The 132,903-nt window shown below is 44.7% G+C and overlaps 2 protein-coding genes across 5 annotated transcripts; both read right to left on the bottom strand.

The window, feature by feature from the left end:
- Positions 1-18,537: 18,537 nt before the first annotated feature.
- On the bottom strand, positions 18,538-26,776 carry MFSD6L (major facilitator superfamily domain containing 6 like). 2 transcript variants are annotated; one of them, XM_066586666.1, is made up of 2 exons: positions 26,455-26,776; positions 18,538-20,532 (listed from the first exon to the last, which is right to left on the bottom strand). In XM_066586666.1, the coding sequence occupies exon 2, from the start codon at positions 20,497-20,499 to the stop codon at positions 18,652-18,654; it is 1,848 nt and encodes a 615-aa protein (XP_066442763.1). In that variant the 5' UTR covers positions 20,500-20,532; positions 26,455-26,776; the 3' UTR covers positions 18,538-18,651. The 2 variants fall into 2 exon arrangements, with proteins under 2 accessions (XP_066442763.1, XP_066442764.1); XM_066586667.1 differs by lacking the exon at positions 26,455-26,776 and adding an exon at positions 22,122-22,211.
- A 10,016-nt stretch (positions 26,777-36,792) lies between these two features.
- On the bottom strand, positions 36,793-119,370 carry PIK3R6 (phosphoinositide-3-kinase regulatory subunit 6). Of its 3 annotated transcripts, none has more exons than XM_066587975.1 (20): positions 119,266-119,370; positions 75,325-75,443; positions 68,320-68,406; positions 66,862-66,953; positions 65,480-65,548; positions 64,428-64,560; positions 62,442-62,511; positions 58,969-59,152; positions 58,346-58,490; positions 56,436-56,519; positions 54,615-55,026; positions 52,275-52,374; positions 48,865-48,981; positions 47,987-48,097; positions 46,820-46,910; positions 44,115-44,185; positions 43,934-44,024; positions 43,784-43,851; positions 43,588-43,700; positions 36,793-38,334 (listed from the first exon to the last, which is right to left on the bottom strand). In XM_066587975.1, the coding sequence occupies exons 2-20, from the start codon at positions 75,335-75,337 to the stop codon at positions 38,178-38,180; spliced, it is 2,208 nt and encodes a 735-aa protein (XP_066444072.1). In that variant the 5' UTR covers positions 75,338-75,443; positions 119,266-119,370; the 3' UTR covers positions 36,793-38,177. The 3 variants fall into 3 exon arrangements, with proteins under 3 accessions (XP_066444072.1, XP_066444073.1, XP_066444071.1); XM_066587976.1 differs by lacking the exon at positions 119,266-119,370 and adding an exon at positions 102,275-102,432 and having other exon boundaries at positions 43,940-44,024; XM_066587974.1 differs by lacking the exon at positions 119,266-119,370 and adding an exon at positions 102,275-102,432.
- Between the last annotated feature and the right edge of the window lie 13,533 nt (positions 119,371-132,903).

Consider the following 132,903-nt stretch of genomic DNA (forward strand, 5'->3'; position numbering starts at 1 on the left):
CTGCTGCCAAGGCAAATAGGATCATGGGGGCATCAGAAGAGGTCTAAGGGGCACATGACGAGAACATTGTTCTTCCTCTTTACAAGTCACTGGTCAGATCATACATGGAATATTGTGGACAGTTTTGGGCAGCAGTACTCAAGAAGGACGTATCAGAGCTTGAGCGGGTACAAAGGTAGGAAAAAAGGCGGCTGAGGAGCGACCTAATATCTATGCATAGGTATATCAGGGGACAATACAGAGATCTCTCCCATCATCTATTTATACCCAGGACTGTAACAAGGGGGCGCTCTAATAACTATGTATAGATATATCAGGGGACAATACAGAGATCTCTCCCATCATCTATTATACCCAGGACTGTAACAAGGGGGTGCTCTAATAACTATATATAGATATATCAGGGGACAATACAGAGATCTCTCCCATCATCTATTATACCCAGAACTTTAAGAAGGGGGCGCTCTAATAACTATGTATAGGTATATCAGGGGACAATACAGAGATCTCTTCCATCATCTATTTATACCCAGCACTGTAACAAGGGGGCGCTCTAATAACTATGTATAGATATATAAGGGGACAATACAGAGATCTCTCCCATCATCTATTTATACCCAGGACTATAACAAGGGGGCGCTCTAATAACTATTTATAATATATCAGGGGTCAGTACAGAGATCTCTCCAATCATCTATTATACCCAGGACTATAACAAGGGGGCGCTCTAATAACTATGTATAAATATATCAGGGGACAATACAGAGATCTCTTCCATCATCTATTTATACCCAGGACTGTAACAAGGGGGCGCTCTAATAACTATGTATGGATATATCAGAGGACAATACAGAGATCTTTCCAATCGTCTATTTTTTTTTTAACCTAGGACTGTAACAAGGGGGCGCTCTAATAACTATGTATAGATATATCAGGAGACAATACAGAGATCTCTCCCATCATCTATTTATACCCAGGACTGTAACAAGGGGGCGCTCTAATAACTATGTATAGATATATCAGGAGACAATGCAGAGATCCCTCCCATCATCTATTTATACCCAGGACTGTAACAAGGGGGCGCTCTAATAACTATGTATAAATATATCAGGGCACAATACAGAGATCTGTAAAGGCTGCAAAATATGTTGCCGCTATACAAATTAAGATTATTATTATCTCTCCCATCATCTGTTTATACCCAGGACTGTAACAAGGGGGCGCCCTCTACGTCTAGAGGAAAGAAGGTTTCTATATGACATAGATGGGGGTTCTTTACTGTAAGAGCAGTGAGACTGTGGAACTCTCTGCCTGAGAGCTTATTGAGACGACCGTATATCGGCCAGGTTTCACACCCAGCCGATATCCCTCTCTGCAGGGGGAGAAGGGGGGACAGGCTGGGAGCAGTGCACTGAGCTCCCACACCCTCTCCGTCCCTTGACACTATTTACAATGGGAGAGGTGGGATGGGGGCCAGCAAGTTATGGCTCTGGAAATGTGATGATGAAAATTGTTGGTCCTTAAAGCAAAAATTTGGCTTTCCACTAAGGAGGTAATAATGCTTAAACGAGGTTGTCAGTGACTATACAAACATGGCTGCTCTTCTAGAAACAGCAGCACACGTGCCCATGGGCTGTGTCTGGTATTGCAGCCTATCTCTACTGAATTGAATGGAGCAGAGCTGTAATACCACACAAACTATAAACAGGAGGAGACCGCCGTGTTTTCCTAATTCAGTACAGCCCCTTTAATCACTGCAGACTGAAACATTTTGCAATTTTTTTTATATATCTTGTTTTAATTCTGCACTATTTTCAAAATCTCTGCTTGCTTTCAGTGCATGGAAACAGACTTCTTTACAGCTAGAGGCTGAAAAGCCAGGGGTGCTCACATAGGGTCCGGGTGAACAAATAAGGGCATGCCTTAAGCTTCTAAGTGTTACATTGTGGCCTTGTGCAGATAAAAGAAAATGTAAGGTTTTCCCCCAACACTCTGCGCTCAGGACCCTATAATGACAAAGTGACAACAGAATGTTAGAAATCTTTATGCATTTTTTTTGAAAATGGAAAAACTAATATTTTGCATTGACGTAAGTGTTCACACCCGTTGGAATGACACTTGACATTCACCTCTGGGGGCTTCCCATTTTTCTTGATCATCTTTCAGATGTTGCTGCACCTTGATTGGAGTCACCTGCGGTAATTTCAGTGGTTGGGACATCATTTTAAAAGACTTCCCCCTCACTGTCTATACAAGGACTTACAGCTCACAATGCATATCAGAGCCAAAACCAAATCATAAGGAGGAAAGAACTGCCTGTAGAGCTCCGATCTGGAGAAGCTACAAAAATTTCTGCTGCACTGAAAGTTCCCAAGAGCACATCGGCCTCCAGAATTCCTAAATGGAAGATGTTTGGAACAACCAGGGCTCTTCCTAGAGCCGCCGACCCAGCAAACTAAGTAATTGGGGAAGAGGGGTCTTGGTAAGACAGGTGACCAAAAACCCAATAATCACTCTGGCTGAGCCCCAAAGATCCTGTGTGCAGATGGGAGAAACTTGCAGAAGGTCAACTATCACTGCAGCCTCCACCAATCTGGGCTTTGTGGCGGAGGGGCGAGAATGAAGCCTCCTCAGTAAGACACATGGAAGCCCTCCTGAAGCTTACCAGAAAGCACCTAGAGGATTCTCAGACGAAATTCACATGGGCGAGTGCGATATCGGGCGGTGAAACTTGGCCCGATATCACCTTTGCCAACTCACGATTTCACTGGAGATGCGATGCTTTGAAGATCTAAAGACGCTCCGCACGCATTGTACTTGACTCGTGATCTCCCATTAGATCCTACAGTCAGTGTAGAGGAGCGAAGCTAATATAGTGCCTAGACAAATCCTGTGCACCGGCCCTATTAGTTACACCAGGATCCATCCATTGTTTTATGTCATGGAAACAAAAGCTTAGTTAGAAGATGCTGCAGCGTCCGGCATACACTGCAGCAGATGCGAGCTGCATCCTGGAGGCTGAAGGGGTTAATGTTCTTCACCTGCTGCATTGTTTTCCTGGTTAGGCAGGTAATTAGCGAGGCGGCGGGAGCCGCTGGGCTAGAATATTGCTTTATCTAACAATGCTTTACAAGACGGCTGCACCAACAGGATCCCCAGTGTCCTACATTCCTCGATCATGTGTAATTGCTTCCGTTTTCCTAGGTCCCTTTAGGGACTTTCGCAGGGGGCGGAATTATTCCACGACACGCAGGAGAATTTGTCACTATGGAAATGCAGCAAAATCTGCAGGTCTGAATGCAGCTGTGGATGCTGAATTGGGGGCAAAATTAAGGCATTTGAGTTCTGCATCAAACTCCACGTTAGACGTGCAGATTATGGTTGGAATTTGCAGCACGGTGGCAAATTATCTTGTAGAACAACTGCATCCGTGTGAAAGGTCTCTGAACCCTTTCCAATCCACTGTCTGACGTCTAAAGACATTTTGATTAAAGCCTGTACACCTCTGATGTCGGAAGACATCCGGCAGGGTATTCTTACTGTATATTACTGGTCACTCTATGATCGGGGGCCTCTCCGGCATGTCACATACTGCAGTACTGGCTCTAGCCAGCAGATGGCGGCATTGTAAAATGGCAGAAAGAGAAAGCCCCCTAGGAAACCCTGAATCCAAAATTGGATTGCAAAGGGTTAAGCTGCCGTCCAGATGTCTCTGATGCCATGGCTTTACTTTCTCGGGATGGCAGGACATGTAGTACCGCAATCATATAACCCGAACATTAAAGGGGTCTTCTGGCCCCAAACTACCGATGACCTATCTCAGTATGGCTCATCAATAGTTAATTGCCAGGGCTCGGCTACTCGGGATCCCCAGCGATGTGCTGATCGCCCAGATTGCTGTCAGTGCAGCAGAGCTGGACGCCACTATAGGGGGCAGCAACCAGTGCCGTAGCTGACTTCACCACCATTGAATCATTGGGAGATAAAGCAGCTATTACTCCACTTCAGTCACTTCTGTCTCTGACATGGGTTGTACACGGAAGTGTAATAGCTGGTTCAGCCCCCATTGACTTCAGTAAGAGTGATGCCAGCTAGGGCACTTGGGCTGCCATCTTCCATGACGGCGTCAGGCTGCACTGACAGCGGGCCAGGTGTACAACGGGCTGCGCTTTCCATAGTTATCTTATGGAAAGTCTTCATTGCGTTACCGACGTGCAGATTATCGCCGTGGATAAGGGCTAATACCCACGGACGGATTTCCGCGGCGTTATGCCGCAGCTGTCAGGTTCTATTGAGCCTAATAGCTCAATGTTCACGCTGCGGAATTCTGCAGCATGAAAGAAACCACGGCATGTTCTAATTCCCGCTGAAAAACGCGCGGCCGGCTTCCATTGTAGTCAATGGAAGCCATCCGTCACGCGATACTTTCACTGTGAGCACAATGGAAGTATCACGTTATTACGCATCACCGCCGGCCGCGTCATCCCCCACTGCAGGCGCGCCATAAGCTGTACTGCTGGTGACATCTGTCACGGCTGTGGGCATGAGGGCTAACGCAACGCAAAATCGCCCGTGGGCAGGAGGCCTTACTAGCATAAGTGACAAAGTTAGCTCAAGAGTTCAGTAAACAAAAAAAAAGCAAATAAGTAAAAAAAAATACAAAAACATGAAGAAAGCAGGGGTAACATGTGTTAGTAGTTGTGGAGGTGGTAGTGCAAAAATGTCATAGGCCCAATGTCCACGGGCAGATGTGATTTGCGGAACCCGCATGGGGGAGATCCGCAAATCAAATCGCCCACAGGAGACTTGGGCGCCCGCACAGCAGCTAAAAGCATGCGGATGTGATTTTTTTTTTCCTGGCATGCGGATCGCACATACGGAAGAAATCGCGGCATGCTCCATCTTCTTGCGGATCCCGAAGAAACGGCTTCCATTGAGGTCAATGGAATCCGTCCCACCCATGGGACACCCACAGCTGTCACTGCGGACGTGCCACGGATCCGTGGGAAAGCAGGAGATTTTAAAAAAAGGCACTGTGCATGTGCTGGGCGCATCGACCAGCGTGCCCGGACACATCCGCCATGCTGAAGAAAGAAGATCCGGACGGCATAGAAGAGACCAGCGCTGGATCCGGAAAAGTAAGAAACTGTCTTTTCCTCTCCATGTCTGCGGGCACGGGTGGATTCAGCAGTGGATCTGTACATGCAAGTGGACACAGAGTGGATGATACAGCAAGCCTCAACTACCACCACCTCCTCTTCCTCCCAGTCGCAGTACACCGCAGTCAGTCTGCACCACTTGGCCATGAGCATGTGCATCCACTTCACCCCTTGCCACTTCCTGATCACACTCTGAAGCAGTCCACAAGGATCAGTCTAAGGGCTCTTTCACATGGCCGTATGCGTTTTTGCATTTTCTCTCCGATGCCGTAAAATAGCCTGTATCTGGCATCCTGTTGCCATTGCGACTCGTCAGGCCTCAGCGATTTTTCTCCTGCGGGTCAGATGACCTCACGGAGGGAGCGCACTCCCTCTGTGAAACCCTTTTTACATGCTGCGATCTACATAGATTGCAGCATGTAAGGGGTTAACAACTGGGGTCACTGCTCCAAGGCACCCCCAAGGTGATGCAGCACGAGGCCGTCTATCACTGACAGCCAGCTCTCCCGCCGCTGCCGAAGCTCGTCAATGTCGGAGCTGATGGCAAAGCAGGTTGCCTGTATCTGGCATCTCGTTTCCATGACAACCCGTTGGGCCTCCGCATTTTTTATTTTTTTTATTGCGGGGTCCAATGACAAAAAACAGAGGGAGCTCCCTCCCTCTGTGAAATACCATTTACACACCGCAATCAACATAGTGCACCTAGCTCTCGGCAGTTCGGTCAAGCTGGGCACACCGCAGCCAGTTGGGAGCTGGGGGGCGTGACCTGGGTGTAACGTGCAGCTCAGCCTGGGTATGCCCACACTTCCAGTGTCGACATATTACACTAATACCAAAGTCTATAGGAGACGCTGCCGTATATCTGCCAAAATATAGTTCCAGAACTATATTTTTGGCCACCGTATATATGCGTTGGCCCGTATTTCCGGCCCGTATGTTTTATTTTTCAAGGTGCAACATTTTTTCGAGCCGTATATTCGCTCGTGTGAACAGATGCATTAGAAACCAATGCCTGAGAAGGTCGTGTATATATGGTTGGGTGTAAAAACGTGCCGTATATGCATGCGCTCGCGTGAATGAAGGCTACACAGATGACCATTTTTTTTCTTTTCAGTGCCCATGGTCTGCCCTTCACAGGTAATGTGTACTTAGAGGATTGTGGACACGGAGGTGCCAGCTTCTATGTCACTGTGACATAGACTCCACTCAGGAGGAGAATAGTGAAGAAGAAGAAGAGGAGGAGATGGAAGATGATGAGGCACTTAAAGGGGTTGTCTCGCGGCAGCAAGTGGGGTTATACACTTCTGTATGGCCATATTAATGCACTTTGTAATGTACATCGTGCATTAAATATGAGCCATACAGAAGTTATACACTTACCTGCTCTGGTGCTGGCGTCCCCGTCTCCATGGCGCCGACTGAAGCCTTCTTCTCCTTCCATTAGACGCGCTTGCGCTGTGCGGTCTTCTGCTCTGTTGAATGGGGCCGCTCCGGCGTGCTCGCGCCGGAGAGCTGGTCTGTGCATGCGCAGAAGACCTCGGCGGCGCGAGCACACTGGAGCGGCTCCATTGAACAAAGCAGAAGACCGCACAGCCCAAGCGCGTCTAAAGGAAGGAGAAGACCGCGTTAGTCGGCGCCATGGCGACGAGGACGCCAGCACCGGAGCAGGTAAGTGTATAACTTCTGTATGGCTCATATTTAATGCACGATGTATATTACAAAGTGCATTAATATGCCCATACAGAAGTGTATAACCCCACTTGCTGCCGCGAGACAACCCCTTTAATCTAACATGGAGAGGTAGGGAGAGTCATCATAGCTCACGTGGGGGAGGGGTTGTCAAGAGCCAATGGCACAAAGGCCAGAAAACTGTGCTTGCACGTTTGGTGTTCATCTGGCTACCACCCAACCGCCTCATCTGTGATGTATCTACATGGTGAAATTCCACATTGCATATGTTGCAGAAGCTAATCTAGCAGAAGAAGGCGATCACAAAGAGAGGGTGGGAAGGGAGGAACAGAGCTCAACTGAAAGAACTAGACAGAAAGTAGTTGATGAAGGTGCTTGTACAGGACAGAGGTTGAAGCAGGAGTCTCACCTGGTGTATTTAATCATACAATAAATGTAATATAATATATTGCTGGTCCCGGTCTCTCATTAAGAACCATTTATATAGACAAACTCTTTTTGACAGACTAAGGGTGCGTTCACACGAGCGCATAAACGGCGCGTTTTTGCGCCCAATCGTATAAACGCGACCATCTGAGGCGTTAGTTTCCAATGTATTCGTTCGCACGGGCGATTTTACGGCGCGTAAAAACGGCAACCCGAAAAAAAGACGGAACATACGCGACCGAAATACACGCCAACGCATATTCGATGGCCGAAAAGATAGTTTGCAAAGTAGGAACAAACGATAATACGCTTTCTAGCTCTGGTCATGATTGCCGAAAAACGTTCTTTCCGGCGATTAAACGCTGCACACGTGCGAACGTAAATACGCCTACGCTCGTGTGACCGCGCCCTTAGGGTGAAGTCACACGAACGTATATCGGCTCGGTTTTCACGCCGAGCCGATATACGTTGTCCTCGTGTGCAGGGGGGGGGGGGGGGGGGGGGGAGGATGGAAGAGCCAAGTGCAGGAACTGAGCTCCCGCCCCCCTCTCTGCCTCCTCTCCGCCCCTCTGCACTATTTGCAATGAGGAGAGGTGGGACTGGGGCGGGGCTAATTCTCGGAACTTAGCCCCGCCCCCGCCCCACCTCTTCCCATTACAAATAGTGCGGAGGGGCGGAGAGGGGGTCGGGAGCTCAGTTCCTGCTCCTGGCTCTTCCATCCCCCCCCCCCTGCACATGAGGACAACGTATATCGGCTCGGCGTAAAAACTGAGCCGATATACGTTCGTGTGACTTCACCCTTAGATACCCCGGATTACACGTTACCATTTTCCTGTTTTACAGTTAATAAAGCTTTGCTTGTTCAGCAATGTCGATTCCTGTGCCCAATATCTATCAAGCTGGAAAGCTAGGAAAGCCCTGAACCCGCTGCCTGCAGATTCTTACAGATGCACCAAACAGTCAAACAGCACCTTATGCTATTTGCTTAGCCGTTGACAGATGACGACTGCCTGGGTACACAAATAACACAGGCTGTGGTAACTACCGTGTTTCCCCAAAAATAGGTCTTGCCCCGATAGTAAGACCTATCGGGTTTTCAGGGGAGGCTTGAAATATAAGGCCTCTCCCGAAAATAGGACCTAGCTCAGGTGCCCCACACAAAAAAAATTAAAATACTCACCTGGTCCGCAGCGTCCCAATGGTCTCCGTCGGCGCTGCAGCGTCCTACTCGTCTCACAGCTGATCTTCTACTGGAGACGGGGCTTTAAATACCCCGCCTCCAGCAAAGCGAGCACTGTGATTGGCTCATTGAGCGCTGGCAACCAATCACAGCGCTCGATGAGCCAATAAGACACTGTGCCCTTTTTGAGACAAAAAATAATATAAGACAGTGTCTTATTTTCGGGGAAACACGGTATGTAGTACACTGCAAAGTTGCAACTTTCCGCTCGCAGAGGGAAAAAAAAGAAATAGCAATATACTCTATATTTAGTTGTATTTTGTGCCGACGGGTCCGACCTGCAGCCTTTCCATAATCATCATTGCAGAAAGCGAGCGGGATCCGCATCAGTGCCTAGCGATGTCACGGTCATATCTGTACTGCGCTAGCCGGCACATCTGCAGTACAGAAGAAAAAGCATCTGGACAGGTACGCAGGGCTCACCGGCCACATGAGGAATCCAAACCGCTCGTGCACTGCCGGCCTAAATCATATAATAAAAAGCTCCAGCGACTTTGTAACCCAACTGTCCTTCCCGTAAAGCCCTGCCCAGTCTACCCCACACAGTCCCTGCCATCTTGTGGGCTCCTCTCTTAACTACACACAGATGCCATGCCAACTTGGGTGTGACACCTAACCTTCCTCCTGATAATGGAGAGTCCGGGGCCTAAACACGAGCTGTATGGTGGCCTTGTGTGTAGCTACCTACTCTTGTGTGACTTCAATGGGACAAGCCTGCAGTCCTCAGATTAACAGCTATGATAGGTACTGTTCAGAGTACTAGTAGGATCATCCTCAAATGTAAAGTCTGAAGCAGCGACCACTGCGACCCCTTGAATCAGTTGATCAGTGGGGTCCACAGATGACAGACCCCCAACTAACCAAACATTGATGGCCTATCTTGAGGCTAGGCCATCAGTTTTAACAACCTGGATAACCCGTTATAGTAAGGTGACCAGATGTCCTAATTTAGGCAGGACAGTCCCGCTTTTGGGACCCTGTGTCTCGCTTTTCCCAGTGTCCTGAGCGGGACAGCCATTTGCCTTGCTTTTGGGACGCGGGGTCAGCATAAGGGTGATTACCAGCCGGGGTACCGCAGGTCTCCAGCTGGTAATCACTCACTGCTGCGGGATGCACACACTGACTGCAGTATGTGCATCCAGGATCATCCTCCCCTGACCTCACCTTGTTGGTTCTGCAGGAGAAGAGAAGGGAGGAGGCACTGCTGTGGGCGCACACACTTCCGCCCGCAGAAGCGCAAAGAGGAGGAACAGCAGTGCTCTGAAGGAGGAGGTAAGTTTGTAGGTTTCAGGAGTGGCGCTATACTACTGGGGCTACTGTGGGGGTCACTGTTACTACTGGGGCCACTATGGGGGATGCTATTAGTAATATCAGCCCTAGTAGTAATAGTGTTACTACTGTGGGGGGTCACTATTACTGCTGGGGCTAACATAGGGGTCACTGTTACTACTAGGGCCAATATAAGGAACACTTACTACTGGGGCTAATATATCGGTCACAAATACTACTGAGGCCACTGTTGGGTTACTATTACTACTGGGGCTGATATAAGGGACACTAATAGCACTGAGGCCACTCTGCACGTGGCAGCATTCCTCAAGCTGACTTAGGGAATGTCCACAGCGAAAATTTCCACGGCAAATAACGCAGCATTTCCACATCCAATAAACAGTTAAATGGTACAGATTTTGACTGTTTTTTGGACGCAAAAATGCTGCAGATTTTGCTCCCTATCTTTTTTGAAACAACCATATGTCTTTTTTCTAACAATGGAGGTAAAATCCTACATTGTGATAAGCCCCGCCCCATAACACACCCATTTGTCCTGGAAAAATCTGGTCACCTTACCTTAAAGGGAACCTGTCAGGCAGTTTATGCTGTGCTCACAGAGGGCAGCACATTATAGTGACAGACATCCAGATTCCAGCAGGGTCTCTTATAGGGTAATGTCCAGGGTTTTGGGCAACGTATAGTCTGTTTCCATATGTTTCTGCAATGCTCAGCTAGAGTTGAGTCCAGCTTATTTATGAGGAGCTAGATTTTTTTCAGCGTTGCATACCAAGAGCCATAATGTTTTTATTATTCAGGCGACAGCCATACGAGGGCTTGTATTTGCGGGGCAGGATGTATTTTTTAATGGCATCATTTTGGGGTGCATATAATGTATTGTTTACTTTTATTTTTTTTTTTTTAAAGGGGATTTGGAAAAAAATGAGATTTAATTTTTATGGTGTTTGGCATGCAGAATAAAATATGTGGTAACATTATTTTCTGGATCAGTACGATTCTGGTGACACTAAATTTATGGAGATTTTTAGGTTTCTCTATTTTTTGTGCATCCAGGGCGGTTTCACACAGACATGTTTGCGCAGGTAGTACGCAGAGAATAGAACCCGTTGATTTCAATGTGTTCCTTCTCACTTTTAGTTTTTGTGAAAACATGCTTTATTTTAGTGCACATTTGCTCACCAAAGGCACCGTAGGTGTCTATGGAGGAGCGCAAATGTTAACCCAGTACCCGCGTAATTGCGCATTAAGGGCCCCTGCACACTAGCGGTTTTCACGCTATATTGCTGCGTTTTTTTAACACGAGTGTCAATAGGACTTTCTAATGTCAAAAACGCATCTCACAAATATCACAAACTTGCAATTTTTGTGCGATGCGTTTTTAATATTAGAAAGTTAAAAAAAACGCAGCAAAATCACGTGAAAAACACTTTTTACAATTTTACTTTTTTTACTCCCCACACGGGACACGAACTGGCGATGGTTTTATTAAAGCACGATCTGACGGGCAATCTATTAAGCCACAGGCATGACTTAATAGGCAATCTGCAATGGCAGACCTGGGGACCTTTTGAAGTGTGGATTACGCACGGACAGCTTCCATTGAAGTCAATAGAAACCGTCCGACCCATAGCCCATCCGCAATTGATGCTGCGGATAGGTTGTGGGTATCCGCGTCATTGCCTAGCAGCGGCGCAGAAAAAACAGATTGAAAATACAAAATCTGTACTGCGCATGTCAGACGGAGGCTCGACGCAGCCATCCGCAGTACAGATATTAAAGGTACAGTTACCGGCCGGGGACAGGGCAGGATTCAGCTGCGGGCTCCCGCATTTGGAATCCGACCAGTTCGTGTGAGACCGGCCTTACGGTGCAATCACAGAGGCGATGGCGAATTGCACTCAACAATTTGTGCATCTTAGAACGCACAAGACTCGCACGATTCTTTTACCTGTGTGAATGCTCCCTTAGGCCGCTTTCACATAGGTGGAGAAAAATCACGCGAGATTTGAGCACTGCAAGACACACAGATCTTGCACAAATATGAACGCCATTCTTTTGAAAAAAGTCACAGCATATCCCATCTTTGGGCGATCTTTTGGAACGCTAGCCCATTATTTTCAATGGGGCCGGAAAACACATTGTATGGCGTGCGAGGAACACGCGAGCGTGATGCAAGGTTTCTTCTGAGGATGGCTGCTTTCTTCAAGTGACATTGCACATTGGTGAGCGCGATATTGGGCCGAGCTTCACAGACTGATATCACGCACCCATGTGAAATTAGCCCCACTGTGAGCTACACTTTTGTCACACCCCCATACCTCAAAACAGGCACAGGGATAGAGAGGAATATTGGTTTCCTCTCAACAGGGGTGAAATCTGCTGCAAATCTCCACCAAAATTTGTGACATGCAAGGGTCACACATGCTCCTTAACCCCTTCCCTCCATATGACGTAAGGGTAGGCCATGGCAGCGGGGTACTTCCTGCAACTGGACGTACCCTTATATCATGTGGATAGCGTGAGATCATAAGCTGTCACTGATAGCTGCCCCCCCCCCCCCCTCGCTGCAACAGCGTGAGTGCATCGGAGATGCGCCCCCGTTGTTATCCCTTCCCTGCCGTGATCTATGTAGGCTCCCTCTGTGAGGTTATCGGGCTCTCACAATATAATTGCAGGCAGCCAGGCTGGTTGCTATGGCAATAGGGCACCAGATAGTGGCGTCCTGTATTACCATTGCCTATGATCGCTGTAATAAGCGATAAGGCATTGCAGGAGAGCGGTCCTGCAACGCCTTTTCATAGCGATCAGAGCTGGTATGGTGCAAGTCCCTCAGAGGGACACAAATAGTGTAAAAAAAACGATTAAAAAAAATGTACAAAAAATAAAAATGTAAAAAAAAACAAACACCTTTCTGGGGGCTTTTTCTCATTCTAGGATAAAAAAATTATAACAAGAAAAAAATCCCACATATTTGGTATCGTCGTGTCCGTAACGACACGTACAGTAAGTTAAACACGCTTTTTATCATGCAGGGCAAATAGCGTAAGAGAAAACGCTAAAAAACTGAGGCAAAATGCTAATTTTTAGGATTTTGCCTCCCAAAGAAAGCAGTAAAAGTGATCAAAAAAGCTTGTCTCGCAAAAAATAAGCCCTCACAGAGCTCCGCCCATGGAAAAATAAAAAAGTTACAGGACTTTGAATGCAGCGATTTGGAAAAAAAATTCCAAAAAAAGGGTTTTTATTGCAGAAAAGTGGAAAAACCTAAAAATATATGAGAATTTTGGTATCGTTGTAATCGCACCGGCCCGCAGAAAAAAATAGAATGTGTCATTTATGCTGCATGATTAACGCCTTTAAAAAAACTACCAAAAATCTATGGCATGCGTTTTCTCTCCCTGCGATCATAAAAAAAATAAAAAAGTTTTACAATATAGTCTATGTACCCAAAAATGGCACTCATAAAAACTACCACGCAAAAAACAAGTCCTTAAAAATAAAAAAGTTATGGCTTTTGAAAAAAATGACGTAAGGACATGGCCTATTTTGGGTTTAAGGACGCAACGATTTGGGGCGGATTTTAATTCTCCGGCCGTAGCCCGGCCAGAAAGATACCTCCAGGACTATCTTTCCTGCCTGGTGTAAAAACGCCCGGCCACTTTTATGCCGTGGAAATACGCCTGTGTGATCTGATGTATTGGAATTCAATGCATCAGATGGTAGCATATATAGGCCAGCCATGAAAACGCCGGTCAATATACGCTCGTGTGAATAAGCCCTAAGGCTGAGATCTCCAGACTATTAGGCACTGTCCAAGGGAAATTTGTTGTTAAAGATTCTGGGACGCATGAAGGTCCTAGTTCGATATGAATTATATTTTCAGAATTGGGCGGCCCAGTTAAACAATTGCATCTACATGTGTTGAGGTCCAAGTCTCATAACACACAGAACCGCACATCTGGGCAAATATGGATTTGAACTCAGCCGCATGTGGACTCTATGCATAGCTAAAATCATCACTAAAACTATGCCAGGCCTATATTTCCGATCAGATAACCTCGTGCGGAGATATGACTGAAACTAGGGAAATATGGAGTTCCTACAAATCCAACCCTCCCTTCCCTGTATGACCTCAGAGGGGGCGGGGAGGTGGTGTGTACTCAGGGACCCTTTTTAATGTGGGTCTGCTTGTTGTGTATACCTGTTTTTCCCAATTCTCAACCTTTTTTGTATACCTCTGTACATATCATATATATGTTGCACTCTTAGACCTTTTCTAGAATAAACCTACAATTTATCAGTTCAAGCCTTGTCCGTTTTAGAAACTAACCATAAACTCTGAAGATTGAGTTCATAATTCATAAATCAGGTTCCAGTTTACCGATAGCAAAACTGCTGGTGGCAGCGTGTAATTGTATGAGTATTGTAGAGCTCTAGAGTGCGTTACGAGAATGGAGCAGGTGGATGATTTGAGCTTTCGCTTTGCATGCGTGCAGAAGCCCAGGAAAGCTGAGTACAAGTCAGCCTGTATTCTAATGACTTCAAGCTTGCATTCTGCCTAGAATGATCGATCGAGGCGCTGCCGTGACGGTTGGTAGCGGCAAGTGCGCTCGGAATAGTCGAACAGCAACTAAGGAGACAGAGGCGAGATCGATAGGTGTCGTCCCCCCTCTCTCTCCTCGCCTGTATGTGACACACTCTTTTAAATGTTTGGCCACTTTGGACCGCCCTGTTTATGTGGCAACCAGTTTGGAGTACAGCTGATCCTGCCAGAGTCCTGGTACTGCTATTACTAGTAATCACTCATAAAATATTGGGTTCCTCCTCAGTGAGAATAGGTGCACTTGGTAGTAAAGGTGCTTGCATGGTAGTATCCCATATCATTTTCCTGTTTTTACCTTTTTTTTTCTTTATTATGAAAAATGATTTTTAAAAAGCCCAACGAATTCCAAATAATTTGGGTTGCTGTATAGAATGTAAATAAATGATAAGAAAAAAAAAAAAGAATGCAATGAGTTGGAAATCTCATCTAACCACACTTTATTCACAATGGAACATAGAACACATATCAGAAAGTGAAAGTGAGACATTTTTAAATTTCATTAAAAAAAAAAAAGTGTCATTTAGAAATTGATGGCAGCAGCACATCTCACAAAATCTCTACTAAGCAACTTGACTGTATAAAAAGAGCCAGAGTCTCTCAGAAGCAAAGATGGTCAAACAAGGAAAGGATCCAGCATCCATAAAATCAGAGCTTTATTGAGACATATTAACCCCTTAATGACACGGCCTATTTTGGGCTTAAGGACGCAACAATTTTTGGCGGATTTTCTTCTTCGTTTATCAAGTCATAACTTTTTTATTTTTCCGTCGACGCGGCCGTATAAGGGCTTGTTTTTTGTGTGGCGAACTGTAGTTTTTATTGGTGCCACTTTTGGGTACATAGACTATATTGTAAAACTTTTTTTATTTTTTTTATGATAGCAGGGAGAGAAAACGCATCAATTCTGCCATAGATTTTTTTATTTTTTTTTTACAGCGTTAATCATGCAGCATAAATGAGACATTCCATTTTTTCTGCGGACCGGTACGGTTACAACGATACCAAAATTCTTACATTTTTTTTAGGTTTTCCCACTTTTCTGCAATAAAACCCCTTTTTTTTGGAAATCTTTTTTCTATTCTAAATTGCTGCATTCGAAGTCCTGTAACTTTTTTATTTTTTGATGTACGGAGCTCTATGAGGGCTTATTTTTTGCGAGACGAGCTGTAGTTTTTACTGGTACCATTTTGGGGTACATATGGCTTTTTTGATCACTTTTATTGCGTTTTTAGTGAGGCAAAATGCTAAAAACTAGGATTTTGCCTCAGTTTTTTATGCGTTTTTTTCCGTGCACAGTCAAAAGCATGTGCAACTTATTGTACGCGTCGTTACGGACGCGACAATACCAAATATGTGGGGTTTTATTTTTTTTTACCTTTTTTTATGCTAATCTGAGAAAAAGCATAAAAAATGGTTATTTTACTCTTTTTTTACATTTTTTTAAATTTTTTTTTAATCTTTGTTTTTTTTACAGTTTGTGTCCCTCTGGGGGACTCTGACCACTGCCCTGATGATCGCTGTCATAAGGCATGGCAGAGCTACTTATACAGCGATCACAGGCATAGGCAATACAGGACGCCGGTGTCTGGCGTCCTGTTGCCATGGTGACAGGCCGGGCTCTCGCGATGACCTCGCGAGTTCCGGCCGGAGACACAGAGGGAGCGCGATCCCTCTGTGAACTCTTTCCCTGCCACGATCTACTTAGATCGCGGCAGGGAAGGGGTTAACAGCGGGGGGGGGGGCATCTCCGATGCCCCCCCCCGCTGTTGCAGCGGGACGCCGACTGTGACTGACAGCCGCCTCCCGCTGCGGGACAGCGCGCGATCATATGTGACCCCGCGCTATCTCCAGGACGTAAGTTTACGTCCTGTTGCGAGAAGTACCAGGCTGCCAGGACGTAAACTTACGCCCTGCAGCGGGAAGGGGTTAAAATCCCAAGAGGAAGGACATACAATGGTGCAACACTGACACGTTTCAAGCTGTCATGGCAGCTCTTAGTCATAGCATAAGAACATGGCGCACCTGCTCAGTTTAAAAAGAATCATACAACCAATTGTTAGACGTCGCTCTGCTCTCCATGTATAACATGGCTTTTTCCTTCAGCAATGTGGGAGTCAATCCTTCCCAGTGCCTCCAGCCCAGCTGCAAACTAATGAGTGGTTACACTTATATTTAACTGGGCCAGAGACACTCCTCCTTGCCTGAGCTTTGGTGGTGTTTGTTTCCTGTTCCTAGATACCTATTCTGATCTTGATCTACCATGTACTGACCCTTGGACCGGTTTACTGGACTTGCCTGAACTCTGCCTGCCTCGACTCTCGGACTTGTAACCTGGATTTCATTTTTATACCGCCTGCTCCGACATAAGGTCCGTATCCAGACTTTACACTTCGGCCTGTCTCTTTGTGCATTGCACCAGTGTCGACAACCTCCGTGAGTCAGCCGCCAACTACATTGGAACTATCCCTGGAGGAAGCGGCCTGTTTGCTCCCCACAACGGAGGCCAGATCCATGTACAGTGGTTAAAGGGTGAACAACAGTGAACCATCAGAAAAACGCCCAACGTCAAACCGGTTAGTTGGCACAGTGGGTCCACAATCGCTGGTCATAGCAAACAGTTAAAAAAAAACAAAAAACAAACGATGGTCAGAGGTTCAGCAATCTGTGAAAAACTGCACCTAAAAATTGTGTATCAATTTCAGCTAAATGTTCCTTAACATAAAATTACGTAGGCTTTGAATATCCCACCAGCTGCAGTACATAATATCATTAAGAGATTTAGAGAATCTGGAGAAATTCATGTGCACAAGTGACAAGGCCGATGGTCAATATCGGATACTTGAGATCTACATCTCCTCAGGCGTCACTGCATTAAAAACAGGCATGATTCTGTAATACAAATCCCTGCTTGGGAACAAGAATACTTTCGGAAATCATTGTCTGTAAACATAGTTCACTGTGCAATACACAAATGCAAGCTAAAGCTGCATCATGCAAAGAAGAAGCCATATATCAACACAGTCCAGAACCGCCGGCATCTTCTTTGGGCCAAAGCTCATTTAAAATGGACTGAGGCAAAATGGAAAAATGTTCTGTGGTTGGATGAATCAAAACTTGAAATTTTTTTTGAAAACCAAGGACGCCGTGTCCTGCTGACGCAAGAGGAGAGGGACCATCCAGCTTATCAGTGCACAGTTCTGCATCTCTGATGGTAGGGGGTTGGATTAGTGCCTATGGCATGGGCAGCTTACACATCCTGAAAGGCACTATCAATGCTGAGCAGTATATAGAGGTTTTAGAACAAGATATACTCCCCATCCAGACAACGTCTCTTTCAGGGAAGGCCTTGCATATTTCAGCAAGACAATGATAAAGCACATAGTGCACCCATCACAACAGCATGGCTTCACAGAAGAAGAGTCCGGGTGCTGAACCGGCCGCCTGCAGTCCAGACCTTTCACCAATAGAAAACATTTGGCGCATTATGAAACGAAAAATCCGGCAAAGACGACCGAGGACTGTTGAGCAGCTAGAATCCTACATCAGACAAGAATGGGACAACATTCTTCTCCCAAAACTCCACTAATTATCCCTCACTCCCCAGATGTTTAGAATGGATGCTACATAATGGTAGCCCCAACTTTGGTGAGATGTGTTGCTGCCAGAATCTTCAAAATTAGTAAAAAAGTTTAATGAAATGGAAAAATGTCTCTTTTCCACTTTCTGATATGTTCAATTATAGATACATACGGTTCTATGAGATTTCCAAATCATTGCATTGTTTTTTCTTAACATGTACATTTACATTTAACACAGTCTCAACTTTTTTTTGGAATTGAGGTTTTACATTTTATAGAGTGCTCACATACCAGCTTTTATTTGGACAGCACCCCCACCCCCGTCTTTGCAATGCATTATGGCATAGCTCTTAGCTGCAATGAAGATAGCCAGAAATGGTGCTGTAGAACCGGTTGCATCTAAGGGCTAAGACATAATTCGGTACAAAAAGGAGCTGCTGCCCACATTAAAAAAAATAACAGCCTAATTTGCTGCAGATTTCACTCCTACAATTAGTGTCTTTAGCATGTTACACGATCTTTAACAATGGTTTAAATGAATCAAATAAAAATAAATAAAATCAAACTGTAATAAAATATATATTATCATCCATTTTCATACAGAGACATAATACATTAGAGGCTGTTCTGAAGGTCCACAATTGCTTTAGTCATGCAACTTCTAGCATGCTACCATTTTTTGCCATCATCTTTCATGGCTTTAACAAGCCAGTCTTTCTCCTGGTCGTCGTCAGAGTCGCTCATGTCACTGTTGTCTGCAGCCAGGAGACGTGAATAGTTAATCTTCTTTATGTGGGGAAGCCTGGGGTGGACCAACAAGAAGATGGCGATCCAGATCAGTAGAGTTACGCTGCATGCTTGGAACAGTATAGGAAGACTGAAGCTGCTGCTGATGAAACCGCTTGCAAAGCTGCCGAGGCTGGCACCACAGTCATGCGACAAGCAATGCAGAACCAACTGCAGAGACCTCTCTGTCCCTGGTGTGGCCACGTCACTGGTTTGGGCATTCACAGCCCATATAAGAGCTCCATTGCTAAAGGCACTCAAAACCTGAATGGGTAAAACAGCCACCGGGGTCCATAAGAAGGAGTAATAAGTCATCTGTATGGCCAGACAACCTAGGCCAATGACTACCGTCCATTTGACAGAAAATACTCTTAACAGTTTTTCCCTGAAGAAGTGGAGTATGACTTCGGAGAAAAGGGCAAGGGCAACGGAGATTCCCATAAAAAGCTCCGTGCTGCCCACGTCCTGCATCTGCCAAAATAAAAAATTGTGAGCTGTGGACCAAATGGCTCCAGTCAAAAAGACAGTGATGGACATCAGGATGATTCGGCCATCACTGCCGATGAGACCCAGGGCTTTGATGGTTTTGTTGGCATGTTCTGTTTTTTTGGAAACATGTATAGGGTAGACAGTGCTGAGAAACACAGTGATGATCATAAATGTTGAGTAGCCATAGAAATGAAGGTAGATTTTGGGTATATTTGTGGTCAGGAAGCAATTGACATTCTCTATCAACACCACAATGGCACAAGAGCCAATGCAAGCTCCCACATGGCTCCAAATCCAAACTTTACCATGCCGGTCTGTGGCATCTACAAAGTCAAGATACTCATAAAGGCTGTCATCTGTTGTCCACTTCAATGGAGCAGTGAAGATGGACCAGACTGTTATCATGCCCAAAACAATCAAGAATATCTTATGTTCATTATCCAGGAGATTTTCTAGAATTGGGATCCCCAAGTTGACATTTCGGACTTTCTTATGTATGGAGTGGTTGGATGGTTCAGGGGTTGGAGATGGTACAGTAGAAGGACCCAAACCCATGTAAGAAATACCCCTAAGCTCATCTTTATGGCTGGTGGATTTCTCTCTCAATTTAGTTGGTGTTTGTTTAGTAACTGGTTTAAGCTTCTTCCGATGTGAAGTTCTGGTTCTGGGAAGTTCGGTAGGATTAGAAAGCACTAATTCTGTATCTATGGTGCCCTCATTCTCCATGGTTGTAGCTTCCATAGTCAAATTCTTTACCAGTTGATTGCTGCCAAGTTCTGTAAGCATAACCGGTGGCAGCTGAGGTGTTGGTAAACTTTCAGGCTCCAAAAGACTTGTATAGTCCTTGGGTCCAAACAGCTCCAGATCCATAGCGCCTGGGGTGGTCAACTTCTCCTTCCAAGGAAAACTAACATTACAGTATTTTAAGATCAAATCCCTTTCCAATGGGGGAAAGAAAGTGAAAGCTAAACCGGCTCCGGCTGTCAATGACAGAGACATTGTGATGAGAACCCTTCTCTTACGGTTTGTTTTAGCCATATAAGAGCAAATAGGTGCCCAAAAGACATGGATCATGTGCTTCAGGCCTATTAGAATTCCCACCAGAGGAGGGCTCAGTCCCAAGTATCGGAGGAAGATGGTTAAGAAAGGGATAAGGCAGAACTTTCCAATGTTGTGGAAGAAGTGGAAGAGGCTAGCCATGGCAAGAGCCTTGCCGATGTTCCACTGCTTGGTGACACTCATCTTCTCGGCTGAGAAGAGACCCTTTCAGGAGACCTAAGAACGCAAAGCAACAATATCTTGTGAGTTTTTATAACAGTTATGCCATCTATGAACTACGACATAATCATCCTACAAGTACTTAACCCCTTGATGATGGAGCTTTTTTATTTCTATTTTTCTTTTTCCTCCACCCTTTAAAAAAAATTGTAACTTCTTTATTTGTCCATCAACATAGCTGTATGAGGGCTTATTTTTTGCAATGGTGATATTTAAAGTGGGGAGAAATGGAAAAAAAAATTAAATTCCACCATCTTTCGGTGCGTCTTGTTTCTACGGCGTACGAACTCCAACAAAAATGACACGATAACTTTATTCTATGGGTCAGTAAGATACCAAACATAGTTTTTTTGCTGTACTACTTGTATTTTTTTTAAAGACATTTCATTTTTAAAAATAATTTTCTGCCTCCATCTTCTGTGCCCAATAACTTTTTTATTTTTCATGCAACATAGTTGTGTGAGGGCCCATTTTTTGGTGGAACGTTGTGTAGTTTGCGTTGGTACCATTTTGGAAAACATACGACTTTTTGATCGCTTTTTATTGCATTTTTTTTCATGAAGACAGGGTGACCAAAAAAGTGCATTTCTGGCGTTCTTTTTTTCTGACGACATTCATCGTGCGGGGTAAATAATGTGTTACTTTGATAAATCAGACCTTTACAGACGTGGCGATACCAGATATGTATTTTTGTTTTGTGATTTAGATTATTTCATTAAAGATATGGCAAAATGTTTCTTTTAAACTTTTATTACTTTGATCACTCCTGCAATATGATGTAATGCTTCAGAGATCAGGCAGGCAGTCTATCAAGTTACCCCACAGGGAAAGCTTGATAGGCATTCAGCCATGATAGCCCTGGGGCCTTGCAGAAGGACCCCGGCTGCCATGACACCTGCACGGCTCCCTGCGATCTCACAATGTTCGGGGGATTTAAATGCCGCTGTCAGAACTGAACTCCAAAAAGTCCAAATCCAAAACGCAGAGGGAGACCACGCATCCAGCCAGTAGAGACCTCTTATTTCACCACTAACAATGTTTCAGTTGCTGTGAACCTTTCCATGACTTGGCTTGAGGAAGGGTCACGGGAACTAAAACATTGCTAGTGGTGAAATAAGGCCACGGTCACCTCTGTGCTGTAACCTACTTTCGGAGGCTCTGCAGTATAAGGACTGATGTAGTATCAACCAGCTGCCCCATCAACTGACATTCAGGATACTAGGAAAATTGACCTGAAATCCTCTCCCCTTGTCTCCCCCTCCCTCACAACTGCCAGGCCTTTACGACCATGCGGCCTTAAAAACTGCTTGGTTCGGATGACCATAAAGCTAAGGCAGTGACAGGAGGATGTGAATTACCCCCCTGCCAGAGAGGTGTGACACCTCGGATGGTTACCACAGACTCCCTGGCGCCAAAGATTTTTTTTAAGGGAAAATCTCTAAATAAAAGGTTATTAGTCATATGAAGGTCCTAGCCCGATATGAATTATATTTTTTGGAAACTGGCGGGAGAGCTGATAAAAAAAAGGCATGTACATAGATTGAGGTACAGGCCCCAGAACACCCCCAAATCGTGTATCCACATACCTGGTTATAATTTATGTGTCATGCTTGATATCGCTGAATAGATGAAATCATGACCATAAATAGGCAGGCAGATATTCCTGATCGGAGGATCTCCTGCAGAGATATGGCCAAAATGGGGAATTATGATTTTTCCAGGTAACTACAACTCTATCCCCATACCTTCCTGAATGACCTCAAAGACGGCAGAGTGAGGTATGTTCTGGGGAAGCCTTTGAGAACCAGGGGCTCAGAGACCCAGTTGTCAGACTTTGGAGTTACGCTACTGCGTAAGGCTTTACCATTTGCTTTAGTAATTCAGCACAAACAGAACCTTGGACCGATTATCTCAAATCTGGTTATCCTTCTTTATTCTCTCTTGCTTTAAAAAAAAAATACTGTCTGTTGTAAATACTTATAAATATTTAGCACTGCTAACCTTTTTTAGAATAATTCTTCAATTTATTAGTCAAGCCTTGTCCGTTTTAAAACGAACCATAATTCTGAAGATTGTGTTCTTAATTCCTAGTCTGGGTTCCAGCTTCCCTATGATAAAAGCTGGTGGTGGCAGCGGGTGTGTGTGGGTATTATAAGTGCTGAAGATGTTAGACCGACCAGGAGGTGATTTGAACTTTTGTTCTGCATGCGTGCAGGAGACTGGGAAAGCTGGGTAAAAATCCAACTGTATTCTAAGGACTTCAAGCTTGCAATTCCACTAGAGTGATCGATTGAGGCTCTGCCGTGACAATTGGTAGCAGCAAATGCACTCGGATTAGTCGATCTGTGACAAATCAGTGACAAAGGTGGGATCGGTCGGGGTCTCCCCTTGACAAGTTCCGTCGCAGATCTGACACAAGATACCAGAAAATGCTGGACAGCTGAGTGGAAGCCAAATGGACCTCATTACAGCCAATGGGGTCCGTTTGGCGCAGTTTGGTTCCGTCGTAACATGGATTCGTTCGGCCAAGGGATTCCCCTTTACTGCTTTCCAAAGGTGTGGAAGCAGCCTTAGAGTTCTCTACTGGCTGGATGGCTGTCTCCCTTTACTTTATTGGACTTTTACATATCATATGGGTGTGAGAGTGTATATTACATCTTTCAAGGATAAAAATGAAACAAAAAACACTGATCTTGGCATCCTAACAAAAATACCTGTGAAGATAAGGATCTGGCACAATAACGCCTTGTACTCGGCAGAAAGTCTCCAGAGGGTGTATTTGCTTTCTGCAGCAGGACATAACTTCCTGGTTTGATAACGAACTTGGCCAGCCGGCTTGCTAAGACTGCTTTCATGCCTGCGTTAGGGAGCTTTCACAAAAAGACGGAATATTCTGCAATGTGTGGATTTTGGTGCGGAAGTAAAAACCTCAGAATCATGCTGACAATTCTACATTAAATCCGCAGCTAGTAGTGCAGAATTCAGGGACGGCACATCCTGCAATGCCGTTGTGGAATATTCTGTCCCGTGTGAAAGGTGCCAGAGGGCTCAAATCAGGGTTTCTGTCTCTCTGCTCTGTTTTTGGAGGGAACTAAAATGAATTGGAAAAAAAAAACTGATCAGTTTTTCAGCCTATTGATTTCAATGGGCTTTAAAAAAAATAAAATAAAAAAAAAGAGAAACGGAAAGGCTTTAGTTTGCTTCTATCTAGTCAGGTTTCTGTGGGGGAAATAAAACATTAGTTTTTTTCTGTTTTCTTTTAGTTTCTCTTCTCTAAAAATGGAGCAGAGAGACAGAAACCCCAAACTGACCTTAACGCAGGCATGAAAGTAGCCCTAGGTCTCCTGCACACTGGCAAGGACGATATTGGGCCGCAATGTGAGATAATCGCACAACTTTCCACTGTAGCTGGGGCATCCATTGGAGCCGCATTCATAGGAGCCCCAGTAACAGGGGAAAACATCCCCCTAGTGTGAGGATAGTCACTGGCAGAGCTGATCAGGGTCAGTAGGCCCCTGCAGCTCTGCTGTAACAGGGGGCACCCGGCGGTCACGTGATCGCTGGGTCACATAGTGGAAGAAACACTTTCACTTCTTAGTACATAGCGCTCATTGAGTTCTATGTACCCCGGAATGGAGAAGGCAGAAGCTGTTAAAAACTGCTTCTCCTCTGGGTCCTCAGCTGTGTCTGACAGCTGAGGACCTGACGTGCTCCTGCCTAATTGCTTTATTCTATGGGTCGGTATGATTACAATGATGCAAAATTCATATAGTTTTTTTTCTTGCTGTGCTACAATATCTTTTGAAAAAATGAAAATTATTTTCTGCAGCCATCGTCTGGCAGCCATAACTTTTTCATTTTTCGGTCGACATAGCTGTGTGAGAGCTTGTTTTTTGCAGGATGTTTTGTAGTGTCTACTGGTTTTGGCGTTCATATGACTTTTTGGCTGCTTTTTATTTATTTTCTTGGAGATAAGGGGGGGGGGGGGGTAACAAAAAAAACCCGCAATTCTGGCGTTGTGTGGGTAAATAATGCGTTACTTCATAGATCTGCCTTTTACAGACGCAGCAATACCAAATATTTTAAGTTGAAATTTTTTTCTTATAATCATGGGAATAGCTTTTTTTTACTTTTATTTTTCTAATAATTAATAAAAGATTATAAAACTGATTTTTACTCCCCCCCCCCCCCCCCACCCACCCAACAGGAGATTTGAACTTGGGATGCTTTGATTGCTGCTGCAGTATGATGTAACACCATAGTATTAAACTATACCACAATTTGACAGGCAGTCTGACAGGCATTCTGCAATGGCAGCCCTGGGGGTTTCCCGACGCCCCCGGCCGCAATAGCAACCAAACAGAACAGCGCAATCTCATCATGGGCGATGCCACTCCATACAAGGCTGCATCTTACAGCCAACACCCGCCCAAAACAGCTCTGATAAGCCGTGCCGCTCATCGGAGCTGTTAATCCTTTAAATGCTGGCGTCAATTCTGAAAGCAGCATTTAAATGCCCCTATTGATGTTCAGGGGTCACGCACTGCCTCCCCGTGATGAGATCGGGGGGTGCCATGCGGTTGTCATGGCAGCCAGGGGCCTGAAAGCCCCCAGGGCTGCCATTGCAGATTGCCTATCAAGCCATGCCTGCGGGTTGGTGTGATAGAATGCCTGTCAGATCACAGCATGATGTACTACGCGGGCAAAAAAAGTGTAAAGATTTGTTTATAAAAGTTTTATTAATTATTAAAAAAAATAAAGATATTTAAAGAAAAAAAAGTTTACATATTTATAAAAAATTAACAATATCTTTGAAAAAAAATAATAGTAGAACACCAGAAAAAAAAAAAAAAAAAAAACTACATACATTTGTTATGGCAGTATTCGTACCGCCCCTTAGAATTAAGTTTTCATGTCATTTTTGCTGCAGTTTGTGCGCACCCAAATATGGAGGAATTTCGTCCCCCCCCCCCCCCATCTCACTCCACTTAGGATTTTTTTAAACGATTTTCAGTACATTATTTGGTACATTAAACAGTAAAAAAAAAAAAATCGTCCCGCAAAAATCATCCCGCAGACATCTACGCCGATGGATGAATAAGAGAGTTACGATTTTTTTTTTTAAAAAGGCGGGAGGAAAACCGAAAATGGAAATAAAGGCGGCGTCCCTAAGGGGTTAACGTGATTGCCCAGTCTTATGAGAATAAAAGCTCAGTATGCGATTACTTCTGCAACATCCTCTCATTTTCCCAGCGCCTGCTTGCTGTCAGTGACTGGAATCAATCAGGAATATTTAGTTCTGATCACATTGATGTTCATGGATGTACAGAAGGCGCCAAACATGATACATGGCGGACTAGTGTATGGGCGAGAGCCGCGCAGCACCCAGCACAAGCCTACAGCAGGGGAGCGGGGCAGCCGCCGGTTATACCAAGCAGTAGTGCCGTCTCCGGCCGGGCTTACAGGGGCGCTAGCATACTTCTGCGTGCAAAATACGTCAAACCAAGTGGTTCTATTCACTGCGTATAGCGTGCGCAATACACCGCGCAAATGTGAATAAGCCCTCAGGGTGTATCCACACGAGCGAGTCTCACGCACAACTTACATATCGACAGCGATACGGCCGTTATCTGTGCGTACCATTGAACGCTACTGGAAGCGCTTACGTTTTTTTTAATGCACGTGAAAATCCCAAGTACACAGATATATACGGAGATGTGTTCAAGCAAAGACGCATCCGGAAGCGCAATTCTACAAGCACACCCTTAAATTGATAGGTGCTAATTAGATGTAGGGCCGTTACCAATGTCACATGATTAGCCTGTATTCTGACTGCAGTAGTGATGATGTCATGATGATGACGTCACTACACAGCTAATATACAGCAAGGAAGGTTGTGCAGTATCTCCATAGACTGACCTGACGCCGCGGTGGTTAGGATGATGAAGCACGGCTCTCCCGGGCAGGCGAGGAGCAGCGGAGGCTCCACATCCCCAGACACCCTGCACTACACCTGTCACCTGCTTCCGGAGGCGGCGGACACGTCACTGCAACACAACCTGCAGTAGCCCTGCGCCTTACCCCGCCCAACAGCAGGTGGCGCTGCGCACACACGTGGGGATGACCGCGTCACCTGGATACTGTGTGCGCTGCAGAGATCATACAGAAGACAGACACGAGCACAGCAGCTGCCGCCATCTAGCGTTCACGCGGGGGACTGCAGTTAGTGAGGAGCACTATGGTAGGTGACCCGCAGCATTGGGCTGCTCTTCATGTAACACTGCTGTCCTCCGTGCTGATGGCCGGAGCCTCCAGGCAGGAGTCATGTTGTGCAGTGCTATCACCACAGGACGCCATGTCTAGAGAGCTCTGCATGCTTTACCTCATGGAGTGTGCAGGCTGTAACCCTGTCACTGCTGGAGGGTAACTTGTACTGCACGTTATACACTGAGCCCTGCAATATGTATAGCGTATATATAGATACAAACGTCTTGATGTAGACTGGACAGTTCCACTTTGGGGCCCTGTGTCCCGCTTTCAGCCATTTGTCCCGCTTTCGGGACGTTAAAGGGGTTGTCCCGCGCCGAAACGGGTTTTTTTTTTCTTCAATAGCCCCCCCCCCGTTCGGCGCGAGACAAACCCGATGCAGGGGTTTAAAAAAAACAACCGTTTAGTACTTACCCGAATCCCCGCGCTCCGGTGACTTCTTATTTACCTTGCGAAGATGGCCGCCGGGATCTTCACCCACGGTGGACCGCAGGTCTTCTCCCATGGTGCACCGTGGGCTCTGTGCGTTCCATTGCCGATTCCAGCCTCCTGATTGGCTGGAATCGGCACGTGACGGGGCGGAGCTACGAGGAGCAGCTCTCCGGCACGAGCGGCCCCATTCAGAAGGGAGAAGACCGGACTGCTCAAGCGCGTCTAATCGGGCGATTAGATGCTGAAATTAGACGGCACCATGGAGACGAGGACGCCAGCACCGGAGCAGGTAAGTGAATAACTTCTGTATGGCTCATATTTAATGCACGATGTATATTACAAAGTGCATTAATATGGCCATACAGAAGTGTATACCCCCACTTTGTTTCGCGGGACAACCCCTTTAAGTAACCATTATACTGATTGCCGGCAGTGTGTGCATCCGCGATCTTCATCCCCCCCTCACATCTACTCTTTGGTTCTGCCAGAGAGGAGAGGGGCTGTTGCAGGTGCGCACACTGATGCCGGCAGCAGCGCTGAGAGGAGAATGAGCGCTGTGCAGACCAGCAAGAGGTAAGTATATAGGTCTTAGGGGAGTACTATGGGGCTACTGTGGGAGGGTCACTATAATTGCTGGGGCTACTGTGCGGGGTTGCTATTATTGCTGGGGCTACTGTGGGCGGTCACTTACTACTGGGGCTACTGTGGGCGGTCACTTACTACTGGGGCTACTGTCGGGAGTCATTATTACTACTGGGGCTACTGTCGGGAGTCATTATTACTACTGGGGCTACTGTCGGGAGTCATTATTACTACTGGGGCTACTGTCGGGAGTCATTATTACTACTGGGGCTACTGTCGGGAGTCATTATTACTACTGGGGCTACTGTCGGGAGTCATTATTACTACTGGGGCTACTGTCGGGAGTCATTACTACTACTGGGGCTACTGTCGGGAGTCATTACTACTACTGGGGCTACTGTCGGGAGTCATTACTACTACTGGGGCTACTGTCGGGAGTCATTACTACTACTGGGGCTACTGTCGGGAGTCATTACTACTACTGGGGCTACTGTCGGGAGTCATTACTACTACTGGGGCTACTGTCGGGAGTCCTTACTACTACTGGGGCTACTGTCGGGAGTCCTTACTACTACTGGGGCTACTGTCGGGAGTCCTTACTACTACTGGGGCTACTGTCGGGAGTCCTTACTACTACTGGGGCTACTGTCGGGAGTCCTTACTACTACTGGGGCTACTGTCGGGAGTCCTTACTACTACTGGGGCTACTGTCGGGAGTCCTTACTACTACTGGGGCTACTGTCGGGAGTCCTTACTACTACTGGGGCTACTGTCGGGAGTCCTTACTACTACTGGGGCTACTGTCGGGAGTCCTTATTACTACTGGGGCTGGTATGGGGGGAGGGGGCGCTAATTCTACTGGGCGGCTGTTGGGGGTCACTATTATTGCTGGGACTAATGTGGGGGGGGTGGTCAGTATTATTGCTGGGGCTGGTATGGGGGGGCGCTAATTCTACTGGGGCTACTGTTGGGGTCACTATTATTGCTGTGGTTGGTATAGGGGACACTATTACTACTGAGGCCACTCTGCACATGGCAGCATACCTCAAGTTGGCTTAGCAGTTCTTGTTAGGACAGCGCCTCACGGAAAGTAGCCAGGTTAATTGTAGTCAGAATGTTGGGTTGGGAATGTCTGCCGTGTATATACCGAGGAGAATCTAACTGACCTCTGTGTGTATATACCGAGGAGAATCTAACTGACCTCTGTGTGTGTATATACCGAGGAGAATCTAACTGACCTCTGTGTGTGTATATACCGAGGAGAATCTAACTGACCTCTGTGTGTATATACCGAGGAGAATCTAACTGACCTCTGTGTGTATATACCGAGGAGAATCTAACTGACCTCTGTGTGTATATACCGAGGAGAATCTAACTGACCTCTGTGTGTATATACCGAGGAGAATCTAACTGACCTCTGTGTGTATATACCGAGGAGAATCTAACTGACCTCTGTGTGTATATACCGAGGAGAATCTAACTGACCTCTGTGTGTATATACCGAGGAGAATCTAACTGACCTCTGTGTGTATATACCGAGGAGAATCTAACTGACCTCTGTGTGTATATACCGTGGAGAATCTACCTCACCTCTGTGTGTATATACTGAGGAGAATCTTCCTCACCTCTGTGTATATACTGAAGAGAATATAACTGACCTCTGTGTGTATATACTGAGGAGAATCTAACTGACCTCTATATGTATATACTGAGGAGAATCTAACTGACCTCTATGTATATATACTGAGGAGAATCTATCTGACCTCTGTATGTATATACTGAGGAGAATCTAACTGACCTCTGTATGTATATACCGAGGAGAATCTAACTGACCTCTGTATGTATATACCGAGGAGAATCTAACTGACCTCTGTATGTATATACCGAGGAGAATCTAACTGACCTCTGTGTGTATATACCGAGGAGAATCTAACTGACCTCTGTATGTATATACCGAGGAGAATCTAACTGACCTCTGTGTGTATATACCGTGGAGAATCTACCTCACCTCTGTGTGTATATACTGTGGAGAATCTACCTCACCTCCGTGTGTATATACTGAGGAGAATCTAACTGACCTCTCTTTATACTTAAGAGAATCTAACTGACCTCTATGTGTATATACTGAGGAGAATCTACCTCACCTCTGTGTATATACTGAAGAGAATCTACCTCACCTCTGTGTATATACTGAAGAGAATATAACTGACCTCTGTGTGTGTATATACTGAGGAGAATCTAACTGACCTCTCTTTATACTTAAGAGAATCTAACTGACCTCTATGTGTATATACTGAAGAGAATCTACCTCACCTCTGTGTATATACTGAAGAGAATATAACTGACCTCTGTGTGTGTATATACTGAGGAGAATCTAACTGACCTCTCTCTTTATACTTAAGAGAATCTAACTGACCTCTATATGTATATACTGAGGAGAATCTAACTGACCTCTATGTATATATACTGAGGAGAATCTAACTGACCTCTATGTATATATACTGAGGAGAATCTAACTGACCTCTGTGTGTATATACCGAGGAGAATCTAACTGACCTCTGTGTGTATATACCGAGGAGAATCTAACTGACCTCTGTGTGTATATACCGAGGAGAATCTAACTGACCTCTGTGTGTATATACCGAGGAGAATCTAACTGACCTCTGTGTGTATATACCGAGGAGAATCTAACTGACCTCTGTGTGTATATACCGAGGAGAATCTAACTGACCTCTGTGTGTATATACCGAGGAGAATCTAACTGACCTCTGTGTGTATATACCGAGGAGAATCTAACTGACCTCTGTGTGTATATACCGAGGAGAATCTAACTGACCTCTGTGTGTATATACCGAGGAGAATCTAACTGACCTCTATGTGTATATACTGAGGAGAATCTACCTCACCTCTGTGTATATACTGAAGAGAATCTACCTCACCTCTGTGTATATACTGAAGAGAATATAACTGACCTCTGTGTGTGTATATACTGAGGAGAATCTAACTGACCTCTCTCTTTATACTTAAGAGAATCTAACTGACCTCTATATGTATATACTGAGGAGAATCTAACTGACCTCTATGTATATATACTGAGGAGAATCTAAGTGACCTCTATGTATATATACTGAGGAGAATCTAACTGACCTCTGTGTATATACTGAGGAGAATCTAACTGACCTCTATGTGTATATACTGAGGAGAATCTAACTCACCTCTATCTGTATATAATTAGGAGAATATAACTGACTTCTGCGTGTATATACTGAGGAGAATCTAACTCACTGCTATGTATATATACTGAGGAGAATTTACTTTTCCTCTGTGTATATACTGAGGAGACTATAACTGACCTTTGTGTGTAAATACTGAGGAGAATCTAACTGACCTCTGTGTATATACTAAGAAGAATCTAACTTGCCTCTATCTGTATAAAATTAGGAGAATATAATTGATCTCTGCGTGTATATACTGAGGAGGATCTAACTCGCTGCTATGTATATATACTGAGGAGACTATAACTGACCTTTGTGTATATATACTGAGGAGAATCTACCTCACCTTTATCTGTATATACTGGGGAGAATCTACCTCACCTCTATGTGTATATACTGACGAGAATCTAACTGACCTCTGTGTGTATATACTGAGGAGAATCTACCTCACCTCTATCTGTATATACTGAGGAGAATCTAACTTACCTCTGTGTGTATATACTGTAAACTACATAAGCAAGTGGCCATGGACTGCAGGGATGGAGCATGCCTTTAAGGCTAAGCTACCTCACCTCTGTGTGTGTATATACTGAGGAGAATCTAACTCCCCTCTATCTGTATATAATTAGGAGAATCTAACTGACCTCTATGTGTATATACTGAGGAGAATCTAACTCGCTTCTATGTATATATACTGAGGAGAATCTACCTCACCTCCATGTGTATATACTGAGGAGAATATAACTGACCTCTATGTGCATATACTGAAAGGCTGTAAGTTCATAAGGAAACGGCCATGGACTGCAGGGATGGAGCATGCTTTTAAGGCTAAGAAAGGGCTGCAACCTCCAGTCTGGGGGTAAATGTAAATTAAAAGGGGCGTTACCTTTAAGGGTAACAAGTGAGATGGGAGGGGAGGCAGATTCTACAGAGGGACATCGGTACATGCAGTCTGAGGAGAATCTAACGCTCCTCTATGTGTATACATGCTTTATTCCTCAGCTCCTCTGAAGTAACAACGACTTCATAAAATGTTGTGTGCGAACAGGTAAACGCCTGTACCAAATTAACTTGGTCGAATCTGAGTATATTGGGGACTGCCCCAGAGTGTGTGTCCGTGTCCTGACCAATGTGAGTTGTGCCCGAGTCCTTTGGGCATAAGTCAGCCACCACCAAAGAATACATTGGTCATAGGCTGTTTTTCTAATAAAACAGCATCTTAAAAAAGCTGGAGTTCTAGTTGACTTCGTCCACAGGTTTTTCTGTTCACCAAAAAAGGCACATTTGTAAAATTGTAGCTACCAGTTGCCGCCAGCAGGGTGCCATTCTGCTACATAGAACTCCTCTAGACTTGAATAAGAGTGTCATACCAACAAACAGCTGAGATTAGTATCAGCAGATGCACTTGAATCACTGTCCTGTGAATGAGCCTGTACCATCCTCGCAGCCGGACCCCCACTGCGACACCGATCCCCACTGTTAACCACTTGCATGCCGCAATCAATGGAGATTGCAGCACATGCTTCCTCTGTGACGTCATCGGGCCGATGCGTTGCCATGGGATCTGGATGTCAGACGATGGCGTCCATGTCTACCATGGCCTATGATTGCTATTGCATCTGATAATGCATTGCAGTACAGAAGTACTGCACTACATATCATAGTCATCATAGCTTTCCTGGTTCAAGTCCTGTACATAAGAAAAAAAATGAAAAAATTGTAGGAAAAAAAAGTTAACAAAAAACATCTTTGTTGCTTTGTATTAAAAAGATACCACATATTTGGTATCCTTGTATCCATAACGACCTGTACAATAAATGGAACACCCTTATTATCCTGCACAGCAAAAACTTAAAGACAGAGCCAAAATGCTTATTTTCTTCATTTTGGCTCCCAAAAACTGCAAGAAAAGTGTTAAAAAATACAAAAAAAAAAACAGTATGTACCCCAATATGGTACCAATAAAAACTACAGCAAAAAAAAGGTGTTCCAGAGCTCCATTGATGGAAAAATAAAGTTATGGGGCTTTGTATGCAGCCATGCAAAAGAAATAATCATTTCCAAATAAAAGGGTTTTCCTCAGTATAAGGCTACCTACACATAAACAAATTCTCATGTAATTTATGCATTAACCCTTTGCATTCCAATTTGTATCCTGGTTTTCCTAGGGGGGCTTACTCTTTTTCTGCCGTTATAGAATAGCGCTATCTGCTGGCTAAAGCCAGTACTGCATGAGCTGACACAATGGATAGCCTCCGACAGCAGATAGGCTGGCAATATACAGTAAGAGAACCCCGACGGATGTCTTTCAACATCGGAGCTGTACAGCCTTAAATCATAATGTCTTTAGATGTCAGACAGTGGGTTGGAAAGGGTTAATAAAAGTTTTATAACACATTCTATGTACCCAATAATGGTACCAATAAAAACTACAGTTTCAGCACGCAAAAAACAAGCCCTCATGGGGCCATGCCGATAGAGAAATAAAAAAGTTACGCCATTGCGTCCTTAAGGGGTTAATAATCCATCTTCCAACCATGAAGAACATACAATAATGCTGGCCTGACTGGAGGCAAACGGATCTACGTACGACGGTTCCGAGCTTGGCCTGATGTGTAATCTGTACCTATGTCCCTGTTGTGTCAGTACGGGTTGCATCTTTCTCATCTGCGAAAAACATGCCTGAAGAAGGACCCTAAGAGGTCTGAAAGCTCGCTGTAACATCATGTATTTTTGTTAGCCATTAAGGCTATCATATCTGCAAGATGACTTGGTTTCTCTCACTGAGAACAATCACATTTTGAAAAACAAAGCTCACACTGATATTGTTTTTTGAGATTGGACCAAAACAGGACTTCCTAGTTTTTCCACGGACCATATACTAACCATAATGTGCTTTTACATGCAGTCGGTTGCAAACACCGACTTAGGCCGCCTGCAGACGAGCGGGTCGGATCCGGCAGCGAGAAATCTCGCCGCGCGATCCGACCCCAGAGCCTGCAGGGGCGAGCGCGTACTCACCCGCGCCTGGCGGCCCCAACTCTTTGATGTGCCGGCTGCCGCGCAGCCGGCGCATGCGCAGACCGGAGCCGGCGGCCAGGTGAGTGCGTGCTCCGCACAAAATTAGAACATGCCGCGGTTTGTTTGCCGCGCGAGATTTCGCGCGGCCAAACCGCGGCCGTCTGCATAGGAGTGCGTATTGTAATGCACTCCTATGCAGACTTTCAGCAGCGGAAATCCCGCGGGAAATCCCGCGGCGGGATTTCCGCTCGTCTGCAGGCGGCCTTATAAGGACCTAGTGGTCCTCTGGGAAATATGCAAATAAGGAAGATGAAACAATACCTCTGCAGCGCTACCTACTGGATGGCAGCATTCTTGCAAATCAAGGTCAGGCAAAAACCTCGAAATAGCTGTATGTGGGTGGTTTTCTGGCTTTTGGTCAATTCCCAATCACTGTTATAAAGACCTGTATAAAGGGTCTAACATCGATTTGCAGAAATGCTGCCATCCAATAGGTGGCACTGCAGAGGTTTTGTTCAATCTTCCTCATTTCCTTTGAAGTTGGAGCAGAGCACAAACGTCTGACTCTTCTCGAAGTCCCGTGCGCATGCTCTCCTATTCAAGTCAAAAAAAGCACACAGGACTCTAAGAATAGTCAGGCTTTTGTGCACCACGGGGGCTTCAGAGGGGGGTGGGACACCGCTGGATCACGGCCATGGATCATTAGAAGGGTGCCTACTAGTGATGAGCGAGCATACTCGCTAAGGGCAATTGCTCGAGCAAACATTGCCCTTAGTGAGTACCTGCCCGCTCGGAAGAAAAGGTTCGGGTGTCGGCGGGGGAGAGCGGGGAGGAACGGAGGGGAAATCTCTCTCTCCCCCCTGCTGCCTGCCGCTACTCACCGCTCCCCCGTGCCGGCACCCGAACCTTTTGTCTCAAGCGGGCAGGTACTCGCTAAGGTCAATGCTCGCTTGAGCAATTGCCCTTAGCGAGTATACTCGCTCATCTCTAGTTCCTACTCATTAGCGATATATCTTCTTGCAATGCAAAAGCCTCGCCGGGCACAAAAAACTTTGCAATATCGCTCAGTGTCTTCAATGGGGCCAGCGGCAGCAGCGCCAGCCCCATTGGAAACATCGGGAGTACATCGCAAACTTCTGTCACAGCTGTGACAGCTATGGTAGGGGATTCCTTTATCCCCGCAGGGATATAGGAATCCTCTGCCACAGCTGTGGCAGAAGTCAGTGATGCTATCCAATTGCTTTCAATGGGGTCGACACTGCTTTGGTCCCATTTAAAGAAGGGGGTTGCAGGCAACCCCCACAGTGATGATTTTTGGGGAAGGGCTTGAAATGTAAGACCTTCCCGGAAAATCATCCCTAGCTGGAAAAAAAAAGATTATAGTCACCTAGAAGTGCTTCTTCTGTCCGGCCCAGGCCGTCGTCTTCTGGAGGCCAGGGATTGAAAAATTCCTGCCCTCAGCAAGCGCTGGTCTTATTGGCTGATCGCTCAGCCAATCACAGGCAGCGCTCAGCCATTGAATGACAGCTGAGCGCTACCTGTGATTGGACACAGCAGTCAGCCAATCACAGGCAGCGCTCAGCCATTGAATGACAGCTGAGCGCTACCTGTGATTGGTCACAGCACTAAGCCAATCACAGACAGCGCTCAGCCATTGAGACCAGTGCTTCCTGGGGGCAGGTTTTTTTAATCCCCGGCTCCAGAAGAAGAGTGTCGGGGTCGGACAAAAGAGCCAGACGGCTTTTCTAGGTGAGTATAATTTTTTAAACTTTTTTTTTTTTCCCAGCGAGTGATGATTTTCCGGGAAGGGCTTACATTTCAAGCCCTTCCCCGAAAATCATTGCTGCAGGGGTTGCCTGCAACCTACAGCTTTCAATGGGATAGCATCACAGACTTCTGCCAGGAGATGTGGCAGAGGATTCCTTAATCCCCGTGGTTCCTGCCGGGATGAAGGAATCCCCTGCCATAGCTGTGGCAGAAGTCCGCGACGTATTCCCTATATTTTTAACGGGGCTGTCGCTGCTGCTGCCGGCCCCATTGAAAACACTGAGCGATATTGCAGCTTTTTTTCTCTGCACTGCGAGGCTTGAGAGTAAAAATTGCAAATGAGTATGAAACCATTGAAAATCATTGGTTTCATAATCATCGCTCTCGCATCGCAAGAAAACATATCGCTGGTGGGTAGGCACCCTAAAAAAAACACATCACCTGGCCCTGTCACCTGCTCTAATCTCACCATACCTTAGTTTATACCGCTGTGGTAACATGTCAGGTTCCCCATAACTCTTAAATTCAGACACGTTAATAGGTAGTGTGGTGCTGCAGGTCACAAGATGATGATTAGGGCCATGACATTAGGCATTGTGTGTGCTAACTGAGCTGGGACCGCTGTAGGGCTGTGGTGGAGGAGATAAAACCTCCAGACACACTTCTGTAAAGGGAAGGAAAACAGACCGTTCAGGAGCACTGAAAGGGGTGCTAGCCCGAGGTCCGGTGCGGACCAAGCGTAGAAGGCTCGATTCTGACAGGGAGGACGCCCCCTAGACTCACACACACCCTGGTAGGGTATGACAATGAATTGTGCTGGTGTTATGACAGAAGCGCTGTGATGTCAGTGATCAGGTGACCAAGAAAAGTCTCCAACAGATCATGATTGGAGTTCCATTGTCTGGTAATGTGAACTGCGTTCAAAGAACTTCATCAGTGTGTCTTGAGAAGCTGTAAGGAGGAGTCAACCTGATTACCACTCACTAATCGGCCATTGTTGCCAGTTTATTTGTTAATATGTCAATAAATAAATATATTTCTCTTCTTCATTTTGAACATCCCAAGTAGAAAATCCTTCATAAGCTCCATCTAGCAGGTATGTACAACACATGACTCCTCTCATCGAGGGTCGATGCTGGGACTCGGAGTCCCTTTCCCCAAGTTGCCAAACTTGGGCATATGGATAATTAATGTGAGTTTGTTTCCAATGTATAGGTTTGTACAGTTTTAATCTAAAAGGGACTCTATCACCTACTTTTAGCCCTATGAGCTGAGCTTATGGGCTGAAAGCAAGTGACCCACTGAGTCCAGGGATGTAAGTCATTCCCCCAGTGTAAGCCTTGGAAGCCACCACTCGGTACATTGAGAGACACGGCTAAGTAGTCCTCCTCTTATAAAATTAGGACAGGCGGACTACTTAGCAACCCCCACGCTGGGGATGTTAAGTATAAGATTTACATCCACGGACTCAGCAGTCACCTACTTTCAGTCCATAAGCTAAGCTGATAGGGTTAACCACTGTCCGCTGTCTTCCTACATTCCCAGTGAAGCCTGTTCAGCTCTGATGTCTGAAGATGTCCGGCAGGGTATTCTTACTGTATATCGCCGGCCACTCTGTTGTTGGGGGCCTCTCCAGCATGTCACATACTGCCGTACTGGCTCTAGCCAGCAGATGGCAGTATTGTATAATGGCAGAAAGAGAAAGCCCCCTAGGAAACCCTGAATCCAAAATTTGATTGCAAAAGGTTAAAGGTAGGTGACAGAGTCCCTTTAAAACCACCACTCCATAAAACTTTAGTGTGTTGGTTGCTCTGAATTGTTAGTCCTCTAGAACAGGGGTGCACAACCTTTTATGGTCTGAGGGCTGCGTTGTCCCACTGAACCACGTTTTAGGGCTGCAATAAAATTTAGGGGCATTGCCATCTGAGACATTTATGGCATATCCTAAATGTCTGATAGTTCCACCTCTAAGACTTCCACTTCAAAAACTACGAGAATAGGGGTCCCCTGCACTCCAGAGAGGAAGACCCTATTCATGCATGTGGCTCTCTATTGAAGACTGTAGTACACATAGTTGACCACCACTAATGTATAGGCTTCTTTCTGGAGTGAAGGGACCCCATTCTCTTGATGTGCGGGGAGTCCAAAGAGGGCTGCACAATGCACCATTAATACTTGCCACTCTCTCTGAGGTGGAAACCAGAGATAAGTAGACCAACACAGACCAGCATTCTGTGTCCAGCTGGTAAGGGGCCGTATGGCACCACGGGTTGCAGGAGTTCCCGGGGACGCAGGTTGTGCCCCTCTGTTTTAGGTGGTGCTGCGGTCTAGTTCATACAGGGTCAAGAGTAAAAGCAATCACTGAATGATTCCTGCAAACGTGTTGATAGGGAGAAGGAGCGACTTCGTCATGTATCTGCTCAGGCCACAGTCTTCTTTGCCCTCCCCGTGAGCACGTGACGCCCGCATCTTCTGTAGGCTGTATCCAGGCTCCTGGCAGGGGGAAACCTCAAAGCTGCAAAAAACAATTAAAGCGACTGGATCACTAACTTTTTTTTTTTTTTTTAATATTACCAAATAGCGAAACACATTTCATTTTTTAACTTTTTATTCTCTGATTGTATATATTTTTTTTTTACTCTGCTGCCTATACATGACTATGGGGGCGGCCATCTTGCCTGAGCTGCATGAGAATGCATTCAAGCGGGCGAGTTCCGATATGGACAGAACTAGTGTATGACAATTACACATTGTTTTCAATCTGTTTATTAGAGATGAGCGAACGTGCTCGTTTAGAGCAATTACTCGATCAAGCAACACTGTTTTCGAGTAACTGCCTAATCGGGCGAAAAGATTCGGGGGGCGCCGGGGGCGAGCGGGAAGGAAAGTGAGAGAGAGAGAGCTCCTCCTGTTTCCCCCCTGCTACCCTCCGCTCCACCCCAGCACCCGCCGAATCTTTTCGCCCGAGTAGGCAGTTACTCGAAAAAAGCGATGCTCGATCGAGTAATTGTCCTAAACGAGCATGTTCACTCATCTCTAGTGTTGATTCACGAGTGATTTTTTTTTTTTTTTTTTTTTTTTTGTTGGCACGCCCCAATTTTTGGCCGCTTCCATCGTCAGTTCTTTATGGGATCTAAAAAATTAAAAATCGCACTTGCACGCCATGCGAGTGTGATGTCATTCTTACCATTGCAACTATTGACAGCAATTGAGTTCTCTTTATACACGTGAAAATCATAGATGCAATTCAGTGTATTTTTTTTAAGCAAACATGCTCTGTGCTCACGCCCAGAATCGCTAGTTCAAAAGTGCAATATCGGTCCAAGTTTCTTGGACCGATATTGCGCTCGCCCGTGTAAATGCACCCTTATAAAGCATTTAGAGATACACTACACAACAGCCTAATGTGCCACTTGCAAAATAGGCAGGAGGGGACCCACTGCTTCACATTGGAGACTGTTCTAGACATGTTCTGTCAGCTCTGTAGACGTCATGTTGCATGGAGGGGTAGATAGTCACAGCTTATACCTATTGTGAATGGTGGATCCTGTGTTATCTACATGTAGATGTTACCTCTCAGTGTAATCCTGCCTGTGATGTTAGTGAGATGACGCAAGGGGAAGTATTATAATAGTCTTGTACATAGAGGGCAGTATTATAGTAGTTATATTCTTGTACATAGGAGGCAGTATTATAGCTGTTATATTCTGGCATATAGAGGGCAGTATTATAGTAGTTATATTCTTGTACATAGGAGGCAGTATTATAGCTGTTATATTCTGGCATATAGAGGGCAGTATTATACTAGTTATATTCTAGAACATAGAGGGCAGTATTATAGTAGTTATATTCTTGTACATAGGAGGCAGTATTATAGCTGTTATATTCTGGCATATAGAGGGCAGTATTATAGTAGTTATATTCTTGTACATAGGAGGCAGTATTATAGCTGTTATATTCTGGCATATAGAGGGCAGTATTATAGTAGTTATATTCTTGTACATAGGGGGCAGTATTATAGTAGTTATATTCTTGTACATAGGGGCAGTATTATAGTAGTTATATTCTTGTACATGGGAGCAGTATTATAGTAGTTATATTCTTGTACATAGGGGCAGTATTATAGTAGTTATATTCTTGTACATAGGAGCAGTATTATAGTAGTTATATTCTTGTACATAGAGGCAGTATTATAGTAGTTATATTCTTGTACATAGGGGGCAGTATTATAGTAGTTATATTCTTGTACATAGGGAGCAGTATTATAGTAGTTATATTCTTGTACATAGGGGCAGTATTATAGTAGTTATATTCTTGTACATAGGGGGGCAGTATTATTGTAGTTCTATTCATGTACATAGGGGGCAGTATTATAGTAGTTATATACTTGTACATAAGGGACAGTATTATAGTAGTTATATTCTTGTACATAGGAGGCACTATTATAGTAGTTATATTCTTGTACATAGGGGACAGTATTATAGTACTTATATTCTTGTACATAGGGGCAGTATTATAGTAGTTATATTCTTGTACATAGGGGGGCAGTATTATTGTAGTTCTATTCATGTACATAGGGGGCAGTATTATAGTAGTTATATTCTTGTACATAGGGGGCAGTATTATAGTAGTTATATTCTTGTACATAGGGGGCAGTATTATAGTAGTTATATTCTTGTACATAGGGAGCAGTATTATAGTAGTTATATACTTGTACATAAGGGACAGTATTATAGTAGTTATATTCTTGTACATAGGAGGCACTATTATAGTAGTTATATACTTGTACATAAGGGACAGTATTATAGTAGTTATATTCTTGTACATAGGGGACAGTATTATAGTAGTTATATTCTTGTACATAGGGGCAGTATTATAGTAGTTATATTCTTGTACATAGGGGGGGCAGTATTATTGTAGTTCTATTCATGTACATAAGGGACAGTATTATAGTAGTTATATTCTTGTACATAGGGGGCAGTATTATAGTAGTTATATTCTTGTACATAGGGGGGCAGTATTATTGTAGTTCTATTCTTGTACATAAGGGACAGTATTATAGTAGTTATATTCTTGTACATAGGGGACAGTATTATAGTAGTTATATTCTTGTACATAGGGAGCAGTATTATAGTAGTTATATTCTTGTACATAGGGGCAGTATTATAGTAATTATATTTTTGTACATAGGGGGCAGTATTATAGTAGTTATATTCGTGTACATGGGAGGCAGTATTATAGTAGTTATATTCGTGTACATGGGAGGCAGTATTATAGTAGTTATATTCGTGTACATAGGGAGCAGTATTATAGTAGTTATATTCTTGTACATAGGGGCAGTATTATAGTAGTTATATTCTTGTACATAGGGGGCAGTATTATAGTAGTTATATTCTTGTACATAGGGGACAGTATTATAGTAGTTATATTCTTGTACATAGGGGGCAGTATTATAGTAGTTATATTCTTGTACATAGGGGGGCAGTATTATTGTAGTTCTATTCTTGTACATAAGGGACAGTATTATAGTAGTTATATTCTTGTACATAGTGGGCAGTATTATAGTAGTTATATTCTTGTACATAGGGAGCAGTATTATAGTAGTTATATTCTTGTACATAGGAGCAGTATTATAGTAGTTATATTCTTGTACATAGGGGCAGTATTACAGTAGTTATATTCTTGTACATAGAGGGCAGTAGTATAGTAGTTCTATTCTTGTACATAGGAGGCAGTATTATAGTAGTTATATTCTTGTACATAGGGGGCAGTATTATAGTACTTATACTCTTGTACATAGGGGACAGTATTATAGTAGTTATATTCTTGTACATAGGGGGCAGTATTATAGTACTTATACTCTTGTACATAGGGGACAGTATTATAGTAGTTATATTCTTGTACATAGGGGCAGTATTATAGTAGTTATATTCTTGTACATAGGAGCCGTATTATAGTAGTTATATTCTTGTACATAGGAGCTGTATTATAGTAGTTATATTCTTGTACATAGGGGGGCAGTATTATTGTAGTTATATTCTTGTACATAGGGGCAGTATTACAGTAGTTATATTCTTGTACATAGGGGGCAGTATTATTGTAGTTCTATTCATGTACATAGGAGCAGTATTATAGTAGTTATATTCTTGTACATAGGGAGCAGTATTATAGTAGTTATATTCTTGTACATAGGGGGCAGTATTATAGTACTTATATTCTTGTACATAGGGGACAGTATTATAGTAGTTATATTCTTGTACATAGGGAGCAGTATTATAGTAGTTATATTCTTGTACATAGGGGCAGTATTATAGTAATTATATTTTTGTACATAGGAGGTAGTATTATAGTAGTTATATTCTTGTACATAGGGGACAGTATTATAGTAGTTATATTCTTGTACATAGGGAGCAGTATTATAGTAGTTATATTCTTGTACATAGGGGCAGTATTATAGTAATTATATTTTTGTACATAGGGCGCAGTATTATAGTAGTTATATTCGTGTACATGGGAGGCAGTATTATAGTAGTTATATTCGTGTACATAGGGGGCAGTATTATAGTAGTTATATTCTTGTACATAGGGAGCAGTATTATAGTAGTTATATTCTTGTACATAGGGGCAGTATTATAGTAATTATATTTTTGTACATAGGAGGTAGTATTATAGTAGTTATATTCGTGTACATGGGAGGCAGTATTATAGTAGTTATATTCGTGTACATAGGGGGCAGTATTATAATAGCTATATTCTTGTACATAGGGAGCAGTATTATAGTAGTTATATTCTTGTACATAGGGGACAGTATTATAGTAGTTATATTCTTGTACATAGGGGACAGTATTATAGTAGTTATATTCTTGTACATAGGAGGCAGTATTATAGTAGTTATATTCTTGTACATAGGGGGCAGTATTATAGCAGTTATATTCTTGTACATAGGGGGCAGTATTACAGTAGTTATATTCTTGTACAAAGGGGGCAGTATTATTGTAGTTCTATTCATGTACATAGGAGCAGTATTATAGTAGTTATATTCTTGTACATAGGGGCAGTATTATAGTACTTATACTCTTGTACATAGGGACAGTATTATAGTACTTATACTCTTGTAAATAGGGGGCAGTATTATAGTAGTTATACTCTTGTAAATAGGGGGCAGTATTATAGTAGTTATATTCTTGTACATAGGGAGCAGTATTATAGTAGTTATATTCTTGTACATAGGGAGCAGTAATATAGTAGTTATATTCTTGTACATGGAGGCAGTATTATAGTAGTTATATTCTTGTACATAGGGGACAGTATTGTAGTAGTTATATTCTTGTACATAGGAGGCAGTATTATAGCAGTTATATTCTTGTACATAGGGAGCAGTAATATAGTAGTTATATTCTCGTACATAGGGGAGCAGTAATATAGTAGTTATATTCTTGTACATAGGGGGGCAGTATTCTAGTACTTATATTCTTTTATATAAGAGGTAATATAATAGTTATATTCTTGTACATAGGCGCAGTATTATAGTAGTTATATTCTTGTACATCAGAAGCAGTGTTATAGCAGTTACTGTGTGTGCATGGAGGGCAGTATTACAGTAGTTCTTGTATATATTGGATGTTATTTTAGTAGTTATGTTCTTGTTCTAAGAGGGCTCTATTATAGAATCATGATATGTCATTGTCTGGGAAAGTAATGGAGACACGACCGATGATAGACTGAGAATTACATGGTTAATTTATACACTTGTGGCATTAACTCTTACCTTGACACATTGTTGTGCACCCTGCGGCTGTCTTTGTCCAGCTGTAGACTCAGTGTCCTGAGGTCCAGGCTCCTCATTTGGATGCTAGATGCTTTTAGTCCATTAAGTTTGCACTGCAACCAACAAAAGCGTGACCTCCTCTATGCTGCTGTGTGACATTGTCAAGGGTGACTTTTTAAGCTAGATGTGAACTCACCAATGCAGAACGCCCCGATATTGTGGACTTGCCCGTTTCACAAAAGTAGACGTTCAGACACACGAGATCTGTAAAATATAGTGTCCATTACGCGATCCGTGCGTTTCTTCGCATATATAACCTAGTGGTCAAAAAGTTAGCATTTCTCACCATCACCTTCGTTATTCGATATTGTCTTAATAACTGCCCCAGATGTTCTCACCACAAGGGACTCTTCTCTCTCTCTATGACTGGCTAAAGCCTGAAAAATTAGGAAAGTAACTTCTATGCATATTTCCACCATTTATAATGTGTATAATCTGAGCTCCTAGTTGCCCTCATGCTTGAGTACCTTTTGATAATGGACCTGGATCCCTGCGCCTCGAGAATCTACTACAGTCTTCTTTCTGGTTAATGTGTTCACTGAACAAAAAGAAGTTTATTAGCATAAAGCACAGATGGATACAATGTGATTTTACACGAGGAATGTTTTTTAACCCATTAACACTGCAGGGCATACAGTTACATCCTGCAGTTTCGGCTTTGTATCAAGGGAGATGGCGGGGTGACCCGGCTCCATACAACATGAGTGTCGTCTGTTTCTTATAACCAACAGCTCCAATAAGCTGCGCTGCTCATTGGAGCTGTTAATCCTTTAAATGCCACTGTCAATTCTGACAGCGGCATTTAAATACCCCAACCGATGTTCGGGTGCCATGCACTGCCCCCCGCGATATGATCACAGGTTGCCATGCGGTTGCGATGGCAGCCAGGGGCTGTCATTGCAAATTGCCCATCAAACCATGGTTGTGGCGTGGCTTGATAGATTGCCTGTCAGATCGTGGTAGAATGTAATGCTGTGGCATAACCTCATACTGTAGGAGTGATCAAAGCATCGCAAAGTTCTTGTTCCCTCTGGGGATTAGAAGAAAAAAAAAGTTTTACTAATTATTAAAAAAAATAAGTAATAAAAAAAGTTTAAAAAAACAAAAATACACATTTGGTATCACTGCATCCATAAAAGTACAATCTATTAAAGTAATACATGATTTACCCCGCACGGTGAACGTCATCAGTATAAAAAAATTTAAGATAGAATTGCGCTTTTTTGGTTACCCTGTCACCAAGAAATAATGTAATAAAAAGTGATCCAAAAGTCTCATGTATTCCAAAATGGTACCAACGGAAACTACAGCACGTCCCGCACTAAATGATCCCTTGCACAACTATGTCGACAGAAAAATTAAAAAGTTATGGGCGCCATAAAAGCAAGACGCACTCAAAGATGGTGGAATTTCATTTTTTTTCCTTTTCACTCCACTTTGAATTTTTTTAAAGTTTTTTTTTTTTTTGGCATATTAAATAGTACAACTCTTCCCGCAAAAAAAATGCTCCAAGACAGCGACAACGATGGATAAATAAGAGTTATGATTTTTATTTATCTATCAACATAGATGTCTGAGGGCATGTTTCTTGCAGAGATGAGCGAATACCAAAATGCTCGGGTGCTCGTTATTCGGGTCGAGCTTTTTGTAATATTCAAGAGCTCAAGTAACGAACCCCATTGAAATCAATGGGAGCCCTGAACATTTTCGGATTTGACCCGCCGGGTGCTGAGCTTTTTTTTTTCCTTTTCTTTTTCTCCCTCCCCCTCTCCCTCATTTCTTGTGTGATGAGTTTTACTTTTCAATTAGCCTATTTAATGTACCCTATAATGGACTGAAAAACGTAAAAACAAAAAATGGAATGAAATGGAAAAAAAGCCAAATTCTACCTTTTTTGGGGGGGGGGGGGAATCTCTTGTATCTATGGCGTATATACTGCAGCAGAAGTGGCTAGCTGACGTTATTCTATGGGTAAGTACAATTACGATGAGACAATTTATATAATTTTTTTTTTCTGTCCTACAATAAAATATCTTGAAAAAAAATATTCTGGCCGCCATAACTTTTATGGGGATGCAAAAAACACGATAATGAAGCTAATCTAACCAAACCGTAACCTGCTGCGCTGGTAGTGCCAAGTCCATAAGCACACAACTGCACCATCATGGCAATGGGATAGACAGTTAAGTCATGCGAACTGCCAAATGCTGATCAGAATTCTATTTTTTTTTCCATTGGGGCTAAGAAGGAAACATCATATATATACAAAGGACCAATGCAAAAGCTTTGATGACATGTATTGGCCTACTTTACATCTAATTCATATGCACCAGCATCAGTGCTCATATAAGGATATCGGCAGCGGTGTTAACTGTCCGTCTGTCTATATCCTATCTGTCTCTCTACCTACCTACATACCTCATATCTATCATACCTCATATCGATCTATTTCTCTTTCTTGGGCCAGACTGTTACACATTGTACGGGTATATGATGTTCTTATATTCAGGATCCCAAGATGTAAATTTGGTCTTGTTTTAGGATGAAATAGAGGTGTGAACTAATATTTTTAGATATCTCTGACCGAATGTCTCAATTTTTCTCCCCTTGTTTCGTTCATTCTCCATTTTTTTTCTCATTTATATTTTGAAAAAGCTCAATGTCTGAAATGCGTAAGCCTGGCCTATCGGGTTATTTTTATGATATTTGTCTGGAATGAAGCCTTGGATTTTACTGGAAATGTATCTTGCTGGTAGATGTGTCTTAGTGATCTGAAAGCTCTATCTCCAGTTTATTGAAGCACATGGACTCCGTTCCCAGGGGGTTGCTGGTAGTGTGGGCGCTGCTATCGGCCTTTGCTTACATTTATGCATTGACACTTTCCCCAAGGAATCCATAAAGGGATAAAGTTTTGCCCAAGTCCTCATCACTAGACTCCCACCACCGGCATCGCAGTGCTGGGGCCAGGTGGACAAGTAGTTTCACCTTAATCTGTCATGGGAGTATTTTGCCCCTTACTGGATGAATGGAATCTGTACACCAACAGGTCCTGGATTAATTACATTTTACTGTACCTTTTATTTTTTTTACTTTATGGAATTTTTTTTTAAGAAAGCAAAATAATAAAAACCTTCCTTTTCTGGAATCCCATTTGATAGTCAGTCTTACTTACACTTTGTGAATGTACAGTCTTGCAGATCTATTTTAAGTTCACTTAGGAACACGTCTTCCACCGGCTCAAGAGTTAAATCTCTAAAGTGGATCTGAAAGGGAGAAGAACTTTCAATCAAATGGCATTTATTAACAAAAAATACACTCCTCAAAAACAATCCCTCCTAGAAAGAGTTGGAATCAAATGAAACTTTATTTGTATGATTGGAGCGTTGATGTAAGTGATCAATATTAGAGCGAAAGGATCATTTATTGTGGAGGACTGACCCCATGAAGGGAGGCTCTAGGACCCTGTTGGGCCATCTTTAGCTTGGATACAAGATGTGATAGAGGAGGGCATAGAGGCTCTAGTACCCTGTTGGGCCATCTTTAGCTTGTATACAAGATGTGATACAGGGGGGCATGGAGGCTCTAGTACCCTGTTGTACCACCTCTAGCTTGGATACAAGATGTGATACAGGTGGGCATGGAGGCACTAGTACCCTGTTGTACCGCCTCTAGCTTGTATACAAGATGTGATACGGGCGGGCATGGAGGCTCTAGTACCCTGTTGTACCGCCTCTAGCTAGGATGTAAGATGTGATACAGTTGGGCATGGATACTCTAGTACCCTGTTGGGCCACCTCTAGCATGTATACAAGATGTGATATGGGTGGGCATGGAGGCTCTAGTACCCTGTTGTACCACATCTAGCTTTCATATATGATGGCCTCCAGACCATCACACCAGCAGGATTAAGGTCTCTAGATACGAACACGTATGTCTCCAGTACCCAAACTAGTCCTGCTTTCACTCATTTGTCGCCTGTGCAGCGAGGTGTTCTTCATGAGGACTGCCATAACCCGATGGTGGTTGTTGTTTTCCTTGTTGGGCATGTAGGGATTACGATATTATCTATTATCCAGTACATATACCCTTTAGGTCCTCTCGTTTTCTATCCCTCAGAGGATCGCTTCTCATTTGGATTATCCAATCCTGGGGATAGTCGCTAGTTTTTTGTTTTTGTTAGTCCTAGCCCTTATTGTTTTTATATTTCCATTAATAAAAGTTTTAGATTTTCTATTCTAGGGTTCTTTTTCTGTAAAGGGTTACTATATAACTGCTGTTTACTTCACTGTATTGTCATTAGAGTAGCTCTTTTTGATATTGTATAAGATCCAGAACTTGCCTTGACAGAGTATATCTGAAAGAATACGGGTTGTAATCCAAAGCGCAGGTAGTAGGAGGCTACATCCAATATGAACGGGTCCGATGTGGAGTCTCTGGATGGACACGGTGGCTGTGAAGAACATACCATGGGTTAGTTGAGAAGAGGAAAGTGTGGGACCTTCCATAAAGTAGAAGGTGTTTAACCCTTTCCAATTCAATTTATATCCTGGTTTTCCTAGGAGGGGGGTCTTACTCTTTTTCTGCCGTTATACAACGGCGCTATCTGCTGGCTAAAGCCAGTACTGCATGAGGTGACACATTGGATGGGCTCAAACAGCAGAGAGGCTGGCAATGCACAGTAAGAGAACCCCGACGGGCGTCTTGCAACATCGGAGCTGTACAGCTTTAAATCATAATGTCTTTAGACGTCAGACAGTGGATTGGAAAGGGTTAAGAGAACCAGTCAGCTCTACAGCTCTAGCTTAGTAAAAGCTTTCATCTTTTCCTCAAACTGCCTTGTGCCATTTTTCTGTTACTACTTCTAAAAATGTCTAAAAAAAACTTGCCAACCGTACGTCATCATTCACCTGTATCTACCCATTGACTCTGCCCGATCACGGCTGACAGTATCATCACACCTTATTAACGAGGGCAATGTTACCGCCTGCTTCCTGTGCTGTCCGTACTGACAGCAGTGCCAGGAATCAGCGGGATCTAAAGCAGCGGACCCATGAAAAGCATCTGTTGATGACCGATCATGAGAATAGTCAACAGACATCCCCGAAGTCCCAGAAACCCCTTTAATGATGGATTCTTTCTTATAACAATCCACTTCCTCCACCAGCTATTTTCCCCATCGTTTGATCTGCTGTGTTATTACTAGTATTATCTACTTACCATAAGTGCAAGTTTGGTAATTGTGTCGTAGAGGGTGTTAATGTTTTTGTCATACCACGGATCCACCTGGCCCAGGTAGGTGCTAATCTCACAGATGTCACTCATGGCAGATGACTCCTAAGGACACAAATCATATTCATGGAAGGATTCTCCATCACATTGTCATAGTGAACCACGCCAACCCACACTTAGTACCAGCTGGCAGGTTTAGTGTTCGAGACCCGGCCGCTCGCCACCTGCCATATTTCCTCGAATTTATGCCAGGAAGTGGCGTCAATGATAGCTGAAATCTCCGCCACCCCGTAGCTGCCATACATTTCCTATAGTCTGAAGATGCACCTAATGTACTTGCGACTCTTAATTCATTTGGCGCACTTTATGCCAGCGCGGCCTTTACTGAAACCGACGTATAAAACACCAGTTTGAGGCTTATTTCACACGGGCAAGCGCGATATTGAGCCGTGAAACGCAGCCTAATATCGCACTCGCGCCATGTCCCCACAGAGATGAGGCATTTTTGTCTCCAGACCGCCTACTCTGATTCCACAACAGTTGCGATCCTCCGGCGCAGCCGATCGACAAGTGTTTCTCATTAGATAAATGGATAAGAGTTGCGCCTCGTGTAATATTGAATGTAAACCATTTTAGGGTGAATTCTTACTCACCTGGTGCATGCTGGGTTAACCTTGGCAAGGTATATCCCACCTGCACCCCACGGCCAAGTTGGTGTAGAATCAATTATAACCTTTGTCCACAATCCAGGATTACTGGAGCAGAAGAAGCTTACTGGCTCACCAGGAGCTTGCATCACCAAGGAATAGGGAATAAACACCTGCGCTCTTCTGGACTAAGGTGCGCTCTCCGAATTAAGTGCTCTGTAGGTTATTGTCCGTTATTCATACATGCCACGCGTATCGGAACCACACAATGTGCCTTTTTCAAGCAATAGATAACATATGTAGCACACAGATATATATATATATATATATATATATATGTGTGTGTATATATACCGTGTTTCCCTGAAAATAAGACACTGTCTTATATTATTTGTCTTTTGGGGGGGGGGGGGGCTAATACCTGGTCCGCGGCGTCTGGATGGTCTCCGGCGGCGCTGCGGCAAGTGTCCTCCCCGTCTGCCTGCTCAACTTCTTTCTGGCAACGGGGCTTTCAACAGGCAGACGGGGATGACTCAGCCATTTGCCGCATCGCCGCTGGAGACCATGGGGACGCCGTGGATCAGCAGGACGTCGCGGACCAGGTGAGTATTGATTTTTCTTTTATTTTTGGGGCACCACAGTTAGGTTCTATTTTTGGGGGAGGCCTTATATTTCAAGCCTCCTCCAAAAACCCGATAGGTCTTATTTATCAGGGTAGGACCTATTTTGGGGGAAACACGGTATATTGTGGCAAGTTGAGGTTACTTGCCCGGGATCTCCTGCTTTGGTTCCTCTGCCCAGGGGTTACAGCATTGCAATGATGTCCAGAAAACACAGGGTAAAGTCGAAACGCCAGTTCCTCCAGCATTTATTTCAGCATTTCAACGTAGTCAGTATACATACAGTCCAGAATATCCTATGCAACGTCACACTGTTGTCTGTCACAGTGCACACAGCAACACATACCGCTCCTTGTAGCGTACCTTCCAGGAAGGTGACTTCGCCCCGACAGGCGACGAGTGAGGGGCCAACTACCCCCTGTCTGCTCTGTGCTTCCAGGTCCCTCACAGACCAGCACCAGGTCTACATAAACCTCAGGCCCCCACGGACCCCGAGATTGTGAGGGAGGGGAAATTTAAACTGCGTAACTACACCCTTGCAGGTGCAGGCTAACTAAACCGAACACAGTGACTTTGCTCAGATGCCCTCTACAGGCCACTCTTGCTACTGCACTGTCACTATAATATATATAGAGAGAGAGATTAACTCACATTCAGGCATCCGTTACATGTGCCTCACTGCAACACTGTGACGTCATCGACAGGTGAGGGACTAGAAAAACCACGCGACCTACTTCTTGAACTCTGCGTGCGGTCCAATATTCAAACAAACGTTCTTGTTCAAGTCTCTATATTGTCCGTTAATCTTTATGTGTGTGTGTATGTGTATATATATATATATATATATGTGTGTGTGTGTGTGTGTGTGTGTGTGTGTATATATGTATATATATATATATATATGTGTATATATATCTGTGTGCTACATATGTTAGCTATTGCTTGACAATGGCACATTGTGTGGTGCCGATACGCGTGGCATGTATGAATAAAGCACAGTAACCTACTGGGGGGGGGGGGGGGGCGCGCTCATTTATAAGACCCCATTCAAAAGAATGGGGTTTATTTACATGTGTGATGTGTGTCTCACAACGCACACATCTCTCCCGATTTTCTCGACCATGTGAAAGCAACCTAAGTAAATCTGCCCCAATATCTTAAGACTCCCTTATTTATGAAGGTCCAGTGCTTAAAGAGGCTCTGTCACCGTCTTGTTGCACCCTATCTGAGGGCAGTATATGGTAGTGCCCGTCACACTGATTACAGTGTGGATCTGTGCAGTAGGTTTGGAGAAACTTGCCTTTTATCAGTGACAACACATACATGGAGGACCACTTAAGGTAGTCCTGGATATTCAGGAGCTCCACCCACCCCACCCTCTAGTCTGGGGATAGAGAGAGAACTGCCAATCATTAGCTGAAAGGTGGGTGGGTGTGGCTAACCTGCAGCTCATGAATTTCCAGGACTACTTCTGTGTGTGGTTGCTACTAATAAAATGCAAGTTTCTCCAAAACTACTTATCACGCATATCGGTGGGTACTAGGGTTGCTACCCGGCTGGTAATTCATCGGCCTGGACGGTATTTTGCCCACCAGGCCGGTACCGGTATTTTTTTTTTACCATCCATATTACAGGCTGGTATTATTGAATACCATCTGACACCGAGGCTGGTATTCTCAGTGATTCCTAACTGGGGTGCCGCAGCTGCCCGCTGGTAACCGCACTGGGGGGGGGGGGGAGTGGTCTAATACCTACTTCTGGCGTTCCGGTGCGCTTGTGGGTCCCTGTCGCTCCAGCAGGCTGCCGCGATGTCCCTCGTGCCAGCAGAGCATTTCTTTCTGCTCTAGCCAGTGCCGGCGTCAGCCAATTATAAGTTGGCATTGGGTTAATCAATCACAGCCATTCAATGACATCATTGAATGGCTGTGATTGGTTAACTCAGCGCCAGTTTTCCGACACTAATATTTCTCTAATATGTAATATGCTCGTAGGAAACTAAACTGTCCTAAAACGTTGAAGTGACTCCAACCTTGCAGGTCCTCGTTGTGAGCAGGTTTGGTAAAATACAAAGGATTCATGTAGCCTTCAGCGTTCATCGTGATAGATTAGTTAATATATAAGGGCCACTTACCATGTCAGCCGAGGTATCCACCCCTTCTCCAAGGATAGGAATACAGTAAAACTGGAGGTTAGCTTTCACGGTCCGATGAGGCCGCCTGGCTTCTCTCTTCCTGGAAGATAGTATTATTGTCCACATTGCGTCATCTTTTTTCATCATATATGAACATTAATTGCATTACCTGTATATGCTAATGCAGTGTTTCCCAACCTTTTGAGTCTTGGGGCGCCCCTGGGCTAGGGCCCGGCTTATCACGATGTGTGATTTTTGCCTCCGACATTCTGGGCACCCAGCGTCCTTCAGTGAGTGTAGCACCGCTGGCCACTTCTGCATCACCTGACCAGCGGCACAGTGCTCACTAGGGCCACCCAGTATAGTATAGTAGGACATATAATATTATACGCCATTACTGGGATTAGTTGCATACCGCTGTATAATTATGAAGGGAGTTTAAAAACTGTTATGTAAATGCCTAAAGGGAATCTGACAACTGTTTTCAGTCATGTAAGCTAAGCTGAGTCCGGAGATATAAGTGTTAGGCCGCTTCCACATGCGCGACGTGCTATCGCTGCGAGAAAATCGTAGCGATATTGCATCTGTGTTCTGCATTTTCTTGCCGCAATATCGCAATTTTGTGTCGTTACAAAGTCACACGCGGTGCTGCAAAGTCGTGCGAAGATTTTCAGGGGCGGGTGGGGGCTTGAAATATAAGCCTTAGCTGCCTAAAAAAAAACAAAAAATAAGAAATGCATCACCTAAGAGGCGCTGTCCGGCTCCGGCGCACATCTCCTGAAGCTCCCCGGCATGTAATTGAAGTTCTCCGGCATAGCTTCCTGGTCAGGATTTTGAAAAACCCCGCCTCCAGGAAGGTCTGCCTCTGATTGGCTGAGCGCCGAAGCGCTCAGCCAATCGGAGCCAGCTGTCTATGAACCAATCACAGCCATTCAATGAGGTCAATGTATAGAGCATGCTGCGATATTGTAGTCACACAATGTCGCAGGCTACAAAGCATCGTTCGTGTGGAAGAACCCAAAGAAAAGCATGGGTTCTACATACATGCGATTTGTAGCACTGTCGCATAGCGACAAAATCACGATGTTTTTTTTTTCACCCTATTGGAAGCGGCCTTATACTTGCCTCCATCGGTTCCCCGGTGTCAGCGCTAGAATCCGCTGCTAAGTAGTCCGCATGTTCTAATTTTATAATGGGAGGACTACTTATCAGCGCCTCTCAGTGCACTGCAGTATCAGCTTCCAGATCTCACACAGGGTGAGGTAAGTATAACACTTATAACCCTGGACTTGGGTCACCTACTTTCAGCCCATAAGTGTTAGGTTGTTCTGCTGGGACTTGTAGTACTATGGGTTTCCAGGAGCACATTTCCATAGGTGTGGCATGTTTGTGCTGGCTGAATGTGGTGTTTTCCAGCCAGCCAATCCCCATGGGTCTGCTGCATATATATACCAGTCCCTCTGCAAGAGGAAGCTGGTATCCCTTCACTCTAGGGTTTGGTTTTCGTGTGTGCGTGTGTGTGTGTGTGTGTGTGTGTGTGTGTGTGTGTGTGTGTGTGTGTGTGAACAGTGTCATGTTCAGTGTCTGTGCATGTGGCTTGACATCAGGTGTGAACAGACATATTCTGTGTATATGTGTGTGAACAGTGGTGTGTTCCGTTGGTTTGTGGAGGAGACCAGATGTTAGGTATGAACCGTCCTGTACTGTGTTGCATGCTATCCCTAGTGTGTTGGTGTGAACTGTTTCCTGTTCTGCTGTGGATTGTTTACCATTTCTGGGCAAATTAGGTCCTTAGATTCCAGTGCGGGGCCGTCCTTATCGGGACGACCACTCTGCTTCCAGGCAGGGTTCTTGTGCATGTTGTCCCTTTACAGTAGGGACCCATGAGACAACGAGTACCCTTGAAGCGGGCTCGCAGGCTTAAGTGACTTGGCCAATTCATTAACCAATACCTCATACATGTGATAGCTATTCCATCGGGTTATGCATGCAGGTATATAAGGTGAGTGTTTTGGTCATTTGTCAATCCTTATGTTATGTCTGCCCGTGAGTCCTGAGTCTAGTAGGCAGTTCACTGTCTCTTTGGTGTTCCAGCCAGTGCGTCCTGTTTGAACGCGATACCATCTTGCGTCCGTGCTAAGACCTAGCGCTTTGGTGCGCCCTGCGGACGTAACAATAAGCTTAGCTCATAGGGTTAAAAGTAGGTGACAGAGCCTCTTTAGAGCGTACCTGTGACCAGGATAGACCCTCCTGTGTACCTGCTCACATATACCACAGGTAAACAATGTAAGTAGCGATTCGCTACAGGCATCTAGCATTTCAAATTGCCCGAAAGAGTACCTGAAAGAGTAATATGCTTTAGCCAATCTTCCCAGAGCTCTGTCGTCTCCCAGGATCACCACTCGAGCGGTGGGCAGCCTATCTGGTCCAGCTGGGACTTCTGTACTCTGCCCAGAGAGCCTCTGTAGTGTCGCTGCCCGGCTTCCCTTGGGTGCCTTGGTGAGATTTTGAAGGAGAACCACAGAGTCCACGTCTGCACCTTTTTTCTTAATGCAGGGTTTCCTATATAACTTGGCTGATTCTTTCTCTTCCGCTCCCGGTAAGTCTTTCTCTATCCCGCTGTCATTAGACCACACAGAGATGCGGTGTTGCTCATTAGCCTCCGAGTCCAAATTGAGTTCTGGCTCCTTGACATACTCTGTCTCTGCATCTGTGGTTCCGGCCTCCCTCATGAACAGCATCAGCTCTTTCCCTGATATGTAGAAAACTGAATTATTCTGCTTATAAAACGCTGTGTGCCCATTGTGTTTCAGCAATTAATCTCACAATCATACAGTCCATTAATACAAACAAAGGGGCAGATTTAGGAAAATTACATCTAAAAGAAAAACTCTTGGTGGCCCATAGAAACCAATCACAGCGCAGCTTTCGTTTCTCAAGAGCATTACGAGGAATAAAAGCTGCTTAAAAGAATCTCAAAGTCTTTAATCAAGCATGAATACAATGGACCTAATATTTGTTGGTTTAATGAAATTGGTCAGTTTTTCCTCTCCTAAGTTCCTTGCAGACCAATAGTTCTGACTAGTGTTGAGTAAACCGAACAAGTACAACCTGCTTCAAGTCAAACTTTGCAAAACATTTTGTTCAATGAGAACCCAAACCTCAAAACTAGTTGAACACTGGTAGAAAAGAAGAGTAGGGGTTCAGTAGTTAGCACAGTTGCCTTGCAGTGCTTGAGCCCTAGGTTCAAATCCCACCAAGGACAACATCTTCATGGAGGTTGTATGTTCTCCATGGGTTAGAGTTTCTTATTCTCTCCCAGAGATGGTAGAAGTATGGGTGGCTCAGTTATTAGCACTGTTGCCTTGCAGAACTGGAGTCCAAGGTTCAAATTTGACCAAGGGCAATATCCGCATGGAGTCTGTATGCTTTCTTTGTGTTTGTTTTTCTCATCCGGAAAAGAAAGAAGAAGTGTGGTGGCTCAGTTGTTAGCACTGCTGCCTTCCAGTGCTGAAGTTCTAGGTTCAAATTTGACCTAGGACAACATTGACAAACATAGAGTTTTAAAAAGCCCATGCAGATGATGTCTATGGCCAGATTTCCACCTAGGACCCCAACACGGCAGAGCAACAGTGCTAACAACTATGCCACATCCATTGAACCATCATCATCACCACCGTTGTTGTTTCAGGGCTTTTAGACAGTGTTCAATACTAGTTTTAAGGAGTTCTATGAATTTCCAGTGAGCATGTTGAACTAATTTGAACCAAACTTTTTGATGAAATTTGGAGAGCCAGACAAACCGAACTTTTGAAGAGTTCCCTCCTCTCTAATTCTAAGGATTTTTTCTTAAAATCATGTTGCGGAATGTCTGGTTTTTGTGACTGCGGGAAGTGATAATGTACTATAGCTGTCATTTGTATGTGCAGTGTGGTCAGTGGGTGTATTGACCATGTGGCACACTCTGGAGAACATGAGAGTTGACATGTATGGAGGCGGTGTGGCTGGCATTGCTGTAGAGCCCTGACAGTCTAGCTGGCATTACTTTTGGGGCAGTGTGCTCGTCTCAGATATGGCTGTATTGTACCAATTTTTCATTTTGTACTATTGGTGGGTAAGCCATTCTGCACATTGCAAATCAGATAGAAATAATTGCGTTACACAGCTGATCGTCGTCCGTCCAGAGATGAACACTGAATTTTGGGCTGGGCAGCAGGATTCTCTGAAGCTTTGAGATGGTTGATTCTACAAGAGAATACAAAAACAGTGCAGACATAAAAAATGTTGGTTATGACTTTCATTTTCTAACTTTCTTTAGGAAAATGATAGCTGAAATCTATGCTATACCAATTAGGCCGCCTGCAGATGGCTGGAAATTCCGCGGCGGGATTCCCTGCAGAATTTCCGCCCCTCGGCGCCTGCATAGGATTGCATTACAATACGCAATCCTATGCAGACAGCCGCGGTTTGTCTGTGCGAAGTCACGCGCAAAAAACAAACGGCGGCATGCTCTATTTCTGTGTGGGGCTCGCAGAAAAACGTCACTTCTCGGCCGCCGGCTCCGATCTGCACATGCACTGGCTGCCGGCACATGAAAGAGCCGGAGCTGCGGGAGCGGGTGAGTGTCACACTGCTCTCTGCAGGGGCTTGGGTTGGGTCCCGGTGCGAGAATTCTTGCAGCCGGATCCGACCCGGCCGTCTGCAGGCGGTCTTACTATGGTCGATATCAAAGGGAAGTATGTTGAGGGACGGTATGACTTTCTAACCAAGAAAACTTGTCTAGGGAGTTAATACAAAAGACTTATAGTTTTACAGGGGTCGTTCATTAAAGGTTTCCCCTGACCCACTTCTATTTATCACAGGATGCTGAAACCGCACATGTGTAATGATATAAGTCTCTGTAGGTTATGTGCCGATTTGTAACTCTGAATGGTCTTTCTTTTACAGGTGCTGAAGTGGGGCGAGGTCTGATAATGGACCCAATGGAATACAGGGCAGTCATCAAGTTCCTTTACTCAAAAGGCCGCACAGCAAGGGAGACATTCGATGAGATGAAAGAGGTTTATGGGGAGGATTCCAGAACTGGCATCGTCAATTCAAATGTGGTCAGACTTTGGTGGAAACGGCTCCAACTCCAGAGCGACCCCACTCCGCTATTGATGAACACACCATCCAGCAAGTGGAGGCTGCCATTTTGGAAATCGCTGCATAACCATTCGCGACCTAGCATAAAATGTCAAGAATAGTGTGGGGTCTGTGGAAAAAATCATCTAAGACCATCTTCATTTGCATAAGTATCCGCTCGCTGGGTTCCCTGGCTGCTTACACCTTTTCAGAAGCAGGAACGAGTCGAATGTGCTACCAGGCTCTTTTGACGATGGGCCATAGAAACCAAGGGAACTTTTTCAATAGACTGATCATACAGGATGAATGCTGGATCCAACCCCCAGCAGGCAAGGTCATGCATAGTCTTTTTGGACCAGCATGGAGTAGTCTTGATGGATTTCCCAGTTACCACGATTACTACGGCATACTATGCTTCACAACTGCGGAAATTGCGGGAGGCCATCAAAACTAAGAGACGTGGCCTGCTCACCAAAGGTGCCCGCCTTCTGTAAGACAATGTCCCAGTTCACAACTCACATGTTGCCCAGATGGAAGCACACTGCAACAGGTAGGAAATTCTAACGCATCCCCCGTATTCTCCCGACCTTGCACCATCGGACTTCCACCTCTTTCCAACAATTAAATCATTTATGAAGGGCAAGCATCTTCCAGATGATGAGACTCCGAAGTCACAACGTGGCTTTTGGAGCAACCTGTCGACATCTACAAGCGAGGTGTTTACAGCTGCATAGAGAGATGGTAGACGTGTGTCCCTAGGTGGCACCTATGTAGGGAAGCACTAATAACTGTGCCAAGGTTCGTTGCTCTCAGTCCACAGGAAGTGGGTCAGGGGAAATGTTTAACGAACCCCTGATATAATGCTCTAGAAATCTTAGTAAATTGTCTTATGGTTAAGGCAGACCCATCGGAACACAATGGAATAACGATGTATATCTCAACTGTACCTTCTTGAGATGAAATAACTTTCTTATAAACTTCCCGCAAGCGTTCACTGTGTCTCTGCCGGCTGCCCGCACTATCCTGCTCACCGCGCTCCACCACTGATAGAACGTCTTGAAACAAAAGTTCCACCTCTTCGGGGGATTTATCCTGGAGAAGAATAGCAAAATGAATGCATTAGACTATTATTATAAGTCAGGTAAGGGTGCATTTACATGGGTGATGTTCCCACATGATTTCTGTGCATTGTAAGGTACACAGAAATCATATGGGAAAATAACCCATTATGTTCCAAAAATTGCAGTATGCCCTATTTTTGGGCATTTCTGTGGAAGAATTGCCCATTTTTACCAATGGGAGCAGGAGAAATAATTGCATCAGGCCCGCCTGAACATGCAAGTTTCATGCGAATGCGATGCGGTTTTACTCCCATAGGAAATTATGGGTGATTTCCCCATGCATAGTGCAAGTGCAGAGATGCGAGTATGATGCGATTTTTCTTGCAAAATGCATCACACTTGCATAAAAACCCACAGGCTTATCGGTTCCAGTTTCTCAGAACAATATTGCACTCGCCCACGTAAATGCCCCCTTGGTATAATGAATTTTATCCTTGCCACCCCCTTACCTTCAGCACCTGTTGTAGCAATGCTATGTCAGTGTCTTTGCCATATGCGGCCTGAATGCAGTTGGTAATGACATATATCATACAGGATACCGATGAGTGAGACGTCTGACTGCCTTGAATTTCACGGAGAAGTGTATTGCATACAGCCTCCGAAACCAACGCTGGATCCAAAAACAGCAGCACCCTGCAAAGAACATATTACTTCAGTATGACAGCCATCGTGATTTATACGCCCTTTAGGGTGTATTCACACAGGCAAGTGCCATACCAGTCGGAGAAACTCGGACTGATACTGCGCTTGCAAAGCTATGATTTTCCCTGAGATTTCGATGCGTTTTGCGAGAAAACTCATTGTATTGCTGAACATGCGATTCTCACCCACGTTTTTTACGTACGTGAAAATTACACGTTTCAATCTGAAAAAAAAAAAAAAATTTAAAAATCGCACTCACATGAAAATCCCAACTGCATGCAAGAGCGATAAAATGTAGTTTTCTCCCATAGAAAGTAATGGGCGATATCATCCACAAAATGGGATACTAGACCACTAGAAGCCTCTACGACGCAGAGAAGAGATGTCACCCCGTTACCAGAGTCTGAGAGGGGAGCATTATTGGGATGTGAGAAGCTGGATGGTCGTATCCATGAATTGTCCCCACTGGGCCTATCTGACCAGACTGTTAGGAGGTGTTGGGACCAGTGGATGTGTGAGGGCACACAAGGCGACCGGGCTCAGGACACCCCAGACAGACCATCTGTAGAGGGGAGCGTCTGATAAGTACGAGCAGCTCCAACTGTTTTGTTGTCCACCATGCAGGGACAGGTGGTGCCATCATTATGCCTCTGTGTCTGTCTGAACCATTTCCAGGCACTTGGATGAAGGACATTTCGTCTCACAACTCCCATTACGTGTGCAGCCAGTGACGCCCACTGTGGCCTATGTTTGCAGAGGTGTCACAAACAACAAAACTGGATTGCTATGGAGTAGAACCGGGTTGTCTTCAGTAACAAATCCAGGTTTAGTTTGGGCAGTGATGACGGTTGTGTTTGTGTCTGGAGACCGCGGGGTGAGCACCTCAATCCTGCCTTTGCTGTGGAGCGGCACACTGCCCCCTGCTGGTATGATGGTCTGTGGGGGCCATCGCATACGACAGTTGGTCAGCCCTAGTAGTGATACGAGGGACAATGACCACTCAGTGATATGTTCAGCACATCCTGCAGCCACATGTGTACCTCTCATGGCGGCTTCCAAGAGGCAGCAGGATAATGCTCGGCCGCATATACAAGGGGGTCCAGAAATGTCCCCACAACATTGGCACACTTCTGTGGCTGCCCGGTCACCAGATTTATCACCGATAGAACATGTATGGGACCATCAGGAATGCCAAATTCAACAAACTACGAGAACCTGTATACTTCCATGCCTGCATGTATCACATCTTGTATCCAAGCTAGAGGCGGTACAACAGGGTACTAGAGCCTCCATGCCCTCTCATATCACGTCTTGTATCCAAACTAGAGGTGGTACAACAGGGTACTAGAGCCTCCATGCCCTCTCATATCACGTCTTGCATCCAAACTAGAGGTAATACAACAGGGTACTAGAGCCTCCATGCCCACCAGTATCACATCTTGTATCCAAGCTAAAGGCAGTACAATAGGGTACTAGAGCCTCCATACCCGCCCGTATCACATCCTGCATCCAAGCTAGAGGCGGTACAATAGGGTACTAGAGCCTCCATGCCCTCTCATATCACGTCTTGTATCCAAACTAGAGGTGGTACAACAGGGTACTAGAGCCTCCATGCCCTCTCATATCACGTCTTGTATCCAAACTAGAGGTGGTACAACAGGGTACTAGAGCCTCCATGCCCACCTGTATCACATCTTGTATCCAAGATAGAGGTAATACAACAGGGTACTAGAGCCTCCATGCCCACCTGTATCACATCTTGTATCCAAGCTAGAGGCGGTACAACAGGGTACTAGAGCCTCCATGCCTGCCTGTATCACATCTTGTATCTAAGCTAGAGGTGGTACAACAGGGTACTAGAGCCTCCATGCCTGTCTGTATCACATCTTGTATCCAAGCTAAAGGCAGTACAACAGGGTACTAGAGCCTCCATACCCACCCGTATCACATCTTGTATCCAAGCTAGAGGTGGTACAACAGGATACTAGAGCCTCCCTTCCAGATCCTTTAGCTCGGATATTGTAATTACTTACTTATATCAAGGTTACAATCACACAGAGAAAGTTTTAACTAATTCCAATAACTCCTTTTAGGGGGAAGTTTTTGACGACCGGTGTATATACATCCATCCAGTTCAGCTGCTGATAACCAATGATTTGTGGTGTTGCATAAAAGATACAATCACCGAACAAAACAAACTAGCATTTTCTCGTTTGCTGATTGATTGCTGACACCTTCATATGAGACAATGATCAGCTGGACAAACATTTGTTTCTGATTATCAGCTAATGTAGTAGGGCCTTATATTCCCAGATCAATGACCCTGCTCCACACATCTTGTGGCTATGACTTGCAATATTACACTCAAGGAAGGCTTCCGGACTCCAGTTGAACTCTTTTAATGTTTTCACCATGACCGCTTTGGCAGAGTTCCACACTCTCACTGCTCTTACAGTAAAGAACCCCCTTCTATGTTGGTGTAGAAATCTCCTTTCAGCTAGATGTAGAGGCTGCCCCCTTGTTACAGTACAGAGTATAAGTAGATCATGGGAGAGATTCATGTTATATTTATACATATCTATTAGGTCGCCCTCTAGATGTAATTTTTCAAGAATAAATAATCTTTCTGGTTACTGTAGTCCACCCATTTGGTTGCCCGTCCTTGAACCTGTTCAGGCTCTGCTATTTCTTTCTTTATTGTGCATTGGTACCCAAAACTGTACACTTGATTCCATGTGTAGTTTGACCAGTGATCTGTTATGTAGTAGACCTATGTTCTTGCCATGTGCTAGTATGCCCCTTTTCATGCACCCCATGATCTTATTTGTATAATCATTGTCTTATTTTCGGGGAAACAGTAGAAGTGTCTTATATTAATTTTTGCTCAAAAAGATTTAACTTTTTTACATGTATAGCTACCTGGACACTATTTAAATTGACTTTTTTTTAATTAACTGTTAGCAGGGCTTAATTTTAGAGTAGGGCTTATATTTCAAGCATTCTTAAAAATCCTTAAAAATCATTTTGCATCCTCAAAAATTCTGGAAAATCATGCTATGTCTTATTTTCAGGGAAACAGGGTATAGTTATGTTTACTGTCAAGGGATCTCCAAAGTAAAATAAAACAATTGCTTTACTGTAGGTCTGCTTATAATGACAATGGGAGTGAAATAACACATTTGTGGTTTGTGTTATTTGTGATTTTATTGGTATGATCACTATTGACAGCTAATTAAGCATCTTGGGGAGATGGACTGTTAGCCAAGAGTCACCCACTTACTTGTCTTGGTGAGGATTGACATCCCTCTTGAGGTTTTGCTCCAAAACAACCATCTTTTGATAAGAAAAACCTGAAATTTAATGAAACTATTATTTGCTAGGTATACTACTGGGCATTAATTGTGCATAACAGTTGCATTAACTTCCTAGTAATATGCCTTACAATCATAATGCTCAGTAATATACTTGATTGCAGCAAATATGTTCAGTAATAGGCCACTTAATAACGGTAATAGATCACAGAAGTCACTGCTGGGCGTTATCACGATAAAACATAATTTAATAAAAGTTATTTAAAATGTGTACAAAAAAGGGAGTTGGAAAGTATTAGAGAATAATGTGTGGAAAGATATGCCCTATAATATCTTACAGTGTCTGCTAACAATATGGAGCACCCACCCTGAAAGGGGCAACCCAGTGCTGGATCCTCAGTCTATATATCTCTAATAAATCCTAAATTAAGGGACAGAAAAAAAAGAGAAAAGAAAAAAAAATCAACTAAGAGGACTTGAAATGTAAATAAAGAAAAAAAATAGATGATCTTTCTTAATAGACCATAAACATAATTAGTTATGAGAGGATAGCCGGAAAAAAAAACACTGTAGAATAAACCACCATGCAGAATATGTCCAGTGCCTCAGAATGGCATTATTAAGAGACAGAAACAATATTTACATGTAACCATAATGCACTACATCCGATAATCTATGACGCTCATATGTAGTCCGAATATAAGAAAACCCTACACGTTTCAACAAAAAAAATTACTTTAGACTTATCAGGGGGCCAAACTGTAGACCAGTGTTATAGCCACTCGATACAGCCAACTCAAATAGATGTTACCATGAAACAGATTTTAAATTGCATTCCCAGTCCGCTGTTGATTTTCATTTTTTTTTTTACACTTAAAGGGGTTGTCCCGCGCCGAAACGGCTTTTTTTTTTTTCAATAGGCCCCCCGTTCGGCGTGAGACAAACACAAGGGATGGGTTAAAAAAAAAAAAAGTTTAGTACTTACCCGAATCCCCGCTCTGCGGCGACTTCTTACTTACCTTACCAAGATGGCCGCCGGGATCTTCACCCACGATGCACCGCGGGTCTTCTCCCATGGTGCACCGTGGGCTCTGTGCGGTCCATTGCCGATACCAGCCTCCTGATTGGCTGGAATCGGCACACGTGACGGGGCGGAGCTACGCGATGACACGTAGAAGGGGCGGAGCCAGAATGCCGCTCGTGCCGAGACCCAAGAGAAGGGAGAAGTCCCTTCTGCGCAAGCGCGTCTAATCAGGAGATTAGGCGCTGAAATTAGACGGCACCATGGAGACGGGGACGCCAGCAACGGAGCAGGTAAGTGAATAACTTCTGTATGGCTCATATTTAATGCACGATGTATATTACAAAGTGCATTAATATGGCCATACAGAAGTGCTTACCCCCACTGGCTTTCTCGGGACAACCCCTTTAATTCAGGATTCATTAGAGATATATAGACTGAGGATCCAGCATGGGGTCGCCCCTTTAGTGGCGGGTGCTCCATATTGTTAGCAGACTCTATAGCGTATCATAGAGCACATATTGCACCCCCTCTTTCAACATATATGTTCCTCGAAAACTCTCTTGGTTCCCCTCTTTTTTTACATTTCTACATATTTCAAATAATGTAATATTCTAGTCCCAGCAGCGACTTCTGAGATCCATGATAAATTGTTGCTATACAATGAATTATCCTTCCTTCCAAGGAGTTGCTATTTCTTGAACTCTATGATATTTAATAATGACCATGTCAGATAATATGGTCACTAGTAGCCGTAATATGCCCACATTTAGCAGAAATGCCAGATACTAATGTAATGTCTATTTCTTGCTGATTAGCAGCTATATCGTGGGATAATACCGCAGCAGTAATATCCAGCAATATGCCCACTAGTAGCAGAAATGTAAAGATTATCTACTAGTATGCTGATTTATAGCTTTAAACCACAATGTACCTGGAACTTTCTTCTCAGTCCTTAGTCTCTGTGCATAGTCGAGACCAATCGTACAATATGGTTTGGGTAGAGTGAGTATCTTTTTGCAGAAGACATAAACCTGCTCATACAATTCATCAGAGATATAAGCTGCCTGAAATGAAAGTTACAAGAAATGTAAAAGTTATTGCTTTCTAAGGATCAGTGAGATTTTAAATAGCACATATAATGGAAGAATTTGCTTTAGGCCTCCTTCACACGGGCGGCACAGCATTGCCGCGAGAACATTGCAGCGATATTGCACTGCTGGTCTGTGCAATATCGTTGCGGTTTCTCGCTAAAAGGCGCATCTGGTGCTACAAAGTCGCGTGACTTTGTAGCACTACATGCAAGGATTTTCAGGAATGGGCTTGAAATATAAGCCCTACCCCAAAAATATGCCCTTGCTACAGGAAAGAAAAAAGTATACATCACCTAGAAGCGCTGTCTGGGGCTCCGCTGCATCTTCTTCTCAGTCCCCGGAACTCTTCTTCTTCATCTCTTCTGGCTGGGGATTGAAAAATCCCCTGCTCCTGGAAGTGCTGCCTCTGATTGGCTGACACTTAGCCAATCAAAATCAGCACTTGATGAATGGCTGTGATTGGTTCATCGAGCACTGGTTGGCTAAGTGCCAGCCAATCAGAGGCAGTGCTTCCAGGAGGAGGGGATTTTTCAATCCCTGGCCAGTAGAGATGAGGAGAAACTAGAGCCTAGTTTATAGCTTTGACAGTAGGATTTCCTACTGTGAAAGTTTCATTGCACTACACAAAAATCGCATTTTCGTGCGATGCAACAGAAAGGAAGGCTCCATAGGGAAATATGTGCTACAGAACCTCACAAGTCGCGGGCATAACGCCGGACCTGCGAGGATTTTGTGTTGGGATATCGCAAGTTACAAAACATCGCAGGTGTGAAGTAACCCATAGGAAACATGGGCTGAACGAACACGCGATTTGTAGCAACGCTCCAAAGTGGCCTGTGTGAAGGAGGCCTTGTTGGTAGCTCTATCCACACCCTGCCCCATTGTACAGTACCTTTGTGATGGCATACATAAGGGTGTGCAGTAAAGGGATGATATAATGCAGGTTGTCTTCTAGTTCTGCCTACAATGAGAGGACATAAAAGTGTGACTTGCATTCAAAATATCCGTCGTTTGATCTGATGATCTTATTTGATATAAAAAAGAATAAAATGTACCGTGTTCCCATATTAATATGCGTCTTAAAAGCAAAAACATGGATTAACCCCTTAAGGACCAGGCTAATATTGATAGCGGCATCAAAATGATTAATGGCTGGGATCTGTAAGAAAAGACAGTAAACACCGACCACATACGGAGCGGGTCCAACTCCTGAGCCCATTCCATACAAACTTCAGGCACATCTGATGCAAATGTACATTGGGTTCCATTAAGGGGATAACCACTAAGGTGATGGTCACTCTTGTATAGTGATGAGTGATTAGTGGAATAATGTGTTCGTGTCGGGGTCAGGCCAATCTCACCAATAGCATCGTGCCGTCTGCACAGGACCGGGTTTGAATGACGGAATCCATGATCGTTTCCCGCGTGGATGATCCGTGGCATTCTGCACTAATTCAAACCAATGAAGCATCCGTATTTCCGGACAGTGCCTGAGATTTTCTGCTCGTGGAAAAAAATGGCAGCATGCTCTATTTTTGCGTGGATGGCTTCCATTGAAGACAATGGAAGCTGTCCAACCCACGGCCTTCTGCAAATGCGTATTGTGCATGTCCGACGCTGAGTTGTACAGACCATCCGCAGTACAAATTATGAAGAAAAAAGACAGGTGCAGGGGGTCGGCGGCCGGGGTTAGCGCCAGATTCTGTGTGGGCTGAATCAGGACAGTCAATTCTGACTCTCATTAAAGTCAATAGGAGTAAAAATGGTGCCCACTAAAATGGAAGTATTGATATGCCCTGAACATCTGACCGCAAGATTTAAGGAATCCATGCTGCTTGCGCCAAATTCTGATCCTCCCATCAGCACGGGGCAACAGAAATCTAGATTCATCTGAGAAGGTGATGGTTTTCTGTTGGTCGATGTTTGGGCTTTTTTGATAGCTATCCCACCTTTCTATTACTCATAGACAGCAATGGCACTGGAACTGGAGTTGTACTTGGGTGCAATGTACATGCAAGTGCGATGCATCATTGCTCCCATAGGGAATAATGGGTGATTTTCACATGCATGAAAAACGCAAGTGCGGCGATGCAAGAGCAATATCGGCCCTAGTTCCTCAAAGCAATATTGCGCTTGCCACTGTAAATGCACCATTACGCAGCTGTTTGTGTTTGGCATTCACAGAAGCGTATTTACACAATATATCATGCGTGTCATTTTCATTTTTCTCTTGATCCCCTGAATCTAGGGTTTCTTTCTATTGAATGTTCATACCTTCTCCAACTCTTTAATGAGAACTTCGACCATAATGTTTCCACTGTTGGGGTTCCGATCCAGGCTCTTGTGTAGGGTCCATCTCAGCATTCCTGCCACAGAACATGTGTTGAACATTACAAGGGTAACTTTGTGTTTTTCCAATGTCGTTGACCTGCCTATTGCTCTACTTTGTCCAAAGAATCTCACCTTCCCCGACGCCTCCCTTCACATGTTCCACCAGTCAGTTATCATGAGTGATCGCGATGCAGAATTCTTCTTGGAATCCAGCATGCTACCCCAGCAAACCCACCTAACAGCCAAACTTACTTCCCACAGTGATTTACAACATGATCTACCAGTGCTTCCAAAATGACCCCTTAGTGGCGGCCAACACACATTCTTACCGATTTCATTAATGTGCTTTACACCCGCACATACATCTTTTTAAGGTGGTGGTTTAGCTGACTGATGGCCAGGCTCCTGCTCTAACGGCCAGGAGAAGAGAAACCTCAGATTCTGGCAGTTTAACATTTTACATTCTACAATCAGTAGCAACTTCAGCATGTAAGCAGAGGACAGGCAGATCTTTCTGTCACTCATCGAAACCTTACAATATGACTCCCGCAGAGTCTAATACGCTGCTGTCCTAAGCTAAGTAGAATGCACTACATAAGTAATGCAGTGTATTATCCTAGCAACCGAATGATAGCATTTGCAAGTTCCCTTGAGGGACTAAAACTTGTGTCAAAAAAAAACGCTCAGCACAGTTTAATTTAAAGAAAAAAATCCATTAAAATAAAAATATACATTTTTACCCACAAAAAGGGCTTATTTACACTAGCGTATATCAGCCGGCTGATATATGCTTCCATCTGAGCAGTCCCCCCCTTTTCCTCCTACTCCCTGGCTCTCTGCCTTTCTCCTCCACTCCGGTGTTTGCAATGGGAGTGGGTGGGACGGGGGCGGAACTAAGCTCCCGCCCACTCCCATTGCAAATTTACAGCGTTGTACTCATATGCCCGGGTGAATGAGCCCGAAAGCTGGCAGAAGCCAGATTTGAACAGAATCTGTGGCCTGGGGGTGAATTTCTGCATCTTCTAACCAGGAACATGTCAATTCCCCTAAGTTGTCACAAAGCCAGTCAATGGCTACTTTGGCCATGTGCCTGCACTAATGGCAGCACTGCTCAGGGATGAGAGCCTTTATGCCAGGATTACGGCCACATGACCGCCGCAGCGCTCAACTGGCAGTACGACACATCATTGCTGGTTGTTTGTAAGCAGAGCCTGCTAGTGAACCGCTGGAGCGTCAGAACTATATCGCCGGGATAGAGGATCGCTGAGTAGTGTTACTTTTTCATGTTTTATCACTGTCGGCTATAATTTTTCTTCTTACCATCTGCTTATTTCTTGTTGGCCGACTTGTTGGCCCTTACTCTACATCTCCCATTATTTCCTTCCTTCAGCCCTAAGTTACCTGGGTCTGAGTGCTGTGTTGGATTTTGATTGTCAAGACCTCGAAGAATCGCTTGAATCTTTTGATAAACCAAATCTGCCTCGGTCGCTGATAACAAAAAGAAAATTAATTGTTCATGGATTAAGCTTGAGAATTGTTAGCTTTTCATAGGATTGTCTATTTATGATGATAACATTACAGTCGGCACATTATGATGGTCACTTTCTAGGTATGCTTGTTAGCATAGGGCACCATGACCCAACTTGGTGAAATGTAAGATTTCCTTGAAGTGTGAAATTTAAACAGACAATTTGTCAACTGGCGGACTGTCATGTCTTACATTATATTCTTTACTAGAGATGAGCGAGCATACTCGCTAAGGACAATTACTCGATCAAGCATTGTCCTTAGCGAGTACCTGCCCGCTCAGAAGAAAAGGTTCGACTGCCGGCGCAGGTCACAGGTGAGTTGTGGCAGTGAGCAGGGGGGGGGGGGAAGAGGGAGAGAGAGATCTCCCCTCCGTTCCTCCCCGCTCTCCCCCGCCGCTCCCCGCCCACCGCCGGCAGCCGAACCTTTTCCTCCGAGCGGGCAGGTACTCGCTAAGGGCAATGCTCGATCGAATAATTGCTCTTAGCGAGTATGCTCGCTCATCTCTATTCTTTACTATTGCTGATGCCAGAGGTTTCATTCCTGACCCGAGTATCAGGGTTGTCCATTTTAAAACTATCATTTAAAAACATGCATGTAGGTTAACTGCCTTAACAAAAATAGCAGGTTAGTGGTATCTAGGTGCAGGGTAGACAGACATCGGAAGCTCGGGTCAGAGACTTAATGAATATATATATTCTTTGTGATGGGAAATACAGTCATGAGAAAAACTAAGCGCACCCTCTTTGAATTATATGGTTTTATATAATCGGGACATAATACAAAAAACATTACTGTTTCCATAGGAGCTAAGAGAGTAAGTATCAGCCAGGTGCTGCTAATCAAATGCCCTTAATTGATAATCGCCAAGTGTGACCACTTCTATAAAAGCAGAAGTTTTAACAGTTTGCTGGGCAGGAGCCTTCATGCATGTGTTAATACAATACCCTGTTTCCCTGAAAATAAGACATACCCTGAAAATAAGACATAGCATGAGTTTCCAGAATTTTTGAGGATGCTAAACGATTTTTCAGGCTTTTTGAGGATGCTTGAAATATAAGCCCTACTCCAAAATTAAGCCCTGCTAACAGTTAATTAAAAAAGTCAATTTAAATAGTGTCCAGGCAGCTATACATGTAAAAAAGTTAAACCTTTTTGAACAAAAATTAATACACTGTCTTATTTTCGGGGAAACACGGTACTAAGGAGGAAAGACCTGTGGAATACTGTCGACCTTACATGTAATCACAATACTGTTGCAATGCAGTCAGAGACAGAATACACAATACCACTGAGTGACTCACAGGTGATATCCTCTGGGTTTGTTCCTTTTCTTCTGCATCTGGTCCAGATTTTTATGGCTTCTTCCAGCTATGTTTTATCTCTTTGGAGGTTTTAGCTCTTCTGAAATTTTAAGCACCACATACTGCATTGCCTAATCTACTGTCAGGGCTCAAACCCAAGAGCTCCTGTGTTCCAGGCGTCAGCTCTATCTGCTGGGCTATTCGGCTGCCTAGACAGTTCCCCTGCTAAGCCTTGTCCTTGTTCCTAGTTCCTGCTCCCCTCCCTGATTGGCTCCACCCTGTCCCTTGATTGCACACACCATATAAACCTGGCCTAGAGCCTCCCATCCTTGCGAGATTATTGTGGGTCTTGCCTTTCATCAAGCTCTACTACCAACAGCTCATTTCTACACGATTGCTGCTACCTGTTACTGACCTCTGACTATGCTACCTGCTTGCTCCCTTGCACTGCTACAAATACCTACCCGTTACCGACCCTTGCCTTTCCTTGAGCACGCTATCTGTCTGCTCAAGTTACAACACAAGACTCCGAACTCTCTCCAGACCACTACATCTACTCTTTGCACTTGAAATGAGGAATACATACTGTGCCTCTAGAAATGAATTGTAATACATTTTGTGCCCCCTGAAATCTTCTTCTCTATCCATGTCCAGACTGCCATGAAGATATCTTTCAATCCCCCTTCCAAACTAAAGGCCCATTTAGACGGGACGAATATCGGGCAAACGATGCCCAACACTCGCCCCCGCACATACTCGCTCTTGTGCTGTTGCACGGGAACTAGTAACGCTAGGTCACAGCAGGGCGGCTGGAGTAGATTTCCCTCCTCGCTCTCCCCCGCCCCACTCCATTAACTTAATATAGCGGCCGTTCAGTAGTGAACAGATGCTATTTACACTGCGCTTTCCTGTGCTTAACAACAAAAGTATACCCCATTTACCCTCTATGTAATATGTATGACCTTTTAAACTTTATATAATATCTTCTAATATCACTTGTAGTTTCATCTCTTATATGCTCCAGTAATTTCCTCTGCTAAAAGGGTATTCTGGGACTTAATTTTTTCTATCAATCGCCACCACTCCGCTTATTCCCAGGGCCTCTGTCATTTAGGTCAGCACAATTTGCTTCCTGCGCTGACTGCAGTGACAGTGGCCCTGTGAATCAGCTGATCGGCAGCGATCCAGAGTGGGGGATCCCTGCCAATAACCTACTTATGTCCTGCTGGTCATCAATAGAAAAAATAGACTTCTAGAATAGCTCTTTAAGTGATGGAATTGGAAGACCCAGCATGCCCATGGTGTTATATGATGTTAAAGAAATTACATGGAAGAAGTATAAAAAGAGCTATTATAGGTCAGGAGAGAACTACAGCTCCCAACATTTCTCTGGCTAGAAGATGTAAAAAAAATCTATTATCCCAGGTCCTTCACGCTTCGGCCCTCGTGGCATTATCATAGCTCCTTTAGCACTAACATACAGTCTATTCTCCACTGCTAAGCTCCACCCCTAGTGACATCATCATTGGTCCTTACCCTCTGCACAGCAGGTCCTTAGAGTCTTCTGGCACCCCCTACCCATGCAACCAGTGGTAAGAGGCTCAAGCTGCTTCATGGTAGGGGTGCTTCTAGATGGGCATTCTCAGGTGTAGTGGACTCTTGTACCTGCCCAGTTTACTGATTGCTAGCACTGGGCCTTCTGAGAGCAGAGAGATATTACCGGGGACCGCTGTATGTGTTTCCCGGTCACATGATCGTCGTTATCCAATGGATAAAGGCGATCATATAAAGTAAAAAATAGATTTTAAAAAGTTTTAAGTTTCATCTCCCCTCATGGATCATATCCGTACCTAATTACGTACCTAAGGTCTCCGGATATATCCATGGACCTGACCCCAGCTTCTGAGCATGCGCTCGTCGCCAAAATAGCGGACGCATGTGCAAAAGCCGCAGCTCCTTTCGGTTTGGGACCTGTTGTGCATACAGATATAATATTAGGGCCACAATGGGTATGTCTCTGAACACAGGCTGAACAGGAGTATCCATTGTGGGGTGAAAGTCTTCATTCCTATGCTGTACAAAGAAAAAGTTTTTAAAATAGCAAAATTGCCAAAAAAATTAAAATCGTAATTTTTTCCATCTGCTTTGTTTAGATTCATTGGAAAACTGTGGGGTCACAATACGCAGTACACCCCTAGATGAATTCGTTAAGGGATCTAGTTTTCAAAATGAGGTCATTTGTGGGGGTTCTTTATTGTTTTGGCTGCTCAAGGACCCTACAAGTGTGCAATGGGGTCTAAAAGGCCTTCAAGCAAAATGTCTGTTCTGAAAGCCACCTGCTGCTCTTTTCGTTTTGGACCCCGTTGTGCATACGAACATCATATTAGGGCCACAACTGGTATGTTTCTGAACACAGGACAAACAGGAGTATTCATTTTGGGGTGCAAATCCTCATTTTCATGTGCACTATAGAAAAAAAAACTATCTTTAAAATTACATATTTGCAAAAGTGAGAAATTTTATTTTTTTCCCTCTAAGTTGCATTAGCTCCTGAAAACAAACTGTGGAGTCAAAATACTCCTGACCCCCCTCAGTGAATACATTAAGGGGTGTAGTTTTTAAAATGGGGTCAATTGTGGGGGTATCTATCATTCTGACACCTATGAGCCTTTGCAATCTTGGCTTGGTGCAGGAAAAGAAAATGTTCCTCAAAATGTTAATCAGTGTTAAATTTGTACGTCTCCTAAATGGTTAAAAAAACTAAAGTTTTCCAATGCGCTTCCAGAATAAAGTAAACAGTTGGAAATATATATATCATCAAAAATGTGTGCAGTTTGTTTGCACATACAGTATTTGACATATTACAGTTGAAAATGTGAAAAAATAAATTTTTTCACAATTTTGGCGCTTTTAACAAATATACACAAATTCTATAGGTCTTTTTTTCCCGCCTAAATGAAGTACAATTTGTGGCAAAAAAATGTCAGAATCACTTGGATATGCAAAACGGAGTTATTCTATATTAATAAAACGACACGTCAGGTTTCCAAAATTTGCCTTCGTCACTAAGGCGCAAACAGGCTTGGTCACAAAGGGGTTAAACAAGTCTTTATAACAATGATTGGGAATTCACCAAAAGGCAGAATAACCATACACAGGCAACTGTTTGGGGGGTTTTGCCCCTCATCAGTGTGCAGTAGGCTTGGCTAGTGAGAGGTCTATTATGTGGATCAGGAAGTGTATCATCTCTCCTTAGGGAGACACCTAGAAGGTGTGCGGAGACACCTAGTCATTAAGTGAGGAGGCTTATAAGGCCATGCAAGCTCCTCTGGGAAATGTATGCAAATGAGGAAGATGGAAGAATATCTCTGCAGCACCAACTATTGAATGGCAGCATTCCTGCAAATCAATGACAGACCCTTTAAACAAGTCTTTATAACAATGATTGGGAATTGACCAAAATCCAGAAAAACATAAACAGACAGCTGTTTCTGGGGTTTTTCCCCTCATCAATGTTCAGTAGATTTCTGGCTTCCCAACCCATGTTCAAGTTCATAACTGTACAAGTTGAAAAATACTGAACAAGTATGGCTTGTTTGAAAGGGTTGCCAGCAGAAAGCCTCTTCTTTCTAAAAAGAACATGGCAACAAGGCTAAAGTTTTTAAAGTTGCATCTGAACAGCGCACAAGACTTCTAGAACAATGTCCCTTAAACAGACAAGACCAAATAAGACATGTTTGTCCATAATGCCCAGCACCATATCTGGTGAAAACCAAACACAGCATATCAGCACAAACTCCTCATACCAACTGTCAAGCACGTTAGTGGAGGGGTGATGAGTGGCGCTTGTTCTGCTTCCACAGGACCTGGGCACCTTGCAGTCTCCATGTACTCCACTGTATACAAAATTATACTAAAGTCAAATGTAAGGCCATCTATATAAAGCAACTCTACATCAGAATGGCAGAAAAAGAGAAAAGTGTTGTAATGGCCCAGCCAAAGCCCGGTCCTCAACCCAATTGAATTGCAGTGATGGGAAACTTGAGAGAGCTGTGCATAAACGAATGTTGACAAACCTCAATGAACTGAAGCAACGTTGTAAAGAGGAGCACTGCAAAATTCCTCCAGAACAATGCAGGAAACTGACAAAATCATACAAAAAATGATTACTGTATTTTTCTGACTGTAAGACGCATTTTTCAACTGCCTTATCATCCAGAGGCAGGGGGGGGTCTGACAGATCCAGAGACCCCTGACCTCGCTGCCTTAATGATCCGGTAGTGCACTGTCTGTCACCAAGAGCTCTGCAGCCATACATACCGCAGCTGCACAGTCCTCCCTCTCCCTGCCCTTCCCAATCAGTCCCCTCCTGGAGATCACTCACATATCTTCCCTGGGGTGCAGGTCCCCCCCCCTCCCATATACAGAGGGAAAGAAATATAAACAATGCGCTGTTAGAAAAAATGTCCCTGCGCTGCACGGTACTGTGGTAAGAAAATGAATATGCCAACAAGTGAGAAAAGAAGAACACTTACTGAACAGGAGGGGGGTATGATGTTCAGAATCCCCCTCCTTGAAGTGTCGACTCCAGCATCAAAGGAAGATACACTCAGGTCCACAGAGGTAAATTCCAACACTTTAATGTAGAAGGCAACGCGTTTCGGTGCCTATACAATAGCACCTTTTTCAAGCCATATACACAGGGACAGATTTAGTGTTAAACACTGAATTTTAACAGGCCAGCTGCAGTTTGTGTGTGTGTGTGTGTGTGTGTATATATATACACATACATACACATACACAGTTTTTTTTAAAGTCCTAATACGTATAATCACAGAATTCAAAGAGGGTGTACTTAGTTTTTCTCATGACTGTATATGACTAATTGACTAAGGCCTCCTGCAGATGGCCAGGTTGGATCCCGCTGCAAGAATGCGAGCCGTGCCCCTGCAGTGACCACCGCGGCTCACCTCCTCCCGGCGTCTTCTCCACTCTGCCATGTGCCGGCTGCCGGCACATGCGCAGAGCAGAGCCGGCGCGTCAGAGGTGACGTTTCTGTGCCGGCCTCTGTGAGTACATGCCAATAGGTCAAATTATGGCTGACTGCATAGGATTGCATTATCTAATGCAATCCCATGGCAGCGGGCATCAGCGGATATTCTGCGAGAAATCTCGACGTGGAATTTCCGCCCGTGTGCGGGGGGCCTTAGTTGCACATTTTTTTGACTTTCAAACTAGCTGAAAGATATAGAAGTACACAGGAGAAGAATGCTGTTACCCAAGTCAACCAGTATCACAGCTAGAGCTTCTACAGCAGATGCGAAAACGACCAACACTATATCTAGTAACTACAGATAATCTCCAGGGGTAGGATGGTTCAGCTCCCTAATCCAATCACAAAGGTGATATTATACTGTTAAGATTCATAAACCAAAAAGATATGAGTGCTGGAAGAACCTAACTACTGCTCAACTAAACTGAGTAAGCCACTCGGACAAGCCGTAAGACCCAGCTCATCTACCATAGTAAAGAACATCGTGCTATTAGTTTACCTCCCCCCCATTCGGTATATTACCTGAGAGGTCCATAGAGAAGGCATTTATTGTTTATTGGTTGTTAATGAATATCCGTGTTCCAGAATGTCATTCTTGTCCCTCATAAAGGTTCCACGATTTGTACATTTTTAGAAGAAGCCTACATAAAAAAAAACATAAGTAGTTATCAATGTTGCATGTAGCATACCACATTTATACCACATTTTTCCATAGAATCACAAAATTACATGACAAGATCTGGACCATTCACCCTGGGCAAATTAACCCTTTCCATACCACTGTCTGACCTCTGAAGACATTATGATTTAAGGCTGTACAGCTCCGATGTTGGAAGCCGTCCGTCTGGGTTCTCTTACTGTATATTGCCAGCCTCTCCGCTGTCAGAGCCTATCCAACGTGTCACCTCATGCAGTACTGGCTTTAGCCAGCATATAGCGCCATTGTATAACGGCAAAAAAGAGTAAACCCCCTAGGAAAACCAGGATACAAATTGGATTGGAAAGGGTTAAACTCTTGCTCAGCCAATAAATCATTGAGTCCATAGTCCTCCGAATATACACAGCTGACATGAAGCTCAGGTTGACTTCCACTCAACGCTTGATCAGACAACATTCTTTCTTTCATAGCATAGTAGATGGCTCTGGAGAGTTGCTCTATCACAGTTGTATTGTGGAGGTCACACAAACCTTTCTAACCAGACTGAAGTGACATTCTTCAGTCTGCAGCGAACCAGAAGAATAGAAGACCTAATCCATAGGTAAGAGTTTTCTGATTTGAGTGCTTTTTCTTAGCAGAGTTTGAGGCCTGATTTGTTCTCTCCCGGTCAGGACGTCTTCTGGATTTTCCCCTAAAAGCTCTGGAACCTGCTTTTCTAGAGGATTGAGGGAAAGATACCTTTTTATTCTCATCGACATGATAGTCAGGAGTGATGGAAGGGTAAAAACTAAAATAGATTTCAGAAGGAATATCGCCCCTACACTGCTTGCTCCAGAGGGCTCTGCAAGCTGCATTGGAAACCACCATAACTATGGAGGAGACTTTCATGATTTGCAGAGGCTACATAGGAACATAGCATGTTAGGGTGAAAGAAGACAATGTCCATCTAGTTCGGCCTGTTTCCACCCCACCTATGTTGATCCAGAGGAAGATAAAAAACCCACAATGAAGCAGAAGCCAATTTAGCCCATTTGGTGGAAAAATTCCTTCCTGACCTCATAATGTCAGTCAGAATAATTAATCCATGGATCAACATTTGAAAGTTCCTACCTGACTCCAAGAATCCGATCAACAAGCCCTTTCTGGTTATTTAATTTTTACCTACTGCACCCTTGTTTTCAAACTCAAGTAGCATTTCACATATTTTAGACATTGCCCTCTTAATAATCGCTATTTCATCAGTATTTGCCACCATTGGTTTTTGCCCAATAGAAAATAATACCAATAAACGCAAATATGGAGGCAAAAACGCACAAAAGAAGAGCATACTGTGTTTTTATAATACAGCTGTGAAAATATGTGGTCACGTGTAGTAAATAGGTCCACGGATATACATTAGTTCTATATTACGGTCTGTAAACCACGGACCAAATATGGAGCAAATATACGCTCTTCTGAAAGTGGCCTTATGCTGTATTTTACAATCGGCGCCTTAGTTTTGCTTCATTTCGTCATAACTGAGTATTTTATTTTTAGTATTGAATGTAACCTCAACATCTACTAACAATAAGTGATATCTGCAGGGAGGATACCGCAGAGCCTCCTCAAGGAAGCAGCATTTCTCCATTTTTGATTATTGTTAGAGATGAGTGAGCGTACTCGTTAAGGCAAAATACTCGAGCGAGTATTGTCATTTTTGAGTACCTGCCTGCTCGTGCCAAAAGATTCAGGGGCCGGCTGGCGGCAGGGAGGAACGGGGGGGAGGTCTCTCTCTTCCCCACTCCCCCATGCTCACTCCCACAACTCACCGCTGGCCCCCGAATCTTTTCTCACGAGCGGGCATGTACTCGAAAATGGCAATACTCGCTCGAGTATTTTGCCTTAAGGAGTACGCTCGCTCATCTCTAATTATTGTACATTTTCAGTCAAGAGACTCAGGGTGGTTTCACATCTGTGTTGGAACCTCCGGTTGGAGGTTCCATCGCAGACTTGGCAAAAAATGCTGAAAGATAAAGCACTGCATGCAAAAAGCCAAGCAGCTGAGCGGAAAGCAAACAGACCCTATTATAGTCAATGGGGTCCATTCGGCACTGTTTGGTTCAGTCATAAGACAAATCCGTTTGGCCAGGGAATTCCCCTTTCCTGCTACCCAAACGGAGCAGGAAGACGGAACCCCCAATGCAAATTTGAACCCACCCTAATGCTGCATTAAATCTCCAACATTTGCTTCCCTGTACAGGACCCTTGGCTGATATATATATATGCTATGTGTATATGTCTAGGAGTGACAACTTTCCTGTACTTGTGCCAAACATTTTGACAAAGGAACTTCTCGCGAACAATATCAAGTTGCCGGAAAGCTAATATGGTCTCTAACATTGTGCTGGGAAAAGGAAAAAAAAAAGAGAACTTTTGATGATAGGCGTGGAAGGAAAGGAAAATTTTTTTGTGTGCTGTTTTTTTTTTTTGCTTTTTTCTGCTGAAAAACAAATGAACTAAAGATATCTCAAGAAGTGCTGCAGGTTCCTGTTTTTCATCTAAAAATATACAGAAGCGTATAAAAGCTTTGTAAAGGAACTTGATGCCAGAGATGCTGAACTGGGTTGTGTTACATAGGAAGCGTGAAATTAAAGGAATGATCCTTTATATTTCCTGACTATTTCTCTGGTTGAGGTTACCTTTGTTAGGACATACATTGGATTTGGAAGTATTGTTGAGGCTAGGGGGGCCTGGGAAGTTGTAAGAGGGAAGTACGAGCTGTTGTAAAATCTAGAATCTTGCATAATATATAATGTAGAACACTTCCTTAGGATTATTGTGCAAGTTGCGTAGACCTGCAGAGGGAAGTGTTGTTTTAATTCGGAAGCTAAACACTAGAGCAAGGGGCTACAATCTGAGATTATTTGGGGGAAAGTTCAGAAGCAACGTCAGAAAAGACACTCTTGTCAAAAAAACAATCCAGCTCCTAGACAAAGTTGTCGTTTTGCTGTAAAACTCATCCTGCAGTTCCATCTCAGGCAGATATACAAATGATGAGAGTTGTGGTGATTAGATGAACGGTCTTACCTGAGGCCCTAAAAGTGGTTCCCCCTTGGCCTATAAAAGGCTCTCGGAGGCTCCTTGTGAGTAGTGACCTCTTCTTCAGCTTGTGCAGAGCTTGTTGACCACTAGACGCGATTGGCGACAGCGGGGACCACAGATGGCAGGGGGGAGCATCAGAGAGCGTGGCCGGCAGCACCTTACACTGACAGCACTCTGGCCCCTCAGCTAGCCTCGCAGGTCGGCTGTCACACTACTCCCTTGCCAGCCTGCCATGTCCGCTACAGGCCGGTCCTGCTCTCACAGTACCCGGGGGGGGGGGAAAGGAGACTGCTTCACAGCTGTCCGTGCATGGCCCAGCACACAGTCTCCCCGGACCCCGCAGTCGGCCTACCCTTTGCGCTCCCGGCTGCCTCCATGCAGCACCGCCGGATCACTGCACATGGCCTCTTTACAATGCCAGAATCTCTGCTTCTGCCGACGGTCAGTCTCCTGCTTGCTCCTCTGCCCTTTACTGCTGTATCTTGGCAGTCAATCCTAAGCTAGGGGCATGACGGGGGCATTCACTTCTGGTGACATCTGTCACATCCCTAGCTTCCGGTGGCGTCAAGATACACCAGTACCACTAGAGTCTGAGAGGGGCGCAGTATTGGGATGCGAGAAGCTGGATGGTTGTATCAATGAATTGCCACTGACTGGACTGATAGGGGCTGCAAGGACCAGTAAATGAGTGAGGGCACGTACACAAGGTGACTGGGATCAGGGCACTCTTAACGGGCCACCAGTAGAAAGGACTGTCTGATTGTCCGACAAGCACGAGCAGCTCCAACTGTTTCATTGTCTGCCATCCAGAGACAGGGGGCGCCATCGTTACAAGTCCATGTGTCTGTCAGAACTATTTCCAGGCACTTGGCTTAAGAACATTTGGTCTCAATGTGCCCATTACATGTACAGCCTTTGACACTCACCCACCATCATCTCTGTTTGCAGTGGTGTCGTTAACGATGAAATTGGACACTACAAAGTGGAACCTGGTTGTCTTCAGTGACTAATCAAGGTTTAGTCGGGGCACTAACAACAGCCGTGTTTGTGTCCTGGGACCTAGAGGTGACCACCTCAATGCTGTCTTTGCTGCAGAGCTGCACACTACCCCCACTGCTGGTGTGGTGGTCTGGGGGGGGCATCGCATTCGACAGTCGGTCACCCCTAGTAGTGATACGAGCAACATTGACAGCTCAGTGTTGAGGACATCCTGCAGCCACATGTGTTCTTCTCATGGCGGCTTCCAAGAGGCAGCAGGATAATGCTCGGCCGCACACACAAGAGGGTCACAGGAATGTCCCCACAACGTTGTCACACTTCTGTGGGCTCCTCGGTCGCCAGATTTATCACCAACACAAGATGCATAGGACTATCTTGGATGCCAACTTTGACAGCTTACGAATTTGCACGATCTAGAGGCTCAGTTGCAGCAAATGTGTAGTGATAGGCTGCAGGATACCATGTGGAGCCTCTATGCCCATCTGTATCACATCTTGTATCCAAGCTAGAGGTGTCCCAAAAGGGTAGTAGAGCCTCCATGTCCGCCTGTATCACCTCTTGTATCTAAGCTAGAGGCGATACAACGGGGTACTAGAGCCTCCATGCCGACCAGTATCACATCTTGTATCGAAGCTAGAGGCGGCCCAACAGGATACTACAGCCTCTATGCCGACTCGTATCACATCCTGTATCCAGGGTACATCTTGTATCCAAACTAGAGGCGGTACAACACTATACTAGAGCCTCTATGCCCAACCTTATCACATCTTGTATACAAGCTAAAGTCCGTACAACTGGGTACTAGAGCCTCCATGCCCCCCTATCACATATTGTATCCAAGCTAGAGGCGGTACAACAGGATACTAGAGCCTCTATGTTCGCCCGTATCACATCTTGTATTCAAGCTAGAGACGGCCCAACAAGGTACTAGAGCCTCCATGCCGGTCCGTATCACATCTTGTATTTAAGCTAGAGGCGGTAAAACAGCGTAATAGAGCCTCCATGTTGACTCGTATAACATCCTGAATCCAAGCAAGAAGCGGCCCAACAAAGTACTAGGGCCTCCATGTTCGCCCATATCACATCTTGTATCCAAACTGGAGGCAATACAACACTGTACTAGAGCCTCCATGCCCATGCATATCACATCTTGTATCCAAGCTAGAGGTAGTAAAACAGGATACTAGAGCCTCCATGTTCACCTGTATCACATCTTGTATCCAAACAAGAGGCCGCCCAACAGGGTACTAGAGCCTTCATGTCCGCCAGTATCACATCTTGCATCCAAGCTAGAGTCAGCACAACAGGGTACTAGAGCTTCCATGCCCGCCCATATGCCATCTTGTATCCAAGCTAAAGGTGACCCAACAGGGTACTAGAGCCTCCATGCCTGCCTATATCAAATCTTGTATCCACGTTAAAGGTGGCCGAATAGGATAGAGCCTCCATGTCCATCTGTATTACATCTTGTATCTAAGCTAGAGGCGATAAAAAAGCATAATAGCCTCCATGCCGACTCGTATCACATTCTGTATCCAAGCAAGAAGCGTCCCAACAGGGTACTAGAGCCTCCATGTTCGCCCGTATCACATCTTGTATTTAAAGGGGTTGTCCCGAGGCAAACATCAAAATTTTACCTTACCCCATTCCCCCTGTCACCCCCCTGGCATAAAATAGCAATTTAAAGTGGTTTTTAAACCGCTTGCTACTCACCGATCTGACGAAATATGAAGTTATAAAAATCTTCTCCCCAAGATGGCTGCCGGTCCTTTCCCAGGGATGCACCGCGGTTTTCTCCCATGGTGCACCGCGGGTCTTCTCCCATGGTGCACCATGGGCTCTGTGCGGTCCATTGCCGATTCCAGCCTCCTGATTGGCTGGAACCGGCACACGTGATGGGGCGGAGCTACGATGACGACGCGGTGACCAGCTCTCCGGCACGAGCGGCCCCATTCACCAGGCAGAAGCACGGACTGCGCAAGCGCGTCTAAAAACGCCAGAAGACATCAGAATTAGACGGAGCCATGGAGACGGGGATGCCAGCAACGGAGCAGGTAAGTGAATAACTTCTGTATGGCTCATAATTAATGCACAATGTACATTACAAAGTGCATTAATATGGCCATACAGAAGTGTATAATCCCACTTCCTGCCGCGAGACAACCCCTTTAAGCTAGAGGTGGTACAACAGGGTACTAGAGCCTCCATGCCCATCCGTATCACATCTTGTATCCAAGCTAGAGGCGGCCCAACTAGAGCCTCCATGCCCACCTGTATCACATCTTGTATTCAAGCTAGAGGCGGCCCAACAGGGTACTAGAGCCTCTATGCCCATCCGTATCACATCTTGTATCTAAGCTAGAGGCGGCCCAACAGGGTACTAGCCTCCATGCCCACCTGTATCACATCTTGTATACAAGCTAGAGGCGGTACAACAGGGTACTAGAGCCTCCATGCTCCCCATATCACATCTTGTATCCAAGCTAGAGGCGACCCAACAGGGTCCTAGAGCCTCCGTGCCCACCTGTATCACATCTTGTATCCAAGCTAGAGGCGGCACAACAGGGTACAAGAGCCTCCATGCCCACCTGTATCACATCTTGTATTTAAGCTAGAGGTGGTACAACAGGGTACTAGAGCCCCATGCCCATCCGTATCACATCTTGTATCCAAGCTAGAGGCGGCCCAACTAGAGCCTCCATGCCCACCTGTATCACATCTTGTATTCAAGCTAGAGGCGGCCCAACAGGGTCTTAGAGCCTCCATGCCCACCTGTATCACATCTTGTATCCAAGCTGGAGGCGGTACAACAGGGTACTAGAGCCTCCACGTCTGCCTGTATCACATCTTGTATCCAAGCTAAAGGCGATACAACAGGGTACTAGAGCCTCCATGACCGCCTGTATCACATCTTGTATCCAAGCTAAAGGCGATACAACAGGGTACTGGAGCCTTCATTTAGGGGAGGGATGTTATTAGCAATGACTGTATTAATTTAGTGAGAGAGTAGTAGATGCTTGCAGCAAACTTCCAGCAGACATGGTTGGAAAACCAACAATAAATGAATTCAAGCAGGTCTGGGATGAGCCAAGATCTGCGCTAAGAGAGGAATAATATAAGGGCAGGCTGAATGGACCATGTGACCGTTTTAAAGCAACTTTGTGTCATGTTGTGCTCTCGTAGTACAATGGGTTCTAGGAGCACATTGCTGCAGGGGCGGGCTGATTTGGCTGATAATGTGGAGTTCTCCAGCCAGCCAATCACCATCAGTCTTCTGCACATACATACATACCAGACCCTCTTGCTAGAGGGCGCTGGTCACTTTGCCATTTACGGCTCAGAACTCTGTGTTTTGGAGTCATGTATGTTCTCTTTCGGTGTAAGTTGCATGCATGAGGTTCTCGGTGGGATTCCTCGTCTGTTTGTTGATTTGCACAGTGATGTATTGAGTGTCTGTTCACAGGTGTTCAGATATTAGGTGTGAACAGGGTCTGGTTCAGTGTCTGTAGGTGTGCAGACACCTGATGAGTTGTAAGTTGTATACCCGTGTCTGTAGGTGAGTAGACACCTGTTGTGTTATTGCCATTGTCTGGTGTTCCAGCTGTTAGGATTTATGGCAGTGGTGGCAAACCTATGGCAGGCGTGCCAGAGGCGGCACGCATAGCCCTCCCTGCTGGCTTGCACTGCCGTTGGCCACTCACCACAGTACTAAATACCAGCTATGGTGCCGCGGCTCCCCTGCTAGTATTCACTCAGCAACACTGCTAGCCGCGCTGATCCGGGCACACTGTGATGTCAGTGTGCGGTCGGGATCCTCCTCCTCCCTCCTCTGACGTCTCCTACTTGGGTCCATGAGAGCAAGGTGAGGAGGCGTACGGCAGCATACACTGATGTTACAGTGTGCACCTGGCATCAGTGCTGCTAGCAGCGCCGAGCAGAGGAGCAGCGGTGCTTCAACGAGGAGAAAGGGGTAAGTATATGGGTCTCAGGGGGGGTGCTATTACTACTGGGGTTGATATAGGGGATACTATTAGTAATAGTGTCCCCTATTTCGGCACCAGTAGAAATAGCGTTACTACTGAAGCCAGTGTGGAATGTCACTGTTACTACTAAAGCCTCTGCGGGATGTCACTATTACTACTGGGGCCACTGTGGGATGTTACTATTACTACTGGGGCCACTGTGGGATGTTACTATTACTACTGGGGCCACTGTGGGATGTTACTATTACTACTGGGGCCACTGTGGGATGTTACTATTACTACTGGGGCCACTGTGGGATGTCACTAGTACTACTGGGGGCCACTGTGGGATGTCACTAGTACTACTGGGGGCCACTGTGGGATGTCACTAGTACTACTGGGGGCCACTGTGGGGTGTCAATATTACTACTGGGGGCCACTGTGGGGTGTCAATATTACTACTGGGGGCCGCTGTGGGGTGTCACTATTACTACTGGGGGCCGCTGTGTGATGTCACTAGTACAACTGGGGCCACTGTGGGGCATCAATATTACTACTGGGGCTGCTGAGGGATGTCACTAGTACTACTTGGGCTACTGGGGGCCACTGTGGGATGTCACTATTACTACAGGGGCCTCTGTGGGATGTCACTATTACTACTGGGGCTGCTGTGGGATGTCACTATTACTACAGGGGCCGCTGTGGGGTGTCACTAGTACAACTGGGGCCACTGTGGGGCATCAATATTACTACTGGGGCCGCTGAGGGATGTCACTAGTACTACTTGGGCTGCCGTGGAATGTCACTATTACTACAGGGGCCGCTGTGGGATGTCACTATTACTACAGGGGCCGCTGTGGGATGTCACTATTACTACAGGGGCCTCTGTGGGATGTCACTATTACTACTTGGGCTGCCGTGGGATGTCACTATTACTACAGGGGCCGCTGTGGGGTGTCACTAGTACAACTGGGGCCACTGTGGGGCATCAATATTACTGCTGGGGCCGCTGAGGGATGTCACTGGTACTACTTGGGCTGCCGTGGGATGTCACTATTACTACAGGGGCCGCTGTGGGATGTCACTATTACTACAGGGGCCGCTGTGGGATGTCACTATTACTACTGGGGCCGCTGTGGGATGTCACTATTACTACTGGGGCTGCTGTGGGCTTGTAAGCTTACATATCCTGGCCAAAATACAAACCAATACCTCGTACTTGGGGAAAAAATAGATGGAGCAATGGAGCTGTCAGGAGTGTCTCCCATTGTTTTCATTGGGGAGACATCGCACTGGCATGCGCCTAGCATATTGACGTGAAGCTGCCGCTGACCCCATTGACAACAATCAGCGATGCAATGCGAGGGACCGCCCAAAGATAGGACGTGACGCGATTTATTTCCTGCATCGGGCCGCGATGCGGTAAAAAAAAAAGAAAAAAAAATCACTTCTGTGTATGACCCCCATTCATATTTGTGCGAGATTTGTGCATTTCGCAAAGCACAAATTTAGCGCAATTTTCTTGGCCGTGTGAAAACGCCCTTAGGGCGGATTTACATGGGCATTTTTCTGCGTGCAAAATTTGCTTGTGTAATGTGCAAAGAATAGAAGCCACTGATTCCAACGGGGTCGTTCACTTCTCCTATTTTTGCAGCATGCTCTACTTCGGTGCACGATACCCAAGGAGCTGCGCTGCGCAATTCTGCTTGGAAAAGAACACATCTGGAACTCATTAGGCTGAACTGCCATTTACATCTGGGTGTGGTTGTGTCCCATGCACAGAAAGCTGTACCCCGGGGGTGCAAAAAGTACAGTAAAATATGCTGATACTCGTGCAAAAAAATCATTCATACATAGCAAACATTGTGCTGAGTCTTGCACAATTGCGCAAATGCCCGTGGGAAGGAGCCCTTATGTCTAAGTGTAGACAAAAAACCCCAACTTGAACAGAGAACTGCAGATATTTGGGGGAATTACTTTTTTGGAAGCCACTTACTTGTAAGTCCTATTTCTAGGAATGACGGCCATTAACACATTAGTACTAAAAATGGCCAATAATGCTTTAGATATCGGTCAGGCAGGAGCAAGTAAAGACAGCAGCAAAGCTTTTTATGTTACAGTGCTTCCTGTGAAGCCACAAAACATCCTTTCCCGTCACTGTAGCATGAACTTGACCCTCGGCGTTCTAAAACCTTTATAGAGAAGCAGTCAAACCTTACATAAGTCTAGTTTACAGTCCATCCACCTTGCAAGCCGCCTCGATGCAAAACGCTGCATATGAAATCTACGACCACCCCGCGCCCTGCAGCTTAGCCGCAGCCGTACAGTGGAGTCTCGTGCTCTGAGATATACTTCAGCTTTGTCTAAACCCAAATATGTGGTTTTTTTAATGTTAGTTTTCTTATCAGCTGCACAAGAAAAGCAACGGATATATTACTGTAGTTGCTTTAAGGTCGGTCACGAGGTTTGCAACAAGTGGGAGGCAACCCAACCGCTGCTAGCCAAAAATAACTAACGAGAGAAAAAGCACAAAGCAAACACCTGCAAGGGGGAGAAGTAATTCCCACGTTTGTATCTAACGCGCATATATATATATGTACATACTGTATATATAATTATTATATATTAATAAAACTTAGTAAGCTTCTGAAATCTTCAGAAAACAAGGTAGTAATTTATTATTGTGTCGTTGCCTCTAACATATATATAGAATTGAAAGGCTTACCGAATATGACACTAGGCAAACGTTGACTAAGAAGGCCAATTTCATGGTTCCCCCCCCAGTTATCGAACATCAGTTGGTCATATCATTTCACACAAATGGCCAATAACCAATATACCATATATACTCGAGTATAAGCCTAGTTTTTCAGCACATTTTTTAATGCTGAAAAAGCCCCCCTCGTCTTATACTCGAGTGAGGTAAAAAAAACAACGAAAAAAACCCTGCAATACTCACCTCCCAGCCGGCGTCTATGTCCCAGACGCGATGGTCTCCCCTGCGGTGCGGCAAGCTGCTTGAGAATTCTCCCCACTGTCATCTCCCTGCTCGGCTTTGAATTCCCCCACCGTCAGCACTGTGTAGGTAAGTGCTGTGATTGGATTGAGCGCCAGCCAATCACAGCCGGCGCTCGATCATTCACAGCCATTCAGTGGATGACATCACTGAATGGCTGTGATTGGTTTATCGAGCACCAGCTGTGAATGGCTAGCGCTTGATCCAATCACAGCGCTGACGGCGGGGGGATTCAAAGCCGAGCAGGGAGATGACAGTGGGGAGAATTCTCAAGCAGCTTGCCGCACCGCCGGGGAGACCATCGCTTAGGGGACACAGACATCGGCTGGGGGGGAGTATTGCATTTTTTCTTTGCCTAGTATATACTGGAGTATAGCTCGGCTTATACTCGAGTCAATAAGTTTTACCAGTTTTTTGTAGTAAAACTTATTGACTTGGCTTATACTCGGGTCGGCTAATACTAGAGTATATACGGTAATTAAACATTTCTCGTCGATCATGAAACCTGGTGAGATCAAATGTAGAGCATCGAATTGCTATAAAGGTTAAAGGCAAGCCTGCACAGTTTGGAAGAAGGTAGGGGCTAGTGAACTCATCAATCCTCTTGGGGCCACAGATAGATTAACTTTACTTACAAAGTAAGTTGGTAAAAACCTACCTATTCTATAGTTTAAAGAGAATGTCACCTATGGTGCTTTTATCCCTATGAGCTTAACTGCCGACTAAGAACCAAGCGAGCAGCGAAAGTTGGTTCAGGCAAGCATGAGTTGACTGCTACCCACAGGACTGCATAGCGTAAAAACCCTGAGCAGGGTGGAGGGGGGTGATGGTCTCACGGGACGGTAGATATGGTTAAAGCAAGGCCTTGTTTAGGATGTAAAGTCGTATGTGGATTGATGTATGTAATATCTAACATTCATGATGTGCTTGACACAGGACATGTAATGGAGAGCGTTGATGTACAGTCAGATGTAATGTGGGAGTTGAGCTGCCGGTATGATATGATGAGCTTCGGATATGTAAGTGACGTCTACGACGTGTTAAGTGTCCTGTGTTTAACGATTCTGCTTCTACTGGGCATGTGTGATTGGGGTCTAAGGCCAAAAAAGACTTATGTACCAGTTAGACATGTGACTTGCTGTGGCCACAAGGGAGATTTAACGAAAATGTATCTGTCAGCGACGGACACCATGTAAAGAGTACATTTTGAGTCATGGATGATATTTGGAGTACTGTCGCTTTAAGACAGGTTCTACTGGGTTATACAAAGTTAAAGTATGAGAACCCTCCTATGGAGAGAAATTAGGCTCATTATGCTACTGCTCAGTAAAGATAATTTTGGGGAAATAAATCTGCACCAATCCTGATCCTGCGTCGCACCACCATCCGCGACACTTCTATGCATATCCTGTGACCAAAGGCAACTTCCAGTAACCACCAAAGTGGTTGACAATGTGTGTAACTCTGTTACTTGGTTATAGATGGAAGGGGACCTTCAAGTTTTTAGTTGAGCTGATTAACAATACACTTTGTCAAAAGCAATCCCGCCCCTAGAAGAAGTTGGCATTTTGCTGAAAAACTCGGCATGCAGTTCCATCTCAGGCAGATATACAAATGATCGGGGTTGTGGTGATTAGATGGATGGTCTTGTCACATGAGGCCCTAAAAGTGGTTCCCCCTTGGCCTATAAGAGGCTCTCGGAGGCTCCTTGTGTGTAGTGACCTCTTCTTCCGCTTGTAGAGCTTGTTGACCACTAGACACCTCTACGACGCAGAGAAGGGATTTCACTCCGTTACCAGAGTCTGAGAGGGGCGCATTATTGGGGTGTGAGAAGCTGGATGGTCGTATCGATGAATTGTCCCCACCGGCCGTTCTGACCAGACTGTTAGGGGGTGTTGGGACCAGTGGATGTGTGAGGGCACACAAGGCAACCGGGCTCAGGACACCCGACAGACCACCAGTGGAGAGGAGTGTCCAACAAGTACAAGCCGCTTCAACTGTTTCGTTGTCTACTATCCTAGGGGTGAGCGCCTCAATCCTGCCTTTGCTGTGAAACGGCACACTGCCCCCACTGCTGGTGTGATGGTTTGGGGGGCCATTCAGTCCCCCCAGTAGTGGTACAAGGGACAATGACAGCTCAGCGATATGTTCAGGACATCCTGCAGCCACATGTGTTCCTCTCATGGCGGCTTCCAAGATTCAGCAGGATAATGCTCGGCCGTACACACCAGGGGGTCACAGGAAGCCCCACAACATTGTCACACTTCTATGGATGCCCAGTTGCCAGATTTATCACCAGTGCATGTATGGAACAATCTGAGACACCAACTTCGACAGCCTATGAGTTTGTACGACCTCAAAGATCAATTACAGCAAGTGTGGAGTGATATGCCCGTATAACATCTTACATCCAAGCTAGAGGCAGTACAACAGGGTACTAGAGCCTCCATGCCCGCCCGTATAACATCTTACATCCAAGCTAGAGGTGGTACAACAGGGTACTAGAGCCTCCAGGCCTTCCCGTATCACATCTTGTATACAAGCTAGAAGCGGTCCAGCAGGGTACTAGAGCCTCCATGCCTTCCTGTATCACATCTTGTATACAAGCTAGAGGCAGTACAACAGGGTGCTAGAGCTTCCATGCCTGTCCGTATCACATCTTGTATTCAACCTAAAGATGGTCCAACAGGCTACAACAGCCTCCGTGCAGAACCGTATCACATCTTGTATCCAAGTTAGAGGTGGTACTAGAGGGTACTAGAGCCTTCATGCCTACCCATACCACATCCTACAGCTAGAGTTGGTACAACAGAGTGCAGGACCCTTCTGTATCACATCTTGTATCCAAGCTAAAGGCAGCCCAATAGGGTACTAGAGCCTCCATGCCCTGTCGCACCATCTCTTCCATTCAAGCTATAGGCGATACAACAGGGTACTAAAGCCTCCATGCCTGCCCGTATCACATCTTGTATACAAGCTAGTGGTGGTACAACAGGGTACTAGAGCCTCCATGGCTGCCCGTATCACATCTTGTATACAAGCTAGAGGTGGTACAACAGGGTCTTAGAGCCTCCATGACTGCCCGTATCACATCTTGTATACAAGCTAGAGGTGGTACAACAGGGTACTAGAGCCTCCATGCCTGTCTGTATCACATCTTGTATACAAGCTAGAGGCGGTACAACAGGGTACTAGAGCCTCCATGCCTGCCTGTATCACATCTTGTATCCAAGCTAGAGGCAGTACAACAGGATACTAGAGCCTCCTTGCCATTCATATAACATCTTGTATACAAACTAGAGGCGGAACAACAGAGTACCAATGCCCCGCCCCCATTTCACATTTTCTATGCAAGCTATAAGCGGTATAACCGGGTACTATAACCTCCATGCAAACCCTTATCACCTCTTGTATCCAAGCTAGAGGTGGTACAACAGGGTACTAGAGCCTTTATGCCTACCCATATCACTTCTTGTTTCCAAGCTAGAGGTGGTAAAACAAGGTACAGGAGCCCCCATGCCTGCCGGTATCACTTCTTATTTCCAAGGTAGAGGCGGCCCAACAGAGCAGTAGATCCTCCATGTCCTCTCGCATCACATATTACATCCAAGCTATAGGTGATACAACAGGGTACTAGAGCCTCCATGCCCGCCCGTATCACATCTTGTATCCAAGCTAGAGGCGGTACAACAGGGTACTAGAGCATCCATGCCCGCCCGTATCACATCTTGTATCCAAGCTACAGGTGGTACAACAGGGTACTAGAGCATCCATGCCCGCCCGTATCACATCTTGTATCCAAGCTAGAGGTGGTACAACAGGGTACTAGAGCCTCCATGCCCACCCGTATCACATCTTGTATCCAAGCTAGAGGTGGTACAACAGGGTTCTAGAGCCTTTATGCCTACCCATATCACTTCTTGTTTCCAAGCTAGAGGTGGCCCAACAGGGTACTAGAGCCTCCCTACAAGGGATCAGTTCTCCACAATAAATGATGTTTTTCTCTGATATTGCAATCACTTATAACAACATTACAATCACACAAGGTCTCATCTGAGGGGAGGGATGTTACTGACAGTGAGTGTATATATATGTATACTCCTTCTAGGGGAGGGATGTTACTGACAGTGAGTGTATATATATGTATACTCCTACTAGGGGAGGGATGTTACTGACAGTGAGTGTATATATATGTATACTCCTTCTAGGGGAGGGATGTTACTGACAGTGAGTGTATATATATATATATATATATGTATACTCCTACTACGGGAGGGATGTTACTGACAGTGAGTGTATATATATGTATACTCCTTCTAGGGGAGGGATGTTACTGACAGTGAGTGTATATATATGTATACTCCTACTAGGGGAGGGATGTTACTGACAGTGAGTGTATATATATATGTATACTCCTACTAGGGGAGGAATGTTACTGACAGTGAGTGTACATATATGTATACTCCTACTAGGGGAGGGATGTTACTGACAGTGGGTGTGTGTATATATATGTATACTCCTACTAGGGGAGGGATGTTACTGATAGTGAGTGTGTATATATATGTATACTCCTACTACGGGAGGGATGTTACTGACAGTGAGTGTATATATATATGTATACTGCTACTAGGGGAGGGATGTTACTGACAGTGAGTGTATATATATATATGTATACTCCTACTAGGGGAGGAATGTTACTGACAGTGAGTGTATATATATGTATACTCCTACTACGGGAGGGATGTTACTGACAGTGAGTGTGTGTATATATATGTATACTCCTACTAGGGGAGGGATGTTACTGACAGTGAGTGTATATATATGTATACTCCTACTACGGGAGGGATGTTACTGACAGTGAGTGTATATATATGTATACTCCTTCTAGGGGAGGGATGTTACTGACAGTGAGTGTTTATATATGTATACTACTAGGGGAAGGATGTTACTGACAGTGAGTGTATATATATGTATACTCCTACTACGGGAGGGATGTTACTGACAGTGAGTGTACATATATGTATACTCCTACTAGGGGAGGGATGTTACTGACAGTGAGTGTATATATATGTATACTCCTACTAGGGGAGGGATGTTACTGACAGTGAGTGTATATATATGTATACTCCTACTAGGGGAGGGATGTTACTGTCAGTGAGTGTGTATATATATATATATGTATACTCCTACTAGGGGAGTGATGTTACTGACAGTGAGTGTGTATATATATATGTATACTCCTACTAGGGGAGGGATGTTACTGACAGTGAGTGTATATATATGTATACTCCTACTAGGGGAGGGATGTTACTGTCAGTGAGTGTGTATATATATATATATGTATACTCCTACTAGGGGAGGGATGTTACTGTCAGTGAGTGTGTATATATATATATATGTATACTCCTACTAGGGGAGTGATGTTACTGACAGTGAGTGTGTATATATATATGTATACTCCTACTACGGGAGGGATGTTACTGACAGTGAGTGTATATATATGTATACTCCTTCTAGGGGAGGGAGGTTACTGACAGTGAGTGTGTATATATATATGTATACTCCTACTAGGGGAGGGATGTTACTGACAGTGAGTGTGTATATATATATATGTATACTCCTACTAGGGGAGGGATGTTACTGACAGTGAGTGTGTATATATATGTATACTCCTACTAGGGGAGGGATGTTACTGACAGTGAGTGTGTGTATATATATATATGTATACTCCTACTAGGGGAGGGATGTTACTGATAGTGAGTGTGTATATATATGTATACTCCTTCTAGGGGAGGGATGTTACTGACAGTGAGTGTGTATATATATGTATACTCCTACTAGGGGAGGGATGTTACTGACAGTGAGTGTGTATACTCCTACTAGGGGAGGGATGTTACTGATAGTGAGTGTGTATATATATATATGTATACTCCTACTAGGGGAGGGATGTTACTGATAGTGAGTGTGTATATATATGTATACTCCTACTAGGGGAGGGATGTTACTGACAGTGAGTGTGTATATATATGTATACTCCTACTAGGGGAGGGATGTTACTGACAGTGAGTGTATATATATGTATACCCCTACTAGGAGAGGGATGTTGCTGACAGTGAGTGTATATATATGTATACCCCTACTAGGGGAGGGATGTTACTGACACTGAGTGTGTATATATATATATGTATACTCCTACTAGGGGAGGGATGTTACTGACACTGAGTGTATATATATGTATACTTCTACTAGGGGAGGGATGTTACTGACAGTGAGTGTATATATATGTATACCCCTACTAGGGGAGGGATGTTACTGACACTGAGTGTATATATATATGTATACCCCTACTAGGGGAGGGATGTTACTGACACTGAGTGTATATATATGTATACCCCTACTAGGGGAGGGATGTTACTGACAGTGAGTGTATATATATGTATACTCCTACTAGGGGAGGGATGTTACTGACACTGAGTGTATATATATGTATACTCCTACTAGGGGAGGGATGTTACTGACATTGAGTGTATATATATGTATACTCCTTCTAGGGGAGGGATGTTACTGACACTGAGTGTATATATATATATATATATGTATACTCCTACTAGGGGAGGGATGTTACTGACACTGAGTGTATATTCAAATCTGGTAAAATCCGTAACATTTTGAATTGCCTCCTTAGTGACATTCCTAATTGTTTGTTGTATAAAGCCTCTTTCGTTCCCACAGAAGTTTTCTCATTAAACATATCTAATAATTAAACTTATATCACCCTCCTGCATCAGGAAAGATTAGAACTGTTTATGAAGAGCAGCAGATAGAAGAGGGTAAAGTATGGCAGATACCATACAGACAATATAGTAAGAAGCATAAAGCAGAGTGCGGGTATAATGCAGCACATGGCAAAGGAAAACGGGCTCAGGACTGAAAATGATTGCAGGACTTAGAGAAAAAGTCAAGCAGACTGATGGTTTCATCGAGAAGAGTTGATGTATTTCTAAGTAGGAAGGGAGGTTGTTTCAAAATCTGGAGGATCTCAGCTTGGTGAATGACAGGACGGGTGTCGCGGTTTGGTCACATGAGTGGGCGACGCGGATGGAAAAGTTTGCAGGTGCAAGATGAAGTATATATAGATATTAGTGCATCCTACCTGTACACCGCCGATACCAGATCTCCCCGGTCAGGAGCTCCAATTCACAATAAACCAAAGACACAGAGCCAAGGCAGGCCTATGCATCTGGGCTCCGGCTGAGTCACCGAATAATACGCGGTTGTCTACAGTTACATGCTAGATAAAGGACTTTTGAAAACCTTAATAAGGGGGATTGTCTTCACAGGGAGCATCGCAAGCTGCGCTAGGTTGGGGCAATGAGGGGTGGGGGTGCACATGTCCTTGTATGCTACTATATTAGCTAGTAATATTTAACTGCTTCACCTCCATTGCAAAGGCAGCATCAAGTCTTGTGGGCTTCTCTTCAATAGAACCGTAAAGTTATCACATCTAACAAAGTATTTAAAGGTTTTCCAAAAATCACTACAGCACTGTTGACATCATTCAGGAATGATGTGCAGCATTAACTAGATTCAAAGCCAACCAAGGAGGGGTGAGCTGGTGCAGCAGGTCAACACATTGGCTGTTGGTGGTCGTATGGAGGACAACTCAAGGTGGGTCGGTGGCTGAATAGTGATAGGCGTTAAGGGGTTTCTCCGAGGTAAGAGAAACAGGTCTGTCTGTTTTCTTCTATTGTTGGAAGGGCTACAGCTTCTTCTTGTGGACACCATCTAGTGGGCATGAGAAGACTTAAAAGGCTTCTCTGGGAAATTTGGTATGGAGATGTTACAATGCCTCAGCAGAGCCACATTTCCTACAAGAAGCTTTCTTACAAGTCAATGTCAGATTTTTTCAACAGGCCTTGTAACATAACTGGGAATGGCCTCTCAACAGTAAGCTGCAATACCACACAAAACCTATGGAGAGAGGTGGCGCTGTTTTAAAAAAAAGGAAGCCAACTTTATCTAATCCAGCACAACAGCATTGTTTTCTTTTTATTGCTAGCCACAAGATCGCAACATTGTTGCTTGACTAGGCGTCAGTTATGACTGCATTGGCATAAACAGGTACATAATCCCATGTCTATTGCATTTAAATGGGTGGTCTCACTTCTAAAACTGATGGTCTGTAGGGCCAATGTTCTAATCTACAACGCTTGTTTGTTGCCAGAAGCGCCATACATTGTGCAGTGGCTGGCATGATACTACACTGAAGTGAATGGGACTCAGCCTAAAGTACCATGCTGGCCACTCCACTCCGTAAATTAGAAGACTGCATCGCTATGACTCTCACATTGCCTGTATGCGGCTTGCTGGTTAAACTTCATTATCAGCAAGGTGGTAACTAATTAATTGAACAAGTGCAAGGAGCACCAATTTTTATTGAGTTCTGCCCCATGATGTCTGACTTTGATGCAGATCTCTGAACACTTCTAGTTTAAAGCGGTTGTCCGAGTTGTAGAATTACTGTAAATCCAGCTCTCCATACTCTAATATACCAAATAAGCACATACTCGCCTCTTCCCGCTCCTGCTATGTCCCACGCCACCTCTCTGGGTCTCCTCTGTGATGTCATGTTTTCCAGCTGCCCCACCCTGTCTATGGGATGTCACAGGCACTGCAGCCAATAACAGAGCACAGTCATTCTAAAACTCGGAAAACCCCTTTAATTCTGATGACCCTATATAACGTTTTCCGCTGTATGGACTAGAACTTCTAGTGCAACCCTTCATGAATACAGGAGTTGAACGCATTGCATGGCTCTGTGCATACCAAAGTGAGATGGCATGTGCTGCATGCAGTTGCACATCATACATAACCATCTGGTTGTATCTTACGCAGATACAGACATAGCAGCTCTGTGTGTACCCACTGAAGTTTAGTTTTCGAGCCTGAAAGGTTGAGAAATGTTATTTCCCCCACTGCAACCTGAAAACTAGCAATCGCTGGTATTCTAGATTACATTCTAGAATGATAATAACGGAGAGGTAATTTCTTGATTTTGACTTGTAGATGAAGGTGCTTCTTTTTCGTACGTAGAAGCATCACCGTCGGAACTCCTTGGAAGGAAGTTTCTACTTCATGTAAGAATTCACAGTTCTCACTGTCAGAAATTCCTTTAAAGAATTCCAGGAAGTTGTTGACATTAAAGGAATCCTTTTGGCATTCGCTCGGCAGCCTCCGTTCCGCACACGGTTCAAGTTCTTTAAGAAGTTTCATTGCTTACGAAAATGACTTTGGTGGAAAGTTGTCCTTTTTTTTTTTTTTTTTGCTGATTAAATACATTTCATAAGATTCTTCCTTCATATGTCGTGATTAGAGATGAGCGAGCACGCTCGGTTAAGGAAATTACTCGAGCGAGCATCGGCATTTTTGAGTAACTGCCTACTCGTCCGAAAAGATTTGGGGGGCGGTGGGGGAGAGCAGGGGGGAGAGAGATCTCTCCCCCGCCGCCCCCCGAATCTTTTCGGATGAGTAGGCAGTTACTCGAAAATGCCGATGCCCGCTCAAGTAATTTCCCTAACCGAGCATGCTCGCTCATGTCTAGTCATGATATTTAGTCATACAGCGTTGGATGCCAATGCAAAACATTGGGTGCAAATCAATGTACAGCATGATGCAATGTACTGTACTGTCGACAAAAAAAATGGTCGTTGTCTGAAGACACAACCCAACAGCGATGCGTATATTTATATCTTGACTCTTTCTTTAGTGATCATTTAGGTAAGAGAAAAAGAAAAGGTGCTGTTGCTTGAGTCACGTAGGGGAGTATAGGCCAACAGTGCATGTATAGTATTGAACAGTGCACAGTTGGGTGTTGAATAAGCTAAGCCATTGGCTACATCAATGGTACCACTATTGCTACATCATCAGGTTGCTTTCACACGGGACGACTGTTGGGCACCTAAGCTTATGGTAGTTCACTTTTAATGTATTTTTTTTGCCTTAAAACAAACAGGTACTTACCCCCCTCCACCATGATGATCCAGCGCGGCAGCCTTGTAATTCATCCGGTCTATATTGGCAGCGGAAGTCAGGTGACCATAGCCTGCCAATCAGAGGCTGCAGCATGACTGTACTGAATTCATGGCGTTATGGTGCCTAAGATGTGAGCACTGATGCCAGGAAAACAAGCGGTGATGCTGCGGCCTCTGATTGGCAGGCGACGGCCACCTCACGCTGCCAACAGGTACTGTGATAGGTAACAGAACTAATCTGTTGCCTAGCACAAAATAACTCATGAACATAGTGATCATATTGTGCTGTGTGTTACTTATGTAGAATTCTGCATTCAAGCACTTGCTAAGGAACTCCAAGTTATGAGGAATGATATCATATTGAAAGCCTACAGTAAAGTGTCTTATCTGCATGTCTGTGTATACCGATCACTGGTAACAATAATCTAATGTGCTGGTACTAATAGAGTACTGCTATCAGTGATGTGTTTATGGGGACAGCAGGGAACACATGTGATGTGCTCCCTGCTAACCAGTACAGTAAAATATAAAAAACTGAAATAAGAAATGTAAAATGATTACATAAAAAAATAAAAGCCCCCCCCCCCTCTACAAAAAAGTAGACTTCTCCAAACGCGTATGCCTCGATTTCAGTAGAAATACTCAAAACATCATCGATTGATGGCGATACTTGCTGTGCGGCCAACAGAAGGTTTCAGAGCTCCATTGGGAGGCCAAAACAATGTAATAACAATATTCATTTATCAATGAACAAGAATGTAAGAAAAGACTCCTGCGTTCAGAAGTCTGAACGAAAAGCAATCAACCACCTGACGTGGGATATGGTTCACCATAAGAAAGACACTTACTTTGAAGGAAGGGGGGGGGGGGGGTTAGGGAACTCCAAAAAGACACCACTTTATTGAACTCCACGTTGACTTGACTCCACGTTATTCAACCACGAGGGTGGTGTCTTTTTGGATTATCTTAATCCCCCCCCCCCTTCAAAGTAAGTGTCTTTCTTATGGTGAACCATATCCTACATCAGGTGGTTGATTGCTTTTGGTTCAGACCTCTGAGCGCAGGAGTTTTTCTTGCATTCTTGTTCTTTGATATTTGACCTCCACAGTATCTCAGGATCCTTTCTGCACCAGCCAACCTATCCTTAGGCTGAGCCGTACACACCAGCAGAGTCCTCTTTTCATTCCTTGCATCCATCTATATGGAGATCTACAATACAGCGATACCAATTCTATGTTGTTGGAGGTTTTTTTTTGCATAATACGGGGCAAAGGTGGATGTTTTAAGCTTTTTTATGTTTAATTTTCTGTATATCTTTTTAAGATTTCTATTACACTTTATTACACTTTGTCCCACTAGGCCAAAATAGATGGTTATCCCAGAAACCATCCTTAGGTCTTCAAGTGGCAAAGCAACCCATTGGCACGTTGCAATTATGCCTTGGGGTGTTGGGGTGATGTGTGACAGAGGAAACCCCTTTCCGCTCTTAGCCAAATTGATGCCATGGTTGCATTGACCGGGGTATCTAAGGGGTTGAATGACAAGGGATATCTGTGCTGGGTTTCCGATGAAGCATCATAAAAAGGCACCTGCATTGGAAGAGCGCCCATGAGTGACTGTCGTAAAATGGTGTATTGGTGGCCACTAATTGGTAAAGAAGCTAATATGGGGTCCTGATTGCTCACCATGTATCAACAGAGAAGTCAAAGGAGTTCTTTTATCGCGCATCCTTTGATATGCTTCCCGGGAAATTCGGCGTACATATTAAATTACAGTTAATCATAATAACAAATATAAAACATGGGACATTAGTCGGAAACTAGATTCAACATCAAACTTGATTGGCAATTAGACGTAACCTACTAACAGATAGCGATGGAAACCGCCCATGTGACACAATGACAGCGCCAGGAGCCAGACTTAATAAGGGCCCTTCTGAGTTAATGGAGGGAGTATGAGAAAAAAAGCGGGGATAGAGACAAGCCATTAAAAAAAAAAAAAAAGGATTTTTGAAGTTTTCCCCTTGACCACTAGATATCAGCACAACACACTATGCATCAACAATACTTTTATGGCCTGCTGGGAAACTGAAAGCTACCATCACTTCCCACTGTGCGAAGTAGAACTGAAAAACTGAACCTACATAAATACTTCCTTAATAAAAAGTGATAATGTGGATATCTAGAGATCCAGTGCTAGAAAGAGACATTGATGGGAAATGGCAGAATCTCACTAGACCCGATAATTTCTAAGGTTTTTTCCAGGTTTACTTTCAGTAACCTCATTCGTATAGCCTTATAGGCTATTATGGGTCCCTGTGCCATCCATCGAATGCTGTGACAACCCGGCCATGTGAACTGGCCCTATGGAAGAAAAGGTTAGGTCACGCCAGGGAAGATGGTCAAGGGAATAAACAATGTCACTGCCACCCAACACCAAGATCAATGAAAAGCCTCTTGTTTTCCACTTTCCAGCAGGACCGCTAGAGCTGTGAGCGGCAAATAGTAGTTACTCATTTTATGGTGCCTTTCGAAAGTATTTGCCCTCCTTAGGCCGAATGGGTCGGATTCTGCTTGCAGATACCCACAGCGGAGGACCTGAGAGTGATCGCGGAAAGGAATTGTGAATGCTCACTTACGGATACGGTTTTTCTGCGCAACAATGTATGCGTAAGGATAGCGTATCGTCCACAGAATGACATCAGAAGATCGCACACTCGACCACCCAGGCGAAAATAATTCTCTCTTTCTCCTCTCTCTACTTTTGTCTCCTAGCAAGTTGCAAGCGATTCTGGTAATGTTAATTACGTATGGGCTGCGGGTCACACGTATCCATACACATCAATAGAGCATGGAATCTGCGCTAAAATAGAGGGCGCTATGATTTTTCATTCGCTCACGGAATGCGCAATTCATACCTGCAAGTGTGAAGGAAACTTGGAAAATGCATGCCTTTCAATGGCCGCAAAAAGCAGACTTAGGGCGCCCACCCACTGGCGATTTTTTTTCCTTTGCGTTTTGCGTTTTTTCTGAAGAGCAATTAGAATTGAATGTGTTCCTGTCCACTTGCGTTTTTTTTTTCAGTCCATTGCAATTTTTAATATAGGAACTGTCAGTTGCATATGTGTCCTTATTTTTCTCTTAATGCACCCATGAATGTCAATGGAAATTACCGAAAATGCCGCGAAAAACGCGCCAAAAACGCGCGAAAAACGCTGCGTTTTTCACGCACGAAAATCGCAAACGCCAGTGGGTGGGCGCCCTTAGTGAAGAAGTAGTAGACAAAGTCATGGAGAACTGTAGATCACGGATGGGTCATAATAAAAAAAAAAATATCCCTAACTCTCAAGATCTTCAATCCATTACAACACAATGGAAAGAATATGGCGCAAATACAAATCTGAAAGTGCTCACAACACCTGAGACTGGACAAGGAGGACATTATTTGGAGATTCAATAAAGACACCAACAAGAATTGTGAAGGAACTCCAAAGATCCACAGCGAAGATGGAAGTATCTGTTCATAGGAACACTATAAGCTGTACGCTCCATGGAGCGCAAAAGACGTGAAAAGATGAACAGCGCCCTAAGACCACAATGGTGGATATAGGGGGCAATAAAACTGATAGGACTCACTCATCATAAACTTCCATCCAAAGCTGCTCTGTGTGCTTCAGAAAGGAGGGTAGAAACCCCTCTAAAGCGCCTCGCACTGACCCTGCTAATTCTACGAATACTTCTTTGGATATACGAGTTCTGGTGTATCTGGTCTACTTCACCTGGACATTGCTCACTCCTTGTGGTTTACCTTGATTGGTGGGGGTTGGTTTTCACTAACGCCCCCATTCAAAGTGAGCGCTAATTTAAGCATACAATTAGCCGTTTTGCCAAATTGAGATTAAAGACTCCTGAGCTCTTGTATATTGTTATTCATATTGCATGCTGGGATTTAAGGAAGACCGGCCCGAAAAAAAACATTGTTTAAAGAGAAGCATAAGAAAACCCAAATGGAGGTCAGCAAACAGCATGCGGCACATCTGGAGGTCAGCAAACAGCATGCGGCACATATGGAGGTCAGCAAACAGCATGCGGCACATCTGGAGGTCAGCAAACAGCATGCGGCACTTATGGAGGTCAGCAAACAGCATGCGGCACTTATGGAGGTCAGCAAACAGCATGCGGCACATATGGAGGTCAGCAAACAGCATGCGGCAGACTCCCCAAACACACGGAAGAAGGTTCTCTGGGCAGATGAGACTAAAACTGAACTTATTGGCCAACCCAACATTTTTCATCACCCCAAGAGCACCATTCCTACAGTGCAGCCCGGTGGGGGCAGCATCATGTTGTGGGCTACTTCTTATCTTCAGGGAATGGTAAACTGGTCAGGACTGAAGGAAAGATGGGTGGCAGTAAATACCGGGCAAGTCTGGAGGAGAACCGGCTTTAGTCTGCCACCGATTCGAGACCGGGACCTTCCAGCTGGACAATGGCCCTAAATATACTGCTAAAGCTACCCTAGAGGGTCTAAGGCAAACATTTCAAGCGCTAAGCTAATAGAGATATTCCCCAGGAGACTGGCATGTGTGAGTGCAGTAAAAGGCGGCTCCACAAAGTATTGACTTTGGCCCCTGTCCACGGCGGTGATTTCATTGCTATGGAAAGCGCCAGCAATCATTGCGATTCTGCGCTCGCGGTGAGCAATTCGCAGCATGCTGCGAATTGCCCCAATTCTCCGCGGCCAGCCTATCTATCAGATAGCGCTGACCGGCGGAGATTCGGCGGCGGCTCCTGCTCCCGGGCGGCGGCTCCCACGGCGGAGATCTACCACGGGACTTCGCACCTTCCATGGACAGAGGGCCTTTATCAGATGTTTTTGGAGTGTTGTTGGTTTTCAGCAATGCAAGTCTATACGACAGCTTGGGGCGGCTTCACACGAGTGTGCGGTCACAGCGTATTATGTGCACAGGATTTGTGACCATAACACGCTGTACCAATTCCCCATGTTGCCGCTCACATGAACTGCGCAAACTACGCACGCAAAAAAATTGCCACTGGTTCTATCATGGCGTGTATTAATTGCACATACATGATGGCGATTGAAATCACACAGCAATATACTGCGAATTCTGTCCGTCTAAGCCCGGCCTTGCGCCGCACATCTGTGTAGTTCCCAGGGGCAATCCCACATCTAATAAATGCTGTAATTACAGTAATTGCCATAGTTGCTCATTTTAATTTGAAGTGCACCGCAGTACCATGCATGCCTCTGAAATCTAGGAACACTTGATGGTCCAAATGGCAGAAAATGAAATCTACGCATGCTGGTGTAAATTTGCACTAGAATTGACACCAATTTAAGGCATAAATTATAGTAAATCCGTTGGGCCGCTTTCACAAGTGTGTAAAATGAAAAGAGATCATAAATTCTTGCACAAAAAAAGGAGTGTGCCACAATTTACTACTTTAAGTAGTTTTACCCACATCTAATAACATAGACATCACGATGAGTTATACTAAATGCTAAACCTCCGCCACATCTATATATATATATATATATATATATATATATATATATATATATATTTATTCATACATGATAGGTAATACACGTTCGTACTACATTATATTTGTATAGAAGTCGAAAAGCTTACCCCCCCCCCCCCCCCCCCCCATCAAACATGAGCGCTGCCGCATATGATCAGTAACACATTTATATCTCTCACCTGCTGCTGTCTGACACTTCCTCTGCAGCCGCACCCCCCGCCTGAAACTTTTCGGTACTACCAAAACTTTTTCTCTTTCTTTTTGTAAAAACTGCCTAGAATGATAAGGAATACAGGCTTGTACAAGTGTATCCACGCATCGGCAGAAGGCAGTAAGGAAGTATACAGCTGCTTGTGAACGTCTGCAAGTCCCCCAAGGCTCAGGAAGGAAGAGGAGGGCGGCACGCAGGCAGATCACATGAAGACATTAAAAATATCTCCACTCCGATTCATAAAAACACAGAGGTGTAAGAAACTGCAGTAACTAACAGCCGTGCCACATAGTTGCAGGGCGTCCAGTAGTTTTTTTTTGGCATGAATATGGATTTTTTGATCACTTTTTAGTAATTTTTTTCTTGGAGACCAAAAAAGTGCAATTTCGATGTTCTGTATTTTTTGTTTCTCTGACGAAGTTCATGGTGCGGGAAGAATAATGCGTTGCTTTGATAGATCAGACTTTTACGGACACCGTGATACTAAATCTGTTTTGGGGGGGGGGGGGGTTTAGACCTTTTTAAATCTAAATATGGGAAAAGGGGAGTTTTTTGAAAAACTTTTATTCCCTTTTTTTTTTTTTAATTGATAAAACATTTTTTTTCTCATTTTTACATTTTTCTTTAAGCCCCCCCACAGGCAACTTGAACTGGCGATGGTTTGATCACTCCTGTAGTATAATGTAATACCATATTATACCGCAATCTGACAGGCAGTCTAACAAGTCACCCCACAGGCATGGCTTGATAGGCAATCTACACTGGCAGCCCTGGGGGCTTTCAGAAGGCCCTATTTATAGAAAGTGACATTTTTGCCAGATTTGTAGAAAGTCCCTTTGACAGGAACTTGGCTGCTGGTACCTCAGTGGGCACAGAATAAGGAAATGGTACCTTGGGATCGTGCCCATGGACCATGAGAATGGCGAAGTTTTAGATTCTTCATTGTGATGGAAGCGGACTCTGCCCAGGGAAGTAAGCTGTCCTGTCATAAGGAGAGATTCCTGAGGAAGGAATTTATAGTTTTTAAATATTTAATTTTTTTCATTAAACTACTTCTTTTACTTCTTCTGTTGTAAGGGTAAGCCGCCTTATTTCCTTTCTTAACATATTGCAGTTTTTTTAGGTGGTAAAAGCAGACCGATACAATTTGCGATTTGTTGAAACGAGCAAAATTGTGAATTTTTTTTTTTTAAAAAGGTTGTTTTGTCCTATTTTCATCTGTCATGTATGCACGTCTGTATTGTACAAAGTTTTATCCCATATATATTTTTAGCTGCTTATTTTAGAATAACATTTGCTAAACTTTTTAAATACTAGAGCGATATAGAACTGAAAAATTAAAAATAAAAAAGCGTGAAGTTCGGTCCTGCCCTATGTTTCTAGCATGTAGTATTAAAGGAGATGTCCCGCGCCGAAACGGGTTTTTTTTTTTTTTTAACCCCCCCCCCCGTTCGGCGCGAGACAACCCCGATGCAGGGGTTAAAAAAAACCACCCGCACAGCGCTTACCTGAATCCCGGCGGTCCGGCGTCTTCATACTCACCTGCTGAAGATGGCCGCCGGGATCTTCTACCTTCGTGGACCGCAGCTCTTCTGTGCGGTCCACTGCCGATTCCAGCCTCCTGATTGGCTGGAATCGGCACGTGACGGGGCGGAGCTACACGGAGCCGCTCTCTGGCACGAGCGGCTCCATAGAAGACTGCTGAAGACCCGGACTGCGCAAGCGCGGCTAATTTGGCCATCGGAGGCCAAAAATTAGTCGGCTCCATGGAGACGAGGACGCTAGCAACGGAGCAGGTAAGTATAAAACTTTTTATAACTTCTGTATGGCTCATAATTAATGCACAATGTACATTACAAAGTGCATTATTATGGCCATACAGAAGTGTATAGACCCACTTGCTGCCTCGGGACATCTCCTTTAATACGCGGGATAGTGAAAATGAAATCATTGAAATCAATGGTTTTGTTTCGTCCCATTATGATGGCTGTGATTTTCATGGCTGCATAACGGGGAATAAAAACACACCCATCTGTTTAGGCCCTCAGTCATAGAAAACCCCTTTTGAAAACTAGACTCTTTATCGTATTTATCTAGGTATGAAGTTAATATTGTTGCTTGTCTTGATTAATCGTCCCGATTTTCACCAAACGGATGGGGTTATTTAAAAATGATTTTTAGTGAAAATCACAGGAAAATTGAATTGAAGTGCAGCCAACCAGAAGCCAGGGCACCTTGATGATGTTACCAAATGTGTCCTCCATCTTGCATATGGGTAGAAGTTTCATAGGACACTTGCATCACATGACCTAACCATATATAACATAGGCACAATGTAACCAGTGGCCATTTTACAGTTGAGCACAGGACAGAGAAACTGCATCACATTTATATGCCTATATAATACATGGTCTGTTGTTAGGGTCAGATATTCTACAGAGGATATATTGCTTCTGGTGTGAAAGCTTGTATACTGGGGTTCTATTGGAGAGACCAGAGAAAGAAGCTGCATGACATTTATATGTGTTAGGGCTCCCACCCACTGGCGTTTTTTTCTCCACTGCGATGCGATTCTAAAGTTAAAGTCTCGCATCACAGTGCGAGAAAAACGCAGGCAGATATCCCAAAATCGCTGGGATATCGCTGCGACATCGCCAGTCTTTTCAATGGGGCCAGCGGCAGCAGCGCTAGTCCCATTGAAAAGATATGGAGAATGCCGCGGACTTCTGCCACAGCTGTCACAGCTGTGGCAGGAGTTTCCTTCATCCCCGCGGGGACCGGCTGGCTCCCCGGCACTGCTGTCCAGCACTTTCAGCAGACGGAGATTTAAAAATCCCCGCCTACTGAAAGGGCTGCGCAGATTGGCTGAGGGCTCAGCCAATAGCAGCTACTGCTTAGCTATTGGCTGAGCGCTCAGCCAATGACAGGTAGCTCTTAGCTATTCATTCATGAATAGCTAAGATATTGCTATTCATGAATGAATAGCTAAGAGCTATCTGCCATTGGCTGAGCGCTCAGCCAATAGCTAAGCAGTAGCTGCTATTGGCTGAGCCCTCAGCCAATCCGCACAGCCCTTTCAGGAGGCGGAGATTTTTAAATCCCCGTCTGCTGAAAGAGCTCAGTAGCAGTGCCTGGGAGCCAGCCGGAGGACACGGCTGACAGCAGGAGAGGTGAGTAACTTTTTTATTATTTTTTTAACCACTTTTTTATGATTATCGGGGAAGGGCTTATATTTCAAGCCCTTCTCCGATAATCATTCTGCAGGGCTTGTCAGAAACCACTGCTTTCAATGGGATCGGCAGCAGTGCCGATCCCATTGAAAGCAATGGGATAGCATGCCGCTGACTTCTGCCACAGCTGTGACAGAGGGTTCCTTCATCCCCGCGGTCCCCGCGGGGATGAAGGAAACTCCTGCCACAGCTGTGACAGCTGTCAGAGCTGTGGCAGAAGTCCGCGGCATTCTCCATATCTTTTCAATGGGGCTAGCGCTGCTGCTGCTGGCCCCATTGAAAAGACTGTCGCAGCGATATCGCAGCAATTTTCTCGCACTGCTCTGCGAGAGTTTTCACTTACTCTCACAGCGCAGTGGAGAAAAAACGCCAGTGGGTGGGAGCCCTTAGGTTGTGCTGCTGGGACCTGTTATTCTATGGATTTCCATGAGTACACCTTCTCAGAGCTGTAATCCCCAGAGCGAGCGTGGTTTTATGGCCCTGGCGATTAAAGCCCAGCCAGGACGTAAAAAGTCTATGGGGTGGTCACTAAGGGGTTAATCACATATGACTGAGCATAGATTTATTTTAAAGACCACACTGTGACCTAAGGTGATGGTGCTGCTGGTGGTGGTGGAGCCACTACTGCTCTCCTTCTCCTACTTCCACCATGTTTCTTCCTCCCAAAACAAAAATTTTCCCTTACACAACTATGTTGATGGAAACGTAAAAAGTTATGGCTACCTGAAGAAAATTATTTAATTTTTTTCCAAATATATTTTATATCGCCATAACCGTACGGACCCATAGAAAAAAGTTATTGTGTTTTTTGATGCTGTTTCTACATCGTAAAGGCAACACCTCTCTGCCCTGCCCCCTCCTCAAAGATGGCAGAACTGTTTTTTTGTTCCCCATTTCACTCCACTTTAAAATACCTAAATATACTTCAGTACATTATCTGGAACCGTTGAAGAATACAACTTGTTCCGCATAACGAAGCCCTCAGACAGCCACGTCGATGGATACATAAAAGGGTTATGGTTTTTTGAAAGTAGAAGGAAAAATGAAAATGACACACAAAAAAAGAAGGGCCGCATACTGAAGGAGTTAAACTCTTACATGTTTTGGGCTTCCAATCTTTGGCGTACAGAGGTGAGGGATGCTGCGCAGTATGCTGCCTTGCATACAAATTTGTATGCAAGCCCGGAGTTTATCACTTATAAAAAGTGTAAAATAATCAATTATGGAACAATTTGGGTTATCCGCACTCCATGCTTATCTCTAGGGGGCAGTCAGGTATTATTGGTGCAAATTATTGTGTGGTGGGTGTCAACACAAGAATGCAACTTCAATGGAAGGGACTTGTATTTCCTGTGTCTCAGCGCTACTGGGCCCTGCTAAATCTAAAATATCTTGTTGTGCAGCGTCCAAAGAGCGGGTCCTAGCTATAGGAGACGGCGGAGATGAGCCGCAGGCGTTGTCACGATGGCACTACTGTCTCCCACCCGGAGGGTAGCCAGAGACGCATCCAAGGCACCTAAGGGGAGGCTTGAGAAAGGGAAAACTTGGAGGATAACCCACAGAATAGATTACCTCTTAGTCCTTGTGTCACTGGTGACGCCACCATTCCTTCCTCTGCGGTGAAGCTGTATGGGGAAATGATAGTTCACACGCACAGAGTAAAGTTGAAAACAATGTCAGGAATGGTCGGCAATGTTGCTTTACTCGTAAACTCCAACAATAACAGTTTAACTGTACATATGCCAGCATACAGCACAGGTGCAGGTAAAATGGGTAGTGAGACCGGGAGGCAGAAAACAGGATGACTACTGGGCCCACAGTCCTAGTTATCTGTGCAACTCCGCTCTTGGAAATGACACCTTCTTTTCCCTCCAGACTGTCAACCTGTGCACACTCACTCGTTCAAGAGTCTGTCAATGCTGAGTGCAGTAGTCCTCCAGCAGCAGTCATAAGGCCATCCTCTTGGCCTCCTCCAATTCAGGGCCTTAGTAAGGCAAGGCACTGTTTCTCCTAAAGCGTGGTAGGCTCACCCATGCCCTCCTCTGCAGAACTCCAGACAGACTTGCACTCACTAACTCACTAGACTCTACTGACTAGACTACCAGACCAACTAGCACTCACATTCTGCAAACATTAATAAGAAGCATGGTCAGGTGACCACAGACTCACAACACAAAAGCATACATTGCTAGACAGAGACAGCTCATTTGCAGACATTAACCATTTCAGTGCTGCAGAGGTGCAACACATACACACTTCATGCACACTGAAGTTGCAGACAATACAAAGGCACAAGACAGACATGAAAAACATTCTGAAGAGGCCTATAGGTCTGGGCCACTACAGTTGGTCTACGGAAGCATATCTAAAAGAGCGATCCAAAGCACTGTCAGTTAGGCCTTATGCACACGGGCATGACGGGCTCCGCAAGCAGAATACCGCAGCGGAGTCCGCCACGGCGCCCCCCCAAAGACCCCATACTTACCTCCCGGATCCGCTGCGCGAAGCCCTGCATGATGCTCCAGCACGCATGCGCAGTACAGCGCATGACCCGCCGGCAGCATCATATGATGCGGCCAGGGGTGGGCGCGGCGGTAATTCACGCTAGACTTCTGCTGTGCTACAGCTAAAGTATAGCGTGATGGGCGGCTTCCATTGACTACAATGGTAGCCGTCTATGCATATACCCGCGGCAAATAGGACATGCTGCGGGTAATTTCACGCTGCGGAATTCCGCAGCATGTACATTAAGCTATTAGGTTCAATAGAACCGCGTTTTACACGGTGGAAATCCGGCCGTTGGCATTAGGCCTTATGAGGCTATCTGCCTTGCCACACACCAGTTTGACTTTGGACTATTTGTGAAGGCATCACATGGGGAACCCCAGTGTTCACCCTTGACCCCTCCAAGCAGAATATGGGTTTTGGCCCCTAAGCCATTATACACACAGACATCCTGGAAATGTGGCTGCGGATGGTGCACTGGGTCGAGGCGCAGTACCTGAAGGTCTAAACAGGAGAGTAGTGGATTTGGCTGCCTGCACATGGCCGGGCCAGATTCCGCATTCAGGATCCTGCAGCGGAATCCGACGCTGTGCCCGGCTGGTGACCCCCGCATACCTGTTCGCAGTCTTTTAATCTGTGCTGCGGATGTACCAGCCGTCACACTGGTGCACATGCGCAGTACAGATTATGCCACACTGTCGCTAGGCGATTACGCAGACACTGTGACCCTTCCCTGAAAGTGCCACGGGCCGGACAGCTTCCACTGACTTCAATGGAAGCCGTCCGTGCCGAATCCGCACAGAATCGCAGCATGCTGTAATTTCGCCCTAACGCTGTATCTGAGCCGTCTGTGACAACTTGGGCACAGCCTCATGGGAACGCACACACACGTACTTGTGTGAACATAAACTTTAATGCTTTGTACATTTACTCTAGGCTGGGATTAAAGCCCAGGACCAAACACCGTACATTCAAGATGCTTGGTCTTATTTAGGTTAAACGTAGTCATTTTCTTTCATTTGACAATTATCGCTTGAGCAATTGCGGGAAACAGCGATTTAAAGCCAAAGGCGTCGCACGTAGATGCAGCCACTCACAGGGCCCTAAGAAATAAAACGCTCACTTGTCGAAGTCGCTTGGTTATTAGCTCACCTAAAAAACAAGCGACTATCAGCCCGGGTAACCCAGAAGTAGTCCATCTATGAACGACTGCCTGCTTGCAGTGAATGGAGGTGGGCGCCGCTATTCTTTGTACAACTAGCAGTCCTGTGTGAAAGCTCCTATGTGCTGACAGTCGTCTCGTGTAAAGGTCCCTTTAGGCTGCCTGTCCACAGGCGTTTTTGCATTGCATTCCCCGCGCCGATAATCCGGCCGGGGGGAACGCAGTGCATGTTTTCCATAGCATTGCTATTAAAGCGCAGACCCCCTGTCCACAAGCGGAGAATCATAGCGATTCTCCGCTCACGGTCGGCAAATCGCGGCATGCTGCGAATTGCCGTGATTCTCCGTGGTGAGCCTATGAGTCAGACAGGCTCACTGCGGAGATACACCAGCTGGCTCCTGCTCCCGGGCGGCGGGATACCGCAGTGCCCGTGGACAGGCAGCCTTAGGGCTCCTGCACACTTGCGTTTTTTTCACGTGATTGTCAATGGGACTTTCTAATGTTAAAAACCTACCAACTTGCGATGCGTCAATCACATGAAAAAAGGCAAGTGTGCCGGAGCCCTTAGTTAGACACTTTGGCTCTGCAGACGGTATCACACACAATAGGCTTACAGAATACAGTTGGCAGGCGGTATCACACTGGATGGATGGAGATATACCAGTTCAGCAGCATACCGGCCCTGATTACTTCACAATGTTATTGGGACTTGCTATAAGTTGTGACTAATTCTCTGTTCATTTGCTTTGATCAATTCCATCTTTTTTCTAAATATCGTCTATAAAACAATAATTCATGGTTTGACTTCTTGTTTGAATATACAATTGCAACCAAAGTTATGGGACCCCCATGACAGATTAGGTTTATTTACCAAATGTACAAACTTTCGTCTGTTTGCGAAAAGTATACAAAGACTATTTAAATAGTTCGACACAACTAATATAACAAGTGCTTTCTTGTAATTCAACCCAAACTGAGACTATTATTGATACTGCGGTCTCACAATTATTCGACCCCCTGAATGGAATCCCTCATAAGAGCACGCGTTTGCAAATCAAATGTTGTCTCAATCACACCTCATACAACTATTCAAGGGCTTCATTAGTTGCATCAGGTGTGCTTGAGATAAAACAGATCAAACACTTGGACTGGCTGGGCTTTGTTGACTCGGACGCTTGACTGCATATTAGAAATATGGCTGTATCAAGAGAGGGGTTCAAAAAGTTAAGAGAGGAGATCATTGCGTTACACAAGCAGAGAAAAGGACACAAAAAGATATCAAAGGCACTGAATGTACCTGGAGATACACTTGGAAGCATAGTTCACAAACTCAAAGTTAAAAGTACACTGTCTACACTACCTGGACGTGGCAGAAAAAGGAAGTTATTACCAGCCCCCACAAGATTTCTGAGGAGGCCGGTGGTCAAAAACCTTTGAGTGACTGCAAAAGACCAGCAGCAAGATTTGGTGGCAGCCGGACCTGAAATTTTTGTTTGCACAGTAAGGGCTTGTTCACATGGGCGTATGTCAGCCAGGTTTTCACACCTGGCCAATATACACTGCCCCTCTGATGCATTGGCTTACAATGCATCAGTGCACAGGGGCGTATTTCCGCGGTGTAAAAGTACCCGATCGGGAGAATCCACACTGGCGGCGGCAGCTGCATAGATCCCTATGGGAGCCTATGCTAGCTGCCGGAGAAGGGAGGTGGGATGGAGTTTAGTAGCATGATTGCTAAATTACCTCCCCCTTCTCTTCTCCTCTTCGCCCCTTGCAGCTGTTTGCAATGGGAAGGGGCGGAGCTAAGCTCCACCCCCTCCCGTTGCTGGCTGCGGACAAGGGGCAGGAGTCTTCATGTCTGAACTCCAAAACGTACCCCTCTACTGACTCAAAAGCACAAGAAAAATCAGCTCCAATATCCTCAAAGCCATATAAACAGGTCAGAGAAGATTTGGGAGTCTGTTCCATGGAGTGTTGAAACATAAACTTTTTAGGCCCATCAGCAAAGCAAGCGCTGTGATTGGATCACAGTTGGCGCTCGATAAGCCAATCACAGCCATTTAGTGATGTCATTCATTGAGTTGCTGTGATTGGCTCATCAAGCGCTGTCTGTGATTGGCTGGCGCTCGACCCAATCACAGTGCTCGATTTGCTAGAGGCGGGGTATTCAAAGCCCCGTTACCAGGAAGAAGCTGAGATGTCAGAGTGGAGGACACTGCAGTTTGCCACATTTAATTTTCAAAAAATTGCTAATAAAGTCATCATGATGGATCATTTTTATGTGTTTTTGTTCAATAATTCTAAGAAATCCGCAACGCACTTTCCCACCCAAAATAAATTAGAGCTGGGGAGCAGGGAAATTTAAACTGTTCTTGTTTGGATTTTGGCAAACAGCAGAAAGCTTGTAAATTTCACAAATCAACCTAATTTACAGTATGGGGGGAGGGGTGGGGTTTAAATCATTTTGATTGCTACTGGATGCGGTGTATGTCTTACAATGTGAGATGCACAGTATCACTTCTCGTTTTATCGATATGATCTTAGCTATTCAGTATCTGTTCCTGTTTACTACAAACTTGTACTACTGGTTTCTTTGCCACTTCATTCTTGGGATAGGTGTGGTCACCCCCTCATTGGGCTCTGCAGTTTTCACGTGTCCATTTTAATATCCTATTCAACTTTTTGTGATCCATGTTATTTTCCTAACAGAAGCTGGGGGACAAATATAATCACAGCCATCAGTGGTGTAACTATAGGGGGTGGCAGGGGTGGTGGTTACAACCAAGCCCCCCGGGGTTAGGTTTACAGGCCCCAGTCATGCCATTACCAGCTGTAATATCTATAATGCGCCTTCTATAGTGTGGTGCATAGCATTCTGCACATCCTTAATCCTCCTCCCCATCTCTAGACTCCTCTACTTTGGTTCCTTTAGTGATCTGCTGGAGCAGAGGGAAGAGGGAGAGGAGGAAGATTCAGGATGCAGAGCCTACCAAGAACTACAGATAGTCAAACTGCACAAGGTGGCCAATATTGCACTGTGTGGGGGGCACAGAGGGACCACTATTACACTATGTGGGACGGTGCAGAAGGCTTGCTACTACACTGCGCGGGGGGGGGCCTAAAAGGGACCACTATTACACTATGTGGAATGGTGCAGAAGGCTTGCTACTACACTGTGGGGGGGGGGGGGGGGACAGAGGGACCACTATTACACTATGTGGGACAGTGTGGAAGGCTTGCTATTACACTGTGGGGGGCACAGAGGGACCACTATTACACTATGTGGGACGGTGCAGAAGGCTTGCTACTACACTGCAGGGGGGGGGGGCTGAGAGAGACCACTATTACACTATGTGGAACGGTGCAGAAGGCTTGCTACTACACTGTGGGGGGGGGGGGGGGGGGGGGGGCACAGAGGGACCACTATTACACTATATGGGACAGTGTGGAAGGCTTGCTATTACACTGTGGGGGGCACAGAGGGACCACTATTACACTGCGGAGGGCACAGAGGGACCACTATTACACTGCGGAGGGCACAGAGGGACCACTATTACACTATGTGGGACGGTGCAGAAGGCTTGCTACTACACTGCGGGCGGGGGGAGGGCTGAGAGGGACCACTATTACACTATGTGGAACGGTGCAGAAGGCTTGCTACTACACTGTGGGGGGGGGGGGGGGCACAGAGGGACCACTATTACACTATATGGGACAGTGTGGAAGGCTTGCTATTACACTGTGGGGGGCACAGAGGGACCACTATTACACTGTGGAGGGACAGTGCGGAAGGTTGGCAATTACGCTGTATGGGGTACATAGGGATCAGTATTACACTGTGGAGGGACAGTGCGGAAGGCTTGCTACTACATTGTGGGGGGCACAGAGGTGTAGTGTCCCGGTACAACAGTCCCCTCCATAACTGCATGCACGCATTTGTCTATGTGATGTCAGTGTCTTCTGTGTTGCATGAATGATGTGTATTGCATAGCTGCAGCACTGAAAGGGTTTACTGTCTGGTATGTGAGCTGACTGTCTGGAAAATGTATCCGTTTGTCATATGACCTTGTAATATATATGTGAATGCAAGGTGTGTGCAAGAGAGACGAGTCGAGCCCAGTCCAGTCCAGACTGAAGAGGGTTGAAAGAGTTCTGTTCTGGAGAGCACAAGAGGACCACGCAGGCACCTTCAGTGTGTGTGGCCCAGAATGGAAGAAGCGGAAAGTAGTCTACAGCCTTCCCTGAGCTTGCTGTACCCAGGAGATATGAAAAGACTTCTTCCGTACTAACAGTGAGAAAAAAGATGAACCGCCACGCAGTGCACCCTTAGTTATCAAATGTGAGTGTTGAGCGGTAGAGTGTTGGAGAGAAGAGAGTGTGTTGCCAGGATCAGGACCTACAGATAACAAGACTGTGGTTTCTCCTGTTCACCCGTGGGTCCTCCCCGTCACACCACTTTGACGTGTTTGCATTGTTTTCCTGCTGGCGTGTATTCTGAAAGTTCTAATCAAGTTACTTCAAGTAAAGCGACCAGTCGCCCGTCCGTTTCCGGAGGCTGTGTCTTAAAAGAATCCCGCGTTTGTGTGGATTTACTCCACAACTAGGAATTCCCTCATGGAGGCCACACGAGGGTGAGTTTACTCCACCATCCAGGAATTCCCTCACGACAGAAGAAACGGTGGTGTCACGCATGACATAAGAGACTAAGATAATCCATTATTGGGTTTCCCATTTATTAACCTGCCCTCAGCCCTTGGGCGTCTCACCGGTTACCCTCCGGGTGGGAGACGGTAGGGTCAATGTGACAAGGCCCAAACACTACCCCGCTGTCTCCTAGGCCGTGTGCTGCTCCTCGAATGATGCAGAGGGACCACTATTACACTGTGGAGGGACAGTGCGGAAGGCTGGCAATTACACTGTGGGGGGCACAAAGGGACCAATATTACACTATGGAGGGTAGGAACAGTATGACACATATTACACTGTGGAAGGAGGGTACAGAGGGTCCACTATTGTAGCCTGGGGAAGGGAACTGAGATTACACTCTTACTCTGTGAGGGTTGGCATAGGGGAACTGCACTGGAAGATCAGTCCAATGATGTACACAGAACACTGCAGCATACGGCACAGGGGAAGTAAGCGGGATATTGGACAAGTAATACTGCTGAATGCAGTATTACTCTAAGGATGGGAAGGGGGCACTAAAATTCCATGGGGACACAAAGTGGGCAATATTACCTTATGGGAGTACAAAGAAACCATTTTCACATTATGAAGCATAAAGCAGGCACTATTACCTTGTGGGGCACAAAGGGTGCAAAATTGCATTCTGAGACACAGAGGGGATACTATTGCTTTTGAGGGGCACTATAACATAGAGGCACAAAGGGGGTTCTACTACCCTATGAGACACTATTACCTTATGGGAGCACAATTGAGGCACTATTACCTTAAGGGGGCACATAGGGAACACTTACCTTTGGGAGTCATTATTATATTGTAGAGGCATAAAGGAGGAACTGTTACTTTATGAGGCACAATAAAGGTACTATTACCTTACAGGGGTACAAAGGGGACAATATTATCTACTGGGGCACAGATAGACTCTATTGGTTTATGTGAGCACTATTATCATTTTGGGTCACAAGGGTGGCATTATGACTATGTAGATGGCATTGAAAAGGACAGGGGCAGCAGCAGGATGGTAAGAATGTGCAGACATGAGTTGTGGCTGAAAGAGGTCATCATGGGACTCTTGGGCCTAGGTAGATAGGAAAAATGAAAGTGAATGCCATCGTCAGAGGAGATGTCACCTGTAATCACTGGAGGTAACTGCACTGTAATCACTATCACTGTGTAGCACTGATATCTATCCTACTAACTAGTACATTAAAGTGGAGCCGCGTTCTCGTTTGCTTGTGCAGCCCGGTAATACAGGCAGACACATCATTGGCTCATTCAAACGATAAATTGTTCAGTTGTTCACATTCACTGTATAAGTGACTAAGACGGACTGACTGATCGCTGTTTAAACCGAACGATAAGTGAACCAGCCAACGATGGTTTTTATGCTGCACAGAATGAATGATGAGTGAAAAGTGATTATCGTTCAGTCGTTGGCTCGCATTTAGGCCCAATGTCAACGGACGGATTTGAATTGCGAAAATAAGACCCTGTCTTATATAAATTTTTGCCCTAAAAGAGGCACAGGGTCTTATTTTCAGGGGTTTCTTATACTTACCTAGCAGGTGGCATCCGGGTCCCTCGCGCTGGCTTTCACCGCTCCGGCAGGTTTCCGTGCAGTACTCAACACTGAAGGAACATCTTTTGCTGGTAACAGGACTTGAATAACCTGCCTCCAGCAAACGAGTGCTCTGATTGGTTCACAAGCGCTTCCTCAGCCAATCAGAGCTGGCGCTCAATACACCAATCACAGGCATTCATTGAATGACATCATTGAATGGCTATGATTGGTTCATCGAGTGCCGGCTTTGATTGGCTGAGGAAGCCCTTGTGAACCAATCAGAGCACTCGCTTGCTGGAGGTGGGGTATTTAAGGCCCGATAGCAGCAGGAGATGCTCCTTCAGTGTTGAGGACTGCAGGGAAGCCTGCTGGACGATGCCTGCTAGGTGAGTATTGCTTTTTTAATATGTAGTGTAGCTAAGGATTATTTTGAGGGGAGGGCTTATATTTCAAACCCCTTGCCCTGAAAATCAGGGTAGGGCTTATTATTGGGGTAGGTCTTATTTTGGGGAAACACAGTAATTAGGCTTCCCTGCCTGTTCAAACATGGCGCGGTTGTTCCTCGTCGATGTGAACAGGCCCAGCAATGCATGAAAGTACAGTAAAGGAGCATGGATATGCTTGTGAGAGGGCATGCTAGCGCTCCATTCAGAGCGCAATCATGTCCTCCTCTAGCCAGTGTATCGCTTAGATCTTGTGCAGGAGGTCTAAACGATTTTTTGAACAATTATTGTGCCATCTAAAAACACCTGATGCTTCAGGTCACAAGCGGTGGTTAAAATAGAGACCCCTACAAACCCCACCCTTCAACTTTTCTTTACATGTAACATTGAGGATGGATAGAGGCTCCTTTGTCTAAGCGTCCATTTAGACGGGATGAATGTCGGGCAAACGATGCCCAACACCCGCCCCTGTGTGTCCTCGCTCCCGTGCTGCAGCATAAACGATGGACGATCAGCTGATTGCTCATCGTTCAGTGTAAATAGTAGTCATTCAGTACTGAACAGCCGCTATGTTAAGTCAATGGAGAGAAGCGGGGAGAGGGAGGAGTGAAATCTCCTGCAGCCTCCCCGCTGTGAGCTAGCGATAGTAGCTCCCATGCAGCAGCATCACAGTGAGTATGTGCGGGGGCAAGGGTCGGGCATAGTTTGCCCGACATTCGTCACGTCTAAAAAGGCCTTAAGGGCTTAAACAGACAAATATGTTTGCGCAGGTTTTTGCGCCCGTGAAACTCTTTGCCACAAAACGGGATGAATCCAACCCATTGATTGTTCTCATGGACGTGTTTCTTGCACGCAATTCCTGTGAATGAGAAAATATAGCTCTTGCCATGTCTTTCTACATGTTACCCAGAAAGCTGCCATAGAAGTCTATGCCAGGTTAAAAAAAAGCAAGGGGAAGTGTGTAATCCGGTGTACAACCCTTGTGCATGTGCAAAAACACTCCATGGTTGTGAGCAAATTCGCGCATGTGCTCGTCTGTTGAAGCCCTGAGGGATCCTTCACATGAGCGCTGCTATTTTCAGTCGGCCACTTCGCAGGAATCACATGAATGAAGTCACAGCTGCATCTCTTGTTTATACGCTCGTTCAGACGTCTGGGTGCCGTGAGTATACGCCGAGCCCGAGATACAGTCGTGTAGGGGGAGAGAGCTCTGCTAAACTACCTCCACCTTCCTTCCTCCTCTCCGCTCCTTGCTGGCTGTTGGCCAAGGTAGGGGGCGGGAACTAGTGTGCTAATCTTCCGCCCCGTCCCGCTGCCTTTCTTTGCCAACAGCCGGCAAGGGGTGGAGAGGGGGAGGGAAGGGGGAGGGAGATTAGCACACTAGTTAGCAGAGACGCTGCTAAACACCCTCCCACCTCCCTTTTATGGCAGCTCCCATAGGCTCCCATAGGAGTCTATGGCAGGAGTCGCCGTTTTCCGGCTGGAAGATAGTTCCAGAACTATTTTTTCCATCCGTCGTAAAAATAGCCGACCGGAATGCGCACTGTATACGCCATCTTTTCCAGCTGACCGTTTTTACACACCCGAAAATTGACCATCCAAATTGATGCATTGGAATCCAACACATCAGATGGTCTCGTATATCGGTCGGCTGTGAAAATTGCGGCCAATATATGCTCATGTGAATAAGCCCTTAGACCAACATTCTTCAGTACACTTGGTTGTAGTTAAAGCCCCCCATCCAAAAATAAAACCCTGGATCTGCCCCCTTGTGTTTCATATAATCTATTAAAGGGTCCCTACAACTTGAGCACCGCTTATAAAAGTTTAGCAAAGTTCTGAGTAGATATAACTACATACTGCAACATGTCAGCTGCACCTCAAGAACATCGCAAGAATCCGCTCTTTTCTCACTGTGGACACGCTAAAAACGCTTACTGTTGCCCTCATCCACTCCCGGCTCGATTATTGCAACTCGTTGCTGATCGGCCTCCCCTGCACCAGACTCTACCCTCTCCAGTCCATCCTGAATGCGGCAGCCAGGCTCATCTTCCTGTCCAGCCGCTACTCGGACGCCTCTGTCCTGTGCCAGTCACTGCACTGGCTGCCCGTTAAATACAGAATTCAATTTAAACTCGCCACCTTCATCCACAAAGCCGTCCACAGTGCAGCGCCCCCCTATATCGCCTCCCTCATCTCAATCCATCACCCAGCCCGGGCTCTCCGCTCTGCTAACGAAACCAGACTGAGCGCCCCTTTAATTCGAACTTCTCATTCCCGCCTCCAAGACTTCTCCAGAGCAGCACTAGTCCTCTGGAACGCACTACCAAAGGCTACCCGAGCAATCCAGGACTCGCAGAACTTCAGGCGTGCTCTAAAAACGCACCTCTTTAGGGAGGCATACCGCATTCCCTAAACAAACCCCTCTGTACTCCGCCTGATAACATGCTCCCTGACCTACTGACTGCAATCCCTGCTAGCCATCATAAACCGCTCCTGCAGTCATACTGTTTCTGCCGTCACACGGCCAAATGTCTGACCATTGTCTATGTGTATATCACCCCTCACTCTCCACCTCGCCATACAGTGCACATCTCCACCCCGCCATACCGTGCACATCTCCAGCCCTTTACCTTCTGTATCACCCCATTACTTGTAGTATGTAAGCTCGTTGGAGCAGGACCCCCACCCCTATTGTTTCCTTCAATTGATTACTATGTAACCGTGGTTCTGTAATGTTTGTACTTTTGTCTTTCTGTATCCCCCGTCTATGTAAGCGCTGCGGAATATGTTGGCGCTATACAAATAAAGATTATTATTATTATTATTATTACTGTCCAGTAGGGGATCTCTGCGCTGGGGACCCGGGACATACAGTAGGGATTATGGAGGCACGGAATGTTCTGTATTGTACCTCCTATCACTCATCTTATGGGAAAAGACTCCCATCAGTCTCTCCCTAGTCTGAACTCACTGCTGACGGAGGGGAGTGAGGAGGGGAGCAACAGATTTAATACACATCCATGGCAAATGGGGAGATAGACTGCAGGGTATATAGCCAATCCCTGCCTGGGTGGTCTCCCACTGTTATATATCATTACGATACAACACTTGGAGCATCGATATACTTTAGGAACATACAGCGACTTTGGGTTAAAAAAACATTATTCCTACATGTCTTGGAGTTCCTACTATTCACAACCCACCATTTAGAGGTCACAAAGTACCAACTGCATCACCCCAAGGTAACTCATTCTGAAGATTGTTACAAAGATCTTAGAGCCTAGCAGACATATGATATGTGAGCGGCTGAGATACTATCAGACCAGGTAGTAAAGTTATAGAATGGAGATCAGAACTTGGCAGTAACTTTACCTGGCTCCCGAGTGTCTCTGTATGTGCAGCCTAGTGAGCGGCTGCTTCCCGTGCGATGTCACCTCCCTCCGCAGGCTTTGTACCTTACACAGGAGCCTGAGAACGTTTCCTGCTCCTCACACAGGTGTTCAGATGATGAAACACTTGAGACGGCGATATGAAACGGCCCCAAGCGGGCGCCCAGCCGCCTCTGATCTCTCATTTTGGACCTCTGCATCCACGGAGATGCAAGATTCACTCAAGCGTATGTGTATTTGTGTGCGCATGAGCGTAGCGTTTTTGCAGAACGAATTATCATTTTCAGCGCGTGTTTTACTAGACTTTTTGCGCTTGCAGTTGTGTGCAGCAAAAACATATACACCGATTGAAATGGCTCATTAGTCCAATGCGTTCCAGTTTTTTTTACCTGTGCAATTGCGCAGTGTTTCACGCATCTTCTAGCGCATTTTGCACACATTTGCGCATCCCCATTGACTTCTATGGGGACATAGATGTGCAGGAAAATGAAGCACGCTACGTTTTTTTTCCCTCGACTAAAATGCGCAGGAATTAGTACACCCATTTGAATGAACTTACATACGTGCGCAAATATGCCTGTGTGAATATGGCCTAAGGGCCGCTGCACACAGGCGATTTTGTATGCGATTTTGCGTGTGAAAACGCACAGAAAATCGCCCGCACAAACCGCTGACAATAGAACCCACTGATTTCAACGGGTTCCTTCACATTAGCACTTTTGCACGCGCATTTCCAATGGGGGAAAAATACACAACATGTTCTATTTTTATGCCCAAGGTTCCCTTCGGAGTCCGTAAGTCTGGTGTTAATTCATTACATCGGGGACTTATTACGCTGCTCAGCCGGTTCAATAACAGCATGGGATGTGAATAGACCAGCAGCTTAAACAAGTACAGTAAGCAGCGCAAATATGCTCCAGGGAACACGCGATAGCGCTCCATTCAGAGCGCAGTCATGTCATGCTCTTGCAAGCTTATCTACGCATGCGTTCGTGTGCAGGAGCCCTAAAGCACTCACTTCAGCACTTCTGGCCTGTGACCATGTGAGTGGTCCCAGCAGTACAAAAAAGGACAGTAAAAAGCACCGATACAAGTGCCACAGCAAGTGGCTACGTGCACCGCCGTCACGGTATCATGAGCATATATGTGTTTACGCCCATGTGAGGCCATCCTCAAGGTTTCGAACAGACAAGCGTATGCGCAAATACGCTCTTCGCAACGCAGCATATTTGCGCATGAACAAGGTTTGGAGATGGCAATAATTATGCTGCTGCGGGCGTTTCTGCAAGTAGTACTGTCATTTATTCGCTTTTCGAGGATTTAAATGGCTATGAATTGCTAATATGGGCAAACCGTCTTCTTTCTCCCGCATTGTGCGCAGTGTAGCATCCGCCCCATGCTTTTTTTGAACCTGCCACAGACTTCTATGGAAGTTTAGTTGCATAAAATGCAGACAGATAGGGCAGGTCCTATCTTTTCACTCGTGGGGACTGCCAGCGAAAAACACGCTCATAAGAAAGAAACTATTGAAATCAATGGGTTCTAATTGCTGCGCGGTTTTTTTTTTGGGGGGGGGGGGAGGTGATTTTCACGCATGCAAAAATGTGTGCAAACACATTCATCTGTTCAATCCCTAAAACTACATCTGCAAAGTTTTTTAAACTTGTTCGGGACCTTTCATACTTGCACATAAGGTTCCAGCAGCACTGTTACATTGTGCTGCTGGAACCTGTGGTTCTACAGGTTTTCATGAGCACAACTTCACAGGTGAGCTGCATATATATATATATATATATATATATATATATCAGTGCCTCTGCAAGGTGAAGCTGGTATTCCTTCGCTCTAGGGTTTGTTGGTCCTGCATGCCTGTATATGTGTTATGTGTGTGAACAGTGTCTTGTCCAGTATTTGTGCAGGTGGTCAGACATCAGATGTGGACAGTCCTATTCTGTGGTTGTTCTGTCTTCCATGCTAGCCCCAGGGTGTTGGTGTGAACTGTGTCCTGTCCTGCTGGATCGTTTGTAATCTCTGGGCTAGTGTGGCCCTGAGGTTCCAGTGTGGGGCCGCCCTTATCGGGGTGATCACCCTGCTTGCAGGCAAGGTTCTAGTGGATGTTGTTTCATTAAAGTAGGGACCCGCAAGACAACGAGGAGCCTTGTAGTGGCTTTCGGGCTTAAGTGACTTGGCCAATTCATCAACCAATACCTCGTACTTTATAGCAATTCCATCTGTTATGTGTACAGGTATGCAAGGTGTATATTTTGGTCCTTTGTCAGCCCCTATGTTATGTCTGTATGTGAGTCCAGTTCGCAGTATGCAGTTCACTGTCCCGTTGGTGTTCCAGCCAGTGCGTCCTGTTTGTATGCATTACCCTTCCTGCACCAAGCCACCCGTATTTTTAGTTTCCGGCGTCCGTTCTGGCTGCCCCCTGTACCTGGTTCCTGTTGGCAGTCTAGGACGCACATAACAGACCCTATCCCACAGCACTGAAATCCGCACAATCGTAGCACGAATTTTGCGGCTGAACATTTGTAGGAAGGGCGTATTTATAACGCTACTACAGAATATTCTGTCCTGTGTGAAAGGTCCCTAAGGCTGCTTTCACACGGTTGAAAAAATCGCGCTAAATTCGTGCATTGCAAGACACACAAATCTCGCACAAATATGCAGCCCATTCTTTTGAATCGATTTTTGCGGCATGTCCTACGTTTGGGCGTTCCCTCGGAAGCGTTGCTCATTGTTTTCAATGGGGCCGGCAAAAACATAGCAACTACGATGCGATGCAAGGTTCACATTGAAAATAATGGGGAACACTAGCCTATCCTACTTGGCACAAAAGCGGCTCGCACCCGCACGTTCCCAAGCACAATATCGGGCCGAGCTTCACACGCCCGTGTGAAAGTGGCCCCAGACTTAGCTAAAGCTTCAGCCATAGGTGGGCCTCAAACAACTGTATGTGCTAATACGCTTGCTTCACTGCGACATATTTGTGCATAAATGAGTCATTTTTGCGTGTGTATGAGCGCATAGTACTGTATTTTATGCGTATTCATGGCATAATCAGATGCATGCACAAAACGCCCCACCCCGATGTAAAAAACGCCTCGCATCCGTGGCGACATCGTATGTTGGCGAACGCAATATTGAGATGAGTTTCGTGGCCCAATATCGCACTCGCCTGAGGGAAGTTAGCCTTGGGTGCGTCTTGCAGAAATATTCCGCACGTGGGAAAAGTCCCTTATGTGATCCCCATGACAACATTATCGACTTGTTAATTATCCTTTTAACTTCTGGGAAATCGAAAGTAGAGTTTCTATTACTGCGCAAATATTTGTTTTGTCACCAGGAAGAAAAATGGTATTTACAGAGCTTCTAGCGCCACTTTCCCAGATTTGACCCCATTATCTAGATCTAAGGATAAAGTCTAAGCCAGCTACACAGTGGGTGATGTAAACTGTAGGAGGGGCAAGGGACCGAGTTAGGGACCTTTCCCACAAAACGGAATATTCACACCAGTCTTGCGCAATATGCTTCCCCTGAATTCCCCACCATAATCTGAACTACTAACTGCGGATTTTGATGCTGAATTTTCGGCAGGATTCTGTTATTTTCAATTCCCCATCAAATTCTGGACGTTAGCAGTGCAAATTTAGGGGATTGCCTTTTCCGTCCCGTGTGAAAGGTCACTTAGAAGGCTTGAGTAAATACTAAAAGTCAAGTGTGTATGGGTCGGTTCTGCAACTGTGTCCAAAAGTGGTAGGGACAAAGGTGGGCTAGTGTTCTTGAAGGGGGTAACAATAATATGTTTTGGGGCTCCTGCTCAGTTTTGTGAAAAAAAAAAAAGATGGCCCTCATTAGGCTAAATAGCCTTTTGAATCAGGGTGAGGGTGTTTTCACACGCTTATGAACCGATCCTACATTATTATGCATCAATATGAGTGCAAATCAACGGTGTTCATGTTGCGCTGAAGTGTGCGCTATTGCACATTAGGTTCTCTCGAGTTGCCCTTATTTGGAGGTATATGAAGTGTTTTGAGGAGGGAACTTGTTTGGTTTCATCTAGGGAGAGAAACACACGAACAATACTGTTATGAAACTGACATGCAGTATGTTGACCTTCAAAGAATCATAGAATGGCATAGAATCATAGTTGGAAGTGACCTCCGGGGTCATCGGGTCCAACCCCCTGCTCAGTGCAGGATCACTAAATTGTCCCAGAGAGATGTCTGTCCAGCCTCTGTTTGAAGATTTCCATTGAAGGAGAACTTATCACCTCCCGTGGCAACCTGTTCCACTCATTGATCCCCCTCACTGTTTAATATCTAATCTGTGTCTCCTTTCTTTCAGTTTCATCCCATTGCTTCTAGTCTTTCCTTGTACAGATGAGAATAGGGCTGATCCCTCTGCACTGTGACAGCCCTTCAGATATTTGTAGACCGTATTAAGACTCCTCTCAGCCTAAACATTCCCAGATCCTTTAACCGTTCCTCATAGGACATGATTTGCAGACCGCTCACCATCCTGGTAACTGTTTTCTGAACCTGCTCCAGTTTGTCTATATCTTTTTTAACTGGGGGTGCCAAGAACTGGACACAGTATTCCAGATGAGGTCTGACTAAGGAACAGTAGAGGGGGATAATTACCTCATGTGATCTAGACTCTATGCTTCTCTTACTACATCCCAGAATTGTGTTTGCCTTTTTTGCTTCTGCATCACACTGTTGACTCATGTTCAGTCTATGATCTATTAGTATAGCCAAGTCTTTTTCACATGTGCTGCTGCTTAGCTCAATTCCTCCCATTCTTTTTTTTTTTTTCATTTTTCTTGCCTAGATGTAGGACTTTGCATTTCTCCTTGTTAAATACCATTCTGTTAGTTGCCACCTACTCTTCAAGCTTTTCTAGATCTTTTTGAATACTCTCTCTTTCCTAGTGTTAGCTATCCCTCCTAGCTTTGTGTCATTGGCAAATTTGATCTGTTTCCCATCAATTCTCTCCTCCAGATCATTTATAAAAATATTGAACAACACTGGGCCCAGGACACAGTCTTGTGGTACCCTACTTGACACATTCTTCCAATTGGATGTGCAGTTATACATGACCACTATTTGAGTACAATCACTCAACCAGTTGTTAATCCACAGTTGCCTTGAAAATACCATATTTGGTCATTTTTCCAATGAGTTTGAGATACTTTGTGAAATGCATTACTAAAGTCAAAACATCCAAGTACTTGCATACATGCTGTCTAATAATTTGTTCAAAGATCTTTCCCAGTATAGAAGTCAGGCTCACAGGCCTGTAGTTTCCTTGATCCACCTTCCTCCCTTTTTTTGAAGATAGGGACATTTGCCCTTTTCCAATCGTCTGAGACTTCTCTTTTTCTCCAGGAATTTTCAAAAATTATGGCGAGTGGTTGAGCAATTACCTTTGCTGCTTCATTCAGTATCCAAGTTGTAATTCATCGGGACCTTGAGACTTGAATTCATTTAAGTTAGCTATGTGTTCCCTTACCATCTCTCTGCTTATAGATGGTCTGCATTCTCTTATTCCCCCAATAGCACAGGGAAGATCAGTTGATGTTACATCTACTTTCTGAGAGAAAACAGATACAAAATAGGAATTTAAAAGTTCAGCCTTCTCAACATCATTCTTAGCTAATTCACCATTTTCATCTTGTAAGCATCCTATAGCATCTTTGAGTTTTCTTTTGCTTTTGACACACTACCGAAATCCTTTTTCATTGCTTTTGGCCTCTGTTGCAAGCCTCAATTCATTATTAGCTTTAGCTCTTCTGACACTTGCCCTACAGTTTCTGCAGACGGCATTATATTATTCTGTGTTTATCTATCCTGGTTTCTTTAAATGCTTCCCATTCTTACTCCTTTTAGGGATTGTTAACTATTGTGCCTTGAGAATCTCGTTTCACAATATTTCCCAACCTTCTTGGGCATTTCTGTCCTTAAGAACATCCAGCCATTGGATCCTTCCTACACTCTTTCCGAGTCCATTTAAAATCTGGTTTTCTGAAATCCAACCTTAAAGTATAAGTCTTCTCAGGTCTTCCTCACTTTGTTATCCAAAATTCAAGGTCCCAGCCACCCTTACTTCCTCAACCATTCCCTCCCTGTTGGTGAGAATTAGGTCCAAGATAGACTTTCCGTGAATGAGAATTCCAGAGCTCGATTAAATAGAGATGAACTGAAGAGTATAAGAGCTCATTCACACCGGTGTATGCAATTTCAACCCGTGAAAACCCCACTGTTTTCACTGCATGTGTATGTGCAGGTTGCAGGCATTTTTGATGCGCGTGCATGTTTTATTTACATCCATATTTACTGCAATTTTCACGTGCGTCAAAAAGCAACGCAAGAAGGTCCAATTGATGTCACTGTTATTTTCCACTGTTTCCTGGGAATCTGTATAGAAAATGCATGCAACCTGCGTAGAAGATGCATGCAACTATGTATTTGCTTTGTTTTAACACAATTACTTAGACATTAATTGGCGGTTTTGGTCCGTAAAAAGCAGAACATGCTGCGTTTTTTTTATTCTGCAAACGATTGATCCGAGAAAAAACACTCATCTCCACACATTAATGGAAATTATTGATTTCAATGGTTTCGTTTTCACTACCAGGATTCTCGCTTGTTAAATGTACTGGCGAGAAAAGATAGGACTTGCCCTACCTTCCATGCACATCGTTAATACTACATTCCGGAAAGTTTGAGCAGGACCTATCATACCACTTTTTTTTCAACCTCCTGTGCTATGGCATAGAATTTGAATGACTGAAGGGAAAAAAAACACATAATTCATGAAAACTATGCTCTATAGCGGCAAGCGTAGTTGTGCATACAGCCATCTAAACTGCCTTAAAAGTGGAAGGTCTGGTGAACAGATACATGTTGAGTATTTGCAGTTGTCCCTCAATTTAAGGCAGTTGCAATTATTAGTATTAGTTATACATGGAGCACACTGCTGTGAAAGCGATGAATATGTATCCATTTGTATGCATATTATATGTTTCAGTCTATTATATTATAAACCTTGTGATTTCCATTAACTAGAGCATTCTAGACATAATATTTTTGCCTTGCCAAGGTGGTACAAGAAATCCTTGACATTATCAGCCACAGTTTCCCAAGAATATGTTCTGTTTTACTTGACCCTATAAATTGAGACGCAGCACTAATAAAGACAGACAACTTCTAATCACATTCCGTTATGTGTGTGATTCGTAAGCTTCCTTGAGCTCGAGCTCTTTTAAATTTGGCTACCTGAAAACATACCAACTAGCGAATATTGTGCTAACAAATTTAGCACTCAACGTGGGGCTGGAGCGTCATTCTTCCAAAGGCAGCTATCCCACATGGAAGCATTTCTGCATTGGGGAATGGACGGATTAGGGAGCTCCATAAAAACATGGCAAGAAAAGCATTTTCTTCTTACAAAATTTAATCTGTCCCTGCCCTGAATGCATTAACATTCCATGATGGCTGCAAAGGAAGGTAATTTATGTCATGATATGACCTCCAGTTTTAAAGATTCTGACAGGCGGTATGTTTTTGGGTAAGAAATCTGTATGTTACGACTTGAGCACATGGGTGTACACATAATGGGACAAAACAAAACCATTAGGGGGGGGGGGGAGTTTTCTTGTAGAAAGTCTTGATTAGAGAGGGTTAATGGTTTCTTGCTTCTCTTCAGAGAAAAGGTGAATTCTGAAGGGAGGGGCTGTCAGCTTCAGAGAACTTTAGAAAATGTGTAGAATTATGCACAATGAATCAGACAGAGAAAAAATCATGTTATGTAGGTGGTTTGAAAAAGTAAAACATTGGATAGCAGATCATAATGGAAAAAAAAAAGAAATGAAGTGAATTAAAGTGTCTCAGCGAGTGTGTGCAGAAGGTTACAAGGAAGTTGAATTGAAAGGATGTTTATGTACAGTGATTTAAAAGTTGTCTGGGACAAGGCGTATTTGTGTAGAGGCAGAAGGGGTAGACCATGACATTGAATTTTAAGCTTATGATTGCTGGAATTAATAGAAGTGAAACTAGGGGTCTGGAAAATGTTGTTTAAACTCCCATTCCTAATGCAGATATCGACTGGGGTCGCAAAATTGTATTGACCACGCATACGATTCTAACACAATTCCTAGTCAGCAACACTGCACCTGCAACATTGGTAATAGTAGGAGAAAACCATTCCCACCCTGGTAAGCCTGCTCAGGAGGCCAGAGAGGATGGAGCTCGCTGAAGTGTGTGGACTGGCTGAAGGTAGGACTGTTAATGATTAATAATGTTTTGTGTGGTAGGGCCCCCGGTCCCAGTATGAGGACCTCACTTCTCACGTTAATGCTTTATATCAGAAATTAAGTGTTGCTTATGTATATTTTCCACGATTCCAGATTCAGACTCAAAAGAGCAGTCCCATATTGTCACTATTGCTATGTGTTTCTGTACACACGGACTCAATAAGGTGTGGAAAAATTATTAGGACAATAAGTTTGTTAAAAATCGTGAAGCACTTGTTGTAACATATGATGATATATAAAACTGAATGATTGTTGAATGTGTACTCATGCTTCTACAGCGTCATGCTCTACGCCCATTGTGGCTATACCCCTCACTGTGGGGGTGATCAGGTTTAATAAAACTCTTGGTACCCCTATGTTGTCACAAAAACACCAGAGCACAACTGTCCCAATAATGATAGGAGCATGGTTTGGTGACCCCTGGTTGGTTCTTAATTGCTCACGGACTGGGGCTCATCATGCCATCTCATTTGCCCAGGAAAATGCCAGTATAGATTGTTATCCCTCCTGGACAAAGTGTGTGTGTGTGTAGGTTGCAAATTATGGGACAACTCTGATTTCTAATCACACCGCCTATCGGGATTGCAATGGGTTACCTAATAAACATGTACAATGTGTGGGACAACATAATACAGTAAAAAAGCTCAAGAGAGCTGTGGATAGTTGTCCAAGGCCAAATGGTAACCCTAAGATAGTGTCTATGGGCATGGCTAACAGGAAGGTTTATTTGCCTATTCATAACACAAATGAGGGATTAGTTAGTGAAAGCTACAGACTGGAAGTCCCACTGAGATGTCTAGATGATCAAAGTTTCACAGTATTAGGCCGGCTGCACACGAGCATGACGGGCTCTGCCGCGGAATATTCCGTGGCGAAGCCTGTCACGGCGCCCCCCAGAGCCTCTATACTTACCAGCGGATCCGGCTTTTTCGCTCCCGCATGACGCTTCCCCGCCCACTGCCGCCGCGTCACATGACACGGCCGGTCGCGTCATATGACGCGGCGGCGGTAGGCGGGAAAGCGTTTTCACGCTATCTTCTGCTGTGTTACAGCGGGAGATAGCGTGAACGGACGGCTTCCATTGACTGCAATGGAAGCCGTCAGCGAGTACACCCGCGGCAAATAGAGCTTGCCGCGGGTGAGGACAGGAGATTTCATGGTGCGTAATTCTGCGGTGGAATTCCGCACCGTGTGCCCTGAGCTATTAGGTTCAATAGAACCTAATAGCTGCAGGCAACGCAGCGGATTTTCGCCGCGAATTACGCAGCGGAAATCCGTTCGTGGGAAGGAGGCATTAGGGCTGGCTAATCAAACTAATGCAACTCAAGCTTAATTGATTGTTGTTTCTAACCAGCACATGATAGTGCTAGATTATTTTACAGCTGCCCAAGAGCCGCATAAGCCAATATGTTTTATACTTTGTCATACTTAGGTATTCTCATTCCTCAAACACCTGACTACGATTCAGGGCAAAAAGGGAATCCTGTCAGCTAGATGAAACCTGTGAGGGATCTCCTACACTGTTGAGTAATACTGAAGTTATAGCTTCGAGAGCATCAATAGAAGGGTCTGCGGACTAGCAATAACTAATGGTAGGGTAATAAATGGTATAGCATGTGATATGGCAAGAGCCCTTAATGCTGCCTCATAGGCTCTTGACTTATTACTGTTCGATATACAAGGTACTCAAAAAGCTGTACTGCAGAACAGAGCTACAATTAATGGTATTCAATCCTGGATGTGAGAAATGTTAAGGTATGTGTTTTTTTAACCTAACTGACGAAATCTATCTATAAAAATATGCACGATCCAAAAAATAAGTTATTACAGACACTCTGGCAACATAAAAATGGTTTGATTGGCTTTCCGGTTCTTGGTTCAGTGCATCTTGGCTACATCGACTCTTCACTATATTTTGTAGTATAGTGATAGATTATGTATTCCTTTGCTGCTGCATTCAGTGAATTGGTTCATGAGTCCACAAACACACACATGATCGCAATTCATGTTACTGGAAATCCAACCTAAACATAACTAAGTGATTGTGTCATGTTTCCTCATGCTATATCTGTCCCTGTACACAGAACACAAGTCTCCTACCCTCAGACTCAGGGTTAAAATAGACCCAGGATGGGGCCACCCTACATGGATGTAACCAGGTGGTTTATGGCTAATTCTTTGGAACGTCCATCATGTTATTATCTGTTTGATCTTCTGCTGTATTCCACTTATTTGCAAAAACTACCAAACATCTGTCACAAGAGAGTATACAAATCTCTTGCGTGCAGTTGCAATAGAGAATATCCTAACCTTATACAAGCTATTCCTCTCCAATGTGTGTAGATTTTTATAGACTTCTACTACCCCAGACTTCCAAAGTACATAGGGTCATGACAAGAAACTAAGGAAAGGTGGCATAGACCTTCTTACTTTCAAGGGACATCTTCCTGGCAAAGGGACAAGTAGCATCTATTGTAGAAATAGGGACAGATCGTACATCAGGGATATTGAAGTGTTCACAAAAAGGGGGGAAAATGTGAGAGCAGTAAATATGTATCCATTTCGTGTCTTGTATCCATCTTATATGCTTGAGTCTGTTGTGTCATAAACTTTGTGATTTTCCATAACAAAGCATTTCAGCGATAATATCCTAGCCTTGCCAAAGTGGTACAAGACATACAGACTGACGACCTTGATATTATCAGCACCAGTTTCCCAAGAATAAGTTCTGTTTTACGTAACACTATAAATTGAGATGCAAGACTAATCAAAGTGCTAACGACCACCTTTCTGTCAATCCGTGTGTATGTGATGTGTGAGTTACATGCAGAGCCTGACAGCACCTGTGATGTCAGTTACTGGCTCTTAGCTCCACCCCCTGATCACATGATGGTGGCATTATCACAGGTCCTTTATCATCCTTCTGCACTGAATGAGGAATTATGGGCAGACTATATCCCCCACAAACCCCTGCGGCCTCAGTTGATATGGATATAGCAGTACTCAGTCTGGAAGTTTGTACCTACTTGTGAGACATCTGGACACCTGTGTGAAACTCCAATAAATGACACCTCACAAATTCACACATGCATAGCTCTCGTGCTGACAGGACCTGTGATCAGTTCACTGTCATGTGATCATTTAATGAGGGGTTATGAGTGGACCACGTCCCACACAAACCCCTGTGGCCTCAGTTGCTATGGATACAGCAGTACTCAGTCTGGCAGTTTGTATGTTGTAAGACAGCTGCACACCTGTGTGGAGACTCCAATAAATGACACTTCACAAATGTCCACATAGCTGGCGTTGCATATTGACCAATAACATTGAAGCATAGGCCTTCACCACTATCTTCACATCTCCTGAATATGATATCATGTCATCCCAAGTGCTAATGTCACTAACACCAGTCCAGCCTTCATTTAATAGTCAACCGTTCTGCAAACATGTCATCACAGAGGGTTCAATGCTGCCATAAAGCTAATGCAGCTTACATAGCACAGCGAGAAGGCACAATTTCACTTCAGTCACCAGCTGAAGTTTGTAAATTTCGTGCAGCAGATATGCAGAAGTTACAAGTGAACATGTCTCCTCATTGAGCAGTTGAAGTTCATAAATTACGTGCAGCTAATATGCGAAAGCAACGAGCCAACATGTCTCCTCAGTGAGCTGCTGAAGTTCGTAAATCACGTGCAGCTTATATGTGAAATCAACATAACAGAGTTGTGTGTGTGTGACATGCATGTAGCAGAGCTGAGTGTGTGACGTGCATGTAGCTACACAAGCCAGCTGGGATGCATCATGGTAATTAGTGATAGCCAGGACGGCAAGGTGGCCCTTGAAATGATGACTATATTCTGTAAGGTGCAAGTGTTGATTTGAATAATTGAACCATCCCAAATAAACTTCAGAACTGTGCCATATTGCTTCATTTTCTAAACAAGCCCTGTCATGTCTTTCAAAAACTCCCTGTACCCTTTAATGGGCGATGCTCTAGGCTGGTTTCAGATTAGTAACATAGTAGATAAGGTAAAAAAAGACATATGTGCATCCAGTTTAGCCTATTACCCCCAACGTTGATCTAGAGGAAGGCAAAAAACCCCAATGAGGTAGAAGCCAATTTTCCCTCGATTTTCGAGCGGTCTGTTCTATCTTCACACGATTTATCGCTTTTTAACACCCCTCATCACCCATTACAATTAGGGGTGCATTAAAAAACACTGTCAAATGCTCTGACATGCCTTCAGAAACTCTGCTCGTAGTCACTGTGAAATGCCGCGATTTTGAACATGGCGTTTTGTGAGCGCATGTGTGAGAGTGGCCTTAGGGAGAGTATGTGTGTCGGTATTCCTCATGGTTTTGCAGTGCTTTTCCCCCCTAATGGAGAATTCATATGGTCCTGTGTCCGCTGTTTCTAGTCTGGCTATAGCCAACTATATACACATTTCACCTGATATCACCAGGAAAGGACATCCAGATATTTTAGTTAAAATTTATTTTAATCATTTCAGAATTCCTTTAAATTATTGTGATAATTACAGACAGAAATGTACACCGAACCAGAAGCCAAAAACATCCTTTCAAATTATATAACATCTGTGCAGAAAACATTCCTGCTAATTCTAATCTGTCAAAACTAACGTTAAAAGTGCTCTGTATTGGTAAAATTATGCAGGCGTTTTAAAAACGGGATTAATAAGAAATTACAAAATCATATGAACATACATTTTCTTCACAGGAGCAGTATTATAGTAGTTATATTCTTGTACACAGGGGGCAGTATTATAGTAGTTATATTCTTGTACATACGGGTCAGTATTATAGTAATTATATTCTTGTACATAGGGGGCAGTATTATAGTAATTATATTCTTGTACATAGGTGGCAGTATTATAGTAGTTATATTCTTGTACATAGGGGGCAGTATTATAGTAGTTATATTCTTGTACATAGGGGGCAGTATTATAGTAGTTATATTCTTGTACATAGGGGCAGTATTATAGTAGTTATATTCTTGTACATAGGAGGCAGTATTATAGTAGTTATATTCTTGTACATAAGGGGCAGTATTATAGTAGTTATATTCTTGTACACAGGGGGCAGTATTATAGTAGTTATATTCTTGCACATAGAAGGAAGTATTACAATAGTATTATTCTTGCCCATAGGGGGCAGTATTATAGTATTTGCATTATTGTACGTAGGGACAGTATCATAGCAGGTTTTTTATTATACATAGGGGGCAGTATTATAGTAGTTATATTCTTGTACATAGGGGGCAGTATTATAGTAGTTATATTC

The sequence above is a fragment of the Eleutherodactylus coqui genome, chromosome 13 (genome assembly GCF_035609145.1).
Source record: "Eleutherodactylus coqui strain aEleCoq1 chromosome 13, aEleCoq1.hap1, whole genome shotgun sequence".
Classification (NCBI taxonomy): Eukaryota; Metazoa; Chordata; class Amphibia; order Anura; family Eleutherodactylidae; genus Eleutherodactylus; species Eleutherodactylus coqui.

Excerpts from the sequence above, each read along its gene's own strand:
- MFSD6L (XM_066586666.1), bottom strand. The coding sequence starts at position 20,499 with ATGAGTGTCACCAAGCAGTGGAACATCGGCAAGGCTCTTGCCATGGCT.
- PIK3R6 (XM_066587975.1), bottom strand. Across the intron at positions 48,982-52,274 it reads TGGATACCTCGGCTGACATG|GAGTCATCTGCCATGAGTGA; the intron begins GTAAGTGGCCCT and ends TTGTGTCCTTAG. Across the intron at positions 44,025-44,114 it reads TCCAGGTCCATTATCAAAAG|GCTTTAGCCAGTCATAGAGA; the intron begins GTACTCAAGCAT and ends CTAATTTTTCAG.